Consider the following 144,179-nt stretch of genomic DNA (forward strand, 5'->3'; position numbering starts at 1 on the left):
TAATGCTCTGTACTTAATAGTATTCTGTACCCTCGTATAATGCTCTGTACTTAATAGTATTCTGTACCCTGGTATAATGCTCTGTACTTAATAGTATTCTGTACCCAGGTATAATACCTTGAACTTAATAGTATTCTATACCCTGGTATAATGCGCTTTAATTAATAGTATTCTGTACCCTGGTATAATGCTCTGTACTTAATAGCATTCTATACCCTGGTATAATGCGCTTTACTTAATAGTATTCTGTACCCTGGTATAATGCTCTTTACCCAATAGTATTCTGTACCCTGGTATAATGCTCTGTACTTAATAGCATTCTACACCCAGGTATAATGTTCTGTACTTAATAGTATTCTGTACCCAGGTATAATACCTTGAACTTAATAGTATTCTGTACCCTGGTATAATGCTCTTTACCTAATAGTATTCTGTACCCTGGTATAATGCGCTTTACTTAATAGTATTCTGTACCCTGGTATAATGCTCTGTACTTAATAGTATTCTATACCCTGGTATAATGCGCTTTACTTAATAGTATTCTGTACCGTGGTATAATGCGCTTTACTTAATAGTATTCTGTACCCTGGTATAATGCTTTGTACTTAATAGCATTCTACACCCAGGTATAATGCTCTGTACCTAATAGCGTAACATACCCTGGTATAATGCTCTGTACTTAATAATATTCTATACACTGGTAAAATGCTCTTTAATTAATAGTATTCTGTAGCCTGGTATAAAACCTTGTACTTAATAGTATTCTGTACCCTGGTATAATGCGCTGTACTCAATAGTATTCTGTAAACTGGTATAGTACTCTTTATTTAATAGTATTCTGTACACTGGTATAATGCTCTATACTTAATGCTATTCTGTACCATGGTATAATGCTCTGTACTTAATAGTATTCTGTACCCTGGTATAATGCTCTGTACTTATAAGCATTCTATACCCTGGTATAATGCTCTTTACTTAATAGTATTATGTACTATGGTATAATGCTCTGTATTTAATAGCACTCTATACCCTGGTAAAATGCTCTTTAATTAATAGTATTCTGTAGCCTGGTATAATACCTTGTACTTAATAGTATTCTGTAACCTGGTATAATGCTCTGTACTTAATAGCATTCTATACACTGGTATAATGCTCTGTACTTAATAGTATTCTGTACCCTGGTATAATGCTCAGTACTTTACAGTATTCTGTACCCAGGTATAATACCTTGAACTTAATAGTATTCTGTACCCTGATATAATGCTCTGTACTTAATAGTATTCTGTACCCAGGTATAATACCTTGAACTTAATAGTATTCTGTACCCTGGTATAATGCTCTGTACTTAATAGCATTCTATACACTGGTATAATGCTCTGTACTTAATAGTATTCTGTACCCTGGTATAATGCTCTGTACTTAATAGTATTCTGTACCCAGGTATAATACCTTGAACTTAATAGTATTCTGTACCCTGGTATAATGCTCTTTACCTAATAGTATTCTGTACCCTGGTATAATGCTCTGTACTTAATAGCATTCTATACCCTGGTGTAATGCTCTGTACTTAATAGTATTCTGTACTCAGGTATAATACCTTGAACTTAATAGTATTCTGTACCCTGGTATAATGCTCTGTACTTAATAGTATTCTGTACCTAGGTATAATACCTTGAACTTAATAGTATTCTGTACCCTAGTATAATGCTCTGTAATTAATAGCATTCTATACACTGGTATAATGCTCTATACTTAATAGTATTCTGTACCCTGGTAAAACGCTCTGTACTTAATAGTATTCTGTACCCAGGTATAATACCTTGAACTTAATAGTATTCTATACCCTGGTATAATGCGCTTTAATTAATAGTATTCTGTACCCTGGTATAATGCTCTGTACTTAATAGCATTCTATACCCTGGTATAATGCGCTTTACTTAATAGTATTCTGTACCGTGGTATAATGCGCTTTACTTAATAGTATTCTGTACCCTGGTATAATGCTCTGTACTTAATAGTATTATCTACCCTGGTATAATGCTCTGTACTCAATAGTATTCTGTAAACTGGTATAGTACTCTGTATTTAATAGTATTCTGTACATTGGTATAATGCTCTACACTTAAAAGTATTCTGTACCATGGTATAATGGTCTGTACTTAATAGTATTGTGTACCCTGGTATAATGCTCTGTACTTAATAGCGTTACATACCCTGGTATAATGCTGGTATAATGCTCTGCACTTAATAGTATTCTGTACCCTGATATAATGCTCTGTACTTAATAGTATTCTGTACCCAGGTATAATACCTTGAACTTAATAGTATTCTGTACCCTGGTATAATGCTCTGTACTTAATAGCATTCTATACACTGGTATAATGCTCTGTACTTAATAGTATTCTGTACCCTGGTATAATGCTCTGTACTTAATAGTATTCTGTACCCAGGTATAATACCTTGAACTTAATGTTATTCTGTACCCTGTTATAATGCTCTTTACCTAATAGTATTCTGTACCCTGGTATAATGCTCTGTACTTAATAGCATTCTATACCCTGGTGTAATGCTCTGTACTTAATAGTATTCTGTACTCAGGTATAATACCTTGAACTTAATAGTATTCTGTACCCTGGTATAATGCTCTGTACTTAATAGTATTCTGTACCTAGGTATAATACCTTGAACTTAATAGTATTCTGTACCCTAGTATAATGCTCTGTAATTAATAGCATTCTATACACTGGTATAATGCTCTATACTTAATAGTATTCTGTACCCTGGTAAAACGCTCTGTACTTAATAGTATTCTGTACCCAGGTATAATACCTTGAACTTAATAGTATTCTATACCCTGGTATAATGCGCTTTAATTAATAGTATTCTGTACCCTGGTATAATGCTCTGTACTTAATAGCATTCTATACCCTGGTATTGTGCTCTTTACCTAATAGTATTCTATACCCTGGTATAATGCTCTTTACCTAATAGTATTCTGTACTCTGGTATAATGCGCTTTACTTAATAGTATTCTGTACCCTGGTATAATGCTCTGTACTTAATAGTATTCTGTACCCTGGTATAATGCTCTGTACTTAATAGTATTCTGTACCCTCGTATAATGCTCTGTACTTAATAGTATTCTGTACCCTGGTATAATGCTCTGTACTTAATAGTATTCTGTACCCAGGTATAATACCTTGAACTTAATAGTATTCTATACCCTGGTATAATGCGCTTTAATTAATAGTATTCTGTACCCTGGTATAATGCTCTGTACTTAATAGCATTCTATACCCTGGTATAATGCGCTTTACTTAATAGTATTCTGTACCCTGGTATAATGCTCTTTACCCAATAGTATTCTGTACCCTGGTATAATGCTCTGTACTTAATAGCATTCTACACCCAGGTATAATGCTCTGTACTTAATAGTATTCTGTACCCAGGTATAATACCTTGAACTTAATAGTATTCTGTACCCTGGTATAATGCTCTTTACCTAATAGTATTCTGTACCCTGGTATAATGCGCTTTACTTAATAGTATTCTGTACCCTGGTATAATGCTCTGTACTTAATAGTATTCTATACCCTGGTATAATGCGCTTTACTTAATAGTATTCTGTACCGTGGTATAATGCGCTTTACTTAATAGTATTCTGTACCCTGGTATAATGCTTTGTACTTAATAGCATTCTACACCCAGGTATAATGCTCTGTACCTAATAGCGTAACATACCCTGGTATAATGCTCTGTACTTAATAATATTCTATACACTGGTAAAATGCTCTTTAATTAATAGTATTCTGTAGCCTGGTATAATACCTTGTACTTAATAGTATTCTGTACCCTGGTATAATGCGCTGTACTCAATAGTATTCTGTAAACTGGTATAGTACTCTTTATTTAATAGTATTCTGTACACTGGTATAATGCTCTATACTTAATGCTATTCTGTACCATGGTATAATGCTCTGTACTTAATAGTATTCTGTACCCTGGTATAATGCTCTGTACTTATAAGCATTCTATACCCTGGTATAATGCTCTTTACTTAATAGTATTATGTACTATGGTATAATGCTCTGTATTTAATAGCACTCTATACCCTGGTAAAATGCTCTTTAATTAATAGTATTCTGTAGCCTGGTATAATACCTTGTACTTAATAGTATTCTGTAACCTGGTATAATGCTCTGTACTTAATAGCATTCTATACACTGGTATAATGCTCTGTACTTAATAGTATTCTGTACCCTGGTATAATGCTCAGTACTTTACAGTATTCTGTACCCAGGTATAATAACTTGAACTTAATAGTATTCTGTACCCTGATATAATGCTCTGTACTTAATAGTATTCTGTACCCAGGTATAATACCTTGAACTTAATAGTATTCTGTACCCTGGTATAATGCTCTGTACTTAATAGCATTCTATACACTGGTATAATGCTCTGTACTTAATAGTATTCTGTACCCTGGTATAATGCTCTGTACTTAATAGTATTCTGTACCCAGGTATAATACCTTGAACTTAATAGTATTCTGTACCCTGGTATAATGCTCTTTACCTAATAGTATTCTGTACCCTGGTATAATGCTCTGTACTTAATAGCATTCTATACCCTGGTGTAATGCTCTGTACTTAATAGTATTGTGTACTCAGGTATAATACCTTGAACTTAATAGTATTCTGTACCCTGGTATAATGCTCTGTACTTAATAGTATTCTGTACCTAGGTATAATACCTTGAACTTGATAGTATTCTGTACCCTAGTATAATGCTCTGTAATTAATAGCATTCTATACACTGGTATAATGCTCTATACTTAATAGTATTCTGTACCCTGGTAAAACGCTCTGTACTTAATAGTATTCTGTACCCAGGTATAATACCTTGAACTTAATAGTATTCTATACCCTGGTATAATGCGCTTTAATTAATAGTATTCTGTACCCTGGTATAATGCTCTGTACTTAATAGCATTCTATACCCTGGTATTGTGCTCTTTACCTAATAGTATTCTATACCCTGGTATAATGCTCTTTACCTAATAGTATTCTGTACTCTGGTATAATGCGCTTTACTTAATAGTATTCTGTACCCTGGTATAATGCTCTGTACTTAATAGTATTCTGTACCCTGGTATAATGCTCTGTACTTAATAGTATTCTGTACCCTCGTATAATGCTCTGTACTTAATAGTATTCTGTACCCTGGTATAATGCTCTGTACTTAATAGTATTCTGTACCCAGGTATAATACCTTGAACTTAATAGTATTCTATACCCTGGTATAATGCGCTTTAATTAATAGTATTCTGTACCCTGGTATAATGCTCTGTACTTAATAGCATTCTACACCCTGGTATAATGCGCTTTACTTAATAGTATTCTGTACCCTGGTATAATGCTCTTTACCCAATAGTATTCTGTACCCTGGTATAATGCTCTGTACTTAATAGCATTCTACACCCAGGTATAATGTTCTGTACTTAATAGTATTCTGTACCCAGGTATAATACCTTGAACTTAATAGTATTCTGTACCCTGGTATAATGCTCTTTACCTAATAGTATTCTGTACCCTGGTATAATGCGCTTTACTTAATAGTATTCTGTACCCTGGTATAATGCTCTGTACTTAATAGTATTCTATACCCTGGTATAATGCGCTTTACTTAATAGTATTCTGTACCGTGGTATAATGCGCTTTACTTAATAGTATTCTGTACCCTGGTATAATGCTTTGTACTTAATAGCATTCTACACCCAGGTATAATGCTCTGTACCTAATAGCGTAACATACCCTGGTATAATGCTCTGTACTTAATAATATTCTATACACTGGTAAAATGCTCTTTAATTAATAGTATTCTGTAGCCTGGTATAAAACCTTGTACTTAATAGTATTCTGTACCCTGGTATAATGCGCTGTACTCAATAGTATTCTGTAAACTGGTATAGTACTCTTTATTTAATAGTATTCTGTACACTGGTATAATGCTCTATACTTAATGCTATTCTGTACCATGGTATAATGCTCTGTACTTAATAGTATTCTGTACCCTGGTATAATGCTCTGTACTTATAAGCATTCTATACCCTGGTATAATGCTCTTTACTTAATAGTATTATGTACTATGGTATAATGCTCTGTATTTAATAGCACTCTATACCCTGGTAAAATGCTCTTTAATTAATAGTATTCTGTAGCCTGGTATAATACCTTGTACTTAATAGTATTCTGTAACCTGGTATAATGCTCTGTACTTAATAGCATTCTATACACTGGTATAATGCTCTGTACTTAATAGTATTCTGTACCCTGGTATAATGCTCAGTACTTTACAGTATTCTGTACCCAGGTATAATACCTTGAACTTAATAGTATTCTGTACCCTGATATAATGCTCTGTACTTAATAGTATTCTGTACCCAGGTATAATACCTTGAACTTAATAGTATTCTGTACCCTGGTATAATGCTCTGTACTTAATAGCATTCTATACACTGGTATAATGCTCTGTACTTAATAGTATTCTGTACCCTGGTATAATGCTCTGTACTTAATAGTATTCTGTACCCAGGTATAATACCTTGAACTTAATAGTATTCTGTACCCTGGTATAATGCTCTTTACCTAATAGTATTCTGTACCCTGGTATAATGCTCTGTACTTAATAGCATTCTATACCCTGGTGTAATGCTCTGTACTTAATAGTATTCTGTACTCAGGTATAATACCTTGAACTTAATAGTATTCTGTACCCTGGTATAATGCTCTGTACTTAATAGTATTCTGTACCTAGGTATAATACCTTGAACTTAATAGTATTCTGTACCCTAGTATAATGCTCTGTAATTAATAGCATTCTATACACTGGTATAATGCTCTATACTTAATAGTATTCTGTACCCTGGTAAAACGCTCTGTACTTAATAGTATTCTGTACCCAGGTATAATACCTTGAACTTAATAGTATTCTATACCCTGGTATAATGCGCTTTAATTAATAGTATTCTGTACCCTGGTATAATGCTCTGTACTTAATAGCATTCTATACCCTGGTATTGTGCTCTTTACCTAATAGTATTCTATACCCTGGTATAATGCTCTTTACCTAATAGTATTCTGTACCCTGGTATAATGCGCTTTACTTAATAGTATTCTGTACCCTGGTATAATGCTCTGTACTTAATAGTATTCTGTACCCTGGTATAATGCTCTGTACTTAATAGTATTCTGTACCCTCGTATAATGCTCTGTACTTAATAGTATTCTGTACCCTGGTATAATGCTCTGTACTTAATAGTATTCTGTACCCAGGTATAATACCTTGAACTTAATAGTATTCTATACCCTGGTATAATGCGCTTTAATTAATAGTATTCTGTACCCTGGTATAATGCTCTGTACTTAATAGCATTCTATACCCTGGTATAATGCGCTTTACTTAATAGTATTCTGTACCCTGGTATAATGCTCTTTACCTAATAGTATTCTGTACCCTGGTATAATGCGCTTTACTTAATAGTATTCTGTACCCTGGTATAATGCTCTGTACTTAATAGTATTCTATACCCTGGTATAATGCGCTTTACTTAATAGTATTCTGTACCGTGGTATAATGCGCTTTACTTAATAGTATTCTGTACCCTGGTATAATGCTCTGTACTTAATAGCATTCTACACCCAGGTATAATGCTCTGTACTTAATAGCGTAACATACCCTGGTATAATGCTCTGTACTTAATAGTATTCTATACACTGGTAAAATGCTCTTTAATTAATAGTATTCTGTAGCCTGGTATAATACCTTGTACTTAATAGTATTCTGTACCCTGGTATAATGCGCTGTACTCAATAGTATTCTGTAAACTGGTATAGTACTCTTTATTTAATAGTATTCTGTACACTGGTATAATGCTCTATACTTAATGATATTCTGTACCATGGTATAATGCTCTGTACTTAATAGTATTCTGTACCCTGGTATAATGCTCTGTACTTATAAGCATTCTATACCCTGGTATAATGCTCTTTACTTAATAGTATTATGTACTATGGTATAATGCTCTGTATTTAATAGCATTCTATACCCTGGTAAAATGCTCTTTAATTAATAGTATTCTGTATCCTGGTATAATACCTTGTACTTAATAGTATTCTGTAACCTGGTATAATGCTCTGTACTTAATAGAATTCTATACACTGGTATAATGCTCTGTACTTAATAGTATTCTGTACCCTGGTATAATGCTCTGTACTTAATAGTATTCTGTACCCAGGTATAATACCTTGAACTTAATAGTATTCTGTACCCTGGTATAAGGCTCTTTACCTAACAGTATTCTGTACCCTGGTATAATGCTCTGTACTTAATAGCATTCTAAACCCAGGTATAATGCTCTGTACTTAATAGTATTCTGTACCCAGGTATAATACCTTGAACTTAATAGTATTCTGTACCCTGATATAATGCTCTGTACTTAATAGTATTCTGTACCCAGGTATAATACCTTGAACTTAATAGTATTCTGTACCCTGGTATAATGCTCTGTACTTAATAGCATTCTATACACTGGTATAATGCTCTGTACTTAATAGTATTCTGTACCCTGGTATAATGCTCTGTACTTAATAGTATTCTGTACCCAGGTATAATACCTTGAACTTAATAGTATTCTGTACCCTGGTATAATGCTCTTTACCTAATAGTATTCTGTACCCTGGTATAATGCTCTGTACTTAATAGCATTCTACACCCAGGTATAATGCTCTGTACTTAATAGCATTCTATACCCTGGTGTAATGCTCTGTACTTAATAGTATTCTGTACTCAGGTATAATACCTTGAACTTAATAGTATTCTGTACCCTGGTATAATGCTCTGTACTTAATAGTATTCTGTACCTAGGTATAATACCTTGAACTTAATAGTATTCTGTACCCTAGTATAATGCTCTGTAATTAATAGCATTCTATACACTGGTAAAATGCTCTATACTTAATAGTATTCTGTACCCTGGTAAAACGCTCTGTACTTAATAGTATTCTGTACCCAGGTATAATACCTTGAACTTAACAGTATTCTATACCCTGGTATAATGCGCTTTAATTAATAGTATTCTGTACCCTGGTATAATGCTCTGTACTTAATAGCATTCTATACCCTGGTATAATGCGCTTTACTTAATAGTATTCTGTACCGTGGTATAATGCGCTTTACTTAATAGTATTCTGTACCCTGGTATAATGCTCTGTACTTAATAGTATTATCTACCCTGGTATAATGCTCTGTACTCAATAGTATTCTGTAAACTGGTATAGTACTCTGTATTTAATAGTATTCTGTACACTGGTATAATGCTCTACACTTAAAAGTATTCTGTACCATGGTATAATGGTCTGTACTTAATAGTATTGTGTACCCTGGTATAATGCTCTGTACTTAATAGCGTTACATACCCTGGTATAATGCTGGTATAATGCTCTGCACTTAATAGTATTCTGTACCCTGATATAATGCTCTGTACTTAATAGTATTCTGTACCCAGGTATAATACCTTGAACTTAATAGTATTCTGTACCCTGGTATAATGCTCTGTACTTAATAGCATTCTATACACTGGTATAATGCTCTGTACTTAATAGTATTCTGTACCCTGGTATAATGCTCTGTACTTAATAGTATTCTGTACCCAGGTATAATACCTTGAACTTAATGTTATTCTGTACCCTGTTATAATGCTCTTTTCTTAATAGTATTCTGTACCCTGGTATAATGCTCTGTATTTAGTAGCATTATATACCCTGGAATAACGCTCTGTACGTCATAGTATATTGTACCCTGGTATAATACCTTGAACTTAATAGTATTGTGTACCCTGGCATAATGCTCTGTACTTAATAGTATTCTGTACCCTGGTATAATGCTCTGTACTTAATAGTATTCTATACCTTGGTATAATGCTCTGTACTTAATAGTGTTCTGTACCCTGGTATAATGCTCTGTACTTAATAGCATTCTACACCCAGGTATAATGCTCTGTACTTAATAGCATTCTATACCCTGGTGTAATGCTCTGTACTTAATAGTATTCTGTACCCTGGTATAATGCTCTGTACTTAATAGTATTCTGTACCCAGGTATAATACCTTGAACTTAATAGTATTCTGTACCCTGGTATAATGCTCTTTACCCAATAGTATTCTTTACCCTGGTATAATGCTCTGTACTTAATAGCATTCTACACCCAGGTATAATGCTCTGTACTTAATAGTATTCTGTACCCAGGTATAATACCTTGAACTTAATAGTATTCTGTACCCTGGTATAATGCTCTTTACCTAATAGTATTCTGTACCAAGGTATAATGCGCTTTACTTAATAGTATTCTGTACCCTGGTATAATGCTCTGTACTTAATAGTATTCTATACCTTGGTATAATGCGCTTTACTTAATAGTATTCTGTACCGTGGTATAATGCGCTTTACTTAATAGTATTCTGTACCCTGGTATAATGCTCTGTACTTAATAGCATTCTACACCCAGGTATAATGCTCTGTACTTAATAGCGTAACATACCCTGGTATAATGCTCTGTACTTAATAGTATTCTATACACTGGTAAAATGCTCTTTAATTAATAGTATTCTGTAGCCTGGTATAATACCTTGTACTTAATAGTATTCTGTACCCTGGTATAATGCGCTGTACTCAATAGTATTCTGTAAACTGGTATAGTACTCTTTATTTAATAGTATTCTGTACACTGGTATAATGCTCTATACTTAATGCTATTCTGTACCATGGTATAATGCTCTGTACTTAATAGTATTCAGTACCCTGGTATAATGCTCTGTACTTATAAGCATTCTATACCCTGGTATAATGCTCTTTACTTAATAGTATTATGTACTATGGTATAATGCTCTGTATTTAATAGCATTCTATACCCTGGTAAAATGCTCTTTAATTAATAGTGTTCTGTAGCATGGTATAATACCTTGTACTTAATAGTATTGTGTAACCTGGTGTAATGCTCTGTACTTAATAGCATTCTATACACTGGTATAATGCTCTGTACTTAATAGTATTCTGTACCCTGGTATAATGCTCTGTACTTTACAGTATTCTGTACCCAGGTATAATACCTTGAACTTAATAGTATTCTGTACCCTGATATAATGCTCTGTACTTAATAGTATTCTGTACCCAGGTATAATACCTTGAACTTAATAGTATTCTGTACCCTGGTATAATGCTCTGTACTTAATAGCATTCTATACACTGGTATAATGCTCTGTACTTAATAGTATTCTGTACCCTGGTATAATGCTCTGTACTTAATAGTATTCTGTACCCAGGTATAATACCTTGAACTTAATAGTATTCTGTACCCTGATATAATGCTCTGTACTTAATAGTATTCTGTACCCAGGTATAATACCTTGAACTTAATAGTATTCTGTACCCTGGTATAATGCTCTTTACCTAATAGTATTCTGTACCCTGGTATAATGCGCTTTACTTAATAGTATTCTGTACCCTGGTATAATGCTCTGTACTTAATAGTATTCTATACCCTGGTATAATGCGCTTTACTTAATAGTATTCTGTACCGTGGTATAATGCGCTTTACTTAATAGTATTCTGTACCCTGGTATAATGCTCTGTACTTAATAGCATTCTACACCCAGGTATAATGCTCTGTACTTAATAGCGTAACATACCATGGTATAATGCTCTGTACTTAATAGTATTCTATACACTGGTAAAATGCTCTTTAATTAATAGTATTCTGTAGCCTGGTATAATACCTTGTACTTAATAGTATTCTGTACCCTGGTATAATGCGCTGTACTCAATAGTATTCTGTAAACTGGTATAGTACTCTTTATTTAATAGTATTCTGTACACTGGTGTAATGCTCTATACTTAATGCTATTCTGTACCATGGTATAATGCTCTGTACTTAATAGTATTCAGTACCCTGGTATAATGCTCTTTACCTAATAGTATTCTGTACCCTGGTATAATGCGCTTTACTTAATAGTATTCTGTACCCTGGTATAATGCTCTGTACTTAATAGCATTCTACACCCAGGTATAATGCTCTGTACTTAATAGCGTAACATACCCTGGTATAATGCTCTGTACTTAATAGTATTCTATACAATGGTAAAATGCTCTTTGATTAATAGTATTCTGTAGCCTGGTATAATACCTTGTACTTAATAGTATTCTGTACCCTGGTATAATGCGCTGTACTCAATAGTATTCTGTAAACTGGTATAGTACTCTTTATTTAATAGTATTATGTACACTGGTATAATGCTCTATACTTAATGCTATTCTGTACCATGGTATAATGCTCTGTACTTCATAGTATTCTGTACCCTGGTATAATGCTATGTACTTATAAGCATTCTATACCCTGGTATAATGCTCATTACTTAATAGTATTATGTACTATGGTATAATGCTCTGTATTTAATAGCATTCTATACCCTGGTAAAATGCTCTTTAATTAATAGTATTCTGTAGCCTGGTATAATACCTTGTACTTAATAGTATTCTGTAACCTGGTATAATGATCTGTACTTAATAGCATTCTATACACTGGTATAATGCTCTGTACTTAATAGTATTCTGTACCCTGGTATAATGCTCTGTACTTATAAGTATTCTGTACCCAGGTATAATACCTTGAACTTAATAGTATTCTGTACCCTGGTATAATGCGCTTTACTTAATAGTATTCTGTACCCTGGTATAATGCTCTGTACTTAATAGTATTCTATACCCTGGTATAATGCGCTTTACTTAATAGTATTCTGTACCGTGGTATAATGCGCTTTACTTAATAGTATTCTGTACCCTGGTATAATGCTCTGTACTTAATAGCATTCTACACCCAGGTATAATGCTCTGTACTTAATAGCGTAACATACCCTGGTATAATGCTCTGTACTTAATAGTATTCTATACACTGGTAAAATGCTCTTTAATTAATAGTATTCTGTAGCCTGGTATAATACCTTGTACTTAATAGTATTCTGTACCCTGGTATAATGCGCTGTACTCAATAGTATTCTGTAAACTGGTATAGTACTCTTTATTTAATAGTATTCTGTACACTGGTATAATGCTCTATACTTAATGCTATTCTGTACCATGGTATAATGCTCTGTACTTAATAGTATTCAGTACCCTGGTATAATGCTCTGTACTTATAAGCATTCTATACCCTGGTATAATGCTCTTTACTTAATAGTATTATGTACTATGGTATAATGCTCTGTATTTAATAGCATTCTATACCCTGGTAAAATGCTCTTTAATTAATAGTGTTCTGTAGCATGGTATAATACCTTGTACTTAATAGTATTGTGTAACCTGGTATAATGCTCTGTACTTAATAGCATTCTATACACTGGTATAATGCTCTGTACTTAATAGTATTCTGTACCCTGGTATAATGCTCTGTACTTTACAGTATTCTGTACCCAGGTATAATACCTTGAACTTAATAGTATTCTGTACCCTGATATAATGCTCTGTACTTAATAGTATTCTGTACCCAGGTATAATACCTTGAACTTAATAGTATTCTGTACCCTGGTATAATGCTCTGTACTTAATAGCATTCTATACACTGGTATAATGCTCTGTACTTAATAGTATTCTGTACCCTGGTATAATGCTCTGTACTTAATAGTATTCTGTACCCAGGTATAATACCTTGAACTTAATAGTATTCTGTACCCTGATATAATGCTCTGTACTTAATAGTATTCTGTACCCAGGTATAATACCTTGAACTTAATAGTATTCTGTACCCTGGTATAATGCTCTTTACCTAATAGTATTCTGTACCCTGGTATAATGCGCTTTACTTAATAGTATTCTGTACCCTGGTATAATGCTCTGTACTTAATAGTATTCTATACCCTGGTATAATGCGCTTTACTTAATAGTATTCTGTACCGTGGTATAATGCGCTTTACTTAATAGTATTCTGTACCCTGGTATAATGCTCTGTACTTAATAGCATTCTACACCCAGGTATAATGCTCTGTACTTAATAGCGTAACATACCCTGGTATAATGCTCTGTACTTAATAGTATTCTATACACTGGTAAAATGCTCTTTAATTAATAGTATTCTGTAGCCTGGTATAATACCTTGTACTTAATAGTATTCTGTACCCTGGTATAATGCGCTGTACTCAATAGTATTCTGTAAACTGGTATAGTACTCTTTATTTAATAGTATTCTGTACACTGTTATAATGCTCTATACTTAATGCTATTCTGTACCATGGTATAATGCTCTGTACTTATAAGCATTCTATACCCTGGTATAATGCTCATTACTTAATAGTATTATGTACTATGGTATAATGCTCTGTATTTAATAGCATTCTATACCCTGTTAAAATGCTCTTTAATTAATAGTATTCTGTAGCCTGGTATAATACCTTGTACTTAATAGTATTCTGTAACCTGGTATAATGCTCTGTACTTAATAGCATTCTATACACTGGTATAATGCTCTGTACTTAATAGTATTCTGTACCCTGGTATAATGCTCTGTACTTAACAGTATTCTGTACCCAGGTATAATACCTTGAACTTAATAGTATTCTGTACCCTGGTATAATGCGCTTTACTTAATAGTATTCTGTACCCTGGTATAATGCTCTGTACTTAATAGTATTCTATACCCTGGTATAATGCGCTTTACTTAATAGTATTCTGTACCGTGGTATAATGCACTTTACTTAATAGTATTCTGTACCCTGGTATAATGCTCTGTACTTAATAGTATTCTGTACCCAGGTATAATACCTTGAACTTAATAGTATTCTGTACCCTGGTATAATGCTCTTTACCTAATAGTATTCTGTACCCTGGTATAATGCTCTGTACTTAATAGCATTCTACACCCAGGTATAATGCTCTGTACTTAATAGCATTCTATACCCTGGTGTAATGCTCTGTACTTAATAGTATTCTGTACTCAGGTATAATACCTTGAACTTAATAGTATTCTGTACCCTGGTATAATGCTCTGTACTTAATAGTATTCTGTACCTAGGTATAATACCTTGAACTTAATAGTATTCTGTACCCTAGTATAATGCTCTGTAATTAATAGCATTCTATACACTGGTATAATGCTCTATACTTAATAGTATTCTGTACCCTGGTAAAACGCTCTGTACTTAATAGTATTCTGTACCCAGGTATAATACCTTGAACTTAATAGTATTCTATACCCTGGTATAATGCGCTTTAATTAATAGTATTCTGTACCCTGGTATAATGCTCTGTACTTAATAGCATTCTATACCCTGGTATAATGCGCTTTACTTAATAGTATTCTGTACCGTGGTATAATGCGCTTTACTTAATAGTATTCTGTACCCTGGTATAATGCTCTGTACTTAATAGTATTCTGTACCCAGGTATAATACCTTGAACTTAATAGTATTCTGTACCCTGGTATAATGCGCTTTACTTAATAGTATTCTGTACCCTGGTATAATGCTCTGTACTTAATAGTATTCTATACCCTGGTATAATGCGCTTTACTTAATAGTATTCTGTACCGTGGTATAATGCGCTTTACTTAATAGTATTCTGTACCCTGGTATAATGCTCTGTACTTAATAGCATTCTACACCCAGGTATAATGCTCTGTACTTAATAGCGTAACATACCCTGGTATAATGCTCTGTACTTAATAGTATTCTATACACTGGTAAAATGCTCTTTAATTAATAGTATTCTGTAGCCTGGTATAATACCTTGTACTTAATAGTATTCTGTACCCTGGTATAATGCGCTGTACTCAATAGTATTCTGTAAACTGGTATAGTACTCTTTATTTAATAGTATTCTGTACACTGGTATAATGCTCTATACTTAATGCTATTCTGTACCATGGTATAATGCTCTGTACTTAATAGTATTCAGTACCCTGGTATAATGCTCTGTACTTATAAGCATTCTATACCCTGGTATAATGCTCTTTACTTAATAGTATTATGTACTATGGTATAATGCTCTGTATTTAATAGCATTCTATACCCTGGTAAAATGCTCTTTAATTAATAGTGTTCTGTAGCATGGTATAATACCTTGTACTTAATAGTATTGTGTAACCTGGTATAATGCTCTGTACTTAATAGCATTCTATACACTGGTATAATGCTCTGTACTTAATAGTATTCTGTACCCTGGTATAATGCTCTGTACTTTACAGTATTCTGTACCCAGGTATAATACCTTGAACTTAATAGTATTCTGTACCCTGATATAATGCTCTGTACTTAATAGTATTCTGTACCCAGGTATAATACCTTGAACTTAATAGTATTCTGTACCCTGGTATAATGCTCTGTACTTAATAGCATTCTATACACTGGTATAATGCTCTGTACTTAATAGTATTCTGTACCCTGGTATAATGCTCTGTACTTAATAGTATTCTGTACCCAGGTATAATACCTTGAACTTAATAGTATTCTGTACCCTGATATAATGCTCTGTACTTAATAGTATTCTGTACCCAGGTATAATACCTTGAACTTAATAGTATTCTGTACCCTGGTATAATGCTCTTTACCTAATAGTATTCTGTACCCTGGTATAATGCGCTTTACTTAATAGTATTCTGTACCCTGGTATAATGCTCTGTACTTAATAGTATTCTATACCCTGGTATAATGCGCTTTACTTAATAGTATTCTGTACCGTGGTATAATGCGCTTTACTTAATAGTATTCTGTACCCTGGTATAATGCTCTGTACTTAATAGCATTCTACACCCAGGTATAATGCTCTGTACTTAATAGCGTAACATACCCTGGTATAATGCTCTGTACTTAATAGTATTCTATACACTGGTAAAATGCTCTTTAATTAATAGTATTCTGTAGCCTGGTATAATACCTTGTACTTAATAGTATTCTGTACCCTGGTATAATGCGCTGTACTCAATAGTATTCTGTAAACTGGTATAGTACTCTTTATTTAATAGTATTCTGTACACTGTTATAATGCTCTATACTTAATGCTATTCTGTACCATGGTATAATGCTCTGTACTTATAAGCATTCTATACCCTGGTATAATGCTCATTACTTAATAGTATTATGTACTATGGTATAATGCTCTGTATTTAATAGCATTCTATACCCTGTTAAAATGCTCTTTAATTAATAGTATTCTGTAGCCTGGTATAATACCTTGTACTTAATGTATTCTGTAACCTGGTATAATGCTCTGTACTTAATAGCATTCTATACACTGGTATAATGCTCTGTACTTAATAGTATTCTGTACCCTGGTATAATGCTCTGTACTTAACAGTATTCTGTACCCAGGTATAATACCTTGAACTTAATAGTATTCTGTACCCTGGTATAATGCGCTTTACTTAATAGTATTCTGTACCCTGGTATAATGCTCTGTACTTAATAGTATTCTATACCCTGGTATAATGCGCTTTACTTAATAGTATTCTGTACCGTGGTATAATGCACTTTACTTAATAGTATTCTGTACCCTGGTATAATGCTCTGTACTTAATAGTATTCTGTACCCAGGTATAATACCTTGAACTTAATAGTATTCTGTACCCTGGTATAATGCTCTTTACCTAATAGTATTCTGTACCCTGGTATAATGCTCTGTACTTAATAGCATTCTACACCCAGGTATAATGCTCTGTACTTAATAGCATTCTATACCCTGGTGTAATGCTCTGTACTTAATAGTATTCTGTACTCAGGTATAATACCTTGAACTTAATAGTATTCTGTACCCTGGTATAATGCTCTGTACTTAATAGTATTCTGTACCTAGGTATAATACCTTGAACTTAATAGTATTCTGTACCCTAGTATAATGCTCTGTAATTAATAGCATTCTATACACTGGTATAATGCTCTATACTTAATAGTATTCTGTACCCTGGTAAAACGCTCTGTACTTAATAGTATTCTGTACCCAGGTATAATACCTTGAACTTAATAGTATTCTATACCCTGGTATAATGCGCTTTAATTAATAGTATTCTGTACCCTGGTATAATGCTCTGTACTTAATAGCATTCTATACCCTGGTATAATGCGCTTTACTTAATAGTATTCTGTACCGTGGTATAATGCGCTTTACTTAATAGTATTCTGTACCCTGGTATAATGCTCTGTACTTAATAGTATTCTGTACCCAGGTATAATACCTTGAACTTAATAGTATTCTGTACCCTGATATAATGCTCTGTACTTAATAGTATTCTGTACCCAGGTATAATACCTTGAACTTAATAGTATTCTGTACCCTGGTATAATGCTCTTTACCTAATAGTATTCTGTACCCTGGTATAATGCGCTTTACTTAATAGTATTCTGTACCCTGGTATAATGCTCTGTACTTAATAGTATTCTATACCCTGGTATAATGCGCTTTACTTAATAGTATTCTGTACCGTGGTATAATGCGCTTTACTTAATAGTATTCTGTACCCTGGTATAATGCTCTGTACTTAATAGCATTCTACACCCAGGTATAATGCTCTGTACTTAATAGTATTCTATACCCTGGTATAATGCGCTTTACTTAATAGTATTCTGTACCGTGGTATAATGCACTTTACTTAATAGTATTCTGTACCCTGGTATAATGCTCTGTACTTAATAGTATTCTGTACCCAGGTATAATACCTTGAACTTAATAGTATTCTGTACCCTGGTATAATGCTCTTTACCTAATAGTATTCTGTACCCTGGTATAATGCTCTGTACTTAATAGCATTCTACACCCAGGTATAATGCTCTGTACTTAATAGCATTCTATACCCTGGTGTAATGCTCTGTACTTAATAGTATTCTGTACTCAGGTATAATACCTTGAACTTAATAGTATTCTGTACCCTGGTATAATGCTCTGTACTTAATAGTATTCTGTACCTAGGTATAATACCTTGAACTTAATAGTATTCTGTACCCTAGTATAATGCTCTGTAATTAATAGCATTCTATACACTGGTATAATGCTCTATACTTAATAGTATTCTGTACCCTGGTAAAACGCTCTGTACTTAATAGTATTCTGTACCCAGGTATAATACCTTGAACTTAATAGTATTCTATACCCTGGTATAATGCGCTTTAATTAATAGTATTCTGTACCCTGGTATAATGCTCTGTACTTAATAGCATTCTATACCCTGGTATAATGCGCTTTACTTAATAGTATTCTGTACCGTGGTATAATGCGCTTTACTTAATAGTATTCTGTACCCTGGTATAATGCTCTGTACTTAATAGTATTCTGTACCCAGGTATAATACCTTGAACTTAATAGTATTCTGTACCCTGATATAATGCTCTGTACTTAATAGTATTCTGTACCCAGGTATAATACCTTGAACTTAATAGTATTCTGTACCCTGGTATAATGCTCTTTACCTAATAGTATTCTGTACCCTGGTATAATGCGCTTTACTTAATAGTATTCTGTACCCTGGTATAATGCTCTGTACTTAATAGTATTCTATACCCTGGTATAATGCGCTTTACTTAATAGTATTCTGTACCGTGGTATAATGCGCTTTACTTAATAGTATTCTGTACCCTGGTATAATGCTCTGTACTTAATAGCATTCTACACCCAGGTATAATGCTCTGTACTTAATAGCGTAACATACCCTGGTATAATGCTCTGTACTTAATAGTATTCTATACCCTGGTATAATGCGCTTTACTTAATAGTATTCTATACACTGGTAAAATGCTCTTTAATTAATAGTATTCTGTAGCCTGGTATAATACCTTGTACTTAATAGTATTCTGTACCCTGGTATAATGCGCTGTACTCAATAGTATTCTGTAAACTGGTATAGTACTCTTTATTTAATAGTATTCTGTACACTGGTATAATGCTCTATACTTAATGCTATTCTGTACCATGGTATAATGCTCTGTACTTATAAGCATTCTATACCCTGGTATAATGCTCATTACTTAATAGTATTATGTACTATGGTATAATGCTCTGTATTTAATAGCATTCTATACCCTGTTAAAATGCTCTTTAATTAATAGTATTCTGTAGCCTGGTATAATACCTTGTACTTAATAGTATTCTGTAACCTGGTATAATGCTCTGTACTTAATAGCATTCTATACACTGGTATAATGCTCTGTACTTAATAGTATTCTGTACCCTGGTATAATGCTCTGTACTTAACAGTATTCTGTACCCAGGTATAATACCTTGAACTTAATAGTATTCTGTACCCTGGTATAATGCGCTTTACTTAATAGTATTCTGTACCCTGGTATAATGCTCTGTACTTAATAGTATTCTATACCCTGGTATAATGCGCTTTACTTAATAGTATTCTGTACCGTGGTATAATGCACTTTACTTAATAGTATTCTGTACCCTGGTATAATGCTCTGTACTTAATAGTATTCTGTACCCAGGTATAATACCTTGAACTTAATAGTATTCTGTACCCTGGTATAATGCTCTTTACCTAATAGTATTCTGTACCCTGGTATAATGCTCTGTACTTAATAGCATTCTACACCCAGGTATAATGCTCTGTACTTAATAGCATTCTATACCCTGGTGTAATGCTCTGTACTTAATAGTATTCTGTACTCAGGTATAATACCTTGAACTCAATAGTATTCTGTACCCTGGTATAATGCTCTGTACTTAATAGTATTCTGTACCTAGGTATAATACCTTGAACTTAATAGTATTCTGTACCCTAGTATAATGCTCTGTAATTAATAGCATTCTATACACTGGTATAATGCTCTATACTTAATAGTATTCTGTACCCTGGTAAAACGCTCTGTACTTAATAGTATTCTGTACCCAGGTATAATACCTTGAACTTAATAGTATTCTATACCCTGGTATAATGCGCTTTAATTAATAGTATTCTGTACCCTGGTATAATGCTCTGTACTTAATAGCATTCTATACCCTGGTATAATGCGCTTTACTTAATAGTATTCTGTACCGTGGTATAATGCGCTTTACTTAATAGTATTCTGTACCCTGGTATAATGCTCTGTACTTAATAGTATTATCTACCCTGGTATAATGCTCTGTACTCAATAGTATTCTGTAAACTGGTATAGTACTCTGTATTTAATAGTATTCTGTACACTGGTATAATGCTCTATACTTAAAAGTATTCTGTACCATGGTATAATGGTCTGTACTTAATAGTATTGTGTACCCTGGTATAATGCTCTGTACTTAATAGCGTTATATACCCTGGTATAATGCTGGTATAATGCTCTGCACTTAATAGTATTCTGTACCCTGGTATAATACCTTGAACTTAATGTTATTCTGTACCCTGTTATAATGCTCTTTTCTTAATAGTATTCTGTACCCTGGTATAATGCTCTGTATTTAGTAGCATTATATACCCTGGAATAACGCTCTGTACGTCATAGTATATTGTACCCTGGTATAATACCTTGAACTTAATAGTATTGTGTACCCTGGCATAATGCTCTGTACTTAATAGTATTGTGTACCCTGGTATAATGCTCTGTACTTAATAGTATTCTATACCCTGGTATAATGCTCTGTACTTAATAGTATTCTGTACCCTGGTATAATGCTCTGTACTTAATAGTATTCTACACCCAGGTATAATGCTCTGTACTTAATAGCATTCTATACCCTGGTGTAATGCTCTGTACTTAATAGTATTCTGTACCCTGGTATAATGCTCTGTACTTAATAGTATTCTGTACCCAGGTATAATACCTTGAACTTAATAGTATTCTGTACCCTGATATAATGCTCTGTACTTAATAGTATTCTGTACCCAGGTATAATACCTTGAACTTAATAGTATTCTGTACCCTGGTATAATGCTCTGTACTTAATAGCATTCTATACACTGGTATAATGCTCTGTACTTAATAGTATTCTGTACCCTGGTATAATGCTCTGTACCTAATAGTATTCTGTACCCAGGTATAATACCTTGAACTTAATAGTATTCTGTACCCTGGTATAATGCTCTTTACCCAATAGTATTCTGTACCCTGGTATAATGCTCTGTACTTAATAGCATTCTACACCCAGGTATAATGCTCTGTACTTAATAGTATTCTGTACCCATGTATAATACCTTGAACTTAATAGTATTCTGTACCCTGGTATAATGCTCTTTACCTAATAGTCATCTGTACCCTGGTATAATGCGCTTTACTTAATAGTATTCTGTACCCTGGTATAATGCTCTGTACTTAATAGTATTCTATACACTGGTAAAATGCTCTTTAATTAATAGTATTCTGTAGCCTGGTATAATACCTTGTACTTAATAGTATTCTGTACCCTGGTATAATGCGCTGTACTCAATAGTATTCTGTAAACTGGTATAGTACTCTTTATTTAATAGTATTCTGTACACTGGTATAATGCTCTATACTTAATGCTATTCTGTACCATGGTATAATGCTCTGTACTTAATAGTATTCTGTACCCTGGTATAATGCTCTGTACTTATAAGCATTCTATACCCTGGTATAATGCTCTTTACTTAATAGTATTATGTACTATGGTATAATGCTCTGTATTTAATAGCATTCTATACCCTGGTAAAATGCTCTTTAATTAATAGTATTCTGTAGCATGGTATAATACCTTGTACTTAATAGTATTCTGTAACCTGGTATAATGCTCTGTACTTAATAGCATTCTATACCCTGGTATAATGCGCTTTACTTAATAGTATTCTGTACCGTGGTATAATGCGCTTTACTTAATAGTATTCTGTACCCTGGTATAATGCTCTGTACTTAATAGTATTATCTACCCTGGTATAATGCTCTGTACTCAATAGTATTCTGTAAACTGGTATAGTACTCTGTATTTAATAGTATTCTGTACACTGGTATAATGCTCTATACTTAAAAGTATTCTGTACCATGGTATAATGGTCTGTACTTAATAGTATTGTGTACCCTGGTATAATGCTCTATACTTAATAGCGTTATATACCCTGGTATAATGCTGGTATAATGCTCTGCACTTAATAGTATTCTGTACCCTGGTATAATACCTTGAACTTAATGTTATTCTGTACCCTGTTATAATGCTCTTTTCTTAATAGTATTCTGTACCCTGGTATAATGCTCTGTATTTAGTAGCATTATATACCCTGGAATAACGCTCTGTACGTCATAGTATATTGTACCCTGGTATAATACCTTGAACTTAATAGTATTGTGTACCCTGGCATAATGCTCTGTACTTAATAGTATTGTGTACCCTGGTATAATGCTCTGTACTTAATAGTATTCTATACCCTGGTATAATGCTCTGTACTTAATAGTATTCTGTACCCTGGTATAATGCTCTGTACTTAATAGTATTCTACACCCAGGTATAATGCTCTGTACTTAATAGCATTCTATACCCTGGTGTAATGCTCTGTACTTAATAGTATTCTGTACCCTGGTATAATGCTCTGTACTTAATAGTATTCTGTACCCAGGTATAATACCTTGAACTTAATAGTATTCTGTACCCTGATATAATGCTCTTTACTTAATAGTATTCTGTACCCAGGTATAATACCTTGAACTTAATAGTATTCTGTACCCTGGTATAATGCTCTGTACTTAATAGCATTCTTTACACTGGTATAATGCTCTGTACTTAATAGTATTCTGTACCCTGGTATAATGCTCTGTACTTAATAGTATTCTGTACCCAGGTATAATACCTTGAACTTAATAGTATTCTGTACCCTGGTATAATGCTCTTTACCCAATAGTATTCTGTACCCTGGTATAATGCTCTGTACTTAATAGCATTCTACACCCAGGTATAATGCTCTGTACTTAATAGTATTCTGTACCCAGGTATAATACCTTGAACTTAATAGTATTCTGTACCCTGGTATAATGCTCTTTACCTAATAGTATTCTGTACCCTGGTATAATGCGCTTTACTTAATAGTATTCTGTACCCTGGTATAATGCTCTGTACTTAATAGTATTCTATACCCTGGTATAATGCGCTTTACTTAATAGTATTCTGTACCGTGGTATAATGCGCTTTACTCAATAGTATTCTGTACCCTGGTATAATGCTCTGTACTTAATAGCATTCTACACCCAGGTATAATGCTCTGTACTTAATAGCGTAACATACCCTGGTATAATGCTCTGTACTTAATAGTATTCTATACACTGGTAAAATGCTCTTTAATTAATAGTATTCTGTAGCCTGGTATAATACCTTGTACTTAATAGTATTCTGTACCCTGGTATAATGCGCTGTACTCAATAGTATTCTGTAAACTGGTATAGTACTCTTTATTTAATAGTATTCTGTACACTGGTATAATGCTCTATACTTAATGCTATTCTGTACCATGGTATACTGCTCTGTACTTAATAGTATTCTGTACCCTGGTATAATGCTCTGTACTTATAAGCATTCTATACCCTGGTATAATGCTCTTTACTTAATAGTATTATGTACTATGGTATAATGCTCTGTATTTAATAGCATTCTATACCCTGTTAAAATGCTCTTTAATTAATAGTATTCTGTAGCATGGTATAATACCTTGTACTTAATAGTATTCTGTAACCTGGTATAATGCTCTGTACTTAATAGCATTCTATACACTGGTATAATGCTCTGTACTTAATAGTATTCTGTACCCAGGTATAATACCTTGAACTTAATAGTATTCTGTACCCTGGTATAATGCTCTGTACTTAATAGTATTCTGTAACCTGGTATAATGCTCTGTACTTAATAGCATTCTATACACTGGTATAATGCTCTGTACTTAATAGTATTCTGTACCCTGGTATAATGCTCTGTACTTAACAGTATTCTGTACCCAGGTATAATACCTTGAACTTAATAGTATTCTGTACCCTGGTATAATGCGCTTTACTTAATAGTATTCTGTACCCTGGTATAATGCTCTGTACTTAATAGTATTCTATACCCTGGTATAATGTGCTTTACTTAATAGTATTCTGTACCGTGGTATAATGCACTTTACTTAATAGTATTCTGTACCCTGGTATAATGCTCTGTACTTAATAGTATTCTGTACCCAGGTATAATACCTTGAACTTAATAGTATTCTGTACCCTGGTATAATGCTCTTTACCTAATAGTATTCTGTACCCTGGTATAATGCTCTGTACTTAATAGCATTCTACACCCAGGTATAATGCTCTGTACTTAATAGCATTCTATACCCTGGTGTAATGCTCTGTACTTAATAGTATTCTGTACTCAGGTATAATACCTTGAACTCAATAGTATTCTGTACCCTGGTATAATGCTCTGTACTTAATAGTATTCTGTACCTAGGTATAATACCTTGAACTTAATAGTATTCTGTACCCTAGTATAATGCTCTGTAATTAATAGCATTCTATACACTGGTATAATGCTCTATACTTAATAGTATTCTGTACCCTGGTAAAACGCTCTGTACTTAATAGTATTCTGTACCCAGGTATAATACCTTGAACTTAATAGTATTCTATACCCTGGTATAATGCGCTTTAATTAATAGTATTCTGTACCCTGGTATAATGCTCTGTACTTAATAGCATTCTATACCCTGGTATAATGCGCTTTACTTAATAGTATTCTGTACCGTGGTATAATGCGCTTTACTTAATAGTATTCTGTACCCTGGTATAATGCTCTGTACTTAATAGTATTATCTACCCTGGTATAATGCTCTGTACTCAATAGTATTCTGTAAACTGGTATAGTACTCTGTATTTAATAGTATTCTGTACACTGGTATAATGCTCTATACTTAAAAGTATTCTGTACCATGGTATAATGGTCTGTACTTAATAGTATTGTGTACCCTGGTATAATGCTCTCTACTTAATAGCGTTATATACCCTGGTATAATGCTGGTATAATGCTCTGCACTTAATAGTATTCTGTACCCTGGTATAATACCTTGAACTTAATGTTATTCTGTACCCTGTTATAATGCTCTTTTCTTAATAGTATTCTGTACCCTGGTATAATGCTCTGTATTTAGTAGCATTATATACCCTGGAATAACGCTCTGTACGTCATAGTATATTGTACCCTGGTATAATACCTTGAACTTAATAGTATTGTGTACCCTGGCATAATGCTCTGTACTTAATAGTATTGTGTACCCTGGTATAATGCTCTGTACTTAATAGTATTCTATACCCTGGTATAATGCTCTGTACTTAATAGTATTCTGTACCCTGGTATAATGCTCTGTACTTAATAGTATTCTACACCCAGGTATAATGCTCTGTACTTAATAGCATTCTATACCCTGGTGTAATGCTCTGTACTTAATAGTATTCTGTACCCTGGTATAATGCTCTGTACTTAATAGTATTCTGTACCCAGGTATAATACCTTGAACTTAATAGTATTCTGTACCCTGATATAATGCTCTGTACTTAATAGTATTCTGTACCCAGGTATAATACCTTGAACTTAATAGTATTCTGTACCCTGGTATAATGCTCTGTACTTAATAGCATTCTATACACTGGTATAATGCTCTGTACTTAATAGTATTCTGTACCCTGGTATAATGCTCTGTACCTAATAGTATTCTGTACCCAGGTATAATACCTTGAACTTAATAGTATTCTGTACCCTGGTATAATGCTCTTTACCCAATAGTATTCTGTACCCTGGTATAATGCTCTGTACTTAATAGCATTCTACACCCAGGTATAATGCTCTGTACTTAATAGTATTCTGTACCCATGTATAATACCTTGAACTTAATAGTATTCTGTACCCTGGTATAATGCTCTTTACCTAATAGTCATCTGTACCCTGGTATAATGCGCTTTACTTAATAGTATTCTGTACCCTGGTATAATGCTCTGTACTTAATAGTATTCTATACACTGGTAAAATGCTCTTTAATTAATAGTATTCTGTAGCCTGGTATAATACCTTGTACTTAATAGTATTCTGTACCCTGGTATAATGCGCTGTACTCAATAGTATTCTGTAAACTGGTATAGTACTCTTTATTTAATAGTATTCTGTACACTGGTATAATGCTCTATACTTAATGCTATTCTGTACCATGGTATAATGTTCTGTACTTAATAGTATTCTGTACCCTGGTATAATGCTCTGTACTTATAAGCATTCTATACCCTGGTATAATGCTCTTTACTTAATAGTATTATGTACTATGATATAATGCTCTGTATTTAATAGCATTCTATACCCTGGTAAAATGCTCTTTAATTAATAGTATTCTGTAGCATGGTATAATACCTTGTACTTAATAGTATTCTGTAACCTGGTATAATGCTCTGTACTTAATAGCATTCTATACCCTGGTATAATGCGCTTTACTTAATAGTATTCTGTACCGTGGTATAATGCGCTTTACTTAATAGTATTCTGTACCCTGGTATAATGCTCTGTACTTAATAGTATTATCTACCCTGGTATAATGCTCTGTACTCAATAGTATTCTGTAAACTGGTATAGTACTCTGTATTTAATAGTATTCTGTACACTGGTATAATGCTCTATACTTAAAAGTATTCTGTACCATGGTATAATGGTCTGTACTTAATAGTATTGTGTACCCTGGTATAATGCTCTATACTTAATAGCGTTATATACCCTGGTATAATGCTGGTATAATGCTCTGCACTTAATAGTATTCTGTACCCTGGTATAATACCTTGAACTTAATGTTATTCTGTACCCTGTTATAATGCTCTTTTCTTAATAGTATTCTGTACCCTGGTATAATGCTCTGTATTTAGTAGCATTATATACCCTGGAATAACGCTCTGTACGTCATAGTATATTGTACCCTGGTATAATACCTTGAACTTAATAGCATTGTGTACCCTGGCATAATGCTCTGTACTTAATAGTATTGTGTACCCTGGTATAATGCTCTGTACTTAATAGTATTCTATACCCTGGTATAATGCTCTGTACTTAATAGTATTCTGTACCCTGGTATAATGCTCTGTACTTAATAGTATTCTACACCCAGGTATAATGCTCTGTACTTAATAGCATTCTATACCCTGGTGTAATGCTCTGTACTTAATAGTATTCTGTACCCTGGTATAATGCTCTGTACTTAATAGTATTCTGTACCCAGGTATAATACCTTGAACTTAATAGTATTCTGTACCCTGATATAATGCTCTGTACTTAATAGTATTCTGTACCCAGGTATAATACCTTGAACTTAATAGTATTCTGTACCCTGGTATAATGCTCTGTACTTAATAGCATTCTTTACACTGGTATAATGCTCTGTACTTAATAGTATTCTGTACCCTGGTATAATGCTCTGTACTTAATAGTATTCTGTACCCAGGTATAATACCTTGAACTTAATAGTATTCTGTACCCTGGTATAATGCTCTTTACCCAATAGTATTCTGTACCCTGGTATAATGCTCTGTACTTAATAGCATTCTACACCCAGGTATAATGCTCTGTACTTAATAGTATTCTGTACCCAGGTATAATACCTTGAACTTAATAGTATTCTGTACCCTGGTATAATGCTCTTTACCTAATAGTATTCTGTACCCTGGTATAATGCGCTTTACTTAATAGTATTCTGTACCCTGGTATAATGCTCTGTACTTAATAGTATTCTATACCCTGGTATAATGCGCTTTACTTAATAGTATTCTGTACCGTGGTATAATGCGCTTTACTTAATAGTATTCTGTACCCTGGTATAATGCTCTGTACTTAATAGCATTCTACACCCAGGTATAATGCTCTGTACTTAATAGCGTAACATACCCTGGTATAATGCTCTGTACTTAATAGTATTCTATACACTGGTAAAATGCTCTTTAATTAATAGTATTCTGTAGCCTGGTATAATACCTTGTACTTAATAGTATTCTGTACCCTGGTATAATGCGCTGTACTCAATAGTATTCTGTAAACTGGTATAGTACTCTTTATTTAATAGTATTCTGTACACTGGTATAATGCTCTATACTTAATGCTATTCTGTACCATGGTATACTGCTCTGTACTTAATAGTATTCTGTACCCTGGTATAATGCTCTGTACTTATAAGCATTCTATACCCTGGTATAATGCTCTTTACTTAATAGTATTATGTACTATGGTATAATGCTCTGTATTTAATAGCATTATATACCCTGGTAAAATGCTCTTTAATTAATAGTATTCTGTAGCATGGTATAATACCTTGTACTTAATAGTATTCTGTAACCTGGTATAATGCTCTGTACTTAATAGCATTCTATACACTGGTATAATGCTCTGTACTTAATAGTATTCTGTACCCAGGTATAATACCTTGAACTTAATAGTATTCTGTACCCTGGTATAATGCTCTGTACTTAAAAGCATTCTATACACTGGTATAATGCTCTGTACTTAATAGTATTCTGTACCCTGGTATAAAGCTCTGTACTTAATAGTATTCTGTACCCAGGTATAATACCTTGAACTTAATAGTATTCTGTACCCTGATATAATGCTCTGTACTTAATAGTATTCTGTACCCAGGTATAATACCTTGAACTTAATAGTATTCTGTACCCTGGTATAATGCTCTTTACCTAATAGTATTCTGTACCCTGGTATAATGCGCTTTGCTTAATAGTATTCTGTACCCTGGTATAATGCTCTGTACTTAATAGTATTCTATACCCTGGTATAATGCGCTTTACTTAATAGTATTCTGTACCGTGGTATAATGCGCTTTACTTAATAGTATTCTGTACCCTGGTATAATGCTCTGTACTTAATAGCATTCTACACCCAGGTATAATGCTCTGTACTTAATAGCGTAACATACCCTGGTATAATGCTCTGTACTTAATAGTATTCTATACACTGGTAAAATGCTCTTTAATTAATAGTATTCTGTAGCCTGGTATAATACCTTGTACTTAATAGTATTCTGTACCCTGGTATAATGCGCTGTACTCAATAGTATTCTGTAAACTGGTATAGTACTCTTTATTTAATAGTATTCTGTACACTGGTATAATGCTCTATACTTAATGCTATTCTGTACCATGGTATAATGCTCTGTACTTCATAGTATTCTGTACACTGGTATAATGCTCTGTACTTATAAGCATTCTATACCCTGGTATAATGCTCATTACTTAATAGTATTATGTACTATGGTATAATGCTCTGTATTTAATAGCATTCTATACCCTGGTAAAATGCTCTTTAATTAATAGTATTCTGTAGCCTGGTATAATACCTTTTACTTAATAGTATTCTGTAACCTGGTATAATGCTCTGTACTTAATAGCATTCTATACACTGGTATAATGCTCTGTACTTAATAGTATTCTGTACCCTGGTATAATGCTCTGTACTTAACAGTATTCTGTACCCAGGTATAATACCTTGAACTTAATAGTATTCTGTACCCTGGTATAATGCGCTTTACTTAATAGTATTCTGTACCCTGGTATAATGCTCTGTACTTAATAGCATTCTAGACCCAGGTATAATGCTCTGTACTTAATAGCATTCTATACCCTGGTGTAATGCTCTGTACTTAATAGTATTCTGTACCCAGGTATAATACCTTGAACTTAATAGTATTCTACACCCTGGTGTAATGCTCTGTACTTAATAGTATTCTGTACCCAGGTATAATACCTTGAACTTAATAGTATTCTGTACCCTGGTATAATGCTCTTTTCCTAATAGTATTCTGTACCATGGTATAATGTTCTGTACTTAATAGCATGCTATACCCTGGTATAATGCTCTTTACCTAATAGTATTCTGTACCCTGGTATAATGCGCTTTACTTAATAGTATTCTGTACCATGGTATAATGCTCTGTACTTAATAGTATTCTATACCCTGGTATAATGCGCTTTACTTAATAGTATTCTGTACCCTGGTATAATGCTCTGTACTTAATAGTATTATCTACCCTGGTATAATGCTCTGTACTCAATAGTATTCTGTAAACTGGTATAGTACTCTGTATTTAATAGTATTCTGTACACTGGTGTAATGCTCTATACCTAAAAGTATTCTGTACCATGGTATAATGGTCTATACTTAATAGTATTGTGTACCCTGGTATAATGCTCTGTACTTAATAGCGTTATATACCCTGGTATAATGCTGGTATAATGCTCTGCACTTAATAGTATTCTGTACCCTGGTATAATACCTTGAACTTAATGTTATTCTGTACCCTGTTATAATGCTCTTTTCTTAATAGTATTCTGTACCCTGGTATAATGCTCTGTATTTAGTAGCATTATATACCCTGGAATAACGCTCTGTACGTCATAGTATATTGTACCCTGGTATAATACCTTGAACTTAATAGTATTGTGTACCCTGGCATAACGCTCTGTACTTAATAGTATTGTGTACCCTGGTATAATGCTCTGTACTTAATAGTATTCTGTAGCCTGGTATAATGCGCTGTACTCAATAGTATTCTGTAAACTGGTATAGTACTCTTTATTTAATAGTATTCTGTACACTGGTATAATGCTCTATACTTAATGCTATTCTGTACCATGGTATAATGCTCTGTACTTAATAGTATTCTGTACCCTGGTATAATGCTCTGTACTTATAAGCATTCTATACCCTGGTATAAGGCTCTTTACTTAATAGTATTATGTACTATGGTATAATGCTCTGTATTTAATAGCATTATATACCCTGGTAAAATGCTCTTTAATTAATAGTATTCTGTAGCATGGTATAATACCTTGTACTTAATAGTATTCTGTAACCTGGTATAATGCTCTGTACTTAATAGCATTCTATACACTGGTATAATGCTCTGTACTTAATAGTATTCTGTACCCAGGTATAATACCTTGAACTTAATAGTATTCTGTACCCTGGTATAATGCTCTGTACTTAATAGCATTCTATACACTGGTATAATGCTCTGTACTTAATAGTATTCTGTACCCTGGTATAAAGCTCTGTACTTAATAGTATTCTGTACCCTAGTATAATGCTCTGTAATTAATAGCATTCTATACACTGGTATAATGCTCTATACTTAATAGTATTCTGTACCCTGGTAAAACGCTCTGTACTTAATAGTATTCTGTACCCAGGTATAATACCTTGAACTTAATAGTATTCTATACCCTGGTATAATGCGCTTTAATTAATAGTATTCTGTACCCTGGTATAATGCTCTGTACTTAATAGCATTCTATACCCTGGTATAATGCGCTTTACTTAATAGTATTCTGTACCGTGGTATAATGCGCTTTACTTAATAGTATTCTGTACCCTGGTATAATGCTCTGTACTTAATAGTATTCTGTACCCAGGTATAATACCTTGAACTTAATAGTATTCTGTACCCTGGTATAATGCGCTTTACTTAATAGTATTCTGTACCCTGGTATAATGCTCTGTACTTAATAGTATTCTATACCCTGGTATAATGCGCTTTACTTAATAGTATTCTGTACCGTGGTATAATGCGCTTTACTTAATAGTATTCTGTACCCTGGTATAATGCTCTGTACTTAATAGCATTCTACACCCAGGTATAATGCTCTGTACTTAATAGCGTAACATACCCTGGTATAATGCTCTGTACTTAATAGTATTCTATACACTGGTAAAATGCTCTTTAATTAATAGTATTCTGTAGCCTGGTATAATACCTTGTACTTAATAGTATTCTGTACCCTGGTATAATGCGCTGTACTCAATAGTATTCTGTAAACTGGTATAGTACTCTTTATTTAATAGTATTCTGTACACTGGTATAATGCTCTATACTTAATGCTATTCTGTACCATGGTATAATGCTCTGTACTTAATAGTATTCAGTACCCTGGTATAATGCTCTGTACTTATAAGCATTCTATACCCTGGTATAATGCTCTTTACTTAATAGTATTATGTACTATGGTATAATGCTCTGTATTTAATAGCATTCTATACCCTGGTAAAATGCTCTTTAATTAATAGTGTTCTGTAGCATGGTATAATACCTTGTACTTAATAGTATTGTGTAACCTGGTGTAATGCTCTGTACTTAATAGCATTCTATACACTGGTATAATGCTCTGTACTTAATAGTATTCTGTACCCTGGTATAATGCTCTGTACTTTACAGTATTCTGTACCCAGGTATAATACCTTGAACTTAATAGTATTCTGTACCCTGATATAATGCTCTGTACTTAATAGTATTCTGTACCCAGGTATAATACCTTGAACTTAATAGTATTCTGTACCCTGGTATAATGCTCTGTACTTAATAGCATTCTATACACTGGTATAATGCTCTGTACTTAATAGTATTCTGTACCCTGGTATAATGCTCTGTACTTAATAGTATTCTGTACCCAGGTATAATACCTTGAACTTAATAGTATTCTGTACCCTGATATAATGCTCTGTACTTAATAGTATTCTGTACCCAGGTATAATACCTTGAACTTAATAGTATTCTGTACCCTGGTATAATGCTCTTTACCTAATAGTATTCTGTACCCTGGTATAATGCGCTTTACTTAATAGTATTCTGTACCCTGGTATAATGCTCTGTACTTAATAGTATTCTATACCCTGGTATAATGCGCTTTACTTAATAGTATTCTGTACCGTGGTATAATGCGCTTTACTTAATAGTATTCTGTACCCTGGTATAATGCTCTGTACTTAATAGCATTCTACACCCAGGTATAATGCTCTGTACTTAATAGCGTAACATACCCTGGTATAATGCTCTGTACTTAATAGTATTCTATACACTGGTAAAATGCTCTTTAATTAATAGTATTCTTTAGCCTGGTATAATACCTTGTACTTAATAGTATTCTGTACCCTGGTATAATGCGCTGTACTCAATAGTATTCTGTAAACTGGTATAGTACTCTTTATTTAATAGTATTCTGTACACTGGTGTAATGCTCTATACTTAATGCTATTCTGTACCATGGTATAATGCTCTGTACTTAATAGTATTCAGTACCCTGGTATAATGCTCTTTACCTAATAGTATTCTGTACCCTGGTATAATGCGCTTTACTTAATAGTATTCTGTACCCTGGTATAATGCTCTGTACTTAATAGCATTCTACACCCAGGTATAATGCTCTGTACTTAATAGCGTAACATACCCTGGTATAATGCTCTGTACTTAATAGTATTCTATACAATGGTAAAATGCTCTTTAATTAATAGTATTCTGTAGCCTGGTATAATACCTTGTACTTAATAGTATTCTGTACCCTGGTATAATGCGCTGTACTCAATAGTATTCTGTAAACTGGTATAGTACTCTTTATTTAATAGTATTATGTACACTGGTATAATGCTCTATACTTAATGCTATTCTGTACCATGGTATAATGCTCTGTACTTCATAGTATTCTGTACCCTGGTATAATGCTATGTACTTATAAGCATTCTATACCCTGGTATAATGCTCATTACTTAATAGTATTATGTACTATGGTATAATGCTCTGTATTTAATAGCATTCTATACCCTGGTAAAATGCTCTTTAATTAATAGTATTCTGTAGCCTGGTATAATACCTTGTACTTAATAGTATTCTGTAACCTGGTATAATGATCTGTACTTAATAGCATTCTATACACTGGTATAATGCTCTGTACTTAATAGTATTCTGTACCCTGGTATAATGCTCTGTACTTATAAGTATTCTGTACCCAGGTATAATACCTTGAACTTAATAGTATTCTGTACCCTGGTATAATGCGCTTTACTTAATAGTATTCTGTACCCTGGTATAATGCTCTGTACTTAATAGTATTCTATACCCTGGTATAATGCGCTTTACTTAATAGTATTCTGTACCGTGGTATAATGCGCTTTACTTAATAGTATTCTGTACCCTGGTATAATGCTCTGTACTTAATAGCATTCTACACCCAGGTATAATGCTCTGTACTTAATAGCGTAACATACCCTGGTATAATGCTCTGTACTTAATAGTATTCTATACACTGGTAAAATGCTCTTTAATTAATAGTATTCTGTAGCCTGGTATAATACCTTGTACTTAATAGTATTCTGTACCCTGGTATAATGCGCTGTACTCAATAGTATTCTGTAAACTGGTATAGTACTCTTTATTTAATAGTATTCTGTACACTGGTATAATGCTCTATACTTAATGCTATTCTGTACCATGGTATAATGCTCTGTACTTAATAGTATTCAGTACCCTGGTATAATGCTCTGTACTTATAAGCATTCTATACCCTGGTATAATGCTCTTTACTTAATAGTATTATGTACTATGGTATAATGCTCTGTATTTAATAGCATTCTATACCCTGGTAAAATGCTCTTTAATTAATAGTGTTCTGTAGCATGGTATAATACCTTGTACTTAATAGTATTGTGTAACCTGGTATAATGCTCTGTACTTAATAGCATTCTATACACTGGTATAATGCTCTGTACTTAATAGTATTCTGTACCCTGGTATAATGCTCTGTACTTTACAGTATTCTGTACCCAGGTATAATACCTTGAACTTAATAGTATTCTGTACCCTGATATAATGCTCTGTACTTAATAGTATTCTGTACCCAGGTATAATACCTTGAACTTAATAGTATTCTGTACCCTGGTATAATGCTCTGTACTTAATAGCATTCTATACACTGGTATAATGCTCTGTACTTAATAGTATTCTGTACCCTGGTATAATGCTCTGTACTTAATAGTATTCTGTACCCAGGTATAATACCTTGAACTTAATAGTATTCTGTACCCTGATATAATGCTCTGTACTTAATAGTATTCTGTACCCAGGTATAATACCTTGAACTTAATAGTATTCTGTACCCTGGTATAATGCTCTTTACCTAATAGTATTCTGTACCCTGGTATAATGCGCTTTACTTAATAGTATTCTGTACCCTGGTATAATGCTCTGTACTTAATAGTATTCTATACCCTGGTATAATGCGCTTTACTTAATAGTATTCTGTACCGTGGTATAATGCGCTTTACTTAATAGTATTCTGTACCCTGGTATAATGCTCTGTACTTAATAGCATTCTACACCCAGGTATAATGCTCTGTACTTAATAGCGTAACATACCCTGGTATAATGCTCTGTACTTAATAGTATTCTATACACTGGTAAAATGCTCTTTAATTAATAGTATTCTGTAGCCTGGTATAATACCTTGTACTTAATAGTATTCTGTACCCTGGTATAATGCGCTGTACTCAATAGTATTCTGTAAACTGGTATAGTACTCTTTATTTAATAGTATTCTGTACACTGTTATAATGCTCTATACTTAATGCTATTCTGTACCATGGTATAATGCTCTGTACTTATAAGCATTCTATACCCTGGTATAATGCTCATTACTTAATAGTATTATGTACTATGGTATAATGCTCTGTATTTAATAGCATTCTATACCCTGTTAAAATGCTCTTTAATTAATAGTATTCTGTAGCCTGGTATAATACCTTGTACTTAATAGTATTCTGTAACCTGGTATAATGCTCTGTACTTAATAGCATTCTATACACTGGTATAATGCTCTGTACTTAATAGTATTCTGTACCCTGGTATAATGCTCTGTACTTAACAGTATTCTGTACCCAGGTATAATACCTTGAACTTAATAGTATTCTGTACCCTGGTATAATGCGCTTTACTTAATAGTATTCTGTACCCTGGTATAATGCTCTGTACTTAATAGTATTCTATACCCTGGTATAATGCGCTTTACTTAATAGTATTCTGTACCGTGGTATAATGCACTTTACTTAATAGTATTCTGTACCCTGGTATAATGCTCTGTACTTAATAGTATTCTGTACCCAGGTATAATACCTTGAACTTAATAGTATTCTGTACCCTGGTATAATGCTCTTTACCTAATAGTATTCTGTACCCTGGTATAATGCTCTGTACTTAATAGCATTCTACACCCAGGTATAATGCTCTGTACTTAATAGCATTCTATACCCTGGTGTAATGCTCTGTACTTAATAGTATTCTGTACTCAGGTATAATACCTTGAACTTAATAGTATTCTGTACCCTGGTATAATGCTCTGTACTTAATAGTATTCTGTACCTAGGTATAATACCTTGAACTTAATAGTATTCTGTACCCTAGTATAATGCTCTGTAATTAATAGCATTCTATACACTGGTATAATGCTCTATACTTAATAGTATTCTGTACCCTGGTAAAACGCTCTGTACTTAATAGTATTCTGTACCCAGGTATAATACCTTGAACTTAATAGTATTCTATACCCTGGTATAATGCGCTTTAATTAATAGTATTCTGTACCCTGGTATAATGCTCTGTACTTAATAGCATTCTATACCCTGGTATAATGCGCTTTACTTAATAGTATTCTGTACCGTGGTATAATGCGCTTTACTTAATAGTATTCTGTACCCTGGTATAATGCTCTGTACTTAATAGTATTCTGTACCCAGGTATAATACCTTGAACTTAATAGTATTCTGTACCCTGGTATAATGCGCTTTACTTAATAGTATTCTGTACCCTGGTATAATGCTCTGTACTTAATAGTATTCTATACCCTGGTATAATGCGCTTTACTTAATAGTATTCTGTACCGTGGTATAATGCGCTTTACTTAATAGTATTCTGTACCCTGGTATAATGCTCTGTACTTAATAGCATTCTACACCCAGGTATAATGCTCTGTACTTAATAGCGTAACATACCCTGGTATAATGCTCTGTACTTAATAGTATTCTATACACTGGTAAAATGCTCTTTAATTAATAGTATTCTGTAGCCTGGTATAATACCTTGTACTTAATAGTATTCTGTACCCTGGTATAATGCGCTGTACTCAATAGTATTCTGTAAACTGGTATAGTACTCTTTATTTAATAGTATTCTGTACACTGGTATAATGCTCTATACTTAATGCTATTCTGTACCATGGTATAATGCTCTGTACTTAATAGTATTCAGTACCCTGGTATAATGCTCTGTACTTATAAGCATTCTATACCCTGGTATAATGCTCTTTACTTAATAGTATTATGTACTATGGTATAATGCTCTGTATTTAATAGCATTCTATACCCTGGTAAAATGCTCTTTAATTAATAGTGTTCTGTAGCATGGTATAATACCTTGTACTTAATAGTATTGTGTAACCTGGTATAATGCTCTGTACTTAATAGCATTCTATACACTGGTATAATGCTCTGTACTTAATAGTATTCTGTACCCTGGTATAATGCTCTGTACTTTACAGTATTCTGTACCCAGGTATAATACCTTGAACTTAATAGTATTCTGTACCCTGATATAATGCTCTGTACTTAATAGTATTCTGTACCCAGGTATAATACCTTGAACTTAATAGTATTCTGTACCCTGGTATAATGCTCTGTACTTAATAGCATTCTATACACTGGTATAATGCTCTGTACTTAATAGTATTCTGTACCCTGGTATAATGCTCTGTACTTAATAGTATTCTGTACCCAGGTATAATACCTTGAACTTAATAGTATTCTGTACCCTGATATAATGCTCTGTACTTAATAGTATTCTGTACCCAGGTATAATACCTTGAACTTAATAGTATTCTGTACCCTGGTATAATGCTCTTTACCTAATAGTATTCTGTACCCTGGTATAATGCGCTTTACTTAATAGTATTCTGTACCCTGGTATAATGCTCTGTACTTAATAGTATTCTATACCCTGGTATAATGCGCTTTACTTAATAGTATTCTGTACCGTGGTATAATGCGCTTTACTTAATAGTATTCTGTACCCTGGTATAATGCTCTGTACTTAATAGCATTCTACACCCAGGTATAATGCTCTGTACTTAATAGCGTAACATACCCTGGTATAATGCTCTGTACTTAATAGTATTCTATACACTGGTAAAATGCTCTTTAATTAATAGTATTCTGTAGCCTGGTATAATACCTTGTACTTAATAGTATTCTGTACCCTGGTATAATGCGCTGTACTCAATAGTATTCTGTAAACTGGTATAGTACTCTTTATTTAATAGTATTCTGTACACTGTTATAATGCTCTATACTTAATGCTATTCTGTACCATGGTATAATGCTCTGTACTTATAAGCATTCTATACCCTGGTATAATGCTCATTACTTAATAGTATTATGTACTATGGTATAATGCTCTGTATTTAATAGCATTCTATACCCTGTTAAAATGCTCTTTAATTAATAGTATTCTGTAGCCTGGTATAATACCTTGTACTTAATGTATTCTGTAACCTGGTATAATGCTCTGTACTTAATAGCATTCTATACACTGGTATAATGCTCTGTACTTAATAGTATTCTGTACCCTGGTATAATGCTCTGTACTTAACAGTATTCTGTACCCAGGTATAATACCTTGAACTTAATAGTATTCTGTACCCTGGTATAATGCGCTTTACTTAATAGTATTCTGTACCCTGGTATAATGCTCTGTACTTAATAGTATTCTATACCCTGGTATAATGCGCTTTACTTAATAGTATTCTGTACCGTGGTATAATGCACTTTACTTAATAGTATTCTGTACCCTGGTATAATGCTCTGTACTTAATAGTATTCTGTACCCAGGTATAATACCTTGAACTTAATAGTATTCTGTACCCTGGTATAATGCTCTTTACCTAATAGTATTCTGTACCCTGGTATAATGCTCTGTACTTAATAGCATTCTACACCCAGGTATAATGCTCTGTACTTAATAGCATTCTATACCCTGGTGTAATGCTCTGTACTTAATAGTATTCTGTACTCAGGTATAATACCTTGAACTTAATAGTATTCTGTACCCTGGTATAATGCTCTGTACTTAATAGTATTCTGTACCTAGGTATAATACCTTGAACTTAATAGTATTCTGTACCCTAGTATAATGCTCTGTAATTAATAGCATTCTATACACTGGTATAATGCTCTATACTTAATAGTATTCTGTACCCTGGTAAAACGCTCTGTACTTAATAGTATTCTGTACCCAGGTATAATACCTTGAACTTAATAGTATTCTATACCCTGGTATAATGCGCTTTAATTAATAGTATTCTGTACCCTGGTATAATGCTCTGTACTTAATAGCATTCTATACCCTGGTATAATGCGCTTTACTTAATAGTATTCTGTACCGTGGTATAATGCGCTTTACTTAATAGTATTCTGTACCCTGGTATAATGCTCTGTACTTAATAGTATTCTGTACCCAGGTATAATACCTTGAACTTAATAGTATTCTGTACCCTGATATAATGCTCTGTACTTAATAGTATTCTGTACCCAGGTATAATACCTTGAACTTAATAGTATTCTGTACCCTGGTATAATGCTCTTTACCTAATAGTATTCTGTACCCTGGTATAATGCGCTTTACTTAATAGTATTCTGTACCCTGGTATAATGCTCTGTACTTAATAGTATTCTATACCCTGGTATAATGCGCTTTACTTAATAGTATTCTGTACCGTGGTATAATGCGCTTTACTTAATAGTATTCTGTACCCTGGTATAATGCTCTGTACTTAATAGCATTCTACACCCAGGTATAATGCTCTGTACTTAATAGCGTAACATACCCTGGTATAATGCTCTGTACTTAATAGTATTCTATACCCTGGTATAATGCGCTTTACTTAATAGTATTCTATACACTGGTAAAATGCTCTTTAATTAATAGTATTCTGTAGCCTGGTATAATACCTTGTACTTAATAGTATTCTGTACCCTGGTATAATGCGCTGTACTCAATAGTATTCTGTAAACTGGTATAGTACTCTTTATTTAATAGTATTCTGTACACTGGTATAATGCTCTATACTTAATGCTATTCTGTACCATGGTATAATGCTCTGTACTTATAAGCATTCTATACCCTGGTATAATGCTCATTACTTAATAGTATTATGTACTATGGTATAATGCTCTGTATTTAATAGCATTCTATACCCTGTTAAAATGCTCTTTAATTAATAGTATTCTGTAGCCTGGTATAATACCTTGTACTTAATAGTATTCTGTAACCTGGTATAATGCTCTGTACTTAATAGCATTCTATACACTGGTATAATGCTCTGTACTTAATAGTATTCTGTACCCTGGTATAATGCTCTGTACTTAACAGTATTCTGTACCCAGGTATAATACCTTGAACTTAATAGTATTCTGTACCCTGGTATAATGCGCTTTACTTAATAGTATTCTGTACCCTGGTATAATGCTCTGTACTTAATAGTATTCTATACCCTGGTATAATGCGCTTTACTTAATAGTATTCTGTACCGTGGTATAATGCACTTTACTTAATAGTATTCTGTACCCTGGTATAATGCTCTGTACTTAATAGTATTCTGTACCCAGGTATAATACCTTGAACTTAATAGTATTCTGTACCCTGGTATAATGCTCTTTACCTAATAGTATTCTGTACCCTGGTATAATGCTCTGTACTTAATAGCATTCTACACCCAGGTATAATGCTCTGTACTTAATAGCATTCTATACCCTGGTGTAATGCTCTGTACTTAATAGTATTCTGTACTCAGGTATAATACCTTGAACTCAATAGTATTCTGTACCCTGGTATAATGCTCTGTACTTAATAGTATTCTGTACCTAGGTATAATACCTTGAACTTAATAGTATTCTGTACCCTAGTATAATGCTCTGTAATTAATAGCATTCTATACACTGGTATAATGCTCTATACTTAATAGTATTCTGTACCCTGGTAAAACGCTCTGTACTTAATAGTATTCTGTACCCAGGTATAATACCTTGAACTTAATAGTATTCTATACCCTGGTATAATGCGCTTTAATTAATAGTATTCTGTACCCTGGTATAATGCTCTGTACTTAATAGCATTCTATACCCTGGTATAATGCGCTTTACTTAATAGTATTCTGTACCGTGGTATAATGCGCTTTACTTAATAGTATTCTGTACCCTGGTATAATGCTCTGTACTTAATAGTATTATCTACCCTGGTATAATGCTCTGTACTCAATAGTATTCTGTAAACTGGTATAGTACTCTGTATTTAATAGTATTCTGTACACTGGTATAATGCTCTATACTTAAAAGTATTCTGTACCATGGTATAATGGTCTGTACTTAATAGTATTGTGTACCCTGGTATAATGCTCTGTACTTAATAGCGTTATATACCCTGGTATAATGCTGGTATAATGCTCTGCACTTAATAGTATTCTGTACCCTGGTATAATACCTTGAACTTAATGTTATTCTGTACCCTGTTATAATGCTCTTTTCTTAATAGTATTCTGTACCCTGGTATAATGCTCTGTATTTAGTAGCATTATATACCCTGGAATAACGCTCTGTACGTCATAGTATATTGTACCCTGGTATAATACCTTGAACTTAATAGTATTGTGTACCCTGGCATAATGCTCTGTACTTAATAGTATTGTGTACCCTGGTATAATGCTCTGTACTTAATAGTATTCTATACCCTGGTATAATGCTCTGTACTTAATAGTATTCTGTACCCTGGTATAATGCTCTGTACTTAATAGTATTCTACACCCAGGTATAATGCTCTGTACTTAATAGCATTCTATACCCTGGTGTAATGCTCTGTACTTAATAGTATTCTGTACCCTGGTATAATGCTCTGTACTTAATAGTATTCTGTACCCAGGTATAATACCTTGAACTTAATAGTATTCTGTACCCTGATATAATGCTCTGTACTTAATAGTATTCTGTACCCAGGTATAATACCTTGAACTTAATAGTATTCTGTACCCTGGTATAATGCTCTGTACTTAATAGCATTCTATACACTGGTATAATGCTCTGTACTTAATAGTATTCTGTACCCTGGTATAATGCTCTGTACCTAATAGTATTCTGTACCCAGGTATAATACCTTGAACTTAATAGTATTCTGTACCCTGGTATAATGCTCTTTACCCAATAGTATTCTGTACCCTGGTATAATGCTCTGTACTTAATAGCATTCTACACCCAGGTATAATGCTCTGTACTTAATAGTATTCTGTACCCATGTATAATACCTTGAACTTAATAGTATTCTGTACCCTGGTATAATGCTCTTTACCTAATAGTCATCTGTACCCTGGTATAATGCGCTTTACTTAATAGTATTCTGTACCCTGGTATAATGCTCTGTACTTAATAGTATTCTATACACTGGTAAAATGCTCTTTAATTAATAGTATTCTGTAGCCTGGTATAATACCTTGTACTTAATAGTATTCTGTACCCTGGTATAATGCGCTGTACTCAATAGTATTCTGTAAACTGGTATAGTACTCTTTATTTAATAGTATTCTGTACACTGGTATAATGCTCTATACTTAATGCTATTCTGTACCATGGTATAATGCTCTGTACTTAATAGTATTCTGTACCCTGGTATAATGCTCTGTACTTATAAGCATTCTATACCCTGGTATAATGCTCTTTACTTAATAGTATTATGTACTATGGTATAATGCTCTGTATTTAATAGCATTCTATACCCTGGTAAAATGCTCTTTAATTAATAGTATTCTGTAGCATGGTATAATACCTTGTACTTAATAGTATTCTGTAACCTGGTATAATGCTCTGTACTTAATAGCATTCTATACCCTGGTATAATGCGCTTTACTTAATAGTATTCTGTACCGTGGTATAATGCGCTTTACTTAATAGTATTCTGTACCCTGGTATAATGCTCTGTACTTAATAGTATTATCTACCCTGGTATAATGCTCTGTACTCAATAGTATTCTGTAAACTGGTATAGTACTCTGTATTTAATAGTATTCTGTACACTGGTATAATGCTCTATACTTAAAAGTATTCTGTACCATGGTATAATGGTCTGTACTTAATAGTATTGTGTACCCTGGTATAATGCTCTATACTTAATAGCGTTATATACCCTGGTATAATGCTGGTATAATGCTCTGCACTTAATAGTATTCTGTACCCTGGTATAATACCTTGAACTTAATGTTATTCTGTACCCTGTTATAATGCTCTTTTCTTAATAGTATTCTGTACCCTGGTATAATGCTCTGTATTTAGTAGCATTATATACCCTGGAATAACGCTCTGTACGTCATAGTATATTGTACCCTGGTATAATACCTTGAACTTAATAGTATTGTGTACCCTGGCATAATGCTCTGTACTTAATAGTATTGTGTACCCTGGTATAATGCTCTGTACTTAATAGTATTCTATACCCTGGTATAATGCTCTGTACTTAATAGTATTCTGTACCCTGGTATAATGCTCTGTACTTAATAGTATTCTACACCCAGGTATAATGCTCTGTACTTAATAGCATTCTATACCCTGGTGTAATGCTCTGTACTTAATAGTATTCTGTACCCTGGTATAATGCTCTGTACTTAATAGTATTCTGTACCCAGGTATAATACCTTGAACTTAATAGTATTCTGTACCCTGATATAATGCTCTGTACTTAATAGTATTCTGTACCCAGGTATAATACCTTGAACTTAATAGTATTCTGTACCCTGGTATAATGCTCTGTACTTAATAGCATTCTTTACACTGGTATAATGCTCTGTACTTAATAGTATTCTGTACCCTGGTATAATGCTCTGTACTTAATAGTATTCTGTACCCAGGTATAATACCTTGAACTTAATAGTATTCTGTACCCTGGTATAATGCTCTTTACCCAATAGTATTCTGTACCCTGGTATAATGCTCTGTACTTAATAGCATTCTACACCCAGGTATAATGCTCTGTACTTAATAGTATTCTGTACCCAGGTATAATACCTTGAACTTAATAGTATTCTGTACCCTGGTATAATGCTCTTTACCTAATAGTATTCTGTACCCTGGTATAATGCGCTTTACTTAATAGTATTCTGTACCCTGGTATAATGCTCTGTACTTAATAGTATTCTATACCCTGGTATAATGCGCTTTACTTAATAGTATTCTGTACCGTGGTATAATGCGCTTTACTCAATAGTATTCTGTACCCTGGTATAATGCTCTGTACTTAATAGCATTCTACACCCAGGTATAATGCTCTGTACTTAATAGCGTAACATACCCTGGTATAATGCTCTGTACTTAATAGTATTCTATACACTGGTAAAATGCTCTTTAATTAATAGTATTCTGTAGCCTGGTATAATACCTTGTACTTAATAGTATTCTGTACCCTGGTATAATGCGCTGTACTCAATAGTATTCTGTAAACTGGTATAGTACTCTTTATTTAATAGTATTCTGTACACTGGTATAATGCTCTATACTTAATGCTATTCTGTACCATGGTATACTGCTCTGTACTTAATAGTATTCTGTACCCTGGTATAATGCTCTGTACTTATAAGCATTCTATACCCTGGTATAATGCTCTTTACTTAATAGTATTATGTACTATGGTATAATGCTCTGTATTTAATAGCATTCTATACCCTGTTAAAATGCTCTTTAATTAATAGTATTCTGTAGCATGGTATAATACCTTGTACTTAATAGTATTCTGTAACCTGGTATAATGCTCTGTACTTAATAGCATTCTATACACTGGTATAATGCTCTGTACTTAATAGTATTCTGTACCCAGGTATAATACCTTGAACTTAATAGTATTCTGTACCCTGGTATAATGCTCTGTACTTAATAGTATTCTGTAACCTGGTATAATGCTCTGTACTTAATAGCATTCTATACACTGGTATAATGCTCTGTACTTAATAGTATTCTGTACCCTGGTATAATGCTCTGTACTTAACAGTATTCTGTACCCAGGTATAATACCTTGAACTTAATAGTATTCTGTACCCTGGTATAATGCGCTTTACTTAATAGTATTCTGTACCCTGGTATAATGCTCTGTACTTAATAGTATTCTATACCCTGGTATAATGTGCTTTACTTAATAGTATTCTGTACCGTGGTATAATGCACTTTACTTAATAGTATTCTGTACCCTGGTATAATGCTCTGTACTTAATAGTATTCTGTACCCAGGTATAATACCTTGAACTTAATAGTATTCTGTACCCTGGTATAATGCTCTTTACCTAATAGTATTCTGTACCCTGGTATAATGCTCTGTACTTAATAGCATTCTACACCCAGGTATAATGCTCTGTACTTAATAGCATTCTATACCCTGGTGTAATGCTCTGTACTTAATAGTATTCTGTACTCAGGTATAATACCTTGAACTCAATAGTATTCTGTACCCTGGTATAATGCTCTGTACTTAATAGTATTCTGTACCTAGGTATAATACCTTGAACTTAATAGTATTCTGTACCCTAGTATAATGCTCTGTAATTAATAGCATTCTATACACTGGTATAATGCTCTATACTTAATAGTATTCTGTACCCTGGTAAAACGCTCTGTACTTAATAGTATTCTGTACCCAGGTATAATACCTTGAACTTAATAGTATTCTATACCCTGGTATAATGCGCTTTAATTAATAGTATTCTGTACCCTGGTATAATGCTCTGTACTTAATAGCATTCTATACCCTGGTATAATGCGCTTTACTTAATAGTATTCTGTACCGTGGTATAATGCGCTTTACTTAATAGTATTCTGTACCCTGGTATAATGCTCTGTACTTAATAGTATTATCTACCCTGGTATAATGCTCTGTACTCAATAGTATTCTGTAAACTGGTATAGTACTCTGTATTTAATAGTATTCTGTACACTGGTATAATGCTCTATACTTAAAAGTATTCTGTACCATGGTATAATGGTCTGTACTTAATAGTATTGTGTACCCTGGTATAATGCTCTCTACTTAATAGCGTTATATACCCTGGTATAATGCTGGTATAATGCTCTGCACTTAATAGTATTCTGTACCCTGGTATAATACCTTGAACTTAATGTTATTCTGTACCCTGTTATAATGCTCTTTTCTTAATAGTATTCTGTACCCTGGTATAATGCTCTGTATTTAGTAGCATTATATACCCTGGAATAACGCTCTGTACGTCATAGTATATTGTACCCTGGTATAATACCTTGAACTTAATAGTATTGTGTACCCTGGCATAATGCTCTGTACTTAATAGTATTGTGTACCCTGGTATAATGCTCTGTACTTAATAGTATTCTATACCCTGGTATAATGCTCTGTACTTAATAGTATTCTGTACCCTGGTATAATGCTCTGTACTTAATAGTATTCTACACCCAGGTATAATGCTCTGTACTTAATAGCATTCTATACCCTGGTGTAATGCTCTGTACTTAATAGTATTCTGTACCCTGGTATAATGCTCTGTACTTAATAGTATTCTGTACCCAGGTATAATACCTTGAACTTAATAGTATTCTGTACCCTGATATAATGCTCTGTACTTAATAGTATTCTGTACCCAGGTATAATACCTTGAACTTAATAGTATTCTGTACCCTGGTATAATGCTCTGTACTTAATAGCATTCTATACACTGGTATAATGCTCTGTACTTAATAGTATTCTGTACCCTGGTATAATGCTCTGTACCTAATAGTATTCTGTACCCAGGTATAATACCTTGAACTTAATAGTATTCTGTACCCTGGTATAATGCTCTTTACCCAATAGTATTCTGTACCCTGGTATAATGCTCTGTACTTAATAGCATTCTACACCCAGGTATAATGCTCTGTACTTAATAGTATTCTGTACCCATGTATAATACCTTGAACTTAATAGTATTCTGTACCCTGGTATAATGCTCTTTACCTAATAGTCATCTGTACCCTGGTATAATGCGCTTTACTTAATAGTATTCTGTACCCTGGTATAATGCTCTGTACTTAATAGTATTCTATACACTGGTAAAATGCTCTTTAATTAATAGTATTCTGTAGCCTGGTATAATACCTTGTACTTAATAGTATTCTGTACCCTGGTATAATGCGCTGTACTCAATAGTATTCTGTAAACTGGTATAGTACTCTTTATTTAATAGTATTCTGTACACTGGTATAATGCTCTATACTTAATGCTATTCTGTACCATGGTATAATGTTCTGTACTTAATAGTATTCTGTACCCTGGTATAATGCTCTGTACTTATAAGCATTCTATACCCTGGTATAATGCTCTTTACTTAATAGTATTATGTACTATGATATAATGCTCTGTATTTAATAGCATTCTATACCCTGGTAAAATGCTCTTTAATTAATAGTATTCTGTAGCATGGTATAATACCTTGTACTTAATAGTATTCTGTAACCTGGTATAATGCTCTGTACTTAATAGCATTCTATACCCTGGTATAATGCGCTTTACTTAATAGTATTCTGTACCGTGGTATAATGCGCTTTACTTAATAGTATTCTGTACCCTGGTATAATGCTCTGTACTTAATAGTATTATCTACCCTGGTATAATGCTCTGTACTCAATAGTATTCTGTAAACTGGTATAGTACTCTGTATTTAATAGTATTCTGTACACTGGTATAATGCTCTATACTTAAAAGTATTCTGTACCATGGTATAATGGTCTGTACTTAATAGTATTGTGTACCCTGGTATAATGCTCTATACTTAATAGCGTTATATACCCTGGTATAATGCTGGTATAATGCTCTGCACTTAATAGTATTCTGTACCCTGGTATAATACCTTGAACTTAATGTTATTCTGTACCCTGTTATAATGCTCTTTTCTTAATAGTATTCTGTACCCTGGTATAATGCTCTGTATTTAGTAGCATTATATACCCTGGAATAACGCTCTGTACGTCATAGTATATTGTACCCTGGTATAATACCTTGAACTTAATAGCATTGTGTACCCTGGCATAATGCTCTGTACTTAATAGTATTGTGTACCCTGGTATAATGCTCTGTACTTAATAGTATTCTATACCCTGGTATAATGCTCTGTACTTAATAGTATTCTGTACCCTGGTATAATGCTCTGTACTTAATAGTATTCTACACCCAGGTATAATGCTCTGTACTTAATAGCATTCTATACCCTGGTGTAATGCTCTGTACTTAATAGTATTCTGTACCCTGGTATAATGCTCTGTACTTAATAGTATTCTGTACCCAGGTATAATACCTTGAATTTAATAGTATTCTGTACCCTGATATAATGCTCTGTACTTAATAGTATTCTGTACCCAGGTATAATACCTTGAACTTAATAGTATTCTGTACCCTGGTATAATGCTCTGTACTTAATAGCATTCTTTACACTGGTATAATGCTCTGTACTTAATAGTATTCTGTACCCTGGTATAATGCTCTGTACTTAATAGTATTCTGTACCCAGGTATAATACCTTGAACTTAATAGTATTCTGTACCCTGGTATAATGCTCTTTACCCAATAGTATTCTGTACCCTGGTATAATGCTCTGTACTTAATAGCATTCTACACCCAGGTATAATGCTCTGTACTTAATAGTATTCTGTACCCAGGTATAATACCTTGAACTTAATAGTATTCTGTACCCTGGTATAATGCTCTTTACCTAATAGTATTCTGTACCCTGGTATAATGCGCTTTACTTAATAGTATTCTGTACCCTGGTATAATGCTCTGTACTTAATAGTATTCTATACCCTGGTATAATGCGCTTTACTTAATAGTATTCTGTACCGTGGTATAATGCGCTTTACTTAATAGTATTCTGTACCCTGGTATAATGCTCTGTACTTAATAGCATTCTACACCCAGGTATAATGCTCTGTACTTAATAGCGTAACATACCCTGGTATAATGCTCTGTACTTAATAGTATTCTATACACTGGTAAAATGCTCTTTAATTAATAGTATTCTGTAGCCTGGTATAATACCTTGTACTTAATAGTATTCTGTACCCTGGTATAATGCGCTGTACTCAATAGTATTCTGTAAACTGGTATAGTACTCTTTATTTAATAGTATTCTGTACACTGGTATAATGCTCTATACTTAATGCTATTCTGTACCATGGTATACTGCTCTGTACTTAATAGTATTCTGTACCCTGGTATAATGCTCTGTACTTATAAGCATTCTATACCCTGGTATAATGCTCTTTACTTAATAGTATTATGTACTATGGTATAATGCTCTGTATTTAATAGCATTATATACCCTGGTAAAATGCTCTTTAATTAATAGTATTCTGTAGCATGGTATAATACCTTGTACTTAATAGTATTCTGTAACCTGGTATAATGCTCTGTACTTAATAGCATTCTATACACTGGTATAATGCTCTGTACTTAATAGTATTCTGTACCCAGGTATAATACCTTGAACTTAATAGTATTCTGTACCCTGGTATAATGCTCTGTACTTAAAAGCATTCTATACACTGGTATAATGCTCTGTACTTAATAGTATTCTGTACCCTGGTATAAAGCTCTGTACTTAATAGTATTCTGTACCCAGGTATAATACCTTGAACTTAATAGTATTCTGTACCCTGATATAATGCTCTGTACTTAATAGTATTCTGTACCCAGGTATAATACCTTGAACTTAATAGTATTCTGTACCCTGGTATAATGCTCTTTACCTAATAGTATTCTGTACCCTGGTATAATGCGCTTTGCTTAATAGTATTCTGTACCCTGGTATAATGCTCTGTACTTAATAGTATTCTATACCCTGGTATAATGCGCTTTACTTAATAGTATTCTGTACCGTGGTATAATGCGCTTTACTTAATAGTATTCTGTACCCTGGTATAATGCTCTGTACTTAATAGCATTCTACACCCAGGTATAATGCTCTGTACTTAATAGCGTAACATACCCTGGTATAATGCTCTGTACTTAATAGTATTCTATACACTGGTAAAATGCTCTTTAATTAATAGTATTCTGTAGCCTGGTATAATACCTTGTACTTAATAGTATTCTGTACCCTGGTATAATGCGCTGTACTCAATAGTATTCTGTAAACTGGTATAGTACTCTTTATTTAATAGTATTCTGTACACTGGTATAATGCTCTATACTTAATGCTATTCTGTACCATGGTATAATGCTCTGTACTTCATAGTATTCTGTACACTGGTATAATGCTCTGTACTTATAAGCATTCTATACCCTGGTATAATGCTCATTACTTAATAGTATTATGTACTATGGTATAATGCTCTGTATTTAATAGCATTCTATACCCTGGTAAAATGCTCTTTAATTAATAGTATTCTGTAGCCTGGTATAATACCTTTTACTTAATAGTATTCTGTAACCTGGTATAATGCTCTGTACTTAATAGCATTCTATACACTGGTATAATGCTCTGTACTTAATAGTATTCTGTACCCTGGTATAATGCTCTGTACTTAACAGTATTCTGTACCCAGGTATAATACCTTGAACTTAATAGTATTCTGTACCCTGGTATAATGCGCTTTACTTAATAGTATTCTGTACCCTGGTATAATGCTCTGTACTTAATAGCATTCTAGACCCAGGTATAATGCTCTGTACTTAATAGCATTCTATACCCTGGTGTAATGCTCTGTACTTAATAGTATTCTGTACCCAGGTATAATACCTTGAACTTAATAGTATTCTACACCCTGGTGTAATGCTCTGTACTTAATAGTATTCTGTACCCAGGTATAATACCTTGAACTTAATAGTATTCTGTACCCTGGTATAATGCTCTTTTCCTAATAGTATTCTGTACCATGGTATAATGTTCTGTACTTAATAGCATGCTATACCCTGGTATAATGCTCTTTACCTAATAGTATTCTGTACCCTGGTATAATGCGCTTTACTTAATAGTATTCTGTACCATGGTATAATGCTCTGTACTTAATAGTATTCTATACCCTGGTATAATGCGCTTTACTTAATAGTATTCTGTACCCTGGTATAATGCTCTGTACTTAATAGTATTATCTACCCTGGTATAATGCTCTGTACTCAATAGTATTCTGTAAACTGGTATAGTACTCTGTATTTAATAGTATTCTGTACACTGGTGTAATGCTCTATACCTAAAAGTATTCTGTACCATGGTATAATGGTCTATACTTAATAGTATTGTGTACCCTGGTATAATGCTCTGTACTTAATAGCGTTATATACCCTGGTATAATGCTGGTATAATGCTCTGCACTTAATAGTATTCTGTACCCTGGTATAATACCTTGAACTTAATGTTATTCTGTACCCTGTTATAATGCTCTTTTCTTAATAGTATTCTGTACCCTGGTATAATGCTCTGTATTTAGTAGCATTATATACCCTGGAATAACGCTCTGTACGTCATAGTATATTGTACCCTGGTATAATACCTTGAACTTAATAGTATTGTGTACCCTGGCATAACGCTCTGTACTTAATAGTATTGTGTACCCTGGTATAATGCTCTGTACTTAATAGTATTCTGTAGCCTGGTATAATGCGCTGTACTCAATAGTATTCTGTAAACTGGTATAGTACTCTTTATTTAATAGTATTCTGTACACTGGTATAATGCTCTATACTTAATGCTATTCTGTACCATGGTATAATGCTCTGTACTTAATAGTATTCTGTACCCTGGTATAATGCTCTGTACTTATAAGCATTCTATACCCTGGTATAAGGCTCTTTACTTAATAGTATTATGTACTATGGTATAATGCTCTGTATTTAATAGCATTATATACCCTGGTAAAATGCTCTTTAATTAATAGTATTCTGTAGCATGGTATAATACCTTGTACTTAATAGTATTCTGTAACCTGGTATAATGCTCTGTACTTAATAGCATTCTATACACTGGTATAATGCTCTGTACTTAATAGTATTCTGTACCCAGGTATAATACCTTGAACTTAATAGTATTCTGTACCCTGGTATAATGCTCTGTACTTAATAGCATTCTATACACTGGTATAATGCTCTGTACTTAATAGTATTCTGTACCCTGGTATAAAGCTCTGTACTTAATAGTATTCTGTACCCTAGTATAATGCTCTGTAATTAATAGCATTCTATACACTGGTATAATGCTCTATACTTAATAGTATTCTGTACCCTGGTAAAACGCTCTGTACTTAATAGTATTCTGTACCCAGGTATAATACCTTGAACTTAATAGTATTCTATACCCTGGTATAATGCGCTTTAATTAATAGTATTCTGTACCCTGGTATAATGCTCTGTACTTAATAGCATTCTATACCCTGGTATAATGCGCTTTACTTAATAGTATTCTGTACCGTGGTATAATGCGCTTTACTTAATAGTATTCTGTACCCTGGTATAATGCTCTGTACTTAATAGTATTCTGTACCCAGGTATAATACCTTGAACTTAATAGTATTCTGTACCCTGGTATAATGCGCTTTACTTAATAGTATTCTGTACCCTGGTATAATGCTCTGTACTTAATAGTATTCTATACCCTGGTATAATGCGCTTTACTTAATAGTATTCTGTACCGTGGTATAATGCGCTTTACTTAATAGTATTCTGTACCCTGGTATAATGCTCTGTACTTAATAGCATTCTACACCCAGGTATAATGCTCTGTACTTAATAGCGTAACATACCCTGGTATAATGCTCTGTACTTAATAGTATTCTATACACTGGTAAAATGCTCTTTAATTAATAGTATTCTGTAGCCTGGTATAATACCTTGTACTTAATAGTATTCTGTACCCTGGTATAATGCGCTGTACTCAATAGTATTCTGTAAACTGGTATAGTACTCTTTATTTAATAGTATTCTGTACACTGGTATAATGCTCTATACTTAATGCTATTCTGTACCATGGTATAATGCTCTGTACTTAATAGTATTCAGTACCCTGGTATAATGCTCTGTACTTATAAGCATTCTATACCCTGGTATAATGCTCTTTACTTAATAGTATTATGTACTATGGTATAATGCTCTGTATTTAATAGCATTCTATACCCTGGTAAAATGCTCTTTAATTAATAGTGTTCTGTAGCATGGTATAATACCTTGTACTTAATAGTATTGTGTAACCTGGTATAATGCTCTGTACTTAATAGCATTCTATACACTGGTATAATGCTCTGTACTTAATAGTATTCTGTACCCTGGTATAATGCTCTGTACTTTACAGTATTCTGTACCCAGGTATAATACCTTGAACTTAATAGTATTCTGTACCCTGATATAATGCTCTGTACTTAATAGTATTCTGTACCCAGGTATAATACCTTGAACTTAATAGTATTCTGTACCCTGGTATAATGCTCTGTACTTAATAGCATTCTATACACTGGTATAATGCTCTGTACTTAATAGTATTCTGTACCCTGGTATAATGCTCTGTACTTAATAGTATTCTGTACCCAGGTATAATACCTTGAACTTAATAGTATTCTGTACCCTGATATAATGCTCTGTACTTAATAGTATTCTGTACCCAGGTATAATACCTTGAACTTAATAGTATTCTGTACCCTGGTATAATGCTCTTTACCTAATAGTATTCTGTACCCTGGTATAATGCGCTTTACTTAATAGTATTCTGTACCCTGGTATAATGCTCTGTACTTAATAGTATTCTATACCCTGGTATAATGCGCTTTACTTAATAGTATTCTGTACCGTGGTATAATGCGCTTTACTTAATAGTATTCTGTACCCTGGTATAATGCTCTGTACTTAATAGCATTCTACACCCAGGTATAATGCTCTGTACTTAATAGCGTAACATACCCTGGTATAATGCTCTGTACTTAATAGTATTCTATACACTGGTAAAATGCTCTTTAATTAATAGTATTCTGTAGCCTGGTATAATACCTTGTACTTAATAGTATTCTGTACCCTGGTATAATGCGCTGTACTCAATAGTATTCTGTAAACTGGTATAGTACTCTTTATTTAATAGTATTCTGTACACTGTTATAATGCTCTATACTTAATGCTATTCTGTACCATGGTATAATGCTCTGTACTTATAAGCATTCTATACCCTGGTATAATGCTCATTACTTAATAGTATTATGTACTATGGTATAATGCTCTGTATTTAATAGCATTCTATACCCTGTTAAAATGCTCTTTAATTAATAGTATTCTGTAGCCTGGTATAATACCTTGTACTTAATGTATTCTGTAACCTGGTATAATGCTCTGTACTTAATAGCATTCTATACACTGGTATAATGCTCTGTACTTAATAGTATTCTGTACCCTGGTATAATGCTCTGTACTTAACAGTATTCTGTACCCAGGTATAATACCTTGAACTTAATAGTATTCTGTACCCTGGTATAATGCGCTTTACTTAATAGTATTCTGTACCCTGGTATAATGCTCTGTACTTAATAGTATTCTATACCCTGGTATAATGCGCTTTACTTAATAGTATTCTGTACCGTGGTATAATGCACTTTACTTAATAGTATTCTGTACCCTGGTATAATGCTCTGTACTTAATAGTATTCTGTACCCAGGTATAATACCTTGAACTTAATAGTATTCTGTACCCTGGTATAATGCTCTTTACCTAATAGTATTCTGTACCCTGGTATAATGCTCTGTACTTAATAGCATTCTACACCCAGGTATAATGCTCTGTACTTAATAGCATTCTATACCCTGGTGTAATGCTCTGTACTTAATAGTATTCTGTACTCAGGTATAATACCTTGAACTTAATAGTATTCTGTACCCTGGTATAATGCTCTGTACTTAATAGTATTCTGTACCTAGGTATAATACCTTGAACTTAATAGTATTCTGTACCCTAGTATAATGCTCTGTAATTAATAGCATTCTATACACTGGTATAATGCTCTATACTTAATAGTATTCTGTACCCTGGTAAAACGCTCTGTACTTAATAGTATTCTGTACCCAGGTATAATACCTTGAACTTAATAGTATTCTATACCCTGGTATAATGCGCTTTAATTAATAGTATTCTGTACCCTGGTATAATGCTCTGTACTTAATAGCATTCTATACCCTGGTATAATGCGCTTTACTTAATAGTATTCTGTACCGTGGTATAATGCGCTTTACTTAATAGTATTCTGTACCCTGGTATAATGCTCTGTACTTAATAGTATTCTGTACCCAGGTATAATACCTTGAACTTAATAGTATTCTGTACCCTGATATAATGCTCTGTACTTAATAGTATTCTGTACCCAGGTATAATACCTTGAACTTAATAGTATTCTGTACCCTGGTATAATGCTCTTTACCTAATAGTATTCTGTACCCTGGTATAATGCGCTTTACTTAATAGTATTCTGTACCCTGGTATAATGCTCTGTACTTAATAGTATTCTATACCCTGGTATAATGCGCTTTACTTAATAGTATTCTGTACCGTGGTATAATGCGCTTTACTTAATAGTATTCTGTACCCTGGTATAATGCTCTGTACTTAATAGCATTCTACACCCAGGTATAATGCTCTGTACTTAATAGCGTAACATACCCTGGTATAATGCTCTGTACTTAATAGTATTCTATACCCTGGTATAATGCGCTTTACTTAATAGTATTCTATACACTGGTAAAATGCTCTTTAATTAATAGTATTCTGTAGCCTGGTATAATACCTTGTACTTAATAGTATTCTGTACCCTGGTATAATGCGCTGTACTCAATAGTATTCTGTAAACTGGTATAGTACTCTTTATTTAATAGTATTCTGTACACTGGTATAATGCTCTATACTTAATGCTATTCTGTACCATGGTATAATGCTCTGTACTTATAAGCATTCTATACCCTGGTATAATGCTCATTACTTAATAGTATTATGTACTATGGTATAATGCTCTGTATTTAATAGCATTCTATACCCTGTTAAAATGCTCTTTAATTAATAGTATTCTGTAGCCTGGTATAATACCTTGTACTTAATAGTATTCTGTAACCTGGTATAATGCTCTGTACTTAATAGCATTCTATACACTGGTATAATGCTCTGTACTTAATAGTATTCTGTACCCTGGTATAATGCTCTGTACTTAACAGTATTCTGTACCCAGGTATAATACCTTGAACTTAATAGTATTCTGTACCCTGGTATAATGCGCTTTACTTAATAGTATTCTGTACCCTGGTATAATGCTCTGTACTTAATAGTATTCTATACCCTGGTATAATGCGCTTTACTTAATAGTATTCTGTACCGTGGTATAATGCACTTTACTTAATAGTATTCTGTACCCTGGTATAATGCTCTGTACTTAATAGTATTCTGTACCCAGGTATAATACCTTGAACTTAATAGTATTCTGTACCCTGGTATAATGCTCTTTACCTAATAGTATTCTGTACCCTGGTATAATGCTCTGTACTTAATAGCATTCTACACCCAGGTATAATGCTCTGTACTTAATAGCATTCTATACCCTGGTGTAATGCTCTGTACTTAATAGTATTCTGTACTCAGGTATAATACCTTGAACTCAATAGTATTCTGTACCCTGGTATAATGCTCTGTACTTAATAGTATTCTGTACCTAGGTATAATACCTTGAACTTAATAGTATTCTGTACCCTAGTATAATGCTCTGTAATTAATAGCATTCTATACACTGGTATAATGCTCTATACTTAATAGTATTCTGTACCCTGGTAAAACGCTCTGTACTTAATAGTATTCTGTACCCAGGTATAATACCTTGAACTTAATAGTATTCTATACCCTGGTATAATGCGCTTTAATTAATAGTATTCTGTACCCTGGTATAATGCTCTGTACTTAATAGCATTCTATACCCTGGTATAATGCGCTTTACTTAATAGTATTCTGTACCGTGGTATAATGCGCTTTACTTAATAGTATTCTGTACCCTGGTATAATGCTCTGTACTTAATAGTATTATCTACCCTGGTATAATGCTCTGTACTCAATAGTATTCTGTAAACTGGTATAGTACTCTGTATTTAATAGTATTCTGTACACTGGTATAATGCTCTATACTTAAAAGTATTCTGTACCATGGTATAATGGTCTGTACTTAATAGTATTGTGTACCCTGGTATAATGCTCTGTACTTAATAGCGTTATATACCCTGGTATAATGCTGGTATAATGCTCTGCACTTAATAGTATTCTGTACCCTGGTATAATACCTTGAACTTAATGTTATTCTGTACCCTGTTATAATGCTCTTTTCTTAATAGTATTCTGTACCCTGGTATAATGCTCTGTATTTAGTAGCATTATATACCCTGGAATAACGCTCTGTACGTCATAGTATATTGTACCCTGGTATAATACCTTGAACTTAATAGTATTGTGTACCCTGGCATAATGCTCTGTACTTAATAGTATTGTGTACCCTGGTATAATGCTCTGTACTTAATAGTATTCTATACCCTGGTATAATGCTCTGTACTTAATAGTATTCTGTACCCTGGTATAATGCTCTGTACTTAATAGTATTCTACACCCAGGTATAATGCTCTGTACTTAATAGCATTCTATACCCTGGTGTAATGCTCTGTACTTAATAGTATTCTGTACCCTGGTATAATGCTCTGTACTTAATAGTATTCTGTACCCAGGTATAATACCTTGAACTTAATAGTATTCTGTACCCTGATATAATGCTCTGTACTTAATAGTATTCTGTACCCAGGTATAATACCTTGAACTTAATAGTATTCTGTACCCTGGTATAATGCTCTGTACTTAATAGCATTCTATACACTGGTATAATGCTCTGTACTTAATAGTATTCTGTACCCTGGTATAATGCTCTGTACCTAATAGTATTCTGTACCCAGGTATAATACCTTGAACTTAATAGTATTCTGTACCCTGGTATAATGCTCTTTACCCAATAGTATTCTGTACCCTGGTATAATGCTCTGTACTTAATAGCATTCTACACCCAGGTATAATGCTCTGTACTTAATAGTATTCTGTACCCATGTATAATACCTTGAACTTAATAGTATTCTGTACCCTGGTATAATGCTCTTTACCTAATAGTCATCTGTACCCTGGTATAATGCGCTTTACTTAATAGTATTCTGTACCCTGGTATAATGCTCTGTACTTAATAGTATTCTATACACTGGTAAAATGCTCTTTAATTAATAGTATTCTGTAGCCTGGTATAATACCTTGTACTTAATAGTATTCTGTACCCTGGTATAATGCGCTGTACTCAATAGTATTCTGTAAACTGGTATAGTACTCTTTATTTAATAGTATTCTGTACACTGGTATAATGCTCTATACTTAATGCTATTCTGTACCATGGTATAATGCTCTGTACTTAATAGTATTCTGTACCCTGGTATAATGCTCTGTACTTATAAGCATTCTATACCCTGGTATAATGCTCTTTACTTAATAGTATTATGTACTATGGTATAATGCTCTGTATTTAATAGCATTCTATACCCTGGTAAAATGCTCTTTAATTAATAGTATTCTGTAGCATGGTATAATACCTTGTACTTAATAGTATTCTGTAACCTGGTATAATGCTCTGTACTTAATAGCATTCTATACCCTGGTATAATGCGCTTTACTTAATAGTATTCTGTACCGTGGTATAATGCGCTTTACTTAATAGTATTCTGTACCCTGGTATAATGCTCTGTACTTAATAGTATTATCTACCCTGGTATAATGCTCTGTACTCAATAGTATTCTGTAAACTGGTATAGTACTCTGTATTTAATAGTATTCTGTACACTGGTATAATGCTCTATACTTAAAAGTATTCTGTACCATGGTATAATGGTCTGTACTTAATAGTATTGTGTACCCTGGTATAATGCTCTATACTTAATAGCGTTATATACCCTGGTATAATGCTGGTATAATGCTCTGCACTTAATAGTATTCTGTACCCTGGTATAATACCTTGAACTTAATGTTATTCTGTACCCTGTTATAATGCTCTTTTCTTAATAGTATTCTGTACCCTGGTATAATGCTCTGTATTTAGTAGCATTATATACCCTGGAACAACGCTCTGTACGTCATAGTATATTGTACCCTGGTATAATACCTTGAACTTAATAGTATTGTGTACCCTGGCATAATGCTCTGTACTTAATAGTATTGTGTACCCTGGTATAATGCTCTGTACTTAATAGTATTCTATACCCTGGTATAATGCTCTGTACTTAATAGTATTCTGTACCCTGGTATAATGCTCTGTACTTAATAGTATTCTACACCCAGGTATAATGCTCTGTACTTAATAGCATTCTATACCCTGGTGTAATGCTCTGTACTTAATAGTATTCTGTACCCTGGTATAATGCTCTGTACTTAATAGTATTCTGTACCCAGGTATAATACCTTGAACTTAATAGTATTCTGTACCCTGATATAATGCTCTGTACTTAATAGTATTCTGTACCCAGGTATAATACCTTGAACTTAATAGTATTCTGTACCCTGGTATAATGCTCTGTACTTAATAGCATTCTTTACACTGGTATAATGCTCTGTACTTAATAGTATTCTGTACCCTGGTATAATGCTCTGTACTTAATAGTATTCTGTACCCAGGTATAATACCTTGAACTTAATAGTATTCTGTACCCTGGTATAATGCTCTTTACCCAATAGTATTCTGTACCCTGGTATAATGCTCTGTACTTAATAGCATTCTACACCCAGGTATAATGCTCTGTACTTAATAGTATTCTGTACCCAGGTATAATACCTTGAACTTAATAGTATTCTGTACCCTGGTATAATGCTCTTTACCTAATAGTATTCTGTACCCTGGTATAATGCGCTTTACTTAATAGTATTCTGTACCCTGGTATAATGCTCTGTACTTAATAGTATTCTATACCCTGGTATAATGCGCTTTACTTAATAGTATTCTGTACCGTGGTATAATGCGCTTTACTCAATAGTATTCTGTACCCTGGTATAATGCTCTGTACTTAATAGCATTCTACACCCAGGTATAATGCTCTGTACTTAATAGCGTAACATACCCTGGTATAATGCTCTGTACTTAATAGTATTCTATACACTGGTAAAATGCTCTTTAATTAATAGTATTCTGTAGCCTGGTATAATACCTTGTACTTAATAGTATTCTGTACCCTGGTATAATGCGCTGTACTCAATAGTATTCTGTAAACTGGTATAGTACTCTTTATTTAATAGTATTCTGTACACTGGTATAATGCTCTATACTTAATGCTATTCTGTACCATGGTATACTGCTCTGTACTTAATAGTATTCTGTACCCTGGTATAATGCTCTGTACTTATAAGCATTCTATACCCTGGTATAATGCTCTTTACTTAATAGTATTATGTACTATGGTATAATGCTCTGTATTTAATAGCATTCTATACCCTGTTAAAATGCTCTTTAATTAATAGTATTCTGTAGCATGGTATAATACCTTGTACTTAATAGTATTCTGTAACCTGGTATAATGCTCTGTACTTAATAGCATTCTATACACTGGTATAATGCTCTGTACTTAATAGTATTCTGTACCCAGGTATAATACCTTGAACTTAATAGTATTCTGTACCCTGGTATAATGCTCTGTACTTAATAGTATTCTGTAACCTGGTATAATGCTCTGTACTTAATAGCATTCTATACACTGGTATAATGCTCTGTACTTAATAGTATTCTGTACCCTGGTATAATGCTCTGTACTTAACAGTATTCTGTACCCAGGTATAATACCTTGAACTTAATAGTATTCTGTACCCTGGTATAATGCGCTTTACTTAATAGTATTCTGTACCCTGGTATAATGCTCTGTACTTAATAGTATTCTATACCCTGGTATAATGCGCTTTACTTAATAGTATTCTGTACCGTGGTATAATGCACTTTACTTAATAGTATTCTGTACCCTGGTATAATGCTCTGTACTTAATAGTATTCTGTACCCAGGTATAATACCTTGAACTTAATAGTATTCTGTACCCTGGTATAATGCTCTTTACCTAATAGTATTCTGTACCCTGGTATAATGCTCTGTACTTAATAGCATTCTACACCCAGGTATAATGCTCTGTACTTAATAGCATTCTATACCCTGGTGTAATGCTCTGTACTTAATAGTATTCTGTACTCAGGTATAATACCTTGAACTCAATAGTATTCTGTACCCTGGTATAATGCTCTGTACTTAATAGTATTCTGTACCTAGGTATAATACCTTGAACTTAATAGTATTCTGTACCCTAGTATAATGCTCTGTAATTAATAGCATTCTATACACTGGTATAATGCTCTATACTTAATAGTATTCTGTACCCTGGTAAAACGCTCTGTACTTAATAGTATTCTGTACCCAGGTATAATACCTTGAACTTAATAGTATTCTATACCCTGGTATAATGCGCTTTAATTAATAGTATTCTGTACCCTGGTATAATGCTCTGTACTTAATAGCATTCTATACCCTGGTATAATGCGCTTTACTTAATAGTATTCTGTACCGTGGTATAATGCGCTTTACTTAATAGTATTCTGTACCCTGGTATAATGCTCTGTACTTAATAGTATTATCTACCCTGGTATAATGCTCTGTACTCAATAGTATTCTGTAAACTGGTATAGTACTCTGTATTTAATAGTATTCTGTACACTGGTATAATGCTCTATACTTAAAAGTATTCTGTACCATGGTATAATGGTCTGTACTTAATAGTATTGTGTACCCTGGTATAATGCTCTGTACTTAATAGCGTTATATACCCTGGTATAATGCTGGTATAATGCTCTGCACTTAATAGTATTCTGTACCCTGGTATAATACCTTGAACTTAATGTTATTCTGTACCCTGTTATAATGCTCTTTTCTTAATAGTATTCTGTACCCTGGTATAATGCTCTGTATTTAGTAGCATTATATACCCTGGAATAACGCTCTGTACGTCATAGTATATTGTACCCTGGTATAATACCTTGAACTTAATAGTATTGTGTACCCTGGCATAATGCTCTGTACTTAATAGTATTGTGTACCCTGGTATAATGCTCTGTACTTAATAGTATTCTATACCCTGGTATAATGCTCTGTACTTAATAGTATTCTGTACCCTGGTATAATGCTCTGTACTTAATAGTATTCTACACCCAGGTATAATGCTCTGTACTTAATAGCATTCTATACCCTGGTGTAATGCTCTGTACTTAATAGTATTCTGTACCCTGGTATAATGCTCTGTACTTAATAGTATTCTGTACCCAGGTATAATACCTTGAACTTAATAGTATTCTGTACCCTGATATAATGCTCTGTACTTAATAGTATTCTGTACCCAGGTATAATACCTTGAACTTAATAGTATTCTGTACCCTGGTATAATGCTCTGTACTTAATAGCATTCTATACACTGGTATAATGCTCTGTACTTAATAGTATTCTGTACCCTGGTATAATGCTCTGTACCTAATAGTATTCTGTACCCAGGTATAATACCTTGAACTTAATAGTATTCTGTACCCTGGTATAATGCTCTTTACCCAATAGTATTCTGTACCCTGGTATAATGCTCTGTACTTAATAGCATTCTACACCCAGGTATAATGCTCTGTACTTAATAGTATTCTGTACCCATGTATAATACCTTGAACTTAATAGTATTCTGTACCCTGGTATAATGCTCTTTACCTAATAGTCATCTGTACCCTGGTATAATGCGCTTTACTTAATAGTATTCTGTACCCTGGTATAATGCTCTGTACTTAATAGTATTCTATACACTGGTAAAATGCTCTTTAATTAATAGTATTCTGTAGCCTGGTATAATACCTTGTACTTAATAGTATTCTGTACCCTGGTATAATGCGCTGTACTCAATAGTATTCTGTAAACTGGTATAGTACTCTTTATTTAATAGTATTCTGTACACTGGTATAATGCTCTATACTTAATGCTATTCTGTACCATGGTATAATGTTCTGTACTTAATAGTATTCTGTACCCTGGTAAAATGCTCTGTACTTATAAGCATTCTATACCCTGGTATAATGCTCTTTACTTAATAGTATTATGTACTATGATATAATGCTCTGTATTTAATAGCATTCTATACCCTGGTAAAATGCTCTTTAATTAATAGTATTCTGTAGCATGGTATAATACCTTGTACTTAATAGTATTCTGTAACCTGGTATAATGCTCTGTACTTAATAGCATTCTATACCCTGGTATAATGCGCTTTACTTAATAGTATTCTGTACCGTGGTATAATGCGCTTTACTTAATAGTATTCTGTACCCTGGTATAATGCTCTGTACTTAATAGTATTATCTACCCTGGTATAATGCTCTGTACTCAATAGTATTCTGTAAACTGGTATAGTACTCTGTATTTAATAGTATTCTGTACACTGGTATAATGCTCTATACTTAAAAGTATTCTGTACCATGGTATAATGGTCTGTACTTAATAGTATTGTGTACCCTGGTATAATGCTCTATACTTAATAGCGTTATATACCCTGGTATAATGCTGGTATAATGCTCTGCACTTAATAGTATTCTGTACCCTGGTATAATACCTTGAACTTAATGTTATTCTGTACCCTGTTATAATGCTCTTTTCTTAATAGTATTCTGTACCCTGGTATAATGCTCTGTATTTAGTAGCATTATATACCCTGGAATAACGCTCTGTACGTCATAGTATATTGTACCCTGGTATAATACCTTGAACTTAATAGCATTGTGTACCCTGGCATAATGCTCTGTACTTAATAGTATTGTGTACCCTGGTATAATGCTCTGTACTTAATAGTATTCTATACCCTGGTATAATGCTCTGTACTTAATAGTATTCTGTACCCTGGTATAATGCTCTGTACTTAATAGTATTCTACACCCAGGTATAATGCTCTGTACTTAATAGCATTCTATACCCTGGTGTAATGCTCTGTACTTAATAGTATTCTGTACCCTGGTATAATGCTCTGTACTTAATAGTATTCTGTACCCAGGTATAATACCTTGAACTTAATAGTATTCTGTACCCTGATATAATGCTCTGTACTTAATAGTATTCTGTACCCAGGTATAATACCTTGAACTTAATAGTATTCTGTACCCTGGTATAATGCTCTGTACTTAATAGCATTCTTTACACTGGTATAATGCTCTGTACTTAATAGTATTCTGTACCCTGGTATAATGCTCTGTACTTAATAGTATTCTGTACCCAGGTATAATACCTTGAACTTAATAGTATTCTGTACCCTGGTATAATGCTCTTTACCCAATAGTATTCTGTACCCTGGTATAATGCTCTGTACTTAATAGCATTCTACACCCAGGTATAATGCTCTGTACTTAATAGTATTCTGTACCCAGGTATAATACCTTGAACTTAATAGTATTCTGTACCCTGGTATAATGCTCTTTACCTAATAGTATTCTGTACCCTGGTATAATGCGCTTTACTTAATAGTATTCTGTACCCTGGTATAATGCTCTGTACTTAATAGTATTCTATACCCTGGTATAATGCGCTTTACTTAATAGTATTCTGTACCGTGGTATAATGCGCTTTACTTAATAGTATTCTGTACCCTGGTATAATGCTCTGTACTTAATAGCATTCTACACCCAGGTATAATGCTCTGTACTTAATAGCGTAACATACCCTGGTATAATGCTCTGTACTTAATAGCATTCTACACCCAGGTATAATGCTCTGTACTTAATAGTATTCTGTAGCCTGGTATAATACCTTGTACTTAATAGTATTCTGTACCCTGGTATAATGCGCTGTACTCAATAGTATTCTGTAAACTGGTATAGTACTCTTTATTTAATAGTATTCTGTACACTGGTATAATGCTCTATACTTAATGCTATTCTGTACCATGGTATACTGCTCTGTACTTAATAGTATTCTGTACCCTGGTATAATGCTCTGTACTTATAAGCATTCTATACCCTGGTATAATGCTCTTTACTTAATAGTATTATGTACTATGGTATAATGCTCTGTATTTAATAGCATTATATACCCTGGTAAAATGCTCTTTAATTAATAGTATTCTGTAGCATGGTATAATACCTTGTACTTAATAGTATTCTGTAACCTGGTATAATGCTCTGTACTTAATAGCATTCTATACACTGGTATAATGCTCTGTACTTAATAGTATTCTGTACCCAGGTATAATACCTTGAACTTAATAGTATTCTGTACCCTGGTATAATGCTCTGTACTTAAAAGCATTCTATACACTGGTATAATGCTCTGTACTTAATAGTATTCTGTACCCTGGTATAAAGCTCTGTACTTAATAGTATTCTGTACCCAGGTATAATACCTTGAACTTAATAGTATTCTGTACCCTGATATAATGCTCTGTACTTAATAGTATTCTGTACCCAGGTATAATACCTTGAACTTAATAGTATTCTGTACCCTGGTATAATGCTCTTTACCTAATAGTATTCTGTACCCTGGTATAATGCGCTTTGCTTAATAGTATTCTGTACCCTGGTATAATGCTCTGTACTTAATAGTATTCTATACCCTGGTATAATGCGCTTTACTTAATAGTATTCTGTACCGTGGTATAATGCGCTTTACTTAATAGTATTCTGTACCCTGGTATAATGCTCTGTACTTAATAGCATTCTACACCCAGGTATAATGCTCTGTACTTAATAGCGTAACATACCCTGGTATAATGCTCTGTACTTAATAGTATTCTATACACTGGTAAAATGCTCTTTAATTAATAGTATTCTGTAGCCTGGTATAATACCTTGTACTTAATAGTATTCTGTACCCTGGTATAATGCGCTGTACTCAATAGTATTCTGTAAACTGGTATAGTACTCTTTATTTAATAGTATTCTGTACACTGGTATAATGCTCTATACTTAATGCTATTCTGTACCATGGTATAATGCTCTGTACTTCATAGTATTCTGTACACTGGTATAATGCTCTGTACTTATAAGCATTCTATACCCTGGTATAATGCTCATTACTTAATAGTATTATGTACTATGGTATAATGCTCTGTATTTAATAGCATTCTATACCCTGGTAAAATGCTCTTTAATTAATAGTATTCTGTAGCCTGGTATAATACCTTTTACTTAATAGTATTCTGTAACCTGGTATAATGCTCTGTACTTAATAGCATTCTATACACTGGTATAATGCTCTGTACTTAATAGTATTCTGTACCCTGGTATAATGCTCTGTACTTAACAGTATTCTGTACCCAGGTATAATACCTTGAACTTAATAGTATTCTGTACCCTGGTATAATGCGCTTTACTTAATAGTATTCTGTACCCTGGTATAATGCTCTGTACTTAATAGCATTCTAGACCCAGGTATAATGCTCTGTACTTAATAGCATTCTATACCCTGGTGTAATGCTCTGTACTTAATAGTATTCTGTACCCAGGTATAATACCTTGAACTTAATAGTATTCTACACCCTGGTGTAATGCTCTGTACTTAATAGTATTCTGTACCCAGGTATAATACCTTGAACTTAATAGTATTCTGTACCCTGGTATAATGCTCTTTTCCTAATAGTATTCTGTACCATGGTATAATGTTCTGTACTTAATAGCATGCTATACCCTGGTATAATGCTCTTTACCTAATAGTATTCTGTACCCTGGTATAATGCGCTTTACTTAATAGTATTCTGTACCATGGTATAATGCTCTGTACTTAATAGTATTCTATACCCTGGTATAATGCGCTTTACTTAATAGTATTCTGTACCCTGGTATAATGCTCTGTACTTAATAGTATTATCTACCCTGGTATAATGCTCTGTACTCAATAGTATTCTGTAAACTGGTATAGTACTCTGTATTTAATAGTATTCTGTACACTGGTGTAATGCTCTATACCTAAAAGTATTCTGTACCATGGTATAATGGTCTATACTTAATAGTATTGTGTACCCTGGTATAATGCTCTGTACTTAATAGCGTTATATACCCTGGTATAATGCTGGTATAATGCTCTGCACTTAATAGTATTCTGTACCCTGGTATAATACCTTGAACTTAATGTTATTCTGTACCCTGTTATAATGCTCTTTTCTTAATAGTATTCTGTACCCTGGTATAATGCTCTGTATTTAGTAGCATTATATACCCTGGAATAACGCTCTGTACGTCATAGTATATTGTACCCTGGTATAATACCTTGAACTTAATAGTATTGTGTACCCTGGCATAACGCTCTGTACTTAATAGTATTGTGTACCCTGGTATAATGCTCTGTACTTAATAGTATTCTGTAGCCTGGTATAATGCGCTGTACTCAATAGTATTCTGTAAACTGGTATAGTACTCTTTATTTAATAGTATTCTGTACACTGGTATAATGCTCTATACTTAATGCTATTCTGTACCATGGTATAATGCTCTGTACTTAATAGTATTCTGTACCCTGGTATAATGCTCTGTACTTATAAGCATTCTATACCCTGGTATAAGGCTCTTTACTTAATAGTATTATGTACTATGGTATAATGCTCTGTATTTAATAGCATTATATACCCTGGTAAAATGCTCTTTAATTAATAGTATTCTGTAGCATGGTATAATACCTTGTACTTAATAGTATTCTGTAACCTGGTATAATGCTCTGTACTTAATAGCATTCTATACACTGGTATAATGCTCTGTACTTAATAGTATTCTGTACCCAGGTATAATACCTTGAACTTAATAGTATTCTGTACCCTGGTATAATGCTCTGTACTTAATAGCATTCTATACACTGGTATAATGCTCTGTACTTAATAGTATTCTGTACCCTGGTATAAAGCTCTGTACTTAATAGTATTCTGTACCCAGGTATAATACCTTGAACTTAATAGTATTCTGTACCCTGATATAATGCTCTGTACTTAATAGTATTCTGTACCCAGGTATAATACCTTGAACTTAATAGTATTCTGTACCCTGGTATAATGCTCTTTACCTAATAGTATTCTGTACCCTGGTATAATGCGCTTTGCTTAATAGTATTCTGTACCCTGGTATAATGCTCTGTACTTAATAGTATTCTATACCCTGGTATAATGCGCTTTACTTAATAGTATTCTGTACCGTGGTATAATGCGCTTTACTTAATAGTATTCTGTACCCTGGTATAATGCTCTGTACTTAATAGCATTCTACACCCAGGTATAATGCTCTGTACTTAATAGCGTAACATACCCTGGTATAATGCTCTGTACTTAATAGTATTCTATACACTGGTAAAATGCTCTTTAATTAATAGTATTCTGTACCCTGGTATAATACCTTGAACTTAATAGTATTGTGTACCCTGGCATAACGCTCTGTACTTAATAGTATTGTGTACCCTGGTATAATGCTCTGTACTTAATAGTATTCTATACCCTGGTATAATGCTCTGTACTTAACAGTATTCTGTACCCTGGTATAATGCTCTGTACTTAATAGCATTCTACACCCAGGTATAATGCTCTGTACTTAATAGCATTCTATACCCTGGTGTAATGCTCTGTACTTAATAGTATTCTGTACCCTGGTATAATGCTCTGTACTTAATAGTATTCTGTACCCAGGTATAATACCTTGAACTTAATAGTATTCTGTACCCTGATATAATGCTCTGTACTTAATAGTATTCTGTACCCAGGTATAATACCTTGAACTTAATAGTATTCTGTACCCTGGTATAATGCTCTGTACTTAATAGCATTCTATACACTGGTATAATGCTCTGTACTTAATAGTATTCTGTACCCTGGTATAATGCTCTGTACTTAATAGTATTCTGTACCCAGGTATAATACCTTGAACTTAATAGTATTCTGTACCCTGGTATAATGCTCTTTACCCAATAGTATTCTGTACCCTGGTATAATGCTCTGTACTTAATAGCATTCTACACCCAGGTATAATGCTCTGTACTTAATAGTATTCTGTACCCAGGTATAATACCTTGAACTTAATAGTATTCTGTACCCTGGTATAATGCTCTTTACCTAATAGTATTCTGTACCCTGGTATAATGCGCTTTACTTAATAGTATTCTGTACCCTGGTATAATGCTCTGTACTTAATAGTATTCTATACCCTGGTATAATGCGCTTTACTTAATAGCATTCTACACCCAGGTATAATGCTCTGTACTTAATAGCGTAACATACCCTGGTATAATGCTCTGTACTTAATAGTATTCTATACACTGGTAAAATGCTCTTTAATTAATAGTATTCTGTACCCTGGTATAATACCTTGAACTTAATAGTATTGTGTACCCTGGCATAACGCTCTGTACTTAATAGTATTGTGTACCCTGGTATAATGCTCTGTACTTAATAGTATTCTATACCCTGGTATAATGCTCTGTACTTAACAGTATTCTGTACCCTGGTATAATGCTCTGTACTTAATAGCATTCTACACCCAGGTATAATGCTCTGTACTTAATAGCATTCTATACCCTGGTGTAATGCTCTGTACTTAATAGTATTCTGTACCCTGGTATAATGCTCTGTACTTAATAGTATTCTGTACCCAGGTATAATACCTTGAACTTAATAGTATTCTGTACCCTGATATAATGCTCTGTACTTAATAGTATTCTGTACCCAGGTATAATACCTTGAACTTAATAGTATTCTGTACCCTGGTATAATGCTCTGTACTTAATAGCATTCTATACACTGGTATAATGCTCTGTACTTAATAGTATTCTGTACCCTGGTATAATGCTCTGTACTTAATAGTATTCTGTACCCAGGTATAATACCTTGAACTTAATAGTATTCTGTACCCTGGTATAATGCTCTTTACCCAATAGTATTCTGTACCCTGGTATAATGCTCTGTACTTAATAGCATTCTACACCCAGGTATAATGCTCTGTACTTAATAGTATTCTGTACCCAGGTATAATACCTTGAACTTAATAGTATTCTGTACCCTGGTATAATGCTCTTTACCTAATAGTATTCTGTACCCTGGTATAATGCGCTTTACTTAATAGTATTCTGTACCCTGGTATAATGCTCTGTACTTAATAGTATTCTATACCCTGGTATAATGCGCTTTACTTAATAGCATTCTACACCCAGGTATAATGCTCTGTACTTAATAGCGTAACATACCCTGGTATAATGCTCTGTACTTAATAGTATTCTATACACTGGTAAAATGCTCTTTAATTAATAGTATTCTGTACCCTGGTATAATACCTTGAACTTAATAGTATTGTGTACCCTGGCATAACGCTCTGTACTTAATAGTATTGTGTACCCTGGTATAATGCTCTGTACTTAATAGTATTCTATACCCTGGTATAATGCTCTGTACTTAACAGTATTCTGTACCCTGGTATAATGCTCTGTACTTAATAGCATTCTACACCCAGGTATAATGCTCTGTACTTAATAGCATTCTATACCCTGGTGTAATGCTCTGTACTTAATAGTATTCTGTACCCTGGTATAATGCTCTGTACTTAATAGTATTCTGTACCCAGGTATAATACCTTGAACTTAATAGTATTCTGTACCCTGATATAATGCTCTGTACTTAATAGTATTCTGTACCCAGGTATAATACCTTGAACTTAATAGTATTCTGTACCCTGGTATAATGCTCTGTACTTAATAGCATTCTATACACTGGTATAATGCTCTGTACTTAATAGTATTCTGTACCCTGGTATAATGCTCTGTACTTAATAGTATTCTGTACCCAGGTATAATACCTTGAACTTAATAGTATTCTGTACCCTGGTATAATGCTCTTTACCCAATAGTATTCTGTACCCTGGTATAATGCTCTGTACTTAATAGCATTCTACACCCAGGTATAATGCTCTGTACTTAATAGTATTCTGTACCCAGGTATAATACCTTGAACTTAATAGTATTCTGTACCCTGGTATAATGCTCTTTACCTAATAGTATTCTGTACCCTGGTATAATGCGCTTTACTTAATAGTATTCTGTACCCTGGTATAATGCTCTGTACTTAATAGTATTCTGTACCCAGGTATAATACCTTGAACTTAATAGTATTCTGTACCCTGGTATAATGCTCTGTACTTAATAGTATTCTATACCCTGGTATAATGCGCTTTACTTAATAGTATTCTGTACCGTGGTATAATGCGCTTTACTTAATAGTATTCTGTACCCTGGTATAATGCTCTGTACTTAATAGCATTCTACACCCAGGTATAATGCTCTGTACTTAATAGCGTAACATACCCTGGTATAATGCTCTGTACTTAATAGTATTCTATACACTGGTAAAATGCTCTTTAATTAATAGTATTCTGTAGCCTGGTATAATACCTTGTACTTAATAGTATTCTGTACCCTGGTATAATGCGCTGTACTCAATAGTATTCTGTAAACTGGTATAGTACTCTTTATTTAATAGTATTCTGTACACTGTTATAATGCTCTATACTTAATGCTATTCTGTACCATGGTATAATGCTCTGTACTTATAAGCATTCTATACCCTGGTATAATGCTCATTACTTAATAGTATTATGTACTATGGTATAATGCTCTGTATTTAATAGCATTCTATACCCTGTTAAAATGCTCTTTAATTAATAGTATTCTGTAGCCTGGTATAATACCTTGTACTTAATAGTATTCTGTAACCTGGTATAATGCTCTGTACTTAATAGCATTCTATACACTGGTATAATGCTCTGTACTTAATAGTATTCTGTACCCTGGTATAATGCTCTGTACTTAACAGTATTCTGTACCCAGGTATAATACCTTGAACTTAATAGTATTCTGTACCCTGGTATAATGCGCTTTACTTAATAGTATTCTGTACCCTGGTATAATGCTCTGTACTTAATAGTATTCTATACCCTGGTATAATGCGCTTTACTTAATAGTATTCTGTACCGTGGTATAATGCACTTTACTTAATAGTATTCTGTACCCTGGTATAATGCTCTGTACTTAATAGTATTCTGTACCCAGGTATAATACCTTGAACTTAATAGTATTCTGTACCCTGGTATAATGCTCTTTACCTAATAGTATTCTGTACCCTGGTATAATGCTCTGTACTTAATAGCATTCTACACCCAGGTATAATGCTCTGTACTTAATAGCATTCTATACCCTGGTGTAATGCTCTGTACTTAATAGTATTCTGTACTCAGGTATAATACCTTGAACTTAATAGTATTCTGTACCCTGGTATAATGCTCTGTACTTAATAGTATTCTGTACCTAGGTATAATACCTTGAACTTAATAGTATTCTGTACCCTAGTATAATGCTCTGTAATTAATAGCATTCTATACACTGGTATAATGCTCTATACTTAATAGTATTCTGTACCCTGGTAAAACGCTCTGTACTTAATAGTATTCTGTACCCAGGTATAATACCTTGAACTTAATAGTATTCTATACCCTGGTATAATGCGCTTTAATTAATAGTATTCTGTACCCTGGTATAATGCTCTGTACTTAATAGCATTCTATACCCTGGTATAATGCGCTTTACTTAATAGTATTCTGTACCGTGGTATAATGCGCTTTACTTAATAGTATTCTGTACCCTGGTATAATGCTCTGTACTTAATAGTATTCTGTACCCAGGTATAATACCTTGAACTTAATAGTATTCTGTACCCTGATATAATGCTCTGTACTTAATAGTATTCTGTACCCAGGTATAATACCTTGAACTTAATAGTATTCTGTACCCTGGTATAATGCTCTTTACCTAATAGTATTCTGTACCCTGGTATAATGCGCTTTACTTAATAGTATTCTGTACCCTGGTATAATGCTCTGTACTTAATAGTATTCTATACCCTGGTATAATGCGCTTTACTTAATAGTATTCTGTACCGTGGTATAATGCGCTTTACTTAATAGTATTCTGTACCCTGGTATAATGCTCTGTACTTAATAGCATTCTACACCCAGGTATAATGCTCTGTACTTAATAGCGTAACATACCCTGGTATAATGCTCTGTACTTAATAGTATTCTATACACTGGTAAAATGCTCTTTAATTAATAGTATTCTGTAGCCTGGTATAATACCTTGTACTTAATAGTATTCTGTACCCTGGTATAATGCGCTGTACTCAATAGTATTCTGTAAACTGGTATAGTACTCTTTATTTAATAGTATTCTGTACACTGGTATAATGCTCTATACTTAATGCTATTCTGTACCATGGTATAATGCTCTGTACTTATAAGCATTCTATACCCTGGTATAATGCTCATTACTTAATAGTATTATGTACTATGGTATAATGCTCTGTATTTAATAGCATTCTATACCCTGTTAAAATGCTCTTTAATTAATAGTATTCTGTAGCCTGGTATAATACCTTGTACTTAATAGTATTCTGTAACCTGGTATAATGCTCTGTACTTAATAGCATTCTATACACTGGTATAATGCTCTGTACTTAATAGTATTCTGTACCCTGGTATAATGCTCTGTACTTAACAGTATTCTGTACCCAGGTATAATACCTTGAACTTAATAGTATTCTGTACCCTGGTATAATGCGCTTTACTTAATAGTATTCTGTACCCTGGTATAATGCTCTGTACTTAATAGTATTCTATACCCTGGTATAATGCGCTTTACTTAATAGTATTCTGTACCGTGGTATAATGCACTTTACTTAATAGTATTCTGTACCCTGGTATAATGCTCTGTACTTAATAGTATTCTGTACCCAGGTATAATACCTTGAACTTAATAGTATTCTGTACCCTGGTATAATGCTCTTTACCTAATAGTATTCTGTACCCTGGTATAATGCTCTGTACTTAATAGCATTCTACACCCAGGTATAATGCTCTGTACTTAATAGCATTCTATACCCTGGTGTAATGCTCTGTACTTAATAGTATTCTGTACTCAGGTATAATACCTTGAACTCAATAGTATTCTGTACCCTGGTATAATGCTCTGTACTTAATAGTATTCTGTACCTAGGTATAATACCTTGAACTTAATAGTATTCTGTACCCTAGTATAATGCTCTGTAATTAATAGCATTCTATACACTGGTATAATGCTCTATACTTAATAGTATTCTGTACCCTGGTAAAACGCTCTGTACTTAATAGTATTCTGTACCCAGGTATAATACCTTGAACTTAATAGTATTCTATACCCTGGTATAATGCACTTTAATTAATAGTATTCTGTACCCTGGTATAATGCTCTGTACTTAATAGCATTCTATACCCTGGTATAATGCGCTTTACTTAATAGTATTCTGTACCGTGGTATAATGCGCTTTACTTAATAGTATTCTGTACCCTGGTATAATGCTCTGTACTTAATAGTATTATCTACCCTGGTATAATGCTCTGTACTCAATAGTATTCTGTAAACTGGTATAGTACTCTGTATTTAATAGTATTCTGTACACTGGTATAATGCTCTATACTTAAAAGTATTCTGTACCATGGTATAATGGTCTGTACTTAATAGTATTGTGTACCCTGGTATAATGCTCTGTACTTAATAGCGTTATATACCCTGGTATAATGCTGGTATAATGCTCTGCACTTAATAGTATTCTGTACCCTGGTATAATACCTTGAACTTAATGTTATTCTGTACCCTGTTATAATGCTCTTTTCTTAATAGTATTCTGTACCCTGGTATAATGCTCTGTATTTAGTAGCATTATATACCCTGGAATAACGCTCTGTACGTCATAGTATATTGTACCCTGGTATAATACCTTGAACTTAATAGTATTGTGTACCCTGGCATAATGCTCTGTACTTAATAGTATTGTGTACCCTGGTATAATGCTCTGTACTTAATAGTATTCTATACCCTGGTATAATGCTCTGTACTTAATAGTATTCTGTACCCTGGTATAATGCTCTGTACTTAATAGTATTCTACACCCAGGTATAATGCTCTGTACTTAATAGCATTCTATACCCTGGTGTAATGCTCTGTACTTAATAGTATTCTGTACCCTGGTATAATGCTCTGTACTTAATAGTATTCTGTACCCAGGTATAATACCTTGAACTTAATAGTATTCTGTACCCTGATATAATGCTCTGTACTTAATAGTATTCTGTACCCAGGTATAATACCTTGAACTTAATAGTATTCTGTACCCTGGTATAATGCTCTGTACTTAATAGCATTCTATACACTGGTATAATGCTCTGTACTTAATAGTATTCTGTACCCTGGTATAATGCTCTGTACCTAATAGTATTCTGTACCCAGGTATAATACCTTGAACTTAATAGTATTCTGTACCCTGGTATAATGCTCTTTACCCAATAGTATTCTGTACCCTGGTATAATGCTCTGTACTTAATAGCATTCTACACCCAGGTATAATGCTCTGTACTTAATAGTATTCTGTACCCATGTATAATACCTTGAACTTAATAGTATTCTGTACCCTGGTATAATGCTCTTTACCTAATAGTCATCTGTACCCTGGTATAATGCGCTTTACTTAATAGTATTCTGTACCCTGGTATAATGCTCTGTACTTAATAGTATTCTATACACTGGTAAAATGCTCTTTAATTAATAGTATTCTGTAGCCTGGTATAATACCTTGTACTTAATAGTATTCTGTACCCTGGTATAATGCGCTGTACTCAATAGTATTCTGTAAACTGGTATAGTACTCTTTATTTAATAGTATTCTGTACACTGGTATAATGCTCTATACTTAATGCTATTCTGTACCATGGTATAATGCTCTGTACTTAATAGTATTCTGTACCCTGGTATAATGCTCTGTACTTATAAGCATTCTATACCCTGGTATAATGCTCTTTACTTAATAGTATTATGTACTATGGTATAATGCTCTGTATTTAATAGCATTCTATACCCTGGTAAAATGCTCCTTAATTAATAGTATTCTGTAGCATGGTATAATACCTTGTACTTAATAGTATTCTGTAACCTGGTATAATGCTCTGTACTTAATAGCATTCTATACCCTGGTATAATGCGCTTTACTTAATAGTATTCTGTACCGTGGTATAATGCGCTTTACTTAATAGTATTCTGTACCCTGGTATAATGCTCTGTACTTAATAGTATTATCTACCCTGGTATAATGCTCTGTACTCAATAGTATTCTGTAAACTGGTATAGTACTCTGTATTTAATAGTATTCTGTACACTGGTATAATGCTCTATACTTAAAAGTATTCTGTACCATGGTATAATGGTCTGTACTTAATAGTATTGTGTACCCTGGTATAATGCTCTATACTTAATAGCGTTATATACCCTGGTATAATGCTGGTATAATGCTCTGCACTTAATAGTATTCTGTACCCTGGTATAATACCTTGAACTTAATGTTATTCTGTACCCTGTTATAATGCTCTTTTCTTAATAGTATTCTGTACCCTGGTATAATGCTCTGTATTTAGTAGCATTATATACCCTGGAATAACGCTCTGTACGTCATAGTATATTGTACCCTGGTATAATACCTTGAACTTAATAGTATTGTGTACCCTGGCATAATGCTCTGTACTTAATAGTATTGTGTACCCTGGTATAATGCTCTGTACTTAATAGTATTCTATACCCTGGTATAATGCTCTGTACTTAATAGTATTCTGTACCCTGGTATAATGCTCTGTACTTAATAGTATTCTACACCCAGGTATAATGCTCTGTACTTAATAGCATTCTATACCCTGGTGTAATGCTCTGTACTTAATAGTATTCTGTACCCTGGTATAATGCTCTGTACTTAATAGTATTCTGTACCCAGGTATAATACCTTGAACTTAATAGTATTCTGTACCCTGATATAATGCTCTGTACTTAATAGTATTCTGTACCCAGGTATAATACCTTGAACTTAATAGTATTCTGTACCCTGGTATAATGCTCTGTACTTAATAGCATTCTTTACACTGGTATAATGCTCTGTACTTAATAGTATTCTGTACCCTGGTATAATGCTCTGTACTTAATAGTATTCTGTACCCAGGTATAATACCTTGAACTTAATAGTATTCTGTACCCTGGTATAATGCTCTTTACCCAATAGTATTCTGTACCCTGGTATAATGCTCTGTACTTAATAGCATTCTACACCCAGGTATAATGCTCTGTACTTAATAGTATTCTGTACCCAGGTATAATACCTTGAACTTAATAGTATTCTGTACCCTGGTATAATGCTCTTTACCTAATAGTATTCTGTACCCTGGTATAATGCGCTTTACTTAATAGTATTCTGTACCCTGGTATAATGCTCTGTACTTAATAGTATTCTATACCCTGGTATAATGCGCTTTACTTAATAGTATTCTGTACCGTGGTATAATGCGCTTTACTTAATAGTATTCTGTACCCTGGTATAATGCTCTGTACTTAATAGCATTCTACACCCAGGTATAATGCTCTGTACTTAATAGCGTAACATACCCTGGTATAATGCTCTGTACTTAATAGTATTCTATACACTGGTAAAATGCTCTTTAATTAATAGTATTCTGTAGCCTGGTATAATACCTTGTACTTAATAGTATTCTGTACCCTGGTATAATGCGCTGTACTCAATAGTATTCTGTAAACTGGTATAGGACTCTTTATTTAATAGTATTCTGTACACTGGTATAATGCTCTATACTTAATGCTATTCTGTACCATGGTATACTGCTCTGTACTTAATAGTATTCTGTACCCTGGTATAATGCTCTGTACTTATAAGCATTCTATACCCTGGTATAATGCTCTTTACTTAATAGTATTATGTACTATGGTATAATGCTCTGTATTTAATAGCATTCTATACCCTGTTAAAATGCTCTTTAATTAATAGTATTCTGTAGCATGGTATAATACCTTGTACTTAATAGTATTCTGTAACCTGGTATAATGCTCTGTACTTAATAGCATTCTATACACTGGTATAATGCTCTGTACTTAATAGTATTCTGTACCCAGGTATAATACCTTGAACTTAATAGTATTCTGTACCCTGGTATAATGCTCTGTACTTAATAGTATTCTGTAACCTGGTATAATGCTCTGTACTTAATAGCATTCTATACACTGGTATAATGCTCTGTACTTAATAGTATTCTGTACCCTGGTATAATGCTCTGTACTTAACAGTATTCTGTACCCAGGTATAATACCTTGAACTTAATAGTATTCTGTACCCTGGTATAATGCGCTTTACTTAATAGTATTCTGTACCCTGGTATAATGCTCTGTACTTAATAGTATTCTATACCCTGGTATAATGCGCTTTACTTAATAGTATTCTGTACCGTGGTATAATGCACTTTACTTAATAGTATTCTGTACCCTGGTATAATGCTCTGTACTTAATAGTATTCTGTACCCAGGTATAATACCTTGAACTTAATAGTATTCTGTACCCTGGTATAATGCTCTTTACCTAATAGTATTCTGTACCCTGGTATAATGCTCTGTACTTAATAGCATTCTACACCCAGGTATAATGCTCTGTACTTAATAGCATTCTATACCCTGGTGTAATGCTCTGTACTTAATAGTATTCTGTACTCAGGTATAATACCTTGAACTCAATAGTATTCTGTACCCTGGTATAATGCTCTGTACTTAATAGTATTCTGTACCTAGGTATAATACCTTGAACTTAATAGTATTCTGTACCCTAGTATAATGCTCTGTAATTAATAGCATTCTATACACTGGTATAATGCTCTATACTTAATAGTATTCTGTACCCTGGTAAAACGCTCTGTACTTAATAGTATTCTGTACCCAGGTATAATACCTTGAACTTAATAGTATTCTATACCCTGGTATAATGCGCTTTAATTAATAGTATTCTGTACCCTGGTATAATGCTCTGTACTTAATAGCATTCTATACCCTGGTATAATGCGCTTTACTTAATAGTATTCTGTACCGTGGTATAATGCGCTTTACTTAATAGTATTCTGTACCCTGGTATAATGCTCTGTACTTAATAGTATTATCTACCCTGGTATAATGCTCTGTACTCAATAGTATTCTGTAAACTGGTATAGTACTCTGTATTTAATAGTATTCTGTACCCTAGTATAATGCTCTATACTTAAAAGTATTCTGTACCATGGTATAATGGTCTGTACTTAATAGTATTGTGTACCCTGGTATAATGCTCTGTACTTAATAGCGTTATATACCCTGGTATAATGCTGGTATAATGCTCTGCACTTAATAGTATTCTGTACCCTGGTATAATACCTTGAACTTAATGTTATTCTGTACCCTGTTATAATGCTCTTTTCTTAATAGTATTCTGTACCCTGGTATAATGCTCTGTATTTAGTAGCATTATATACCCTGGAATAACGCTCTGTACGTCATAGTATATTGTACCCTGGTATAATACCTTGAACTTAATAGTATTGTGTACCCTGGCATAATGCTCTGTACTTAATAGTATTGTGTACCCTGGTATAATGCTCTGTACTTAATAGTATTCTATACCCTGGTATAATGCTCTGTACTTAATAGTATTCTGTACCCTGGTATAATGCTCTGTACTTAATAGTATTCTACACCCAGGTATAATGCTCTGTACTTAATAGCATTCTATACCCTGGTGTAATGCTCTGTACTTAATAGTATTCTGTACCCTGGTATAATGCTCTGTACTTAATAGTATTCTGTACCCAGGTATAATACCTTGAACTTAATAGTATTCTGTACCCTGATATAATGCTCTGTACTTAATAGTATTCTGTACCCAGGTATAATACCTTGAACTTAATAGTATTCTGTACCCTGGTATAATGCTCTGTACTTAATAGCATTCTATACACTGGTATAATGCTCTGTACTTAATAGTATTCTGTACCCTGGTATAATGCTCTGTACCTAATAGTATTCTGTACCCAGGTATAATACCTTGAACTTAATAGTATTCTGTACCCTGGTATAATGCTCTTTACCCAATAGTATTCTGTACCCTGGTATAATGCTCTGTACTTAATAGCATTCTACACCCAGGTATAATGCTCTGTACTTAATAGTATTCTGTACCCATGTATAATACCTTGAACTTAATAGTATTCTGTACCCTGGTATAATGCTCTTTACCTAATAGTCATCTGTACCCTGGTATAATGCGCTTTACTTAATAGTATTCTGTACCCTGGTATAATGCTCTGTACTTAATAGTATTCTATACACTGGTAAAATGCTCTTTAATTAATAGTATTCTGTAGCCTGGTATAATACCTTGTACTTAATAGTATTCTGTACCCTGGTATAATGCGCTGTACTCAATAGTATTCTGTAAACTGGTATAGTACTCTTTATTTAATAGTATTCTGTACACTGGTATAATGCTCTATACTTAATGCTATTCTGTACCATGGTATAATGCTCTGTACTTAATAGTATTCTGTACCCTGGTATAATGCTCTGTACTTATAAGCATTCTATACCCTGGTATAATGCTCTTTACTTAATAGTATTATGTACTATGATATAATGCTCTGTATTTAATAGCATTCTATACCCTGGTAAAATGCTCTTTAATTAATAGTATTCTGTAGCATGGTATAATACCTTGTACTTAATAGTATTCTGTAACCTGGTATAATGCTCTGTACTTAATAGCATTCTATACCCTGGTATAATGCGCTTTACTTAATAGTATTCTGTACCGTGGTATAATGCGCTTTACTTAATAGTATTCTGTACCCTGGTATAATGCTCTGTACTTAATAGTATTATCTACCCTGGTATAATGCTCTGTACTCAATAGTATTCTGTAAACTGGTATAGTACTCTGTATTTAATAGTATTCTGTACACTGGTATAATGCTCTATACTTAAAAGTATTCTGTACCATGGTATAATGGTCTGTACTTAATAGTATTGTGTACCCTGGTATAATGCTCTATACTTAATAGCGTTATATACCCTGGTATAATGCTGGTATAATGCTCTGCACTTAATAGTATTCTGTACCCTGGTATAATACCTTGAACTTAATGTTATTCTGTACCCTGTTATAATGCTCTTTTCTTAATAGTATTCTGTACCCTGGTATAATGCTCTGTATTTAGTAGCATTATATACCCTGGAATAACGCTCTGTACGTCATAGTATATTGTACCCTGGTATAATACCTTGAACTTAATAGTATTGTGTACCCTGGCATAATGCTCTGTACTTAATAGTATTGTGTACCCTGGTATAATGCTCTGTACTTAATAGTATTCTATACCCTGGTATAATGCTCTGTACTTAATAGTATTCTGTACCCTGGTATAATGCTCTGTACTTAATAGTATTCTACACCCAGGTATAATGCTCTGTACTTAATAGCATTCTATACCCTGGTGTAATGCTCTGTACTTAATAGTATTCTGTACCCTGGTATAATGCTCTGTACTTAATAGTATTCTGTACCCAGGTATAATACCTTGAACTTAATAGTATTCTGTACCCTGATATAATGCTCTGTACTTAATAGTATTCTGTACCCAGGTATAATACCTTGAACTTAATAGTATTCTGTACCCTGGTATAATGCTCTGTACTTAATAGCATTCTTTACACTGGTATAATGCTCTGTACTTAATAGTATTCTGTACCCTGGTATAATGCTCTGTACTTAATAGTATTCTGTACCCAGGTATAATACCTTGAACTTAATAGTATTCTGTACCCTGGTATAATGCTCTTTACCCAATAGTATTCTGTACCCTGGTATAATGCTCTGTACTTAATAGCATTCTACACCCAGGTATAATGCTCTGTACTTAATAGTATTCTGTACCCAGGTATAATACCTTGAACTTAATAGTATTCTGTACCCTGGTATAATGCTCTTTACCTAATAGTATTCTGTACCCTGGTATAATGCGCTTTACTTAATAGTATTCTGTACCCTGGTATAATGCTCTGTACTTAATAGTATTCTATACCCTGGTATAATGCGCTTTACTTAATAGTATTCTGTACCGTGGTATAATGCGCTTTACTTAATAGTATTCTGTACCCTGGTATAATGCTCTGTACTTAATAGCATTCTACACCCAGGTATAATGCTCTGTACTTAATAGCGTAACATACCCTGGTATAATGCTCTGTACTTAATAGTATTCTATACACTGGTAAAATGCTCTTTAATTAATAGTATTCTGTAGCCTGGTATAATACCTTGTACTTAATAGTATTCTGTACCCTGGTATAATGCGCTGTACTCAATAGTATTCTGTAAACTGGTATAGTACTCTTTATTTAATAGTATTCTGTACACTGGTATAATGCTCTATACTTAATGCTATTCTGTACCATGGTATACTGCTCTGTACTTAATAGTATTCTGTACCCTGGTATAATGCTCTGTACTTATAAGCATTCTATACCCTGGTATAATGCTCTTTACTTAATAGTATTATGTACTATGGTATAATGCTCTGTATTTAATAGCATTATATACCCTGGTAAAATGCTCTTTAATTAATAGTATTCTGTAGCATGGTATAATACCTTGTACTTAATAGTATTCTGTAACCTGGTATAATGCTCTGTACTTAATAGCATTCTATACACTGGTATAATGCTCTGTACTTAATAGTATTCTGTACCCAGGTATAATACCTTGAACTTAATAGTATTCTGTACCCTGGTATAATGCTCTGTACTTAATAGCATTCTATACACTGGTATAATGCTCTGTACTTAATAGTATTCTGTACCCTGGTATAAAGCTCTGTACTTAATAGTATTCTGTACCCAGGTATAATACCTTGAACTTAATAGTATTCTGTACCCTGATATAATGCTCTGTACTTAATAGTATTCTGTACCCAGGTATAATACCTTGAACTTAATAGTATTCTGTACCCTGGTATAATGCTCTTTACCTAATAGTATTCTGTACCCTGGTATAATGCGCTTTGCTTAATAGTATTCTGTACCCTGGTATAATGCTCTGTACTTAATAGTATTCTATACCCTGGTATAATGCGCTTTACTTAATAGTATTCTGTACCGTGGTATAATGCGCTTTACTTAATAGTATTCTGTACCCTGGTATAATGCTCTGTACTTAATAGCATTCTACACCCAGGTATAATGCTCTGTACTTAATAGCGTAACATACCCTGGTATAATGCTCTGTACTTAATAGTATTCTATACACTGGTAAAATGCTCTTTAATTAATAGTATTCTGTAGCCTGGTATAATACCTTGTACTTAATAGTATTCTGTACCCTGGTATAATGCGCTGTACTCAATAGTATTCTGTAAACTGGTATAGTACTCTTTATTTAATAGTATTCTGTACACTGGTATAATGCTCTATACTTAATGCTATTCTGTACCATGGTATAATGCTCTGTACTTCATAGTATTCTGTACACTGGTATAATGCTCTGTACTTATAAGCATTCTATACCCTGGTATAATGCTCATTACTTAATAGTATTATGTACTATGGTATAATGCTCTGTATTTAATAGCATTCTATACCCTGGTAAAATGCTCTTTAATTAATAGTATTCTGTAGCCTGGTATAATACCTTTTACTTAATAGTATTCTGTAACCTGGTATAATGCTCTGTACTTAATAGCATTCTATACACTGGTATAATGCTCTGTACTTAATAGTATTCTGTACCCTGGTATAATGCTCTGTACTTAACAGTATTCTGTACCCAGGTATAATACCTTGAACTTAATAGTATTCTGTACCCTGGTATAATGCGCTTTACTTAATAGTATTCTGTACCCTGGTATAATGCTCTGTACTTAATAGTATTCTATACCCTGGTATAATGCGCTTTACTTAATAGTATTCTGTACCGTGGTATAATGCGCTTTACTTAATAGTATTCTGTACCCTGGTATAATGCTCTGTACTTAATAGCATTCTAGACCCAGGTATAATGCTCTGTACTTAATAGCATTCTATACCCTGGTGTAATGCTCTGTACTTAATAGTATTCTGTACCCAGGTATAATACCTTGAACTTAATAGTATTCTACACCCTGGTGTAATGCTCTGTACTTAATAGTATTCTGTACCCAGGTATAATACCTTGAACTTAATAGTATTCTGTACCCTGGTATAATGCTCTTTTCCTAATAGTATTCTGTACCATGGTATAATGTTCTGTACTTAATAGCATGCTATACCCTGGTATAATGCTCTTTACCTAATAGTATTCTGTACCCTGGTATAATGCGCTTTACTTAATAGTATTCTGTACCATGGTATAATGCTCTGTACTTAATAGTATTCTATACCCTGGTATAATGCGCTTTACTTAATAGTATTCTGTACCCTGGTATAATGCTCTGTACTTAATAGTATTATCTACCCTGGTATAATGCTCTGTACTCAATAGTATTCTGTAAACTGGTATAGTACTCTGTATTTAATAGTATTCTGTACACTGGTGTAATGCTCTATACCTAAAAGTATTCTGTACCATGGTATAATGGTCTATACTTAATAGTATTGTGTACCCTGGTATAATGCTCTGTACTTAATAGCGTTATATACCCTGGTATAATGCTGGTATAATGCTCTGCACTTAATAGTATTCTGTACCCTGGTATAATACCTTGAACTTAATGTTATTCTGTACCCTGTTATAATGCTCTTTTCTTAATAGTATTCTGTACCCTGGTATAATGCTCTGTATTTAGTAGCATTATATACCCTGGAATAACGCTCTGTACGTCATAGTATATTGTACCCTGGTATAATACCTTGAACTTAATAGTATTGTGTACCCTGGCATAACGCTCTGTACTTAATAGTATTGTGTACCCTGGTATAATGCTCTGTACTTAATAGTATTCTGTAGCCTGGTATAATGCGCTGTACTCAATAGTATTCTGTAAACTGGTATAGTACTCTTTATTTAATAGTATTCTGTACACTGGTATAATGCTCTATACTTAATGCTATTCTGTACCATGGTATAATGCTCTGTACTTAATAGTATTCTGTACCCTGGTATAATGCTCTGTACTTATAAGCATTCTATACCCTGGTATAAGGCTCTTTACTTAATAGTATTATGTACTATGGTATAATGCTCTGTATTTAATAGCATTATATACCCTGGTAAAATGCTCTTTAATTAATAGTATTCTGTAGCATGGTATAATACCTTGTACTTAATAGTATTCTGTAACCTGGTATAATGCTCTGTACTTAATAGCATTCTATACACTGGTATAATGCTCTGTACTTAATAGTATTCTGTACCCAGGTATAATACCTTGAACTTAATAGTATTCTGTACCCTGGTATAATGCTCTGTACTTAATAGCATTCTATACACTGGTATAATGCTCTGTACTTAATAGTATTCTGTACCCTGGTATAAAGCTCTGTACTTAATAGTATTCTGTACCCAGGTATAATACCTTGAACTTAATAGTATTCTGTACCCTGATATAATGCTCTGTACTTAATAGTATTCTGTACCCAGGTATAATACCTTGAACTTAATAGTATTCTGTACCCTGGTATAATGCTCTTTACCTAATAGTATTCTGTACCCTGGTATAATGCGCTTTGCTTAATAGTATTCTGTACCCTGGTATAATGCTCTGTACTTAATAGTATTCTATACCCTGGTATAATGCGCTTTACTTAATAGTATTCTGTACCGTGGTATAATGCGCTTTACTTAATAGTATTCTGTACCCTGGTATAATGCTCTGTACTTAATAGCATTCTACACCCAGGTATAATGCTCTGTACTTAATAGCGTAACATACCCTGGTATAATGCTCTGTACTTAATAGTATTCTATACACTGGTAAAATGCTCTTTAATTAATAGTATTCTGTACCCTGGTATAATACCTTGAACTTAATAGTATTGTGTACCCTGGCATAACGCTCTGTACTTAATAGTATTGTGTACCCTGGTATAATGCTCTGTACTTAATAGTATTCTATACCCTGGTATAATGCTCTGTACTTAACAGTATTCTGTACCCTGGTATAATGCTCTGTACTTAATAGCATTCTACACCCAGGTATAATGCTCTGTACTTAATAGCATTCTATACCCTGGTGTAATGCTCTGTACTTAATAGTATTCTGTACCCTGGTATAATGCTCTGTACTTAATAGTATTCTGTACCCAGGTATAATACCTTGAACTTAATAGTATTCTGTACCCTGATATAATGCTCTGTACTTAATAGTATTCTGTACCCAGGTATAATACCTTGAACTTAATAGTATTCTGTACCCTGGTATAATGCTCTGTACTTAATAGCATTCTATACACTGGTATAATGCTCTGTACTTAATAGTATTCTGTACCCTGGTATAATGCTCTGTACTTAATAGTATTCTGTACCCAGGTATAATACCTTGAACTTAATAGTATTCTGTACCCTGGTATAATGCTCTTTACCCAATAGTATTCTGTACCCTGGTATAATGCTCTGTACTTAATAGCATTCTACACCCAGGTATAATGCTCTGTACTTAATAGTATTCTGTACCCAGGTATAATACCTTGAACTTAATAGTATTCTGTACCCTGGTATAATGCTCTTTACCTAATAGTATTCTGTACCCTGGTATAATGCACTTTACTTAACAGTATTCTGTACCCTGGTATAATGCTCTGTACTTAATAGTATTCTATACCCTGGTATAATGCGCTTTACTTAATAGTATTCTGTACCGTGGTATAATGCGCTTTACTTAATAGTATTCTGTACCCTGGTATAATGCTCTGTACTTAATAGCATTCTACACCCAGGTATAATGCTCTGTACCTAATAGCGTAACATACCCTGGTATAATGCTCTGTACTTAATAATATTCTATACACTGGTAAAATGCTCTTTAATTAATAGTATTCTGTAGCCTGGTATAATACCTTGTACTTAATAGTATTCTGTACCCTGGTATAATGCGCTGTACTCAATAGTATTCTGTAAACTGGTATAGTACTCTTTATTTAATAGTATTCTGTACACTGGTATAATGCTCTATACTTAATGCTATTCTGTACCATGGTATAATGCTCTGTACTTAATAGTATTCTGTACCCTGGTATAATTCTCTGTACTTATAAGCATTCTATACCCTGGTATAATGCTCTTTACTTAATAGTATTATGTACTATGGTATAATGCTCTGTATTTAATAGCATTCTATACCCTGGTAAAATGCTCTTTAATTAATAGTATTCTGTAGCCTGGTATAATACCTTGTACTTAATAGTATTCTGTAACCTGGTATAATGCTCTGTACTTAATAGCATTCTATACACTGGTATAATTCTCTGTACTTAATAGTATTCTGTACCCTGGTATAATGCTCTGTACTTTACAGTATTCTGTACCCAGGTATAATACCTTGAACTTAATAGTATTCTGTACCCTGATATAATGCTCTGTACTTAATAGTATTCTGTACCCAGGTATAATACCTTGAACTTAATAGTATTCTGTACCCTGGTATAATGCTCTGTACTTAATAGCATTCTATACACTGGTATAATGCTCTGTACTTAATAGTATTCTGTACCCTGGTATAATGCTCTGTACTTAATAGTATTCTGTACCCAGGTATAATACCTTGAACTTAATAGTATTATGTACCCTGGTATAATGCTCTTTACCTAATAGTATTCTGTACCCTGGTATAATGCTCTGTACTTAACAGTATTCTGTACCCAGGTATAATACCTTGAACTTAATAGTATTCTGTACCCTGGTATAATGCGCTTTACTTAATAGTATTCTGTACCCTGGTATAATGCTCTGTACTTAATAGTATTCTATACCCTGGTATAATGCGCTTTACTTAATAGTATTCTGTACCGTGGTATAATGCGCTTTACTTAATAGTATTCTGTACCCTGGTATAATGCTCTGTACTTAATAGCATTCTAGACCCAGGTATAATGCTCTGTACTTAATAGCATTCTATACCCTGGTGTAATGCTCTGTACTTAATAGTATTCTGTACCCAGGTATAATACCTTGAACTTAATAGTATTCTACACCCTGGTGTAATGCTCTGTACTTAATAGTATTCTGTACCCAGGTATAATACCTTGAACTTAATAGTATTCTGTACCCTGGTATAATGCTCTTTTCCTAATAGTATTCTGTACCATGGTATAATGTTCTGTACTTAATAGCATGCTATACCCTGGTATAATGCTCTTTACCTAATAGTATTCTGTACCCTGGTATAATGCGCTTTACTTAATAGTATTCTGTACCATGGTATAATGCTCTGTACTTAATAGTATTCTATACCCTGGTATAATGCGCTTTACTTAATAGTATTCTGTACCCTGGTATAATGCTCTGTACTTAATAGTATTATCTACCCTGGTATAATGCTCTGTACTCAATAGTATTCTGTAAACTGGTATAGTACTCTGTATTTAATAGTATTCTGTACACTGGTGTAATGCTCTATACCTAAAAGTATTCTGTACCATGGTATAATGGTCTGTACTTAATAGTATTGTGTACCCTGGTATAATGCTCTGTACTTAATAGCGTTATATACCCTGGTATAATGCTGGTATAATGCTCTGCACTTAATAGTATTCTGTACCCTGGTATAATACCTTGAACTTAATGTTATTCTGTACCCTGTTATAATGCTCTTTTCTTAATAGTATTCTGTACCCTGGTATAATGCTCTGTATTTAGTAGCATTATATACCCTGGAATAACGCTCTGTACGTCATAGTATATTGTACCCTGGTATAATACCTTGAACTTAATAGTATTGTGTACCCTGGCATAACGCTCTGTACTTAATAGTATTGTGTACCCTGGTATAATGCTCTGTACTTAATAGTATTCTGTAGCCTGGTATAATGCGCTGTACTCAATAGTATTCTGTAAACTGGTATAGTACTCTTTATTTAATAGTATTCTGTACACTGGTATAATGCTCTATACTTAATGCTATTCTGTACCATGGTATAATGCTCTGTACTTAATAGTATTCTGTACCCTGGTATAATGCTCTGTACTTATAAGCATTCTATACCCTGGTATAAGGCTCTTTACTTAATAGTATTATGTACTATGGTATAATGCTCTGTATTTAATAGCATTATATACCCTGGTAAAATGCTCTTTAATTAATAGTATTCTGTAGCATGGTATAATACCTTGTACTTAATAGTATTCTGTAACCTGGTATAATGCTCTGTACTTAATAGCATTCTATACACTGGTATAATGCTCTGTACTTAATAGTATTCTGTACCCAGGTATAATACCTTGAACTTAATAGTATTCTGTACCCTGGTATAATGCTCTGTACTTAATAGCATTCTATACACTGGTATAATGCTCTGTACTTAATAGTATTCTGTACCCTGGTATAAAGCTCTGTACTTAATAGTATTCTGTACCCAGGTATAATACCTTGAACTTAATAGTATTCTGTACCCTGATATAATGCTCTGTACTTAATAGTATTCTGTACCCAGGTATAATACCTTGAACTTAATAGTATTCTGTACCCTGGTATAATGCTCTTTACCTAATAGTATTCTGTACCCTGGTATAATGCGCTTTGCTTAATAGTATTCTGTACCCTGGTATAATGCTCTGTACTTAATAGTATTCTATACCCTGGTATAATGCGCTTTACTTAATAGTATTCTGTACCGTGGTATAATGCGCTTTACTTAATAGTATTCTGTACCCTGGTATAATGCTCTGTACTTAATAGCATTCTACACCCAGGTATAATGCTCTGTACTTAATAGCGTAACATACCCTGGTATAATGCTCTGTACTTAATAGTATTCTATACACTGGTAAAATGCTCTTTAATTAATAGTATTCTGTACCCTGGTATAATACCTTGAACTTAATAGTATTGTGTACCCTGGTATAATGCTCTGTACTTAATAGTATTCTATACCCTGGTATAATGCTCTGTACTTAACAGTATTCTGTACCCTGGTATAATGCTCTGTACTTAATAGCATTCTACACCCAGGTATAATGCTCTGTACTTAATAGCATTCTATACCCTGGTGTAATGCTCTGTACTTAATAGTATTCTGTACCCTGGTATAATGCTCTGTACTTAATAGTATTCTGTACCCAGGTATAATACCTTGAACTTAATAGTATTCTGTACCCTGATATAATGCTCTGTACTTAATAGTATTCTGTACCCAGGTATAATACCTTGAACTTAATAGTATTCTGTACCCTGGTATAATGCTCTGTACTTAATAGCATTCTATACACTGGTATAATGCTCTGTACTTAATAGTATTCTGTACCCTGGTATAATGCTCTGTACTTAATAGTATTCTGTACCCAGGTATAATACCTTGAACTTAATAGTATTCTGTACCCTTGTATAATGCTCTTTACCCAATAGTATTCTGTACCCTGGTATAATGCTCTGTACTTAATAGCATTCTACACCCAGGTATAATGCTCTGTACTTAATAGTATTCTGTACCCAGGTATAATACCTTGAACTTAATAGTATTCTGTACCCTGGTATAATGCTCTTTACCTAATAGTATTCTGTACCCTGGTATAATGCGCTTTACTTAATAGTATTCTGTACCCTGGTATAATGCTCTGTACTTAATAGTATTCTATACCCTGGTATAATGCGCTTTACTTAATAGTATTCTGTACCGTGGTATAATGCGCTTTACTTAATAGTATTCTGTACCCTGGTATAATGCTCTGTACTTAATAGCATTCTACACCCAGGTATAATGCTCTGTACCTAATAGCGTAACATACCCTGGTATAATGCTCTGTACTTAATAATATTCTATACACTGGTAAAATGCTCTTTAATTAATAGTATTCTGTAGCCTGGTATAATACCTTGTACTTAATAGTATTCTGTACCCTGGTATAATGCGCTGTACTCAATAGTATTCTGTAAACTGGTATAGTACTCTTTATTTAATAGTATTCTGTACACTGGTATAATGCTCTATACTTAATGCTATTCTGTACCATGGTATAATGCTCTGTACTTAATAGTATTCTGTACCCTGGTATAATTCTCTGTACTTATAAGCATTCTATACCCTGGTATAATGCTCTTTACTTAATAGTATTATGTACTATGGTATAATGCTCTGTATTTAATAGCATTCTATACCCTGGTAAAATGCTCTTTAATTAATAGTATTCTGTAGCCTGGTATAATACCTTGTACTTAATAGTATTCTGTACCCTGGTATAATGCTCTGTACTTAATAGCATTCTATACACTGGTATAATGCTCTGTACTTAATAGTATTCTATACCCTGGTATAATGCGCTTTACTTAATAGTATTCTGTACCCTGGTATAATGCTCTGTACTTTACAGTATTCTGTACCCAGGTATAATACCTTGAACTTAATAGTATTCTGTACCCTGATATAATGCTCTGTACTTAATAGTATTCTGTACCCAGGTATAATACCTTGAACTTAATAGTATTCTGTACCCTGGTATAATGCTCTGTACTTAATAGCATTCTATACACTGGTATAATGCTCTGTACTTAATAGTATTCTGTACCCTGGTATAATGCTCTGTACTTAATAGTATTCTGTACCCAGGTATAATACCTTGAACTTAATAGTATTCTGTACCCTGGTATAATGCTCTTTACCTAATAGTATTCTGTACCCTGGTATAATGCTCTGTACTTAATAGCATTCTACACCCAGGTATAATGCTCTGTACTTAATAGCATTCTATACCCTGGTGTAATGCTCTGTACTTAATAGTATTCTGTACTCAGGTATAATACCTTGAACTTAATAGTATTCTGTACCCTGGTATAATGCTCTGTACTTAACAGTATTCTGTACCCAGGTATAATACCTTGAACTTAATAGTATTCTGTACCCTGGTATAATGCGCTTTACTTAATAGTATTCTGTACCCTGGTATAATGCTCTGTACTTAATAGTATTCTATACCCTGGTATAATGCGCTTTACTTAATAGTATTCTGTACCGTGGTATAATGCGCTTTACTTAATAGTATTCTGTACCCTGGTATAATGCTCTGTACTTAATAGCATTCTAGACCCAGGTATAATGCTCTGTACTTAATAGCATTCTATACCCTGGTGTAATGCTCTGTACTTAATAGTATTCTGTACCCAGGTATAATACCTTGAACTTAATAGTATTCTACACCCTGGTGTAATGCTCTGTACTTAATAGTATTCTGTACCCAGGTATAATACCTTGAACTTAATAGTATTCTGTACCCTGGTATAATGCTCTTTTCCTAATAGTATTCTGTACCATGGTATAATGTTCTGTACTTAATAGCATGCTATACCCTGGTATAATGCTCTTTACCTAATAGTATTCTGTACCCTGGTATAATGCGCTTTACTTAATAGTATTCTGTACCATGGTATAATGCTCTGTACTTAATAGTATTCTATACCCTGGTATAATGCGCTTTACTTAATAGTATTCTGTACCCTGGTATAATGCTCTGTACTTAATAGTATTATCTACCCTGGTATAATGCTCTGTACTCAATAGTATTCTGTAAACTGGTATAGTACTCTGTATTTAATAGTATTCTGTACACTGGTGTAATGCTCTATACCTAAAAGTATTCTGTACCATGGTATAATGGTCTGTACTTAATAGTATTGTGTACCCTGGTATAATGCTCTGTACTTAATAGCGTTATATACCCTGGTATAATGCTGGTATAATGCTCTGCACTTAATAGTATTCTGTACCCTGGTATAATACCTTGAACTTAATGTTATTCTGTACCCTGTTATAATGCTCTTTTCTTAATAGTATTCTGTACCCTGGTATAATGCTCTGTATTTAGTAGCATTATATACCCTGGAATAACGCTCTGTACGTCATAGTATATTGTACCCTGGTATAATACCTTGAACTTAATAGTATTGTGTACCCTGGCATAACGCTCTGTACTTAATAGTATTGTGTACCCTGGTATAATGCTCTGTACTTAATAGTATTCTGTAGCCTGGTATAATGCGCTGTACTCAATAGTATTCTGTAAACTGGTATAGTACTCTTTATTTAATAGTATTCTGTACACTGGTATAATGCTCTATACTTAATGCTATTCTGTACCATGGTATAATGCTCTGTACTTAATAGTATTCTGTACCCTGGTATAATGCTCTGTACTTATAAGCATTCTATACCCTGGTATAAGGCTCTTTACTTAATAGTATTATGTACTATGGTATAATGCTCTGTATTTAATAGCATTATATACCCTGGTAAAATGCTCTTTAATTAATAGTATTCTGTAGCATGGTATAATACCTTGTACTTAATAGTATTCTGTAACCTGGTATAATGCTCTGTACTTAATAGCATTCTATACACTGGTATAATGCTCTGTACTTAATAGTATTCTGTACCCAGGTATAATACCTTGAACTTAATAGTATTCTGTACCCTGGTATAATGCTCTGTACTTAATAGCATTCTATACACTGGTATAATGCTCTGTACTTAATAGTATTCTGTACCCTGGTATAAAGCTCTGTACTTAATAGTATTCTGTACCCAGGTATAATACCTTGAACTTAATAGTATTCTGTACCCTGATATAATGCTCTGTACTTAATAGTATTCTGTACCCAGGTATAATACCTTGAACTTAATAGTATTCTGTACCCTGGTATAATGCTCTTTACCTAATAGTATTCTGTACCCTGGTATAATGCGCTTTGCTTAATAGTATTCTGTACCCTGGTATAATGCTCTGTACTTAATAGTATTCTATACCCTGGTATAATGCGCTTTACTTAATAGTATTCTGTACCGTGGTATAATGCGCTTTACTTAATAGTATTCTGTACCCTGGTATAATGCTCTGTACTTAATAGCATTCTACACCCAGGTATAATGCTCTGTACTTAATAGCGTAACATACCCTGGTATAATGCTCTGTACTTAATAGTATTCTATACACTGGTAAAATGCTCTTTAATTAATAGTATTCTGTACCCTGGTATAATACCTTGAACTTAATAGTATTGTGTACCCTGGCATAACGCTCTGTACTTAATAGTATTGTGTACCCTGGTATAATGCTCTGTACTTAATAGTATTCTATACCCTGGTATAATGCTCTGTACTTAACAGTATTCTGTACCCTGGTATAATGCTCTGTACTTAATAGCATTCTACACCCAGGTATAATGCTCTGTACTTAATAGCATTCTATACCCTGGTGTAATGCTCTGTACTTAATAGTATTCTGTACCCTGGTATAATGCTCTGTACTTAATAGTATTCTGTACCCAGGTATAATACCTTGAACTTAATAGTATTCTGTACCCTGATATAATGCTCTGTACTTAATAGTATTCTGTACCCTGGTATAATGCTCTGTACTTAATAGCATTCTATACACTGGTATAATGCTCTGTACTTAATAGTATTCTGTACCCTGGTATAATGCTCTGTACTTAATAGTATTCTGTACCCAGGTATAATACCTTGAACTTAATAGTATTCTGTACCCTGGTATAATGCTCTTTACCCAATAGTATTCTGTACCCTGGTATAATGCTCTGTACTTAATAGCATTCTACACCCAGGTATAATGCTCTGTACTTAATAGTATTCTGTACCCAGGTATAATACCTTGAACTTAATAGTATTCTGTACCCTGGTATAATGCTCTTTACCTAATAGTATTCTGTACCCTGGTATAATGCGCTTTACTTAATAGTATTCTGTACCCTGGTATAATGCTCTGTACTTAATAGTATTCTATACCCTGGTATAATGCGCTTTACTTAATAGTATTCTGTACCGTGGTATAATGCGCTTTACTTAATAGTATTCTGTACCCTGGTATAATGCTCTGTACTTAATAGCATTCTAGACCCAGGTATAATGCTCTGTACTTAATAGCATTCTATACCCTGGTGTAATGCTCTGTACTTAATAGTATTCTGTACCCAGGTATAATACCTTGAACTTAATAGTATTCTACACCCTGGTGTAATGCTCTGTACTTAATAGTATTCTGTACCCAGGTATAATACCTTGAACTTAATAGTATTCTGTACCCTGGTATAATGCTCTTTTCCTAATAGTATTCTGTACCATGGTATAATGTTCTGTACTTAATAGCATGCTATACCCTGGTATAATGCTCTTTACCTAATAGTATTCTGTACCCTGGTATAATGCGCTTTACTTAATAGTATTCTGTACCATGGTATAATGCTCTGTACTTAATAGTATTCTATACCCTGGTATAATGCGCTTTACTTAATAGTATTCTGTACCCTGGTATAATGCTCTGTACTTAATAGTATTATCTACCCTGGTATAATGCTCTGTACTCAATAGTATTCTGTAAACTGGTATAGTACTCTGTATTTAATAGTATTCTGTACACTGGTGTAATGCTCTATACCTAAAAGTATTCTGTACCATGGTATAATGGTCTGTACTTAATAGTATTGTGTACCCTGGTATAATGCTCTGTACTTAATAGCGTTATATACCCTGGTATAATGCTGGTATAATGCTCTGCACTTAATAGTATTCTGTACCCTGGTATAATACCTTGAACTTAATGTTATTCTGTACCCTGTTATAATGCTCTTTTCTTAATAGTATTCTGTACCCTGGTATAATGCTCTGTATTTAGTAGCATTATATACCCTGGAATAACGCTCTGTACGTCATAGTATATTGTACCCTGGTATAATACCTTGAACTTAATAGTATTGTGTACCCTGGCATAACGCTCTGTACTTAATAGTATTGTGTACCCTGGTATAATGCTCTGTACTTAATAGTATTCTGTAGCCTGGTATAATGCGCTGTACTCAATAGTATTCTGTAAACTGGTATAGTACTCTTTATTTAATAGTATTCTGTACACTGGTATAATGCTCTATACTTAATGCTATTCTGTACCATGGTATAATGCTCTGTACTTAATAGTATTCTGTACCCTGGTATAATGCTCTGTACTTATAAGCATTCTATACCCTGGTATAAGGCTCTTTACTTAATAGTATTATGTACTATGGTATAATGCTCTGTATTTAATAGCATTATATACCCTGGTAAAATGCTCTTTAATTAATAGTATTCTGTAGCATGGTATAATACCTTGTACTTAATAGTATTCTGTAACCTGGTATAATGCTCTGTACTTAATAGCATTCTATACACTGGTATAATGCTCTGTACTTAATAGTATTCTGTACCCAGGTATAATACCTTGAACTTAATAGTATTCTGTACCCTGGTATAATGCTCTGTACTTAATAGCATTCTATACACTGGTATAATGCTCTGTACTTAATAGTATTCTGTACCCTGGTATAAAGCTCTGTACTTAATAGTATTCTGTACCCAGGTATAATACCTTGAACTTAATAGTATTCTGTACCCTGATATAATGCTCTGTACTTAATAGTATTCTGTACCCAGGTATAATACCTTGAACTTAATAGTATTCTGTACCCTGGTATAATGCTCTTTACCTAATAGTATTCTGTACCCTGGTATAATGCGCTTTGCTTAATAGTATTCTGTACCCTGGTATAATGCTCTGTACTTAATAGTATTCTATACCCTGGTATAATGCGCTTTACTTAATAGTATTCTGTACCGTGGTATAATGCGCTTTACTTAATAGTATTCTGTACCCTGGTATAATGCTCTGTACTTAATAGCATTCTACACCCAGGTATAATGCTCTGTACTTAATAGCGTAACATACCCTGGTATAATGCTCTGTACTTAATAGTATTCTATACACTGGTAAAATGCTCTTTAATTAATAGTATTCTGTACCCTGGTATAATACCTTGAACTTAATAGTATTGTGTACCCTGGCATAACGCTCTGTACTTAATAGTATTGTGTACCCTGGTATAATGCTCTGTACTTAATAGTATTCTATACCCTGGTATAATGCTCTGTACTTAACAGTATTCTGTACCCTGGTATAATGCTCTGTACTTAATAGCATTCTACACCCAGGTATAATGCTCTGTACTTAATAGCATTCTATACCCTGGTGTAATGCTCTGTACTTAATAGTATTCTGTACCCTGGTATAATGCTCTGTACTTAATAGTATTCTGTACCCAGGTATAATACCTTGAACTTAATAGTATTCTGTACCCTGATATAATGCTCTGTACTTAATAGTATTCTGTACCCAGGTATAATACCTTGAACTTAATAGTATTCTGTACCCTGGTATAATGCTCTGTACTTAATAGCATTCTATACACTGGTATAATGCTCTGTACTTAATAGTATTCTGTACCCTGGTATAATGCTCTGTACTTAATAGTATTCTGTACCCAGGTATAATACCTTGAACTTAATAGTATTCTGTACCCTGGTATAATGCTCTTTACCCAATAGTATTCTGTACCCTGGTATAATGCTCTGTACTTAATAGCATTCTACACCCAGGTATAATGCTCTGTACTTAATAGTATTCTGTACCCAGGTATAATACCTTGAACTTAATAGTATTCTGTACCCTGGTATAATGCTCTTTACCTAATAGTATTCTGTACCCTGGTATAATGCGCTTTACTTAATAGTATTCTGTACCCTGGTATAATGCTCTGTACTTAATAGTATTCTATACCCTGGTATAATGCGCTTTACTTAATAGTATTCTGTACCGTGGTATAATGCGCTTTACTTAATAGTATTCTGTACCCTGGTATAATGCTCTGTACTTAATAGCATTCTACACCCAGGTATAATGCTCTGTACCTAATAGTGTAACATACCCTGGTATAATGCTCTGTACTTAATAATATTCTATACACTGGTAAAATGCTCTTTAATTAATAGTATTCTGTAGCCTGGTATAATACCTTGTACTTAATAGTATTCTGTACCCTGGTATAATGCGCTGTACTCAATAGTATTCTGTAAACTGGTATAGTACTCTTTATTTAATAGTATTCTGTACACTGGTATAATGCTCTATACTTAATGCTATTCTGTACCATGGTATAATGCTCTGTACTTAATAGTATTCTGTACCCTGGTATAATTCTCTGTACTTATATGCATTCTATACCCTGGTATAATGCTCTTTACTTAATAGTATTATGTACTATGGTATAATGCTCTGTATTTAATAGCATTCTATACCCTGGTAAAATGCTCTTTAATTAATAGTATTCTGTAGCCTGGTATAATACCTTGTACTTAATAGTATTCTGTAACCTGGTATAATGCTCTGTACTTAATAGCATTCTATACACTGGTATAATTCTCTGTACTTAATAGTATTCTGTACCCTGGTATAATGCTCTGTACTTTACAGTATTCTGTACCCAGGTATAATACCTTGAACTTAATAGTATTCTGTACCCTGATATAATGCTCTGTACTTAATAGTATTCTGTACCCAGGTATAATACCTTGAACTTAATAGTATTCTGTACCCTGGTATAATGCTCTGTACTTAATAGCATTCTATACACTGGTATAATGCTCTGTACTTAATAGTATTCTGTACCCTGGTATAATGCTCTGTACTTAATAGTATTCTGTACCCAGGTATAATACCTTGAACTTAATAGTATTCTGTACCCTGGTATAATGCTCTTTACCTAATAGTATTCTGTACCCTGGTATAATGCTCTGTACTTAATAGCATTCTACACCCAGGTATAATGCTCTGTACTTAATAGCATTCTATACCCTGGTGTAATGCTCTGTACTTAATAGTATTCTGTACTCAGGTATAATACCTTGAACTTAATAGTATTCTGTACCCTGGTATAATGCTCTGTACTTAATAGTATTCTGTACCTAGGTATAATACCTTGAACTTAATAGTATTCTGTACCCTAGTATAATGCTCTGTAATTAATAGCATTCTATACACTGGTATAATGCTCTATACTTAATAGTATTCTGTACCCTGGTAAAACGCTCTGTACTTAATAGTATTCTGTACCCAGGTATAATACCTTGAACTTAATAGTATTCTATACCCTGGTATAATGCGCTTTAATTAATAGTATTCTGTACCCTGGTATAATGCTCTGTACTTAATAGCATTCTATACCCTGGTATAATGCGCTTTACTTAATAGTATTCTGTACCGTGGTATAATGCGCTTTACTTAATAGTATTCTGTACACTGGTATAATGCTCTGTACTTAATAGTATTATCCACCCTGGTATAATGCTCTGTACTCAATAGTATTCTGTAAACTGGTATAGTACTCTGTATTTAATAGTATTCTGTACACTGGTATAATGCTCTATACTTAAAAGTATTCTGTACCATGGTATAATGGTCTGTACTTAATAGTATTGTGTACCCTGGTATAATGCTCTGTACTTAATAGCGTTACATACCCTGGTATAATGCTGGTATAATGCTCTGCACTTAATAGTATTCTGTACCCTGGTATAATACCTTGAACTTAATGTTATTCTGTACCCTGTTATAATGCTCTTTTCTTAATAGTATTCTGTACCCTGGTATAATGCTCTGTATTTATTAGCATTATATACCCTGGAATAACGCTCTGTACGTCATAGTATATTGTACCCTGGTATAATACCTTGAACTTAATAGTATTGTGTACCCTGGCATAATGCTCTGTACTTAATAGTATTGTGTACCCTGGTATAATGCTCTGTACTTAATAGTATTCTGTACCCTGGTATAATGCTCTTTACCTAATAGTATTCTGTACCCTGGTATAATGCGCTTTGCTTAATAGTATTCTGTACCCTGGTATAATGCTCTGTACTTAATAGTATTCTATACCCTGGTATAATGCGCTTTACTTAATAGTATTCTGTACCGTGGTATAATGCGCTTTACTTAATAGTATTCTGTACCCTGGTATAATGCTCTGTACTTAATAGCATTCTACACCCAGGTATAATGCTCTGTACTTAATAGCGTAACATACCCTGGTATAATGCTCTGTACTTAATAGTATTCTATACACTGGTAAAATGCTCTTTAATTAATAGTATTCTGTACCCTGGTATAATACCTTGAACTTAATAGTATTGTGTACCCTGGTATAATGCTCTGTACTTAATAGTATTCTATACCCTGGTATAATGCTCTGTACTTAACAGTATTCTGTACCCTGGTATAATGCTCTGTACTTAATAGCATTCTACACCCAGGTATAATGCTCTGTACTTAATAGCATTCTATACCCTGGTGTAATGCTCTGTACTTAATAGTATTCTGTACCCTGGTATAATGCTCTGTACTTAATAGTATTCTGTACCCAGGTATAATACCTTGAACTTAATAGTATTCTGTACCCTGATATAATGCTCTGTACTTAATAGTATTCTGTACCCAGGTATAATACCTTGAACTTAATAGTATTCTGTACCCTGGTATAATGCTCTGTACTTAATAGCATTCTATACACTGGTATAATGCTCTGTACTTAATAGTATTCTGTACCCTGGTATAATGCTCTGTACTTAATAGTATTCTGTACCCAGGTATAATACCTTGAACTTAATAGTATTCTGTACCCTTGTATAATGCTCTTTACCCAATAGTATTCTGTACCCTGGTATAATGCTCTGTACTTAATAGCATTCTACACCCAGGTATAATGCTCTGTACTTAATAGTATTCTGTACCCAGGTATAATACCTTGAACTTAATAGTATTCTGTACCCTGGTATAATGCTCTTTACCTAATAGTATTCTGTACCCTGGTATAATGCGCTTTACTTAATAGTATTCTGTACCCTGGTATAATGCTCTGTACTTAATAGTATTCTATACCCTGGTATAATGCGCTTTACTTAATAGTATTCTGTACCGTGGTATAATGCGCTTTACTTAATAGTATTCTGTACCCTGGTATAATGCTCTGTACTTAATAGCATTCTACACCCAGGTATAATGCTCTGTACCTAATAGCGTAACATACCCTGGTATAATGCTCTGTACTTAATAATATTCTATACACTGGTAAAATGCTCTTTAATTAATAGTATTCTGTAGCCTGGTATAATACCTTGTACTTAATAGTATTCTGTACCCTGGTATAATGCGCTGTACTCAATAGTATTCTGTAAACTGGTATAGTACTCTTTATTTAATAGTATTCTGTACACTGGTATAATGCTCTATACTTAATGCTATTCTGTACCATGGTATAATGCTCTGTACTTAATAGTATTCTGTACCCTGGTATAATTCTCTGTACTTATAAGCATTCTATACCCTGGTATAATGCTCTTTACTTAATAGTATTATGTACTATGGTATAATGCTCTGTATTTAATAGCATTCTATACCCTGGTAAAATGCTCTTTAATTAATAGTATTCTGTAGCCTGGTATAATACCTTGTACTTAATAGTATTCTGTACCCTGGTATAATGCTCTGTACTTAATAGCATTCTATACACTGGTATAATGCTCTGTACTTAATAGTATTCTATACCCTGGTATAATGCGCTTTACTTAATAGTATTCTGTACCCTGGTATAATGCTCTGTACTTTACAGTATTCTGTACCCAGGTATAATACCTTGAACTTAATAGTATTCTGTACCCTGATATAATGCTCTGTACTTAATAGTATTCTGTACCCAGGTATAATACCTTGAACTTAATAGTATTCTGTACCCTGGTATAATGCTCTGTACTTAATAGCATTCTATACACTGGTATAATGCTCTGTACTTAATAGTATTCTGTACCCTGGTATAATGCTCTGTACTTAATAGTATTCTGTACCCAGGTATAATACCTTGAACTTAATAGTATTCTGTACCCTGGTATAATGCTCTTTACCTAATAGTATTCTGTACCCTGGTATAATGCTCTGTACTTAATAGCATTCTACACCCAGGTATAATGCTCTGTACTTAATAGCATTCTATACCCTGGTGTAATGCTCTGTACTTAATAGTATTCTGTACTCAGGTATAATACCTTGAACTTAATAGTATTCTGTACCCTGGTATAATGCTCTGTACTTAACAGTATTCTGTACCCAGGTATAATACCTTGAACTTAATAGTATTCTGTACCCTGGTATAATGCGCTTTACTTAATAGTATTCTGTACCCTGGTATAATGCTCTGTACTTAATAGTATTCTATACCCTGGTATAATGCGCTTTACTTAATAGTATTCTGTACCGTGGTATAATGCGCTTTACTTAATAGTATTCTGTACCCTGGTATAATGCTCTGTACTTAATAGCATTCTAGACCCAGGTATAATGCTCTGTACTTAATAGCATTCTATACCCTGGTGTAATGCTCTGTACTTAATAGTATTCTGTACCCAGGTATAATACCTTGAACTTAATAGTATTCTACACCCTGGTGTAATGCTCTGTACTTAATAGTATTCTGTACCCAGGTATAATACCTTGAACTTAATAGTATTCTGTACCCTGGTATAATGCTCTTTTCCTAATAGTATTCTGTACCATGGTATAATGTTCTGTACTTAATAGCATGCTATACCCTGGTATAATGCTCTTTACCTAATAGTATTCTGTACCCTGGTATAATGCGCTTTACTTAATAGTATTCTGTACCATGGTATAATGCTCTGTACTTAATAGTATTCTATACCCTGGTATAATGCGCTTTACTTAATAGTATTCTGTACCCTGGTATAATGCTCTGTACTTAATAGTATTATCTACCCTGGTATAATGCTCTGTACTCAATAGTATTCTGTAAACTGGTATAGTACTCTGTATTTAATAGTATTCTGTACACTGGTGTAATGCTCTATACCTAAAAGTATTCTGTACCATGGTATAATGGTCTGTACTTAATAGTATTGTGTACCCTGGTATAATGCTCTGTACTTAATAGCGTTATATACCCTGGTATAATGCTGGTATAATGCTCTGCACTTAATAGTATTCTGTACCCTGGTATAATACCTTGAACTTAATGTTATTCTGTACCCTGTTATAATGCTCTTTTCTTAATAGTATTCTGTACCCTGGTATAATGCTCTGTATTTAGTAGCATTATATACCCTGGAATAACGCTCTGTACGTCATAGTATATTGTACCCTGGTATAATACCTTGAACTTAATAGTATTGTGTACCCTGGCATAACGCTCTGTACTTAATAGTATTGTGTACCCTGGTATAATGCTCTGTACTTAATAGTATTCTGTAGCCTGGTATAATGCGCTGTACTCAATAGTATTCTGTAAACTGGTATAGTACTCTTTATTTAATAGTATTCTGTACACTGGTATAATGCTCTATACTTAATGCTATTCTGTACCATGGTATAATGCTCTGTACTTAATAGTATTCTGTACCCTGGTATAATGCTCTGTACTTATAAGCATTCTATACCCTGGTATAAGGCTCTTTACTTAATAGTATTATGTACTATGGTATAATGCTCTGTATTTAATAGCATTATATACCCTGGTAAAATGCTCTTTAATTAATAGTATTCTGTAGCATGGTATAATACCTTGTACTTAATAGTATTCTGTAACCTGGTATAATGCTCTGTACTTAATAGCATTCTATACACTGGTATAATGCTCTGTACTTAATAGTATTCTGTACCCAGGTATAATACCTTGAACTTAATAGTATTCTGTACCCTGGTATAATGCTCTGTACTTAATAGCATTCTATACACTGGTATAATGCTCTGTACTTAATAGTATTCTGTACCCTGGTATAAAGCTCTGTACTTAATAGTATTCTGTACCCAGGTATAATACCTTGAACTTAATAGTATTCTGTACCCTGATATAATGCTCTGTACTTAATAGTATTCTGTACCCAGGTATAATACCTTGAACTTAATAGTATTCTGTACCCTGGTATAATGCTCTTTACCTAATAGTATTCTGTACCCTGGTATAATGCGCTTTGCTTAATAGTATTCTGTACCCTGGTATAATGCTCTGTACTTAATAGTATTCTATACCCTGGTATAATGCGCTTTACTTAATAGTATTCTGTACCGTGGTATAATGCGCTTTACTTAATAGTATTCTGTACCCTGGTATAATGCTCTGTACTTAATAGCATTCTACACCCAGGTATAATGCTCTGTACTTAATAGCGTAACATACCCTGGTATAATGCTCTGTACTTAATAGTATTCTATACACTGGTAAAATGCTCTTTAATTAATAGTATTCTGTACCCTGGTATAATACCTTGAACTTAATAGTATTGTGTACCCTGGCATAACGCTCTGTACTTAATAGTATTGTGTACCCTGGTATAATGCTCTGTACTTAATAGTATTCTATACCCTGGTATAATGCTCTGTACTTAACAGTATTCTGTACCCTGGTATAATGCTCTGTACTTAATAGCATTCTACACCCAGGTATAATGCTCTGTACTTAATAGCATTCTATACCCTGGTGTAATGCTCTGTACTTAATAGTATTCTGTACCCTGGTATAATGCTCTGTACTTAATAGTATTCTGTACCCAGGTATAATACCTTGAACTTAATAGTATTCTGTACCCTGATATAATGCTCTGTACTTAATAGTATTCTGTACCCTGGTATAATGCTCTGTACTTAATAGCATTCTATACACTGGTATAATGCTCTGTACTTAATAGTATTCTGTACCCTGGTATAATGCTCTGTACTTAATAGTATTCTGTACCCAGGTATAATACCTTGAACTTAATAGTATTCTGTACCCTGGTATAATGCTCTTTACCCAATAGTATTCTGTACCCTGGTATAATGCTCTGTACTTAATAGCATTCTACACCCAGGTATAATGCTCTGTACTTAATAGTATTCTGTACCCAGGTATAATACCTTGAACTTAATAGTATTCTGTACCCTGGTATAATGCTCTTTACCTAATAGTATTCTGTACCCTGGTATAATGCGCTTTACTTAATAGTATTCTGTACCCTGGTATAATGCTCTGTACTTAATAGTATTCTATACCCTGGTATAATGCGCTTTACTTAATAGTATTCTGTACCGTGGTATAATGCGCTTTACTTAATAGTATTCTGTACCCTGGTATAATGCTCTGTACTTAATAGCATTCTAGACCCAGGTATAATGCTCTGTACTTAATAGCATTCTATACCCTGGTGTAATGCTCTGTACTTAATAGTATTCTGTACCCAGGTATAATACCTTGAACTTAATAGTATTCTACACCCTGGTGTAATGCTCTGTACTTAATAGTATTCTGTACCCAGGTATAATACCTTGAACTTAATAGTATTCTGTACCCTGGTATAATGCTCTTTTCCTAATAGTATTCTGTACCATGGTATAATGTTCTGTACTTAATAGCATGCTATACCCTGGTATAATGCTCTTTACCTAATAGTATTCTGTACCCTGGTATAATGCGCTTTACTTAATAGTATTCTGTACCATGGTATAATGCTCTGTACTTAATAGTATTCTATACCCTGGTATAATGCGCTTTACTTAATAGTATTCTGTACCCTGGTATAATGCTCTGTACTTAATAGTATTATCTACCCTGGTATAATGCTCTGTACTCAATAGTATTCTGTAAACTGGTATAGTACTCTGTATTTAATAGTATTCTGTACACTGGTGTAATGCTCTATACCTAAAAGTATTCTGTACCATGGTATAATGGTCTGTACTTAATAGTATTGTGTACCCTGGTATAATGCTCTGTACTTAATAGCGTTATATACCCTGGTATAATGCTGGTATAATGCTCTGCACTTAATAGTATTCTGTACCCTGGTATAATACCTTGAACTTAATGTTATTCTGTACCCTGTTATAATGCTCTTTTCTTAATAGTATTCTGTACCCTGGTATAATGCTCTGTATTTAGTAGCATTATATACCCTGGAATAACGCTCTGTACGTCATAGTATATTGTACCCTGGTATAATACCTTGAACTTAATAGTATTGTGTACCCTGGCATAACGCTCTGTACTTAATAGTATTGTGTACCCTGGTATAATGCTCTGTACTTAATAGTATTCTGTAGCCTGGTATAATGCGCTGTACTCAATAGTATTCTGTAAACTGGTATAGTACTCTTTATTTAATAGTATTCTGTACACTGGTATAATGCTCTATACTTAATGCTATTCTGTACCATGGTATAATGCTCTGTACTTAATAGTATTCTGTACCCTGGTATAATGCTCTGTACTTATAAGCATTCTATACCCTGGTATAAGGCTCTTTACTTAATAGTATTATGTACTATGGTATAATGCTCTGTATTTAATAGCATTATATACCCTGGTAAAATGCTCTTTAATTAATAGTATTCTGTAGCATGGTATAATACCTTGTACTTAATAGTATTCTGTAACCTGGTATAATGCTCTGTACTTAATAGCATTCTATACACTGGTATAATGCTCTGTACTTAATAGTATTCTGTACCCAGGTATAATACCTTGAACTTAATAGTATTCTGTACCCTGGTATAATGCTCTGTACTTAATAGCATTCTATACACTGGTATAATGCTCTGTACTTAATAGTATTCTGTACCCTGGTATAAAGCTCTGTACTTAATAGTATTCTGTACCCAGGTATAATACCTTGAACTTAATAGTATTCTGTACCCTGATATAATGCTCTGTACTTAATAGTATTCTGTACCCAGGTATAATACCTTGAACTTAATAGTATTCTGTACCCTGGTATAATGCTCTTTACCTAATAGTATTCTGTACCCTGGTATAATGCGCTTTGCTTAATAGTATTCTGTACCCTGGTATAATGCTCTGTACTTAATAGTATTCTATACCCTGGTATAATGCGCTTTACTTAATAGTATTCTGTACCGTGGTATAATGCGCTTTACTTAATAGTATTCTGTACCCTGGTATAATGCTCTGTACTTAATAGCATTCTACACCCAGGTATAATGCTCTGTACTTAATAGCGTAACATACCCTGGTATAATGCTCTGTACTTAATAGTATTCTATACACTGGTAAAATGCTCTTTAATTAATAGTATTCTGTACCCTGGTATAATACCTTGAACTTAATAGTATTGTGTACCCTGGCATAACGCTCTGTACTTAATAGTATTGTGTACCCTGGTATAATGCTCTGTACTTAATAGTATTCTATACCCTGGTATAATGCTCTGTACTTAACAGTATTCTGTACCCTGGTATAATGCTCTGTACTTAATAGCATTCTACACCCAGGTATAATGCTCTGTACTTAATAGCATTCTATACCCTGGTGTAATGCTCTGTACTTAATAGTATTCTGTACCCTGGTATAATGCTCTGTACTTAATAGTATTCTGTACCCAGGTATAATACCTTGAACTTAATAGTATTCTGTACCCTGATATAATGCTCTGTACTTAATAGTATTCTGTACCCAGGTATAATACCTTGAACTTAATAGTATTCTGTACCCTGGTATAATGCTCTGTACTTAATAGCATTCTATACACTGGTATAATGCTCTGTACTTAATAGTATTCTGTACCCTGGTATAATGCTCTGTACTTAATAGTATTCTGTACCCAGGTATAATACCTTGAACTTAATAGTATTCTGTACCCTGGTATAATGCTCTTTACCCAATAGTATTCTGTACCCTGGTATAATGCTCTGTACTTAATAGCATTCTACACCCAGGTATAATGCTCTGTACTTAATAGTATTCTGTACCCAGGTATAATACCTTGAACTTAATAGTATTCTGTACCCTGGTATAATGCTCTTTACCTAATAGTATTCTGTACCCTGGTATAATGCGCTTTACTTAATAGTATTCTGTACCCTGGTATAATGCTCTGTACTTAATAGTATTCTATACCCTGGTATAATGCGCTTTACTTAATAGTATTCTGTACCGTGGTATAATGCGCTTTACTTAATAGTATTCTGTACCCTGGTATAATGCTCTGTACTTAATAGCATTCTACACCCAGGTATAATGCTCTGTACCTAATAGTGTAACATACCCTGGTATAATGCTCTGTACTTAATAATATTCTATACACTGGTAAAATGCTCTTTAATTAATAGTATTCTGTAGCCTGGTATAATACCTTGTACTTAATAGTATTCTGTACCCTGGTATAATGCGCTGTACTCAATAGTATTCTGTAAACTGGTATAGTACTCTTTATTTAATAGTATTCTGTACACTGGTATAATGCTCTATACTTAATGCTATTCTGTACCATGGTATAATGCTCTGTACTTAATAGTATTCTGTACCCTGGTATAATTCTCTGTACTTATAAGCATTCTATACCCTGGTATAATGCTCTTTACTTAATAGTATTATGTACTATGGTATAATGCTCTGTATTTAATAGCATTCTATACCCTGGTAAAATGCTCTTTAATTAATAGTATTCTGTAGCCTGGTATAATACCTTGTACTTAATAGTATTCTGTAACCTGGTATAATGCTCTGTACTTAATAGCATTCTATACACTGGTATAATTCTCTGTACTTAATAGTATTCTGTACCCTGGTATAATGCTCTGTACTTTACAGTATTCTGTACCCAGGTATAATACCTTGAACTTAATAGTATTCTGTACCCTGATATAATGCTCTGTACTTAATAGTATTCTGTACCCAGGTATAATACCTTGAACTTAATAGTATTCTGTACCCTGGTATAATGCTCTGTACTTAATAGCATTCTATACACTGGTATAATGCTCTGTACTTAATAGTATTCTGTACCCTGGTATAATGCTCTGTACTTAATAGTATTCTGTACCCAGGTATAATACCTTGAACTTAATAGTATTCTGTACCCTGGTATAATGCTCTTTACCTAATAGTATTCTGTACCCTGGTATAATGCTCTGTACTTAATAGCATTCTACACCCAGGTATAATGCTCTGTACTTAATAGCATTCTATACCCTGGTGTAATGCTCTGTACTTAATAGTATTCTGTACTCAGGTATAATACCTTGAACTTAATAGTATTCTGTACCCTGGTATAATGCTCTGTACTTAATAGTATTCTGTACCTAGGTATAATACCTTGAACTTAATAGTATTCTGTACCCTAGTATAATGCTCTGTAATTAATAGCATTCTATACACTGGTATAATGCTCTATACTTAATAGTATTCTGTACCCTGGTAAAACGCTCTGTACTTAATAGTATTCTGTACCCAGGTATAATACCTTGAACTTAATAGTATTCTATACCCTGGTATAATGCGCTTTAATTAATAGTATTCTGTACCCTGGTATAATGCTCTGTACTTAATAGCATTCTATACCCTGGTATAATGCGCTTTACTTAATAGTATTCTGTACCGTGGTATAATGCGCTTTACTTAATAGTATTCTGTACACTGGTATAATGCTCTGTACTTAATAGTATTATCCACCCTGGTATAATGCTCTGTACTCAATAGTATTCTGTAAACTGGTATAGTACTCTGTATTTAATAGTATTCTGTACACTGGTATAATGCTCTATACTTAAAAGTATTCTGTACCATGGTATAATGGTCTGTACTTAATAGTATTGTGTACCCTGGTATAATGCTCTGTACTTAATAGCGTTACATACCCTGGTATAATGCTGGTATAATGCTCTGCACTTAATAGTATTCTGTACCCTGGTATAATACCTTGAACTTAATGTTATTCTGTACCCTGTTATAATGCTCTTTTCTTAATAGTATTCTGTACCCTGGTATAATGCTCTGTATTTATTAGCATTATATACCCTGGAATAACGCTCTGTACGTCATAGTATATTGTACCCTGGTATAATACCTTGAACTTAATAGTATTGTGTACCCTGGCATAATGCTCTGTACTTAATAGTATTGTGTACCCTGGTATAATGCTCTGTACTTAATAGTATTCTATACCCTGGTATAATGCTCTGTACTTAATAGTATTCTGTACCCTGGTATAATGCTCTGTACTTAATAGTATTCTGTACCCAGGTATAATACCTTGAACTTAATAGTATTCTGTACCCTGATATAATGCTCTGTACTTAATAGTATTCTGTACCCAGGTATAATACCTTGAACTTAATAGTATTCTGTACCCTGGTATAATGCTCTGTACTTAATAGCATTCTATACACTGGTATAATGCTCTGTACTTAATAGTATTCTGTACCCTGGTATAATGCTCTGTACTTAATAGTATTCTGTACCCAGGTATAATACCTTGAACTTAATAGTATTCTGTACCCTGGTATAATGCTCTTTACCCAATAGTATTCTGTACCCTGGTATAATGCTCTGTACTTAATAGCATTCTACACCCAGGTATAATGCTCTGTACTTAATAGTATTCTGTACCCAGGTATAATACCTTGAACTTAATAGTATTCTGTACACTGGTATAATGCTCTTTACCTAATAGTATTCTGTACCCTGGTATAATGCGCTTTACTTAATAGTATTCTGTACCCTGGTATAATGCTCTGTACTTAATAGTATTCTATACCCTGGTATAATGCGCTTTACTTAATAGTATTCTGTACCGTGGTATAATGCGCTTTACTTAATAGTATTCTGTACCCTGGTATAATGCTCTGTACTTAATAGCATTCTACACCCAGGTATAATGCTCTGTACTTAATAGCATTCTATACCCTGGTGTAATGCTCTGTACTTAATAGTATTCTGTACTCAGGTATAATACCTTGAACTTAATAGTATTCTGTACCCTGGTATAATGCTCTGTACTTAATAGTATTCTGTACCTAGGTATAATACCTTGAACTTAATAGTATTCTGTACCCTAGTATAATGCTCTGTAATTAATAGCATTCTATACACTGGTATAATGCTCTATACTTAATAGTATTCTGTACCCTGGTAAAACGCTCTGTACTTAATAGTATTCTGTACCCAGGTATAATACCTTGAACTTAATAGTATTCTATACCCTGGTATAATGCGCTTTAATTAATAGTATTCTGTACCCTGGTATAATGCTCTGTACTTAATAGCATTCTATACCCTGGTATAATGCGCTTTACTTAATAGTATTCTGTACCGTGGTATAATGCGCTTTACTTAATAGTATTCTGTACACTGGTATAATGCTCTGTACTTAATAGTATTATCTACCCTGGTATAATGCTCTGTACTCAATAGTATTATGTAAACTGGTATAGTACTCTGTATTTAATAGTATTCTGTACACTGGTATAATGCTCTATACTTAAAAGTATTCTGTACCATGGTATAATGGTCTGTACTTAATAGTATTGTGTACCCTGGTATAATGCTCTGTACTTAATAGCGTTACATACCCTGGTATAATGCTGGTATAATGCTCTGCACTTAATAGTATTCTGTACCCTGGTATAATACCTTGAACTTAATGTTATTCTGTACCCTGTTATAATGCTCTTTTCTTAATAGTATTCTGTACCCTGGTATAATGCTCTGTATTTATTAGCATTATATACCCTGGAATAACGCTCTGTACGTCATAGTATATTGTACCCTGGTATAATACCTTGAACTTAATAGTATTGTGTACCCTGGCATAATGCTCTGTACTTAATAGTATTGTGTACCCTGGTATAATGCTCTGTACTTAATAGTATTCTATACCCTGGTATAATGCTCTGTACTTAATAGTATTCTGTACCCTGGTATAATGCTCTGTACTTAATAGCATTCTACACCCAGGTATAATGCTCTGTACTTAATAGCATTCTATACCCTGGTGTAATGCTCTGTACTTAATAGTATTCTGTACCCTGGTATAATGCTCTGTACTTAATAGTATTCTGTACCCAGGTATAATACCTTGAACTTAATAGTATTCTGTACCCTGATATAATGCTCTGTACTTAATAGTATTCTGTACCCAGGTATAATACCTTGAACTTAATAGTATTCTGTACCCTGGTATAATGCTCTGTACTTAATAGCATTCTATACACTGGTATAATGCTCTGTACTTAATAGTATTCTGTACCCTGGTATAATGCTCTGTACTTAATAGTATTCTGTACCCAGGTATAATACCTTGAACTTAATAGTATTCTGTACCCTGGTATAATGCTCTTTACCCAATAGTATTCTGTACCCTGGTATAATGCTCTGTACTTAATAGCATTCTACACCCAGGTATAATGCTCTGTACTTAATAGTATTCTGTACCCAGGTATAATACCTTGAACTTAATAGTATTCTGTACACTGGTATAATGCTCTTTACCTAATAGTATTCTGTACCCTGGTATAATGCGCTTTACTTAATAGTATTCTGTACCCTGGTATAATGCTCTGTACTTAATAGTATTCTATACCCTGGTATAATGCGCTTTACTTAATAGTATTCTGTACCGTGGTATAATGCGCTTTACTTAATAGTATTCTGTACCCTGGTATAATGCTCTGTACTTAATAGCATTCTACACCCAGGTATAATGCTCTGTACCTAATAGCGTAACATACCCTGGTATAATGCTCTGTACTTAATAATATTCTATACACTGGTAAAATGCTCTTTAATTAATAGTATTCTGTAGCCTGGTATAATACCTTGTACTTAATAGTATTCTGTACCCTGGTATAATGCGCTGTACTCAATAGTATTCTGTAAACTGGTATAGTACTCTTTATTTAATAGTATTCTGTACACTGGTATAATGCTCTATACTTAATGCTATTCTGTACCATGGTATAATGCTCTGTACTTAATAGTATTCTGTACCCTGGTATAATGCTCTGTACTTATAAGCATTCTATACCCTGGTATAATGCTCTTTACTTAATAGTATTATGTACTATGGTATAATGCTCTGTATTTAATAGCACTCTATACCCTGGTAAAATGCTCTTTAATTAATAGTATTCTGTAGCCTGGTATAATACCTTGTACTTAATAGTATTCTGTAACCTGGTATAATGCTCTGTACTTAATAGCATTCTATACACTGGTATAATGCTCTGTACTTAATAGTATTCTGTACCCTGGTATAATGCTCTGTACTTAATAGTATTCTGTACCCAGGTATAATACCTTGAACTTAATAGTATTCTGTACCCTGGTATAATGCTCTTTACCTAATAGTATTCTGTACCCTGGTATAATGCTCTGTACTTAATAGCATTCTACACCCAGGTATAATGCTCTGTACTTAATAGCATTCTATACCCTGGTGTAATGCTCTGTACTTAATAGTATTCTGTACTCAGGTATAATACCTTGAACTTAATAGTATTCTGTACCCTGGTATAATGCTCTGTACTTAATAGTATTCTGTACCTAGGTATAATACCTTGAACTTAATAGTATTCTGTACCCTAGTATAATGCTCTGTAATTAATAGCATTCTATACACTGGTATAATGCTCTATACTTAATAGTATTCTGTACCCTGGTAAAACGCTCTGTACTTAATAGTATTCTGTACCCAGGTATAATACCTTGAACTTAATAGTATTCTATACCCTGGTATAATGCGCTTTAATTAATAGTATTCTGTACCCTGGTATAATGCTCTGTACTTAATAGCATTCTATACCCTGGTATAATGCGCTTTACTTAATAGTATTCTGTACCGTGGTATAATGCGCTTTACTTAATAGTATTCTGTACACTGGTATAATGCTCTGTACTTAATAGTATTATCTACCCTGGTATAATGCTCTGTACTCAATAGTATTATGTAAACTGGTATAGTACTCTGTATTTAATAGTATTCTGTACACTGGTATAATGCTCTATACTTAAAAGTATTCTGTACCATGGTATAATGGTCTGTACTTAATAGTATTGTGTACCCTGGTATAATGCTCTGTACTTAATAGCGTTACATACCCTGGTATAATGCTGGTATAATGCTCTGCACTTAATAGTATTCTGTACCCTGGTATAATACCTTGAACTTAATGTTATTCTGTACCCTGTTATAATGCTCTTTTCTTAATAGTATTCTGTACCCTGGTATAATGCTCTGTATTTATTAGCATTATATACCCTGGAATAACGCTCTGTACGTCATAGTATATTGTACCCTGGTATAATACCTTGAACTTAATAGTATTGTGTACCCTGGCATAATGCTCTGTACTTAATAGTATTGTGTACCCTGGTATAATGCTCTGTACTTAATAGTATTCTATACCCTGGTATAATGCTCTGTACTTAATAGTATTCTGTACCCTGGTATAATGCTCAGTACTTAATAGCATTCTACACCCAGGTATAATGCTCTGTACTTAATAGCATTCTATACCCTGGTGTAATGCTCTGTACTTAATAGTATTCTGTACCCTGGTATAATGCTCTGTACTTAATAGTATTCTGTACCCAGGTATAATACCTTGAACTTAATAGTATTCTGTACCCTGATATAATGCTCTGTACTTAATAGTATTCTGTACCCAGGTATAATACCTTGAACTTAATAGTATTCTGTACCCTGGTATAATGCTCTGTACTTAATAGCATTCTATACACTGGTATAATGCTCTGTACTTAATAGTATTCTGTACCCTGGTATAATGCTCTGTACTTAATAGTATTCTGTACCCAGGTATAATACCTTGAACTTAATAGTATTCTGTACCCTGGTATAATGCTCTTTACCCAATAGTATTCTGTACCCTGGTATAATGCTCTGTACTTAATAGCATTCTACACCCAGGTATAATGCTCTGTACTTAATAGTATTCTGTACCCAGGTATAATACCTTGAACTTAATAGTATTCTGTACACTGGTATAATGCTCTTTACCTAATAGTATTCTGTACCCTGGTATAATGCGCTTTACTTAATAGTATTCTGTACCCTGGTATAATGCTCTGTACTTAATAGTATTCTATACCCTGGTATAATGCGCTTTACTTAATAGTATTCTGTACCGTGGTATAATGCGCTTTACTTAATAGTATTCTGTACCCTGGTATAATGCTCTGTACTTAATAGCATTCTACACCCAGGTATAATGCTCTGTACCTAATAGCGTAACATACCCTGGTATAATGCTCTGTACTTAATAATATTCTATACACTGGTAAAATGCTCTTTAATTAATAGTATTCTGTAGCCTGGTATAATACCTTGTACTTAATAGTATTCTGTACCCTGGTATAATGCGCTGTACTCAATAGTATTCTGTAAACTGGTATAGTACTCTTTATTTAATAGTATTCTGTACACTGGTATAATGCTCTATACTTAATGCTATTCTGTACCATGGTATAATGCTCTGTACTTAATAGTATTCTGTACCCTGGTATAATGCTCTGTACTTATAAGCATTCTATACCCTGGTATAATGCTCTTTACTTAATAGTATTATGTACTATGGTATAATGCTCTGTATTTAATAGCACTCTATACCCTGGTAAAATGCTCTTTAATTAATAGTATTCTGTAGCCTGGTATAATACCTTGTACTTAATAGTATTCTGTAACCTGGTATAATGCTCTGTACTTAATAGCATTCTATACACTGGTATAATGCTCTGTACTTAATAGTATTCTGTACCCTGGTATAATGCTCTGTACTTAATAGTATTCTGTACCCAGGTATAATACCTTGAACTTAATAGTATTCTGTACCCTGGTATAATGCTCTTTACCTAATAGTATTCTGTACCCTGGTATAATGCTCTGTACTTAATAGCATTCTACACCCAGGTATAATGCTCTGTACTTAATAGCATTCTATACCCTGGTGTAATGCTCTGTACTTAATAGTATTCTGTACTCAGGTATAATACCTTGAACTTAATAGTATTCTGTACCCTGGTATAATGCTCTGTACTTAATAGTATTCTGTACCTAGGTATAATACCTTGAACTTAATAGTATTCTGTACCCTAGTATAATGCTCTGTAATTAATAGCATTCTATACACTGGTATAATGCTCTATACTTAATAGTATTCTGTACCCTGGTAAAACGCTCTGTACTTAATAGTATTCTGTACCCAGGTATAATACCTTGAACTTAATAGTATTCTATACCCTGGTATAATGCGCTTTAATTAATAGTATTCTGTACCCTGGTATAATGCTCTGTACTTAATAGCATTCTATACCCTGGTATAATGCGCTTTACTTAATAGTATTCTGTACCGTGGTATAATGCGCTTTACTTAATAGTATTCTGTACACTGGTATAATGCTCTGTACTTAATAGTATTATCTACCCTGGTATAATGCTCTGTACTCAATAGTATTCTGTAAACTGGTATAGTACTCTGTATTTAATAGTATTCTGTACACTGGTATAATGCTCCATACTTAAAAGTATTCTGTACCATGGTATAATGGTCTGTACTTAATAGTATTGTGTACCCTGGTATAATGCTCTGTACTTAATAGCGTTACATACCCTGGTATAATGCTGGTATAATGCTCTGCACTTAATAGTATTCTGTACCCTGGTATAATACCTTGAACTTAATGTTATTCTGTACCCTGTTATAATGCTCTTTTCTTAATAGTATTCTGTACCCTGGTATAATGCTCTGTATTTAGTAGCATTATATACCCTGGAATAACGCTCTGTACGTCATAGTATATTGTACCCTGGTATAATACCTTGAACTTAATAGTATTGTGTACCCTGGCATAATGCTCTGTACTTAATAGTATTGTGTACCCTGGTATAATGCTCTGTACTTAATAGTATTCTATACCCTGGTATAATGCTCTGTACTTAATAGTATTCTGTACCCTGGTATAATGCTCTGTACTTAATAGCATTCTACACCCAGGTATAATGCTCTGTACTTAATAGCATTCTATACCCTGGTGTAATGCTCTGTACTTAATAGTATTCTGTACCCTGGTATAATGCTCTGTACTTAATAGTATTCTGTACCCAGGTATAATACCTTGAACTTAATAGTATTCTGTACCCTGATATAATGCTCTGTACTTAATAGTATTCTGTACCCAGGTATAATACCTTGAACTTAATAGTATTCTGTACCCTGGTATAATGCTCTGTACTTAATAGCATTCTATACACTGGTATAATGCTCTGTACTTAATAGTATTCTGTACCCTGGTATAATGCTCTGTACTTAATAGTATTCTGTACCCAGGTATAATACCTTGAACTTAATAGTATTCTGTACCCTGGTATAATGCTCTTTACCCAATAGCATTCTGTACCCTGGTATAATGCTCTGTACTTAATAGCATTCTACACCCAGGTATAATGCTCTGTACTTAATAGTATTCTGTACCCAGGTATAATACCTTGAACTTAATAGTATTCTGTACACTGGTATAATGCTCTTTACCTAATAGTATTCTGTACCCTGGTATAATGCGCTTTACTTAATAGTATTCTGTACCCTGGTATAATGCTCTGTACTTAATAGTATTCTATACCCTGGTATAATGCGCTTTACTTAATAGTATTCTGTACCGTGGTATAATGCGCTTTACTTAATAGTATTCTGTACCCTGGTATAATGCTCTGTACTTAATAGCATTCTACACCCAGGTATAATGCTCTGTACCTAATAGCGTAACATACCCTGGTATAATGCTCTGTACTTAATAATATTCTATACACTGGTAAAATGCTCTTTAATTAATAGTATTCTGTAGCCTGGTATAATACCTTGTACTTAATAGTATTCTGTACCCTGGTATAATGCGCTGTACTCAATAGTATTCTGTAAACTGGTATAGTACTCTTTATTTAATAGTATTCTGTACACTGGTATAATGCTCTATACTTAATGCTATTCTGTACCATGGTATAATGCTCTGTACTTAATAGTATTCTGTACCCTGGTATAATGCTCTGTACTTATAAGCATTCTATACCCTGGTATAATGCTCTTTACTTAATAGTATTATGTACTATGGTATAATGCTCTGTATTTAATAGCACTCTATACCCTCGTAAAATGCTCTTTAATTAATAGTATTCTGTAGCCTGGTATAATACCTTGTACTTAATAGTATTCTGTAACCTGGTATAATGCTCTGTACTTAATAGCATTCTATACACTGGTATAATGCTCTGTACTTAATAGTATTCTGTACCCTGGTATAATGCTCTGTACTTTACAGTATTCTGTACCCAGGTATAATACCTTGAACTTAATAGTATTCTGTACCCTGATATAATGCTCTGTACTTAATAGTATTCTGTACCCTGGTATAATGCGCTTTACTTAATAGTATTCTGTACCGTGGTATAATGCGCTTTACTTAATAGTATTCTGTACCCTGGTATAATGCTCTGTACTTAATAGCATTCTACACCCAGGTATAATGCTCTGTACCTAATAGCGTAACATACCCTGGTATAATGCTCTGTACTTAATAATATTCTATACACTGGTAAAATGCTCTTTAATTAATAGTATTTTGTAGCCTGGTATAATACCTTGTACTTAATAGTATTCTGTACCCTGGTATAATGCGCTGTACTCAATAGTATTCTGTAAACTGGTATAGTACTCTTTATTTAATAGTATTCTGTACACTGGTATAATGCTCTATACTTAATGCTATTCTGTACCATGGTATAATGCTCTGTACTTAATAGTATTCTGTACCCTGGTATAATGCTCTGTACTTATAAGCATTCTATACCCTGGTATAATGCTCTTTACTTAATAGTATTATGTACTATGGTATAATGCTCTGTATTTAATAGCACTCTATACCCTCGTAAAATGCTCTTTAATTAATAGTATTCTGTAGCCTGGTATAATACCTTGTACTTAATAGTATTCTGTAACCTGGTATAATGCTCTGTACTTAATAGCATTCTATACACTGGTATAATGCTCTGTACTTAATAGTATTCTGTACCCTGGTATAATGCTCTGTACTTTACAGTATTCTGTACCCAGGTATAATACCTTGAACTTAATAGTATTCTGTACCCTGATATAATGCTCTGTACTTAATAGTATTCTGTACCCAGGTATAATACCTTGAACTTAATAGTATTCTGTACCCTGGTATAATGCTCTGTACTTAATAGCATTCTATACACTGGTATAATGCTCTGTACTTAATAGTATTCTGTACCCTGGTATAATGCTCTGTACTTAATAGTATTCTGTACCCAGGTATAATACCTTGAACTTAATAGTATTCTGTACCCTGGTATAATGCTCTTTACCTAATAGTATTCTGTACCCTGGTATAATGCTCTGTACTTAATAGCATTCTATACCCTGGTGTAATGCTCTGTACTTAATAGTATTCTGTACTCAGGTATAATACCTTGAACTTAATAGTATTCTGTACCCTGGTATAATGCTCTGTACTTAATAGTATTCTGTACCTAGGTATAATACCTTGAACTTAATAGTATTCTGTACCCTAGTATAATGCTCTGTAATTAATAGCATTCTATACACTGGTATAATGCTCTATACTTAACAGTATTCTGTACCCTGGTAAAACGCTCTGTACTTAATAGTATTCTGTACCCAGGTATAATACCTTGAACTTAATAGTATTCTATACCCTGGTATAATGCGCTTTAATTAATAGTATTCTGTACCCTGGTATAATGCTCTGTACTTAATAGCATTCTATACCCTGGTATTGTGCTCTTTACCTAATAGTATTCTATACCCTGGTATAATGCTCTTTACCTAATAGTATTCTGTACCCTGGTATAATGCGCTTTACTTAATAGTATTCTGTACCCTGGTATAATGCTCTGTACTTAATAGTATTCTGTACCCTGGTATAATGCACTGTACTTAATAGTATTCTGTACCCTGGTATAATGCTCTGTACTTAATAGTATTCTGTACCCAGGTATAATACCTTGAACTTAATATTATTCTATACCCTGGTATAATGCGCTTTAATTAATAGTATTCTGTACCCTGGTATAATGCTCTGTACTTAATAGCATTCTATACCCTGGTATAATGCGCTTTACTTAATAGTATTCTGTACCCTGGTATAATGCTCTTTACCTAATAGTATTCTGTATCCTGGTATAATGCGCTTTACTTAATAGTATTCTGTACCCTGGTATAATGCTCTGTACTTAATAGTATTCTATACCCTGGTATAATGCGCTTTACTTAATAGTATTCTGTACTGTGGTATAATGCGCTTTACTTAATAGTATTCTGTACCCTGGTATAATGCTCTGTACTTAATAGCATTCTACACCCAGGTATAATGCTCTGTACCTAATAGCGTAACATACCCAGGTATAATGCTCTGTACTTAATAATATTCTATACACTGGTAAAATGCTCTTTAATTAATAGTATTCTGTAGCCTGGTATAATACCTTGTACTTAATAGTATTCTGTACCCTGGTATAATGCGCTGTACTCAATAGTATTCTGTAAACTGGTATAGTACTCTTTATTTAATAGTATTCTGTACACTGGTATAATGCTCTATACTTAATGCTATTCTGTACCATGGTATAATGCTCTGTACTTAATAGTATTCTGTACCCTGGTATAATGCTGTGTACTTATAAGCATTCTATACCCTGGTATAATGCTCTTTACTTAATAGTATTATGTACTATGGTATAATGCTCTGTATTTAATAGCATTCTATACCCTGGTAAAATGCTCTTTAATTAATAGTATTCTGTAGCCTGGTATAATACCTTGTACTTAATAGTATTCTGTAACCTGGTATAATGCTCTGTTCTTAATAGCATTCTATACACTGGTATAATGCTCTGTACTTAACAGTATTCTGTACCCAGGTATAATACCTTGAACTTAATAGTATTCTGTACCCTGATATAATGCTCTGTACTTAATAGTATTCTGTACCCAGGTATAATACCTTGAACTTAATAGTATTCTGTACCCTGATATAATGCTCTGTACTTAATAGTATTCTGTACCCAGGTATAATACCTTGAACTTAATAGTATTCTGTACCCTGGTATAATGCTCTGTACTTAATAGCATTCTATACACTGGTATAATGCTCTGTACTTAATAGTATTCTGTACCCTGGTATAATGCTCTGTACTTAATAGTATTCTGTACCCAGGTATAATACCTTGAACTTAATAGTATTCTGTACCCTGGTATAATGCTCTTTATCCAATAGTATTCTGTACCCTGGTATAATGCTCTGTACTTAATAGCATTCTACACCCAGGTATAATGCTCTGTACTTAATAGTATTCTGTACCCAGGTATAATACCTTGAACTTAATAGTATTCTGTACACTGGTATAATGCTCTTTACCTAATAGTATTCTGTACCCTGGTATAATGCGCTTTACTTAATAGTATTCTGTACCCTGGTATAATGCTCTGTACTTAATAGTATTCTATACCCTGGTATAATGCGCTTTACTTAATAGTATTCTGTACCGTGGTATAATGCGCTTTACTTAATAGCATTCTACACCCAGGTATAATGCTCTGTACCTAATAGCGTAACATACCCTGGTATAATGCTCTGTACTTAATAATATTCTATACACTGGTAAAATGCTCTTTAATTAATAGTATTCTGTAGCCTGGTATAATACCTTGTACTTAATAGTATTCTGTACCCTGGTATAATGCGCTGTACTCAATAGTATTCTGTAAACTGGTATAGTACTCTTTATTTAATAGTATTCTGTACACTGGTATAATGCTCTATACTTAATGCTATTCTGTACCATGGTATAATGCTCTGTACTTAATAGTATTCTGTACCCTGGTATAATGCTCTGTACTTATAAGCATTCTATACCCTGGTATAATGCTCTTTACTTAATAGTATTATGTACTATGGTATAATGCTCTGTATTTAATAGCACTCTATACCCTGGTAAAATGCTCTTTAATTAATAGTATTCTGTAGCCTGGTATAATACCTTGTACTTAATAGTATTCTGTAACCTGGTATAATGCTCTGTACTTAACAGCATTCTATACACTGGTATAATGCTCTGTACTTAATAGCATTCTATACACTGGTATAATTCTCTGTACTTAATAGTATTCTGTACCCTGGTATAATGCTCTGTACTTTACAGTATTCTGTACCCAGGTATAATACCTTGAACTTAATAGTATTCTGTACTCTGATATAATGCTCTGTACTTAATAGTATTCTGTACCCAGGTATAATACCTTGAACTTAATAGTATTCTGTACCCTGGTATAATGCTCTGTACTTAATAGCATTCTATACACTGGTATAATGCTCTGTACTTAATAGTATTCTGTACCCTGGTATAATGCTCTGTACTTAATAGTATTCTGTACCCAGGTATAATACCTTGAACTTAATAGTATTCTGTACCCTGGTATAATGCTCTTTACCTAATAGTATTCTGTACCCTGGTATAATGCTCTGTACTTAATAGCATTCTACACCCAGGTATAATGCTCTGTACTTAATAGCATTCTATACCCTGGTGTAATGCTCTGTACTTAATAGTATTCTGTACTCAGGTATAATACCTTGAACTTAATAGTATTCTGTACCCTGGTATAATGCTCTGTACTTAATAGTATTCTGTACCTAGGTATAATACCTTGAACTTAATAGTATTCTGTACCCTAGTATAATGCTCTGTAATTAATAGCATTCTATACACTGGTATAATGCTCTATACTTAATAGTATTCTGTACCCTGGTAAAACGCTCTGTACTTAATAGTATTCTGTACCCAGGTATAATACCTTGAACTTAATAGTATTCTATACCCTGGTATAATGCGCTTTAATTAATAGTATTCTGTACCCTGGTATAATGCTCTGTACTTAATAGCATTCTATACCCTGGTATAATGCGCTTTACTTAATAGTATTCTGTACCGTGGTATAATGCGCTTTACTTAATAGTATTCTGTACACTGGTATAATGCTCTGTACTTAATAGTATTATCCACCCTGGTATAATGCTCTGTACTCAATAGTATTCTGTAAACTGGTATAGTACTCTGTATTTAATAGTATTCTGTACACTGGTATAATGCTCTATACTTAAAAGTATTCTGTACCATGGTATAATGGTCTGTACTTAATAGTATTGTGTACCCTGGTATAATGCTCTGTACTTAATAGCGTTACATACCCTGGTATAATGCTGGTATAATGCTCTGCACTTAATAGTATTCTGTACCCTGGTATAATACCTTGAACTTAATGTTATTCTGTACCCTGTTATAATGCTCTTTTCTTAATAGTATTCTGTACCCTGGTATAATGCTCTGTATTTATTAGCATTATATACCCTGGAATAACGCTCTGTACGTCATAGTATATTGTACCCTGGTATAATACCTTGAACTTAATAGTATTGTGTACCCTGGCATAATGCTCTGTACTTAATAGTATTGTGTACCCTGGTATAATGCTCTGTACTTAATAGTATTCTATACCCTGGTATAATGCTCTGTACTTAATAGTATTCTGTACCCTGGTATAATGCTCTGTACTTAATAGCATTCTACACCCAGGTATAATGCTCTGTACTTAATAGCATTCTATACCCTGGTGTAATGCTCTGTACTTAATAGTATTCTGTACCCTGGTATAATGCTCTGTACTTAATAGTATTCTGTACCCAGGTATAATACCTTGAACTTAATAGTATTCTGTACCCTGATATAATGCTCTGTACTTAATAGTATTCTGTACCCAGGTATAATACCTTGAACTTAATAGTATTCTGTACCCTGGTATAATGCTCTGTACTTAATAGCATTCTATACACTGGTATAATGCTCTGTACTTAATAGTATTCTGTACCCTGGTATAATGCTCTGTACTTAATAGTATTCTGTACCCAGGTATAATACCTTGAACTTAATAGTATTCTGTACCCTGGTATAATGCTCTTTACCCAATAGTATTCTGTACCCTGGTATAATGCTCTGTACTTAATAGCATTCTACACCCAGGTATAATGCTCTGTACTTAATAGTATTCTGTACCCAGGTATAATACCTTGAACTTAATAGTATTCTGTACACTGGTATAATGCTCTTTACCTAATAGTATTCTGTACCCTGGTATAATGCGCTTTACTTAATAGTATTCTGTACCCTGGTATAATGCTCTGTACTTAATAGTATTCTATACCCTGGTATAATGCGCTTTACTTAATAGTATTCTGTACCGTGGTATAATGCGCTTTACTTAATAGTATTCTGTACCCTGGTATAATGCTCTGTACTTAATAGCATTCTACACCCAGGTATAATGCTCTGTACTTAATAGCATTCTATACCCTGGTGTAATGCTCTGTACTTAATAGTATTCTGTACTCAGGTATAATACCTTGAACTTAATAGTATTCTGTACCCTGGTATAATGCTCTGTACTTAATAGTATTCTGTACCTAGGTATAATACCTTGAACTTAATAGTATTCTGTACCCTAGTATAATGCTCTGTAATTAATAGCATTCTATACACTGGTATAATGCTCTATACTTAATAGTATTCTGTACCCTGGTAAAACGCTCTGTACTTAATAGTATTCTGTACCCAGGTATAATACCTTGAACTTAATAGTATTCTATACCCTGGTATAATGCGCTTTAATTAATAGTATTCTGTACCCTGGTATAATGCTCTGTACTTAATAGCATTCTATACCCTGGTATAATGCGCTTTACTTAATAGTATTCTGTACCGTGGTATAATGCGCTTTACTTAATAGTATTCTGTACACTGGTATAATGCTCTGTACTTAATAGTATTATCTACCCTGGTATAATGCTCTGTACTCAATAGTATTCTGTAAACTGGTATAGTACTCTGTATTTAATAGTATTCTGTACACTGGTATAATGCTCTATACTTAAAAGTATTCTGTACCATGGTATAATGGTCTGTACTTAATAGTATTGTGTACCCTGGTATAATGCTCTGTACTTAATAGCGTTACATACCCTGGTATAATGCTGGTATAATGCTCTGCACTTAATAGTATTCTGTACCCTGGTATAATACCTTGAACTTAATGTTATTCTGTACCCTGTTATAATGCTCTTTTCTTAATAGTATTCTGTACCCTGGTATAATGCTCTGTATTTATTAGCATTATATACCCTGGAATAACGCTCTGTACGTCATAGTATATTGTACCCTGGTATAATACCTTGAACTTAATAGTATTGTGTACCCTGGCATAATGCTCTGTACTTAATAGTATTGTGTACCCTGGTATAATGCTCTGTACTTAATAGTATTCTATACCCTGGTATAATGCTCTGTACTTAATAGTATTCTGTACCCTGGTATAATGCTCTGTACTTAATAGCATTCTACACCCAGGTATAATGCTCTGTACTTAATAGCATTCTATACCCTGGTGTAATGCTCTGTACTTAATAGTATTCTGTACCCTGGTATAATGCTCTGTACTTAATAGTATTCTGTACCCAGGTATAATACCTTGAACTTAATAGTATTCTGTACCCTGATATAATGCTCTGTACTTAATAGTATTCTGTACCCAGGTATAATACCTTGAACTTAATAGTATTCTGTACCCTGGTATAATGCTCTGTACTTAATAGCATTCTATACACTGGTATAATGCTCTGTACTTAATAGTATTCTGTACCCTGGTATAATGCTCTGTACTTAATAGTATTCTGTACCCAGGTATAATACCTTGAACTTAATAGTATTCTGTACCCTGGTATAATGCTCTTTACCCAATAGTATTCTGTACCCTGGTATAATGCTCTGTACTTAATAGCATTCTACACCCAGGTATAATGCTCTGTACTTAATAGTATTCTGTACCCAGGTATAATACCTTGAACTTAATAGTATTCTGTACACTGGTATAATGCTCTTTACCTAATAGTATTCTGTACCCTGGTATAATGCGCTTTACTTAATAGTATTCTGTACCCTGGTATAATGCTCTGTACTTAATAGTATTCTATACCCTGGTATAATGCGCTTTACTTAATAGTATTCTGTACCGTGGTATAATGCGCTTTACTTAATAGTATTCTGTACCCTGGTATAATGCTCTGTACTTAATAGCATTCTACACCCAGGTATAATGCTCTGTACCTAATAGCGTAACATACCCTGGTATAATGCTCTGTACTTAATAATATTCTATACACTGGTAAAATGCTCTTTAATTAATAGTATTCTGTAGCCTGGTATAATACCTTGTACTTAATAGTATTCTGTACCCTGGTATAATGCGCTGTACTCAATAGTATTCTGTAAACTGGTATAGTACTCTTTATTTAATAGTATTCTGTACACTGGTATAATGCTCTATACTTAATGCTATTCTGTACCATGGTATAATGCTCTGTACTTAATAGTATTCTGTACCCTGGTATAATGCTCTGTACTTATAAGCATTCTATACCCTGGTATAATGCTCTTTACTTAATAGTATTATGTACTATGGTATAATGCTCTGTATTTAATAGCACTCTATACCCTGGTAAAATGCTCTTTAATTAATAGTATTCTGTAGCCTGGTATAATACCTTGTACTTAATAGTATTCTGTAACCTGGTATAATGCTCTGTACTTAATAGCATTCTATACACTGGTATAATGCTCTGTACTTAATAGTATTCTGTACCCTGGTATAATGCTCTGTACTTAATAGTATTCTGTACCCAGGTATAATACCTTGAACTTAATAGTATTCTGTACCCTGGTATAATGCTCTTTACCTAATAGTATTCTGTACCCTGGTATAATGCTCTGTACTTAATAGCATTCTACACCCAGGTATAATGCTCTGTACTTAATAGCATTCTATACCCTGGTGTAATGCTCTGTACTTAATAGTATTCTGTACTCAGGTATAATACCTTGAACTTAATAGTATTCTGTACCCTGGTATAATGCTCTGTACTTAATAGTATTCTGTACCTAGGTATAATACCTTGAACTTAATAGTATTCTGTACCCTAGTATAATGCTCTGTAATTAATAGCATTCTATACACTGGTATAATGCTCTATACTTAATAGTATTCTGTACCCTGGTAAAACGCTCTGTACTTAATAGTATTCTGTACCCAGGTATAATACCTTGAACTTAATAGTATTCTATACCCTGGTATAATGCGCTTTAATTAATAGTATTCTGTACCCTGGTATAATGCTCTGTACTTAATAGCATTCTATACCCTGGTATAATGCGCTTTACTTAATAGTATTCTGTACCGTGGTATAATGCGCTTTACTTAATAGTATTCTGTACACTGGTATAATGCTCTGTACTTAATAGTATTATCTACCCTGGTATAATGCTCTGTACTCAATAGTATTCTGTAAACTGGTATAGTACTCTGTATTTAATAGTATTCTGTACACTGGTATAATGCTCCATACTTAAAAGTATTCTGTACCATGGTATAATGGTCTGTACTTAATAGTATTGTGTACCCTGGTATAATGCTCTGTACTTAATAGCGTTACATACCCTGGTATAATGCTGGTATAATGCTCTGCACTTAATAGTATTCTGTACCCTGGTATAATACCTTGAACTTAATGTTATTCTGTACCCTGTTATAATGCTCTTTTCTTAATAGTATTCTGTACCCTGGTATAATGCTCTGTATTTAGTAGCATTATATACCCTGGAATAACGCTCTGTACGTCATAGTATATTGTACCCTGGTATAATACCTTGAACTTAATAGTATTGTGTACCCTGGCATAATGCTCTGTACTTAATAGTATTGTGTACCCTGGTATAATGCTCTGTACTTAATAGTATTCTATACCCTGGTATAATGCTCTGTACTTAATAGTATTCTGTACCCTGGTATAATGCTCTGTACTTAATAGCATTCTACACCCAGGTATAATGCTCTGTACTTAATAGCATTCTATACCCTGGTGTAATGCTCTGTACTTAATAGTATTCTGTACCCTGGTATAATGCTCTGTACTTAATAGTATTCTGTACCCAGGTATAATACCTTGAACTTAATAGTATTCTGTACCCTGATATAATGCTCTGTACTTAATAGTATTCTGTACCCAGGTATAATACCTTGAACTTAATAGTATTCTGTACCCTGGTATAATGCTCTGTACTTAATAGCATTCTATACACTGGTATAATGCTCTGTACTTAATAGTATTCTGTACCCTGGTATAATGCTCTGTACTTAATAGTATTCTGTACCCAGGTATAATACCTTGAACTTAATAGTATTCTGTACCCTGGTATAATGCTCTTTACCCAATAGTATTCTGTACCCTGGTATAATGCTCTGTACTTAATAGCATTCTACACCCAGGTATAATGCTCTGTACTTAATAGTATTCTGTACCCAGGTATAATACCTTGAACTTAATAGTATTCTGTACACTGGTATAATGCTCTTTACCTAATAGTATTCTGTACCCTGGTATAATGCGCTTTACTTAATAGTATTCTGTACCCTGGTATAATGCTCTGTACTTAATAGTATTCTATACCCTGGTATAATGCGCTTTACTTAATAGTATTCTGTACCGTGGTATAATGCGCTTTACTTAATAGTATTCTGTACCCTGGTATAATGCTCTGTACTTAATAGCATTCTACACCCAGGTATAATGCTCTGTACCTAATAGCGTAACATACCCTGGTATAATGCTCTGTACTTAATAATATTCTATACACTGGTAAAATGCTCTTTAATTAATAGTATTCTGTAGCCTGGTATAATACCTTGTACTTAATAGTATTCTGTACCCTGGTATAATGCGCTGTACTCAATAGTATTCTGTAAACTGGTATAGTACTCTTTATTTAATAGTATTCTGTACACTGGTATAATGCTCTATACTTAATGCTATTCTGTACCATGGTATAATGCTCTGTACTTAATAGTATTCTGTACCCTGGTATAATGCTCTGTACTTATAAGCATTCTATACCCTGGTATAATGCTCTTTACTTAATAGTATTATGTACTATGGTATAATGCTCTGTATTTAATAGCACTCTATACCCTCGTAAAATGCTCTTTAATTAATAGTATTCTGTAGCCTGGTATAATACCTTGTACTTAATAGTATTCTGTAACCTGGTATAATGCTCTGTACTTAATAGCATTCTATACACTGGTATAATGCTCTGTACTTAATAGTATTCTGTACCCTGGTATAATGCTCTGTACTTTACAGTATTCTGTACCCAGGTATAATACCTTGAACTTAATAGTATTCTGTACCCTGATATAATGCTCTGTACTTAATAGTATTCTGTACCCTGGTATAATACCTTGTACTTAATAGTATTCTGTACCCTGGTATAATGCGCTGTACTCAATAGTATTCTGTAAACTGGTATAGTACTCTTTATTTAATAGTATTCTGTACACTGGTATAATGCTCTATACTTAATGCTATTCTGTACCATGGTATAATGCTCTGTACTTAATAGTATTCTGTACCCTGGTATAATGCTCTGTACTTATAAGCATTCTATACCCTGGTATAATGCTCTTTACTTAATAGTATTATGTACTATGGTATAATGCTCTGTATTTAATAGCACTCTATACCCTCGTAAAATGCTCTTTAATTAATAGTATTCTGTAGCCTGGTATAATACCTTGTACTTAATAGTATTCTGTAACCTGGTATAATGCTCTGTACTTAATAGCATTCTATACACTGGTATAATGCTCTGTACTTAATAGTATTCTGTACCCTGGTATAATGCTCTGTACTTTACAGTATTCTGTACCCAGGTATAATACCTTGAACTTAATAGTATTCTGTACCCTGATATAATGCTCTGTACTTAATAGTATTCTGTACCCTGGTATAATGCGCTTTACTTAATAGTATTCTGTACCGTGGTATAATGCGCTTTACTTAATAGTATTCTGTACCCTGGTATAATGCTCTGTACTTAATAGCATTCTACACCCAGGTATAATGCTCTGTACCTAATAGCGTAACATACCCTGGTATAATGCTCTGTACTTAATAATATTCTATACACTGGTAAAATGCTCTTTAATTAATAGTATTCTGTAGCCTGGTATAATACCTTGTACTTAATAGTATTCTGTACCCTGGTATAATGCGCTGTACTCAATAGTATTCTGTAAACTGGTATAGTACTCTTTATTTAATAGTATTCTGTACACTGGTATAATGCTCTATACTTAATGCTATTCTGTACCATGGTATAATGCTCTGTACTTAATAGTATTCTGTACCCTGGTATAATGCTCTGTACTTATAAGCATTCTATACCCTGGTATAATGCTCTTTACTTAATAGTATTATGTACTATGGTATAATGCTCTGTATTTAATAGCACTCTATACCCTCGTAAAATGCTCTTTAATTAATAGTATTCTGTAGCCTGGTATAATACCTTGTACTTAATAGTATTCTGTAACCTGGTATAATGCTCTGTACTTAATAGCATTCTATACACTGGTATAATGCTCTGTACTTAATAGTATTCTGTACCCTGGTATAATGCTCTGTACTTTACAGTATTCTGTACCCAGGTATAATACCTTGAACTTAATAGTATTCTGTACCCTGGTATAATGCTCTGTACTTAATAGTATTCTGTACCTAGGTATAATACCTTGAACTTAATAGTATTCTGTACCCTAGTATAATGCTCTGTAATTAATAGCATTCTATACACTGGTATAATGCTCTATACTTAACAGTATTCTGTACCCTGGTAAAACGCTCTGTACTTAATAGTATTCTGTACCCAGGTATAATACCTTGAACTTAATAGTATTCTATACCCTGGTATAATGCGCTTTAATTAATAGTATTCTGTACCCTGGTATAATGCTCTGTACTTAATAGCATTCTATACCCTGGTATTGTGCTCTTTACCTAATAGTATTCTATACCCTGGTATAATGCTCTTTACCTAATAGTATTCTGTACCCTGGTATAATGCGCTTTACTTAATAGTATTCTGTACCCTGGTATAATGCTCTGTACTTAATAGTATTCTGTACCCTGGTATAATGCACTGTACTTAATAGTATTCTGTACCCTGGTATAATGCTCTGTACTTAATAGTATTCTGTACCCAGGTATAATACCTTGAACTTAATATTATTCTATACCCTGGTATAATGCGCTTTAATTAATAGTATTCTGTACCCTGGTATAATGCTCTGTACTTAATAGCATTCTATACCCTGGTATAATGCGCTTTACTTAATAGTATTCTGTACCCTGGTATAATGCTCTTTACCTAATAGTATTCTGTATCCTGGTATAATGCGCTTTACTTAATAGTATTCTGTACCCTGGTATAATGCTCTGTACTTAATAGTATTCTATACCCTGGTATAATGCGCTTTACTTAATAGTATTCTGTACTGTGGTATAATGCGCTTTACTTAATAGTATTCTGTACCCTGGTATAATGCTCTGTACTTAATAGCATTCTACACCCAGGTATAATGCTCTGTACCTAATAGCGTAACATACCCAGGTATAATGCTCTGTACTTAATAATATTCTATACACTGGTAAAATGCTCTTTAATTAATAGTATTCTGTAGCCTGGTATAATACCTTGTACTTAATAGTATTCTGTACCCTGGTATAATGCGCTGTACTCAATAGTATTCTGTAAACTGGTATAGTACTCTTTATTTAATAGTATTCTGTACACTGGTATAATGCTCTATACTTAATGCTATTCTGTACCATGGTATAATGCTCTGTACTTAATAGTATTCTGTACCCTGGTATAATGCTGTGTACTTATAAGCATTCTATACCCTGGTATAATGCTCTTTACTTAATAGTATTATGTACTATGGTATAATGCTCTGTATTTAATAGCATTCTATACCCTGGTAAAATGCTCTTTAATTAATAGTATTCTGTAGCCTGGTATAATACCTTGTACTTAATAGTATTCTGTAACCTGGTATAATGCTCTGTTCTTAATAGCATTCTATACACTGGTATAATGCTCTGTACTTAACAGTATTCTGTACCCAGGTATAATACCTTGAACTTAATAGTATTCTGTACCCTGATATAATGCTCTGTACTTAATAGTATTCTGTACCCAGGTATAATACCTTGAACTTAATAGTATTCTGTACCCTGATATAATGCTCTGTACTTAATAGTATTCTGTACCCAGGTATAATACCTTGAACTTAATAGTATTCTGTACCCTGGTATAATGCTCTGTACTTAATAGCATTCTATACACTGGTATAATGCTCTGTACTTAATAGTATTCTGTACCCTGGTATAATGCTCTGTACTTAATAGTATTCTGTACCCAGGTATAATACCTTGAACTTAATAGTATTCTGTACCCTGGTATAATGCTCTTTATCCAATAGTATTCTGTACCCTGGTATAATGCTCTGTACTTAATAGCATTCTACACCCAGGTATAATGCTCTGTACTTAATAGTATTCTGTACCCAGGTATAATACCTTGAACTTAATAGTATTCTGTACACTGGTATAATGCTCTTTACCTAATAGTATTCTGTACCCTGGTATAATGCGCTTTACTTAATAGTATTCTGTACCCTGGTATAATGCTCTGTACTTAATAGTATTCTATACCCTGGTATAATGCGCTTTACTTAATAGTATTCTGTACCGTGGTATAATGCGCTTTACTTAATAGTATTCTGTACCCTGGTATAATGCTCTGTACTTAATAGCATTCTACACCCAGGTATAATGCTCTGTACCTAATAGCGTAACATACCCTGGTATAATGCTCTGTACTTAATAATATTCTATACACTGGTAAAATGCTCTTTAATTAATAGTATTCTGTAGCCTGGTATAATACCTTGTACTTAATAGTATTCTGTACCCTGGTATAATGCGCTGTACTCAATAGTATTCTGTAAACTGGTATAGTACTCTTTATTTAATAGTATTCTGTACACTGGTATAATGCTCTATACTTAATGCTATTCTGTACCATGGTATAATGCTCTGTACTTAATAGTATTCTGTACCCTGGTATAATGCTCTGTACTTATAAGCATTCTATACCCTGGTATAATGCTCTTTACTTAATAGTATTATGTACTATGGTATAATGCTCTGTATTTAATAGCACTCTATACCCTGGTAAAATGCTCTTTAATTAATAGTATTCTGTAGCCTGGTATAATACCTTGTACTTAATAGTATTCTGTAACCTGGTATAATGCTCTGTACTTAATAGCATTCTATACACTGGTATAATGCTCTGTACTTAATAGTATTCTGTACCCTGGTATAATGCTCTGTACTTAATAGTATTCTGTACCCAGGTATAATACCTTGAACTTAATAGTATTCTGTACCCTGGTATAATGCTCTTTACCTAATAGTATTCTGTACCCTGGTGTAATGCTCTGTACTTAATAGCATTCTACACCCAGGTATAATGCTCTGTACTTAATAGCATTCTATACCCTGGTGTAATGCTCTGTACTTAATAGTATTCTGTACTCAGGTATAATACCTTGAACTTAATAGTATTCTGTACCCTGGTATAATGCTCTGTACTTAATAGTATTCTGTACCTAGGTATAATACCTTGAACTTAATAGTATTCTGTACCCTAGTATAATGCTCTGTAATTAATAGCATTCTATACACTGGTATAATGCTCTATACTTAATAGTATTCTGTACCCTGGTAAAACGCTCTGTACTTAATAGTATTCTGTACCCAGGTATAATACCTTGAACTTAATAGTATTCTATACCCTGGTATAATGCGCTTTAATTAATAGTATTCTGTACCCTGGTATAATGCTCTGTACTTAATAGCATTCTATACCCTGGTATAATGCGCTTTACTTAATAGTATTCTGTACCGTGGTATAATGCGCTTTACTTAATAGTATTCTGTACACTGGTATAATGCTCTGTACTTAATAGTATTATCTACCCTGGTATAATGCTCTGTACTCAATAGTATTCTGTAAACTGGTATAGTACTCTGTATTTAATAGTATTCTGTACACTGGTATAATGCTCTATACTTAAAAGTATTCTGTACCATGGTATAATGGTCTGTACTTAATAGTATTGTGTACCCTGGTATAATGCTCTGTACTTAATAGCGTTATATACCCTGGTATAATGCTGGTATAATGCTCTGCACTTAATAGTATTCTGTACCCTGGTATAATACCTTGAACTTAATGTTATTCTGTACCCTGTTATAATGCTCTTTTCTTAATAGTATTCTGTACCCTGGTATAATGCTCTGTATTTAGTAGCATTATATACCCTGGAATAACGCTCTGTACGTCATAGTATATTGTACCCTGGTATAATACCTTGAACTTAATAGTATTGTGTACCCTGGCATAATGCTCTGTACTTAATAGTATTGTGTACCCTGGTATAATGCTCTGTACTTAATAGTATTCTATACCCTGGTATAATGCTCTGTACTTAATAGTATTCTGTACCCTGGTATAATGCTCTGTACTTAATAGCATTCTACACCCAGGTATAATGCTCTGTACTTAATAGCATTCTATACCCTGGTGTAATGCTCTGTACTTAATAGTATTCTGTACCCTGGTATAATGCTCTGTACTTAATAGTATTCTGTACCCAGGTATAATACCTTGAACTTAATAGTATTCTGTACCCTGATATAATGCTCTGTACTTAATAGTATTCTGTACCCAGGTATAATACCTTGAACTTAATAGTATTCTGTACCCTGGTATAATGCTCTGTACTTAATAGCATTCTATACACTGGTATAATGCTCTGTACTTAATAGTATTCTGTACCCTGGTATAATGCTCTGTACTTAATAGTATTCTGTACCCAGGTATAATACCTTGAACTTAATAGTATTCTGTACCCTGGTATAATGCTCTTTACCCAATAGTATTCTGTACCCTGGTATAATGCTCTGTACTTAATAGCATTCTACACCCAGGTATAATGCTCTGTACTTAATAGTATTCTGTACCCAGGTATAATACCTTGAACTTAATAGTATTCTGTACACTGGTATAATGCTCTTTACCTAATAGTATTCTGTACCCTGGTATAATGCGCTTTACTTAATAGTATTCTGTACCCTGGTATAATGCTCTGTACTTAATAGTATTCTATACCCTGGTATAATGCGCTTTACTTAATAGTATTCTGTACCGTGGTATAATGCGCTTTACTTAATAGTATTCTGTACCCTGGTATAATGCTCTGTACTTAATAGCATTCTACACCCAGGTATAATGCTCTGTACCTAATAGCGTAACATACCCTGGTATAATGCTCTGTACTTAATAATATTCTATACACTGGTAAAATGCTCTTTAATTAATAGTATTCTGTAGCCTGGTATAATACCTTGTACTTAATAGTATTCTGTACCCTGGTATAATGCGCTGTACTCAATAGTATTCTGTAAACTGGTATAGTACTCTTTATTTAATAGTATTCTGTACACTGGTATAATGCTCTATACTTAATGCTATTCTGTACCATGGTATAATGCTCTGTACTTAATAGTATTCTGTACCCTGGTATAATGCTCTGTACTTATAAGCATTCTATACCCTGGTATAATGCTCTTTACTTAATAGTATTATGTACTATGGTATAATGCTCTGTATTTAATAGCACTCTATACCCTGGTAAAATGCTCTTTAATTAATAGTATTCTGTAGCCTGGTATAATACCTTGTACTTAATAGTATTCTGTAACCTGGTATAATGCTCTGTACTTAATAGCATTCTATACACTGGTATAATGCTCTGTACTTAATAGTATTCTGTACCCTGGTATAATGCTCTGTACTTTACAGTATTCTGTACCCAGGTATAATACCTTGAACTTAATAGTATTCTGTACCCTGATATAATGCTCTGTACTTAATAGTATTCTGTACCCAGGTATAATACCTTGAACTTAATAGTATTCTGTACCCTGGTATAATGCTCTTTACCCAATAGTATTCTGTACCCTGGTATAATGCTCTGTACTCAATAGTATGCTGTAAACTGGTATAGTACTCTTTATTTAATAGTATTCTGTACACAAGTATAATGCTCTATACTTAATAGTATTCTGTACCATGGTATAATGCTCTGTACTTAATAGTATTCTGTACCCTAGTATAATGCTCTGTACTTAATAGCATTCTATACACTGGTGTAATGCTCTTTAGTTAATAGTATTATGTACTATGGTATAATGCTCTGTATTTAATAGCATTCTATACTCTGGTATAATGCTCTTTAATTAATAGTATTCTGTAGCCTGGTATAATACCTTGTACTTAATAGTATTCTGTAACCTGGTATAATGCTCTGTACTTAATAGCATTCTATACACTGGTGTAATGCTCTGCACTTAATAGTATTCTGTACCCTGGTATAATGCTCTGTACTTAATAGTATTCTGTACCCAGGTATAATACCTTGAACTTAATAGTATTCTGTACCCTGGTATAATGCTCTGTACTTAATAGTATTCTGTACCCAGGTATAATACTTTGAACTTAATAGTATTCTGTACCCTGGTATAATGCTCTGTATTCAGTAGCATTATATACCCTGGTATAAAGCTCTTTACTTAATAGTATTATGTACCATGGTATAATGCTCTGTATTTAATAGCATTCTATACCCTGGTAAAATGCCCTTTAATTAATAGTATTCTGTAGCCTGGTATAATACCTTGTACTTAATAGTATTCTGTACCCTGGTATAATGCTCTGTACCTAATAGTATTCTCTACCCTTGTATAATGCTCTGTACTCAATAGTATTCTGTAAACTGGTATAATGCTCTGTACTTAATAGTATTCTGTACCCAGGTATAATACCTTGAACTTAATAGTATTCTATACCCTGGTATAATGCGCTTTAATTAATAGTATTCTGTACCCTGGTATAATGCTCTGTACTTAATAGCACTCTATACCCTGGTATAATGCGCTTTACTTAATAGTATTCTGTACCGTGGTATAATGCGCTTTACTTAATAGTATTCTGTACCCTGGTAAAATGCTATGTACTTAATAGTATTATCTACCCTGGTATAATGCTCTGTACTTAATAGTATTATCTACCCTGGTATAATGCTCTGTACTCAATAGTATGCTGTAAACTGGTATAGTACTCTTTATTTAATAGTATTCTGTACACAAGTATAATGCTCTATACTTAATAGTATTCTGTACCATGGTATAATGCTCTGTACTTAATAGTATTCTGTACCCTAGTATATTGCTCTGTACTTATAAGCATTCTATACCCTGGTATAAGGCTCTTTAGTTAATAGTATTATGTACTATGGTATAATGCTCTGTATTTAATAGCATTCTATACTCTGGTATAATGCTCTTTAATTAAGAGTATTCTGTAGCCTGGTATAATACCTTGCACTTAATAGTATTCTGTAACCTGGTATAATGCTCTGTACTTAATAGCATTCTATACACTGGTGTAATGCTCTGCACTTAATAGTATTCTGTACCCTGGTATAATGCTCTGTACTTAATAGTATTCTGTACCCAGGTATAATACCTTGAACTTAATAGTATTCTGTACCCTGGTATAATGCTCTGTATTCAGTAGCATTATATACCCTGGTATAAAGCTCTTTACTTAATAGTATTATGTACCATGGTATAATGCTCTGTATTTAATAGCATTCTATACCCTGGTAAAATGCTCTTTAATTAATAGTATTCTGTAGCCTGGTATAATACCTTGTACTTAATAGTATTCTGTACCCTGGTATAATGCTCTGTACCTAATAGTATTCTCTACCCTGGTATAATGCACTGTACTCAATAGTATTCTGTAAACTGGTATAATGCTCTGTACTTAATCGCATTCTACACCCAGGTATAATGCTCTGTACTTAATAGCGTTATATACCCAGGTATAATGCTCTGTACTTAATAGTATTCTGTACCCTGGTATACTATCTTGAACTTAATAGTATTGTGTACCCTGGCATAATGCTCTGTACTTGATAGCGTTATATACCCAGGTATAATGCTCTGCACTTAATAGTATTCTGTACCCTGGTATAATACCTTGAACTTAATAGTATTGTGTACCCTGGCATAATGCTCTGTACTTAATAGCATTCTATACCCTGGTAAAATGCTATTTACTTAATAGTATTCTGTAGCCTGGTATAATACCTTGTACTTAATAGTATTCTGTACCCTGGTATAATTCTCTGTAAATAATAGTATTCTCTACCCTGGTATAATTCTCTGTACTCACTAGTATTCTGTACACTGGTATAGTACTCTTTATTTAATAGTATTCTGTACACTGGTATAATGCTCTATACTTAATAGTATTCTGTACCATGGTATAATGCTCTGCACTTAATAGTATTCTGTACCCTGGTATAATGCTCTGTACTTAATAGTATTCTGTACCCAGGTATAATACCTTGAACTTAATAGTATTCTGTACCCTGGTATAATGCTCTGTACTTAATAGTATTCTGTACCAAGGTATAATACCTTGAGCTTAATAGTATTCTGTACCCTGGTATAATGCTCTGTATTCAGTAGCATTATATACCCTGGTATAAAGCTCTTTACTTAATAGTATTATGTACCATGGTATAATGCTCTGTATTTAATAGCATTCTATACCCTGGTAAAATGCTCTTTAATTAATAGTATTCTGTAGCCTGGTATAATACCTTGTACTTAATAGTATTCTGTACCCTGGTATAATGCTCTGTACCTAATAGTATTCTCTACCCTGGTATAATGCTCTGTACTCAATAGTATTCTGTAAACTGGTATAATGCTCTGTACTTAATAGCATTCTACACCCAGGTATAATGCTCTGTACTTAATAGCGTTATATACCCAGGTATAATGCTCTGCACTTAATAGTATTCTGTACCCTGGTATAATATCTTGAACTTAATAGTATTGTGTACCCTGGCATAATGCTCTGTACTTAATAGCGTTATATACCCAGGTATAATGCTCTGTACTTAATAGTATTCTGTAGCCTGGTATAATACCTTGTACTTAATAGTATTCTGTACCCTGGTATAATTCTCTGTACTTAATAGTATTCTCTACCCTGGTATAATGCTCTGTACTCAATAGTATTCTGTACACTGGTATAGTACTCTTTATTTAATAGTATTCTGTACACTGGTATAATGCTCTATACTTAATAGTATTCTGTACCATGGTATAATGCTCTGTACTTAATAGTATTCTGTACCCTGGTATAATGCTCTGTACTTATAAGCATTATATACCCTGGTATAATGATCTTTACTTAATAGTATTATGTACCCTGGTATAATACTCTGTACTTAATAGCATTCTATACCCTGGAATAATGCTCTGTACTTAATAGTATTCTGTACCAAGGTATAATATCTTGAACTTAATAGTATTGTGTACCCTGGCATAATGCTCTGTACTTAATAGCGTTATATACCCAGGTATAATGCTCTGTACTTAATAGTATTCTGTAGCCTGGTATAATACCTTGTACTTAATAGTATTCTGTACCCTGGTATAATGCTCTGTACTTAATAGTATTCTGTACCCAGGTATAATACCTTGAACTTAATAGTATTCTGTACCCTGATATAATGCTCTGTACTTAATAGTATTCTGTACCCAGGTATAATACCTTGAACTTAATAGTATTCTGTACCCTGGTATAATGCTCTGTACTTAATAGCATTCTATACACTGGTATAATGCTCTGTACTTAATAGTATTCTGTACCCTGGTATAATGCTCTGTACTTAATAGTATTCTGTACCCAGGTATAATACCTTGAACTTAATAGTATTCTGTACCCTGGTATAATGCTCTTTACCTAATAGTATTCTGTACCCTGGTATAATGCTCTGTACTTAATAGCATTCTATACCCTGGTGTAATGCTCTGTACTTAATAGTATTCTGTACTCAGGTATAATACCTTGAACTTAATAGTATTCTGTACCCTGGTATAATGCTCTGTACTTAATAGTATTCTGTACCTAGGTATAATACCTTGAACTTAATAGTATTCTGTACCCTAGTATAATGCTCTGTAATTAATAGCATTCTATACACTGGTATAATGCTCTATACTTAACAGTATTCTGTACCCTGGTAAAACGCTCTGTACTTAATAGTATTCTGTACCCAGGTATAATACCTTGAACTTAATAGTATTCTATACCCTGGTATAATGCGCTTTAATTAATAGTATTCTGTACCCTGGTATAATGCTCTGTACTTAATAGCATTCTATACCCTGGTATTGTGCTCTTTACCTAATAGTATTCTATACCCTGGTATAATGCTCTTTACCTAATAGTATTCTGTACCCTGGTATAATGCGCTTTACTTAATAGTATTCTGTACCCTGGTATAATGCTCTGTACTTAATAGTATTCTGTACCCTGGTATAATGCACTGTACTTAATAGTATTCTGTACCCTGGTATAATGCTCTGTACTTAATAGTATTCTGTACCCAGGTATAATACCTTGAACTTAATATTATTCTATACCCTGGTATAATGCGCTTTAATTAATAGTATTCTGTACCCTGGTATAATGCTCTGTACTTAATAGCATTCTATACCCTGGTATAATGCGCTTTACTTAATAGTATTCTGTACCCTGGTATAATGCTCTTTACCTAATAGTATTCTGTATCCTGGTATAATGCGCTTTACTTAATAGTATTCTGTACCCTGGTATAATGCTCTGTACTTAATAGTATTCTATACCCTGGTATAATGCGCTTTACTTAATAGTATTCTGTACTGTGGTATAATGCGCTTTACTTAATAGTATTCTGTACCCTGGTATAATGCTCTGTACTTAATAGCATTCTACACCCAGGTATAATGCTCTGTACCTAATAGCGTAACATACCCAGGTATAATGCTCTGTACTTAATAATATTCTATACACTGGTAAAATGCTCTTTAATTAATAGTATTCTGTAGCCTGGTATAATACCTTGTACTTAATAGTATTCTGTACCCTGGTATAATGCGCTGTACTCAATAGTATTCTGTAAACTGGTATAGTACTCTTTATTTAATAGTATTCTGTACACTGGTATAATGCTCTATACTTAATGCTATTCTGTACCATGGTATAATGCTCTGTACTTAATAGTATTCTGTACCCTGGTATAATGCTGTGTACTTATAAGCATTCTATACCCTGGTATAATGCTCTTTACTTAATAGTATTATGTACTATGGTATAATGCTCTGTATTTAATAGCATTCTATACCCTGGTAAAATGCTCTTTAATTAATAGTATTCTGTAGCCTGGTATAATACCTTGTACTTAATAGTATTCTGTAACCTGGTATAATGCTCTGTTCTTAATAGCATTCTATACACTGGTATAATGCTCTGTACTTAACAGTATTCTGTACCCAGGTATAATACCTTGAACTTAATAGTATTCTGTACCCTGATATAATGCTCTGTACTTAATAGTATTCTGTACCCAGGTATAATACCTTGAACTTAATAGTATTCTGTACCCTGATATAATGCTCTGTACTTAATAGTATTCTGTACCCAGGTATAATACCTTGAACTTAATAGTATTCTGTACCCTGGTATAATGCTCTGTACTTAATAGCATTCTATACACTGGTATAATGCTCTGTACTTAATAGTATTCTGTACCCTGGTATAATGCTCTGTACTTAATAGTATTCTGTACCCAGGTATAATACCTTGAACTTAATAGTATTCTGTACCCTGGTATAATGCTCTTTATCCAATAGTATTCTGTACCCTGGTATAATGCTCTGTACTTAATAGCATTCTACACCCAGGTATAATGCTCTGTACTTAATAGTATTCTGTACCCAGGTATAATACCTTGAACTTAATAGTATTCTGTACACTGGTATAATGCTCTTTACCTAATAGTATTCTGTACCCTGGTATAATGCGCTTTACTTAATAGTATTCTGTACCCTGGTATAATGCTCTGTACTTAATAGTATTCTATACCCTGGTATAATGCGCTTTACTTAATAGTATTCTGTACCGTGGTATAATGCGCTTTACTTAATAGTATTCTGTACCCTGGTATAATGCTCTGTACTTAATAGCATTCTACACCCAGGTATAATGCTCTGTACCTAATAGCGTAACATACCCTGGTATAATGCTCTGTACTTAATAATATTCTATACACTGGTAAAATGCTCTTTAATTAATAGTATTCTGTAGCCTGGTATAATACCTTGTACTTAATAGTATTCTGTACCCTGGTATAATGCGCTGTACTCAATAGTATTCTGTAAACTGGTATAGTACTCTTTATTTAATAGTATTCTGTACACTGGTATAATGCTCTATACTTAATGCTATTCTGTACCATGGTATAATGCTCTGTACTTAATAGTATTCTGTACCCTGGTATAATGCTCTGTACTTATAAGCATTCTATACCCTGGTATAATGCTCTTTACTTAATAGTATTATGTACTATGGTATAATGCTCTGTATTTAATAGCACTCTATACCCTGGTAAAATGCTCTTTAATTAATAGTATTCTGTAGCCTGGTATAATACCTTGTACTTAATAGTATTCTGTAACCTGGTATAATGCTCTGTACTTAATAGCATTCTATACACTGGTATAATGCTCTGTACTTAATAGTATTCTGTACCCTGGTATAATGCTCTGTACTTAATAGTATTCTGTACCCAGGTATAATACCTTGAACTTAATAGTATTCTGTACCCTGGTATAATGCTCTTTACCTAATAGTATTCTGTACCCTGGTATAATGCTCTGTACTTAATAGCATTCTACACCCAGGTATAATGCTCTGTACTTAATAGCATTCTATACCCTGGTGTAATGCTCTGTACTTAATAGTATTCTGTACTCAGGTATAATACCTTGAACTTAATAGTATTCTGTACCCTGGTATAATGCTCTGTACTTAATAGTATTCTGTACCTAGGTATAATACCTTGAACTTAATAGTATTCTGTACCCTAGTATAATGCTCTGTAATTAATAGCATTCTATACACTGGTATAATGCTCTATACTTAATAGTATTCTGTACCCTGGTAAAACGCTCTGTACTTAATAGTATTCTGTACCCAGGTATAATACCTTGAACTTAATAGTATTCTATACCCTGGTATAATGCGCTTTAATTAATAGTATTCTGTACCCTGGTATAATGCTCTGTACTTAATAGCATTCTATACCCTGGTATAATGCGCTTTACTTAATAGTATTCTGTACCGTGGTATAATGCGCTTTACTTAATAGTATTCTGTACACTGGTATAAT

The sequence above is a fragment of the Lampris incognitus genome, chromosome 4 (assembly GCF_029633865.1).
Source record: "Lampris incognitus isolate fLamInc1 chromosome 4, fLamInc1.hap2, whole genome shotgun sequence".
Classification (NCBI taxonomy): Eukaryota; Metazoa; Chordata; class Actinopteri; order Lampriformes; family Lampridae; genus Lampris; species Lampris incognitus.